Source organism: Phyllostomus discolor, chromosome 4 (assembly GCF_004126475.2).
Source record: "Phyllostomus discolor isolate MPI-MPIP mPhyDis1 chromosome 4, mPhyDis1.pri.v3, whole genome shotgun sequence".
Lineage (NCBI taxonomy): Eukaryota > Metazoa > Chordata > Mammalia > Chiroptera > Phyllostomidae > Phyllostomus > Phyllostomus discolor.
This window is the reverse complement of record NC_040906.2, coordinates 105,725,164-105,848,374: the sequence shown is the minus strand read 5'-3', so window position 1 is coordinate 105,848,374 and position 123,211 is coordinate 105,725,164. Positions and strand designations below refer to the sequence as shown.

Below are 123,211 nucleotides of genomic sequence, written 5' to 3'. Positions count from 1 at the left end.
GAAGAAAAGAAGCAAAGAAACAACATAAAATAAAAAGCAAAATGTATGATAATGAAAACAAATCCAGAAACCCTGGTAATGACAATAAATGTAAATAGCTTAAATTTAGGAGTTAAAAAATTCTCAGATTGTATTAATAACATCACCAAGTCCAGTTATATGCTCTTTACATGAGTCACAAAAAATGCCCTAAAGACATGAAAAGGTTAAAATGAAACATGCAATATGATACGCAACACTAACAATAACAGAGGACAGCTTGTGAAGTTACATTGACATTTAAAAAGATAATCTAATGCCCTGGCTGGTGTGGCTCAGTGGATTGAGCAGCAACCTGCAAACCAAAAGGTCACTGGTTGGATTCCCAGTCAGGGCATATGCCTAGGTTGCTGGCCGGATCCTCAGCTGAGGGAGCATGAGAGGCAACCACACATTGATGTTTCTCTCCCTCTTTTTCTCCCTCCTTTTCTGCAAAAACAAATAAATAAAATCTTAAAAAATTAAATAAAACAATTATAGCCTAAGACCAAAGGCAATTGTAGAGACAAAGATGATCGTTGCATGATGATAATAAGAAGTCACCAGAATATTATACAAGTGTGTTTAAAGTTTCTTCATTGAAAGTAAAGAGCACAACTTTTCAAGATCCAACAAAACAAAATAAAAAGAGACCACTTTTGCCCTGGCTGCTGTGGGTCAGTAGATTGAGCACCGCTTGCAAACTGAAAGGCCGCCTGCTCAATTCCCAGTCAGGGCAGGTGCCTGGGTTGTGGGCCAGGACCCCTGCTGGGGGCATGGGAAAGGCAACCAATCTATTATTTCCTGTTCATTGATATTTCTCTTCTCTCTTTCTGCCTCTTTTCCCCTCTCTGTCTAAAAGTAAATAAATGAAATCTTTAAAAAATAGACCAGTTTTTATGGCACAAAAACTTCAATAAATTCCTAAAAGTAGGAATGATATAGATACTACTTTCTGACCTTAATGGAACAAGGTAGATAATAATAAGAAAATCAGAAAAAAAATACTCTCTTCCACAAAAAATCAGAAAAGATAAATGTGCTTTCACACAGAAACTTAAAAAAATTATTTCTCTCTTGACCAGAGAGAGAAATTTAAAAAATAAACTAAGAAAATTCTAGAAAAATGACAAAAATCACATTTCAAAAATTTTGAGATATAGCTAAAGCAGTACTCAGAGGAGAATCCATGGTCTTATTTACATCAGTGAAAGGAAAGAATGAAACAAAGTAAATTAAGTGAAAAGAACAACAAGATCAATTAAATGAAAGCAGGAGTAGGTAACAAAGATAAGAGCAGAAATTAAAAAGTTAGAAAACTAAAGAAGGGTATAATGCATAAATTCAAAAACCTTAACATTATTTTTCAGTAAGATAAGTCTCATCATAAAAAAAGTAGAGCAGTTGCAACTAAAGAAAATAAGAAATGACAAGGACAAAATAAATACAGAAACAGAGGAAAAATCAGAAGAGACTACTTTGCTCAATATAACTCTCTATCAAAACCACCCCCTACAGAGGTATATTAATAAAATAATTTCCATAGAAGAAATAGAGAAAATTATAAAAGAGTTATCCCCAGATACTTAGGGAATATAATAAAGTCTTTAAAGAGAAAAAAAAGGATAATTCCAATTCTAACTAAATGGCTCAATAGCATAAAAAGCATCTTTCAATGAAGTAAGTATAATATTAATGTTAAACTATGACAATACACAACAAATTATAAATTATTAATATCGATGCAAAAGTTCTAAAAATATTGCAAACAGAATCCAGCACAGATTTAAAAAAACTCATCAGGACCAAATTGTGTTTGTTCTGGAAAACCTTTCTGAAGTTCATGATATAATAATTTTGGTAGCTATTTCCTAGGAACAATGAGTTCAAATGAACACATCAGCAAGACAAAAGGCCACACACATTCACTTTCCCAGGCCGAGATGACAGACAAAACCATCACAGGAGAATTGTGTCATGTAATACACACAAATCAATACGTGGGTGGATCCATATCAGACATCATATCGAAGGAGTGATTGCTGATTAGAACCCAGAACCTTTAGTTAGTTCTTCAGTTCCCAAAAGGATTCTTTGGGTGAGATCATGAGTTTGCTTCAGACACCCCAAATTCCACCTACTTCTGTTGTTTCTTACTCCTTTTCCTTTTTACCTTTTCCTCCTGTGACATGTTCCTCTGGTTTGGAGCTCCAGTCACCACTGACGGACAGTTCAGGGCTTTGAACTGGCAATGTTCTTAGGCTAGTACAGTGCCTTCAATTAAACTGTAGCTTAACACATAGTGTTCTTTAAAGATATGTTTAATTTCCTGTCTAGTATCTCAGAATATTTTTCTAACTTCTGTAAGGCAGCTTATGTTTCTGGTAATAAGAGAGCATAGAAAGAGGAACATGAATTTAAATGAACAGTTTATTTCAAATTTAAGGTCACCAAAATAGCAACTGAAGGGGTAATTGCATCAGGTAATAGGGAGAATTATTGTTACCACTATCAAGACACAACCACATGTATCACACACAGCTCCTCTCACTCCCTAAGGAATGGGGGGAGAAAGAGGAATAGAAATGTAAAACATGAGCCAGAGTGAGAAATCACAGAAAGCTCCTATTTGTATCAGGTAGGGCTCTTGGCTAAAGTCAGGCAGGATGAGAAGATCAACATGCCCCACCTTTTTTCCAAGCTCATATTGTACAAGTAGAGCACAACAACAAAAATGTGGGAGAAAGGAACCAGGCCACAGCCTCTCCCTTTATTAGCTGTCTCCCCAGAACTGCACATTCTCTCTGATAAGCCTGGGGAGCCAGATCTTTCTACTGTAGACATTGACACTAAGAGTGGGCAATGACTCCACAGAGGCCACTGGCAAGGGAGATTCACAGGCTGCTTTGCTTTCTCTTAGTGCCTATAGATAGACTGTGCCATTCCTGCTTGTGATACACGAGACCACTGGCTTCCTTCTGTAAGAGAGAATATGTCGGAGGTCTGTCCTAACACCAAATAGTTATAATAAAAATCTTCGGTTATTTTGCCTCTTTGTGCACCCTATCATTAGAGACGCTGAACTTTAGAAATAAAGCTTTCCTGGGTTCTCAAGTAAGAAGTACAGTGCAATGGAATGAGAACAGCCTAGGGACTCACTGTGATGTGACCTTCGGTTCATTCTTTCATTACTTCATCTATAAATGGGGTCGTAACAGTATGTAATATGAAGGACTGTTGTGATGATTGTCTCCCTCTTCTCCTCTCTGTCTTTCTCTCTCCCTCGTCCTCACATAGACATATAATGCTTAGAAAACTGACTCATAATAGCAGTCAGCGAATATTAGTTCTTATTATTATGATGTAGGCAAGTTTGATCTTAGTGTTTATGGGCCTTGGAAACATTTACCTCAGAAGTAAGAAGGAGCAGTCCTCCTAACCTTCTGGATCAGCATCCATATCCTCCGATCTTCCCTCATCACCCCTTACCATCTGACAACTCCTTCTCTTCCCTCTAAATCCAAATGCAAGCCTCCATTTAATTTCTATTCCCTAGGCCCCAATTTTTCTCCACTCCCCCTGGTCTCTGAGAGCAGCTGCAGAAGCCCAGCCAAGGTAGTGCCTGCAGGGAACAGAAAAGGTTTAGTCTTATGTCTCATCCACCCTGTCAGGCTTTTACTGTGTCTAATAACCTCATTCACTCAGCCTCAAGTCAAATGTTTTTCTCCATTGTCAAATGAGCTAACATATACCAGAAAGACTAAAGTAGGTGTGGGGAAGAAGGGAGGAAGTTAAAACTCAGGGGCTTGAGCTCCTTCTGTCTGTTGCCATTTTACTCAGCTTCACACATGCCCTCCCAAATGGGAGCAACACAGCTATCCACCTCCAGAAGAAGTATTCACAATCACAGGGCATGTGCTCTGCATAGTGTCTACTGTTTTGTGGTTTGTGGACAGACTTCTTTTATTCATGAATATTCAAATCTACCTGAGGTATGTGGTCGGGGTGGGTCAACATCCTTGTTCCTCTCCTATGTTAGTTAGGTCAGGTTAGACCTGTGGTAACAAACAACCCCTCGCACCTTAATTAAGCAACAGTTATCTCTCATTCACACGGTATCTGTTGTAGGCTTGGGTGATTCCCTGGGTAGCTGCCCTCCATGATCACTCAGCTAATTAGACTACTTTTATACTCTGATTCCACATTTCAACACAAGGCTGTCTTGGTTGACTTGGGAGGGGAAGAGAAGAAGAATCATGCAATGGTAGTTTCATTTTTTTACCAAGAACCTTTTTTCCCACTAACCGTTAGCTAGAACTAGTCACATAGTCCCAGGAGGCTAGGAGGTATAGTTTCCCATGTGCCTAGGAAGCCGAGGACATTTTCCACTTCTCTGCATCTTTTCCTTTATTTGTCATGATCTTCAAGAGAAGAACTTATTCTGATTGGTCAGATTCCAGAGCAGGACATGTTTAGTAAGAGTTTGGGGGGTGGTCATAGTACATTAAAAGGTTCCATAGTAGCATTTTACTTCTCTTTTCTGAATCTATTCCTGTTACTTTGAACAGAGCCCCTTTGTGACCCAATCATCTTTCTTCTTCCCACAGCACTGGATGTTCTTAATTCTTCAGGATTTACAGTTGGCTGGTGGCACAGTGGGATTTAAGAGGGAACATGAGACCTAACTTGAGGTTACATGCTTCAGAGAAGCTTCCCATGAGACTATTGGATGTCAGGGATTTGACCAGCTAAGTGTAGAGTAAAGCTTTGATTGACAATTTGCTATTACTATTTATGGGTCAAGCTTTCTCAAGGGCATCACAGCATATTTGGGAAGGCATCACTCAAGTATTCCTGAGTCTCCTGGTCAACTATCATAATCCCACCTTACCTACCCATCAAAGCCTGTGTTCCTTTAGTGAAAAGAAGGAAAATTCTATTGTATTTGCTCCCATCAATGAAGTAGTTTGCATACGTATTTCTTGTGGATAACAAGTATTTTTTCAGGGATTCCAAATAAACTTTTTTTGTTTCACTGTTTATCTCCTCTGTTGTCCACATGTACTGGGTATTTTGAATCCTAAAATTCTGCTTGTTAGGCCAATTGTATCAAATATTAACTACATCATAGACTCTTTCTAGACTAAGTTAAAATTACTCTTTTTGCGTGCTTGGTCATTACAAAGTTAGCTTCATTCTTCCTTACATTACAGTAGATTGTTTCCCTGTCTCTGCACTGAGGTTATTGATATCTGGAGGACAAGGGACTTGTCTGTTCATCATTGTACAACCCATAGCATTGAGCACAGATAGCTCTATCCCAAATACATGATAATACACTTACTGAGACACTGCTTTGGTGAAAACAGACTCATGCCCTCCTTAGTTATCAAATATATTTTATTGCAGCTCTTTGAGCAGAAAATCTTGCCTTATTCTAAAATGACTTCATTGAAGTCATACAACTGGAGCTTCCTCATTTCTCTCTTTTTCTTCCCAAATCTGCCTGTGTTCATTCTTGCATGTGAAGAAGTATCCCTTTTTATGACAATCTCTCTCATTTTTGGATTCTATTCAGCATTTTGGGAGAAATTTCTCCTTTCTTCTCTTTTTTTTTTTTATCTTCAATCTCTCTTATCTACAGACGTCCTCTACTTGTTTCAGAAACTTAAGTTCTTTCCCATCTTAAAAGTAATTTTTGCCTGGTGTTGCTTTCCTCTCAAGTGATAGTCTCATCTTTTCTTTCTTTTTTTTTAAAGTACTTATATTTTATTTATTTATTTTTAAAGATTTTAATTTTATTTATTTATTTTTAGAGAGGGAAGGGAGGGAGAAAGAGAGAAAGAGAGAAACATCAATGTGTGGTTGCTGGGGGCCATGGCCTGCAACCCAGGTATATGCCCTGACTGGGAATCGAACCTGCGACACTTTGGTTTGCAGCCCGTGCTCAATCCACTGAGCTACGCCAGCCAGGGTCATCTTTTCTTTTATTTTTATCGCATTTTTTGGACTATAAGACACACTGTTTTTACCACAATTTTTGCTTCAAAATTTTTTCCCCCATTTTCCTCCTCTAAAACCTAGATGTGTCTTATGGTGCAGATCCCAGATGCACCTAGGGTTTAGAGGAGGAAAATAGGGGGAAAACTTTTGAAGCAAAAATTGTTGTAAAAGTGTGTCTTATAGTCCAGAAAAATACAGGATTTGCAAAATTTGAAGGGCTGTTTATATCTACTGCCTTCATTTCCAATTTAGTTTTTACTCTTTGAAATACAGCTTCAACATTTAACACTCTATGTCCTAATGAAGTTTATTGGTGCCCCAATAATCATAAAATATAAACATGTATTTTAATATTTTATCCTCTTGAACATTTTTGCAGCATTTTATTCTCTTGAGAATCCTCTCTTCGTGTCCCCCCTGCACCCCGCTTTTTGTGGTGCTGTTTGGTTTATAGGAAAGCATATTTTCTAGATTATTCCCACATTCCTAGTCTCTTCTATTTCTTCTCTGATAATCGCTGTACTAACTGGTCTTAAGGCATATGCTTCAAAATTCTGTCTACTTCCTTCTTAATTAACAAACTCTCTGTTGACAAAGTCAACCAACCCATAGGTGAGGACAGGCCAGAGACATGCCAAATGAGGACATCAGGATACATAATAAACAATCTGCCCAGTTCTTCTAGGACCACCTACTGTGTAGAACATTTTTTTCTTTTTTTTCCCAAACCATTTTCCACATACCTAAACTACTGTCAGTGATTCTGCAGGTAAGCAATACTCGATTGGTATAACACAACTTTATGAAACTATTCTACCCAGCACCTAATGATGAAAATCTTCTCTATCTTGATTGGTTAGCAATGTGGGGAGTTTCCAATCTCAGAGAGGCCAGCAAGGGTATACACTTGATGAATAATTTTTGACTGAGCTATGTAAGGGCAAGCCCCATTCTGAAGAGGTTGATGGTTTTCCTGTCCCGTTTTTTCCTTCCAGAATGGGTTCTGGGTGGGTTCCCTGGGTGGTAGCTCTGCCAGTGCATCTAATCAGGCTGGATTCCTCTATCACTCAAGGCAGAGGCTGTCCAGGTAAAAACAGAGTGATTTTTCCAGGCGTGTATGCAATACTTGATATGAGGAAGGGATTCCTTTCTGTGTAGGTTCAGGCTACAGGCACAATGGGGAGTGGCTTCTGGCTTTCAGGAGGGTGTTCTTCCCTTTGACAGAAAAGTGTTTCTTCTTACCTCTTTACCATACACACTGCTGGGAAAGGGACTTCTTGTACCAGAGCCACAGATTCAAGGAGTAGGGAGGCAGGAAGGGCAACATTTTATTTTGCTTATCGTTTTTATTGCATCAAGGTCAGTCAGGAGGCAGTCTGAGAAAAGCTGCCATTTTTCGTGGGGAATTTGCTCTGATGATTATGACTGTTTCTATATTTATTCAACTGGGTTATACATGGACACAAGAAATTGGAAACAGGTTGCTTCTTTTGCATTTGTTAAGACCATGTTATGTGGTTAGAATAGTACCACACAATTTTGAGAAATTAGAGAAGTTGAGTACATTATCCCTGTCTTCAGGTTACAGGGTATAGTATTTATTGCTGTTATTTTTCTAGCTGAGGAGATAGGCTATGCAAATCTGAAGCAATATTACACAATGAAAACATATTTATCAGCAGAAAACAGGATAATGTACTAAGAATGAAACCCTTTTGAAAGTCTCATTAATGACAAAAGAGAAAAAACCTGGAGGTTGGGGTAGGGTGGGGTGGGGTGGAGAGTGGGTGGGAGATCATTGTTCTTAGACAATAGAAACCTCTTTGAGATTATAATGTCCATTAAACAACACAGATGAAAAACATCCAGCCCAAGTCTTAATCTGAACCAGAGGTATGGCAAATAAAAAAAATACCGTATTTTGCCATGTAAATGAGCAGCCACATTTTTGACCCAAACTTTCAGGGAAAAAAATCTTTTGTTTTAATTTTTTAATTCAATTATTTATTTATATTTAGAAATAAAACTGATGATCATATTCCAGGGCATTATTTTGTATAAGGATATCGTTATTGCTTTCTAGAGTTACACTTTTAATGCATAAATATAAATAAATTAATTAAAAACATATAGATATGGAATTATACTCATGTATAATGCACATCCCTATTTTTCCCTCAAAAATTTGGGCAAAAAGTGCACATTATATGTGGCAAAATACGGTATGTTTCTCCTGATTTTGACTGCAAGAGGGAATAGAGAACTGGAAGTGAGAGCCTCTTCAGAAATTAGCTGTTGAGGGAGAGAGGACTGTGGCTGACCCAGGAAGGATCCTGCCGTCCTGACAGCTCAGCTCAGTGGTTCCTGGAGGAGGCCTCTGAACTTGGAAATGAAAGTAAATTTACAACTTAAGATCAGTAACAATGATCTTTCAAGTCTCAACTCCAATGCCCTTTCTTCAGGGAGATCTTTCCTGCCAACCTGCATTATTAACCACCTGAATTTTCTTTTATTATTGTTCTCAAGCGCACAGGAGGGAGTTACTCTGACCCAGTGAGTTCACAGACATTGCAGTCATCAGTCAGTGAAAAGACTCTCTCCTCCCTCCCCTTGTCTCCATTCTCACCCCTCTCTTTCTCAGATATCCATTTTAATAGGTCTGGTATGTCTTTAAGTATGAGGGTGGCCTTTAAAATGTAACATTGTTTATTCTTTGCACATTTAAAAATTTTAACAGATGTTATTGTGCATTGAATCACGTTTTCTTTTTCTCACTTAATACTATGCTTTTGAGCTCTCCCTCAGTGTTGCTGGATGTGAACCCAAACCCGCCCCTATCAATGGGGAAACAGGTCAGGGAGGGTCCGTGTCTGTTTCTGTGTAAAACAACTGGGTTTAGAACTAGAACTCATACCAACTGAGACTACCGCAGAGCCATTTGCCAGTATGTCTCTTAAACTTTTCCAGTTCTTGAAATCTAAGACAAATATCACTCACTGTCTTAGTCTGTTTGAGCTGCTATAACAAAATGCCACAGATTGGGTGACTTATAAACAGTAGAAATTTATTTCTCACAGTTCTGTAGGCTGGGAAGTCCCAGATCAGGCACCAGCGTGGCTGTGTTCTGGTGGAGGTTCTCTTCCTGGTTCACAGCCGGCGCCTTCTCACTGTGTCTCACATGGTGGAAGTGGTGAGGGATTTCTCTGGAGCTGTTTCTATAATGGCACTAATCCCATTCATCAGGGCTCTACCCTCATGACCTACAGCATCCTCAAAGGCCCCACCTAATGATACTATCACCTTTGGGGTTTAGGATTTCAACATACGAATTTGGGAGGAATATAATGTTCAGATCATAGCACACTGCTCTACAAATGAGCCACACTTTTTCTTAAACAACCCATGAGGACTGATTGAATAGCTTTGAAAAATTAAATTACTTTGCAGAACATAAGCAGATTAGAAATGAGGTATTAAAGTTAACATACGGCCTGGTGCTGAACTGTGGAACAGTGGGCTGGATATATTGGAGAGAAGGAGAGCTTCTGTAGTAGTGGGTGTGCTCTGCAGGCACAATTGCAACCTGGGGCACCCTTCCCTGTGGGGAGAGAAGGTGAGGTGGAGGGCGAGGTCTGGTGGGATCAGGGATCTCCGGCCATCATTCTTCTTCCTTGTCGGGAAATTTCTAGCTTCAGGATAAGTGGATTAGGAGCCAGGGAGTCTGTGTATAAATTCTGTCCCAACTGTGACTCACTCATTATCCTCACAGATCAGTTCACTTGATTTTGGTCCCAGGTTCCTGGGTTCTCAGGGACTTTAAGGGCCAGTGTAATGTCAAGCATAGGGGGTAATTGTGGGAGTGTCTGCTGAGGCCTACATCCTTGTTGGGGTGGGGGCTGGGAGGAATGACATGTTTGGTTTTGAGATTTTCTCACATTTCCAGTTTCTGAGAGCATGATCTGGGAAGAGATTAGGGAGAGAGATAGTCCCCAAAGAAACTCCAGAGTTGGCTTTGTGGTTTTCTCTCATAATGTCTCAGTTTTCTCTTCCTTCCTAGCACAACCAGAGGTGACAGTGTATCTGGAAATACCCCCAATGCTGCGCCACCACAGAGTGCTGCTGTGCTCCGTGACAGGCTTCTATCCAGGGTACATCAGAATCAGGTGGTCCTGGAATGGGCAGGAAGAAAGAGGTGGTCAGGTCCACTGGCCTTATCAGGAATGAAGACTGGAACTCTCACACAATGGTGATGCTGGAAATGACTCCAGAACTGGGAGGTGTCTACACCTGCCTTGTTGATCACGTCAGCCTGCTGAGCCCTGTTTCTGTGGAGTGGAGTGAGAATCTGGGCCGGACTCAGGGTCGTACTGACTGATTAGGGGCCTGTGTTACCTCCACACTCACCTCAGTCACAGCACTAATTCTTTTCTCCTGATCTGAGGGAGTTACGGTGTCACTGGTGTCCTTGAGGCAAAGTGGGAGAAAACATGGCAGATATCTACCCTTAATCTTCCAAGAAATAAGGAGGTCTAATCACCTTGTCACTTACTTCCAGCACTGGGGGCCAGTATCCTCTAATACTTTGGTCTTGGTATTTAGGGGGCATTCTTATGAGCTGTACGAATCTGTAACAGAAACTCCATGGGCGCAAACCTTGCTTTCAAAGAACCATTTCTAAATTTATTTTCTCCAGATAGCATTGTATTGCTGTCCAGCACAGGTTCTGGGATTTCAGGAAGGTTCATCAAACAGTGGGAGCTTTATACGGACTTAAAGGCATGTTTGCCATAGGAGCCCAATCTGAATATTCTTGGAGAAAGATGCTAAGCAGAGTGGCAGCCTTCCTGCTTGGGCTGATCTTCCTTCTAGTGGGTTGGAGATCCATCTGAGGGCTCAGAAAGATAATGAGTCCCTGGGGAGGACCCTGCCACCTGTCCTGTGGTTTCCTCACTTCCCAGTTTTCCTAACATCAAAGGTGTGAGGCAGGGGAGGGTGACTGTACTTCTCAGGGACCTGTAGGACAGTCTTTTCTGAAGCCAAAACCAACAGGGGTGGGCAGAGTCATGATGCACATCATCTGCTGCCTTTCAATTAATCACAACATTTAGTCTTCATTGGGGCGTCATGTTTCTTCCCTCACTTTCATTCCAAGATAATGTGGATGCTCAGCTGTCTGTGTAATTTCTTCCTGGTCTTTCAGATGGTTCTCTTAGTCCTTTGGCCAGAGTGGGACGTCGTGAGGAAGAGATGTAAGGTGGCTTTGGCTGGGAGGCACCACCTGCTGAGTCCCTGGAATGTGAAGGTGGGGGTCACTCATGAGACTTTTATCACTGTCCCTGAAGGTCTCAGGAGCTGTTCTTCCACCACAGAAACACCAGGGTCCTAATTGAAGCTTCGCCCCTGAAGCCTGAAGTAGCACTGAGTGGCGTGGGCCAAATAAAGGGCACTCATGAGGTCAGTGTTCTGGAATGAGCCTTTTCTGTGAGGCCTTGGAGGAGTCCTGAACTGTTTCTAGATTTTTGGGTTCTGAGATCATGCATCTGTCATCCTTCTGCCCTTCTTCTTCCTACTAGTATATGTCATGCGTCCCTGTTTCCAGGACAGTGTCCAGAAACCTGCTCAGACCTGACTCCTTCCAGTCCCAAACCATTTCCTTTTCTGTGGTCCAGCCCTAACCCCGTAAGTGGTCATTCCCCAGTCTCCCTCTTCCAGCTGCAGTCTCCACAGTCTACAAAGACAAATGCTCAGACGGTCAGTTTTCTTTTCCCTCTTAAAAAAGTTTTAAAATGTAAAATAAAATTGAGATACAGATAACAGCACAAATATATGATTTACTAAATCGTTTAAGACAAAACCCATGTAATGCCCACTCAGGTCAGGTAACAGAACTTTACCAGCCACCGCAGCCTGTGCGCTGCAGGCTGATCAAAGGCCCTTCCTCCTGTGGATGGTAGTCGTATCCTGACCATGATGGGAACCAGTTTTAGATATTTCTTTAGCTGTCCTCTATGTCTCTTATACTTCACAGGTTTCTCCTCCATGCCTTTCTTTTCCTAATGATTAATATGTAGGAAAGCCTGAGCCATTTGACTTGTAGAGTTTTCCGTAGTCTGGATTTTGCTGATGACAGATACCAGGGACAGTTTAACACATTCCCCGCTCCCTCTGCAAGCCAGCACCTGGATGCAGAGGCAGGATCAGGCTTAGCTTGGGCTCCTTTAGAAAGTCTGTAGGGGGTGGTGTGGGTTTTGCCACTAGGAACACAATGTTTGCTTGTCTGTCTTTTTGTGACGTTAGGAATCACTGGTGCTTATTGCTGAGGTCCCTCGATTCACTGGGGATTGCAGGTTGGGGGTATTCTAATCTATCCTTCCTTCATTTATATGCTTTATTGCAGCATCTAAATAATGTTTCTGTATTTTCATGTAACATTGGTATTAAAAAGTCTGATGATAATCTAATTATTAAGTCATTCTTTTTGCTGGGATGCCCTGGTGATATTTTCTTTTTTTCTATTATGTTCATAAATTTTATTAGAATATATATTTATTATGTTGTTCATCTTTAAAAAATTTTTAGGAATGTTTTATAGAATTATGTTCTTTTAGTATTTCCTTTGGGTTTTCCTATTCGGGGACTCATCATTTACATGTTAGGGCTTTTTTTTCATATCTTCAATATTTGTCATTTTTCTTGAATCCTTTAAATCTCATTTCTTTTTCATTAAAAATTTTCCTCCTTTTTACCTTCTCTCATTCTACTGAGGTCTTCTACATTATGTTTATTTGTTCTTCTGTTCCTTCTAGTTTACTCTTCATTTCTGAAATGGATTTAAACATTTTTCTAATTATTTTCTTAGTATTGCCATCATACTTCCGAGATTTTCTAATTCTTTAAAAAATTATTATTTTTATTTGATAAATTGACATTATATCTTGTAAATTTAGGGTGTAGCTGTGTTGTTGTGATTAATTTTTATATCGTAGCATGATTGTCACTGTCATTATTTTATATCTTCTAATACTTTCTTAATGACTTCAAGATTGTTTTGAAATAGATTATAATTTAGTATTTTTGGTAGCATAATTTTTCTGGTGTGCCTTCGTTGTAAAGATTTTATGCTGCTTTCCACATTTCTTACTGACATGAACTTTGTATGAGATACAGCTTTCACCCTCTTCTGTTGCTCTGCCTGTACAGCATTCATTGTCCTGGGCTTTAGAAGGAGGCACAGCCAGGAGCATGTCCTTGACTTTAGGGAGCTCTCTCTTCTGCTGTTTCTTGTAGCGCTTGGCAATATGAACGCTTGCTTTTTGAGAGTTCAAGTTTCTACCTCTTACTTTGAACTTCCTTCTCTCCTTGTCCCTATCTGGCTCATTCTCGATTCTACCACCTCTAATTTTTCCTCGACGTAGGGCACTGCCCTGGGAAGGTGCCTGGAGGGTCAGTTTAGAGACTTCAAGTGGGAAGACTACTCCATGCCCTTCTGATCTTCCCCAGGGCCACTGTGTGCACCTGATTTTGGAATGGGCAGACCCTCCTCCCAAATCCTCAGTTTCATTTGCTCTCCTTGTATTGCTTTGCTGTGGTTTTGGAGGAGTGCCTGTCGGCTGGCTGGCAACTACCATATCCTCATGCGTGGAGTGCCTGGTTGCTCCCCTGCACGGCAGAACAGACACTGATTCCAGGCAGACCATGTGACTCTCAGTGGCTTGTCCCCACCAACTTGTATTTTAAGGTTCATGGAGGTACCCTATCACCTAGTTTTGTTGAAAATATTTTTAACGTACTTTTAAAAATAAAGCTTTCACAAGTATACCTCGGAGATACTGTAGGTTTGGTCCCAGACCACCACAATAAAGTATCTCAGTAAAGTGAGTCATGTGAATGTTTTGGTTTCCCAGAGCATATAAAAATAATGTTTCCACTATACTGTGGTCTGTGAAGTGTACAATAGCATTATGTCTAAAAACAATGTATGTACCTTAATTGAAAAATACTCTATCGCTAAAGAATGCTCACCATCACCTGAGCCTTCAGTGAGTTGTAATCTTTTTTGCTGGGGGAGGGTCTTGACTCCAAGTTCATGAAAACATGGTATCAGAATCACAATAAAGTGAGACCTGCCCTTATTTTGACATAATTGTAGATTCACATACACTGATAAGAATAATTCAGAGATCCCAGGTACGCTTTCCCTGTTCTATCTTGTAAACTGTCCCGACCTGGGTGTGGACACTGATGTGGTGGAGACAGAACATTTTCATCACTGTGATTTCTGCACCAGCCCTTTTACAGCCACACCCACTTCCCTCCCTTCCTGCCCCTCCCGTAACCCCAGGCAAACACTAATCCTTTTTGATTTCTATAATGTCACTTCAAAGTGTTATATAAATAGAATCATATAGTATACAATCTGGGGTTAGTTTTCCCACCCAGCCTAATTCCCTGGAGAGTCAGCCAGGTTGTTGCTTGTGTCTCCAGTTTGTGTTTTTATTGTCGAGTAGGATTTCATGATATATATATGTGACCGTTTGTTTGCAGTGTCTGGCTGTTATGAATGAAACTGATGAAACATTCATGTGTATATTTTTGTGTGATCACAAATCTTTGATTCCCTGGGATAAATGCTCAGGAATATAACTGCTGAGTTGTATGGTAGTGGCATGGTTAGGTTTTAAAGAAGCTTCCCGAGTGGCTGTACTGTATCATGTTCCTACCAGCAGTGTCTGAGTAATCCCATTTCTCTGCATCTTCACCAGCATTTGGTGTTGTCCCTATTTTTAATTTTAGCCATTCTGATAGGTGTGTAGTGATATGCTGTTTTAGCTTTAATTTGCATTTCTCTAATGGCTAATGATGTTGTACATCTTTTCATATCCATACTCTTATTGTATACATCTATATATCCTCTTTAGTAAAATCTCACTTTATGCTTTTTACCCACTTTCTAATGGATTGCTTGTCTTTTACTACTGAATTTTGAAAGTTCTTTATAGGGTCATCCCTTGTTATCCATGGAGGATTTGTTCCAGGACCCTCCACAGACACCAAGATCCATCGATGCCCAAGTCCCTTATATAAAATGGCACTTCATATAACCTACCCACATCCTCTCATATACTTTAAACCATCTGGTAATACCTAATACAATGTAAATGCTCTGTAAATGGTTGTTACACTGTATTGTTTAAGGAGTAATGACAAAAAAAGTCTGCCCATGTTCAGTACAGATGCAATAATTGCAAGCTTCACTACAATGTAACAATTTAGGGGGAATATATTTGATTGTGGTTGGTTGAATCTGCAGATGCTGAACCCACGGATATGGAGAGCCAACTGTATTATATCTAGGTACTAGTCTTTTGTCAGTTCTGTGATTTGCAAATAGCCTGTAATTTGTCTTTTCAAAGAAAGGGAGAGGAACATTGATGTGCATCCATCAGTTGCCTCTCACACGCTCCCAACTGGGGACCTGGCCTGCATATGCCCTGACTGGGAATTGAACCGGTGACACTGTGGTCCTCAAGCTGGCACTCAATCCACTGAGCCACACCAGCCAGGGCAGCGCTGCTTCTTTCTGAAGGAGCATCCTTCTATCAGTCTTGCCTTTCCACCTGCAGGCTGACAGAGGACGGTGGAGCCAACAACACACAAAACTACCCTTTGTGCTGGCTAAAGACGGTGGTGATTTTATGGCACCCTGAACATTTCACATCCATGAAGTAGGAATTGGGGCTCTGCACCAGGCACTTCTTCTAGTGTTTCCTCTTCTTCTGGAGAGGGATGAAGGAGGTCGTTAATGAGAGGCATGTTCTTATGTGGAAATCACTTCCAGAAATCTTGAGCAATTTTTAATGGTATTGTATTTTTAAATTTTGGTGTTTGTGAGTTCATTGCTAGTATATAGAAATGCAGCTAGTTCATCTTTGTGTGTTTATCTTGTATCCTGTGACTTTCTTGAACTCACTTTTAGTTCTAATAGTTAACGTGTAGATTCCTTGGACTTTCTGCATAGACAATAGTGTCATCTGAAAATAGGAACCATTTTATTTTTTTTCCTTTGCAATCTGTATGCTTTTAATGTCCTTTTCTTGCTTATTGAACTGGCTAGAACTCCCAACACTATGTTGAATGAGGGAGAGGAGAGATCCTTGCTTCGTCTTCAGTCTTCAGGTGAAAAACATTCAGTGTTTAATCACTAAGTATAATGTTAGCTATTAGGTTTTTGTAGATGCTCTTTATCAGGTTGAGGAAGTTCCCTTCTATTCCTACTTTTCTGAGCATTTTGTCATGAGTAGGTATTGAACTATGCAACCTAAAACTCCATACATGTACCTCATAACTCAAATGATACTTTTCTTACAGCTGCTTTTTCTACTGGTTGTCAAATAAGTTAAATTCTTTTCATTAACTGTCTGCATAAAGTCTTTGAACATGGACTCTATGTCATATATTTATTTACTTTCAGGTTTCCAACATAAATTGATACTGTTTCATCTACTTAAATGCTTATTTTGGTCTATGCTTCATACAATTTAATTTTTAATTTTAATTTTTAAAAATATACTTTATTGACTATGCTATTACAGTTGTCCCAGCTTTCCCCCTTTTGTCTCCCTCCATCCAGTAACTCCCTTCTCTCCAGCAATCTCCCCTTAGTTCATGCCCACGGGTCATGCATATACATTCTTTGGTTTCTCCATTTCCTATACTATTCTTAACATCTCCCAATCTATTTTGTACCTACCAATTATGCTTCTTTTTAATTTATTATTATTTTTATATTTTAAAAATATATTTTATTGATTATGCTATTACAGTTGTCCCATTTCCCCCCTTCACTCCCCTCCCACCTGCACATTCCTCCCACTTTAGCTCATGTCCATGGATCATATAATAAGTTCTTTGGCTTCTACATTTCCTATACTATTCTTACCCTCCCCCTTTCTATTTTCTATATACCATCTATGCTACTTATTTTCTGTACCTTTCCCCCCTCTCTCCCCCTCCCCTGTTGATAGCCCTCCATGTGATCTCCATTTCTGTGTTTCTGTTCCTGTTCTAGTTGTTTGCTTAGTTTGCTTTTGTTTTTGTTTTAGGTGTGGTTGTTAACAATTGTGAGTTTGCTGTCATTTTATTGTTCATATTTTTTATCTTCTTTTTCTTAGATAAGTCCCTTTAACATTTCATATAATAAGGGCTTGGTGAGGATGATCTCCTTTAACTTGACCTTATCTGAGAAGCACTTTATCTGCCCTTCCATTCTAAATGCAAGCTTTGCTGGATAGAGCAATCTTGGATGTAGGTCCTCGCCTTTCATGACTTCTTGGAATACTTCTTTCCAGCCCCTTCTTGACTGTAAGGTTTCTTTTGAGAAATCAACTGACAGTCTGATGGGAACTCCTTTGTAGGTAACTGTCTCCTTATCTCTTGCTGCTTCTAGGATTCTCTCCTTCATTTTTACCTTGGCTAATTATGATGTGCCTTGGTGTGTTCCTTCTTGGGTCCAACTTCTTTGGGACTCTCTGAGCTTCCTGGACTTCTGGGAACCTATTTCCTTTGCCAGATTGGAGAAGTTCTCCTTTATTATTTGTTCAAATAAGTTTTCCACTTGTTGCTCTTCCTCTTCCCCTTCTGGTACCCCTATAATTCAGATGTTGGAACATTTAAGGATGTCCTGGAGGTTCCTAAACCTCTCCTCGTGTTGTTGAATTCTTGTTCCTTCATTTTTTTTCTGGTTGGATGTTTCTTTCTTCCTTGTGGCCCACTCCATTGATTTGAGTCCCAGTTTCCTTCCCATCACAATTGGTTCCCTGTACATTTTCCTTTATTTCACTTAGAGTAGCCTTCATTTTTTTCACCTAATTTGCAACCAAATTCAACCAATTTTGTGAGCACCCTGATCACCAGTGCTTTGAACTGTGCATCTGATAGGTTGGCTTTCTCTTCATCGCTTAGGTGTATTTTTTCTGAAGCTTTGATCTGTTCTTTCATTTGGGCCATTTTTTAAAATCTTGTCACACCTGTTACATAGTGAGGGGCAGAGCCTTAGGTGTTCACCTTTGTGATGTTGTGTGGGGGAGGGGTCCGAGTTGGAACAATGGTGCTTGTTCTACTCTCTGCTGGATTTCAGTCACTTCCCCTGCTACCCACAATCAAATTGGACTTTTCTGGTGCTGATTCCCATGTGGGCGGGTTTGTGTATGTTCTAGGACCCTGTGGGTCTCTCCAGTGAGCTCTCCTGTGAGGGTAGGAGTTTCTCCCAGCACCTCAACCTCTACAAATGTTTTTAATCAGTGGTTTGAGGCTCTATTTCCCTGAGCTGGGGCCCCAGGTTGCACACTCCCTCCTGCTCCCCAGTTGTTTCTCCTGGTTTATTTGCACTTGAATGTGGGACTGCCCAGTCTGCAATCTGCGCCTTGCCTGTCTGCCTGCAGGCGCCTTGCTGGCCAGCTGGAGTCTTGTGCTCCCTGCTCCACAATCCGCCGCCTCTCTGAATCAGCCAGCTGCCACCTTGCCCATGTGGGTCTTCTAGCCCCCTGCCTTGCCGCAAGTCCTCTCTGCCTGGCTGTCTGTCTCTGCCCCACCTACCAGCCTGGATGGATGTGTCTTCTTTAACTCCTTGGTTGTCAGACTTCCAGATAGTTTGGTTTTCTATCAGTTCTGGCTGTTTCTTGTTTTTAAATTGTTGTTGTCCTTCTTTTGGTTGTGCGAGGAGGCATAGTATGTCTACCTATGCCTCCATCTTGGCTGGAAGTCCTGCTTCTTTTTTAAAAATAATTGTATTTATTTATTTTTAGAGAGAGAGGAAGGGAGGGAGAAAGAGGGAGAGAAACATCAATGTGTGGTTGCTTCTCATATGCCCTCTACTGGGGGCCTGGCCTGCAATCCAGGCATGTGCCCTGACTGGGAATTGAACCCTTTGGTTTGCAGGCCTGCATTCAATCCACTGAGCTACACCAGCAAGGGCCAATTATGCTTCTTAATCCCTGTACATTTCCCCAAATTCTCCCCTGTCCCCCTCCCAGATGATAACCCTCCAAATGATCTCCATATCTATGGTTCTGTTCCTTTTCTGGTTGCTTGCTCAGTTTTTTGTTTTTGTTTTTTAAGATTCCATTGTTGATAGTTGTGAATTTGTTGCTATTTTAATGTTCATAGTTTTTATCTTCTTTTTATTAAATAAGCCCCTTTAACATTTCATGTAATAATGGCTTGGTGATGATGAATTCCTTTAGCCTTACCTTCTCTGGGAAGCACTTTATTTGCCCTTCCATTTTAAGTGATAGCTTTGCTGGTGAAAATAATTTAGGGTGTAGGTCCTTGCTTTTCATCATTTTGAATATTTCTTGCCAGTTCCTTCTAGCCTACAAAATTTGTTTTGAGAAATCAGCTGACAGCCTTATGGGAACTCCTTTGTAGGGAAAGGACCCTACAAAGGACCCTCCTCTGCTTTTCTCTTGCTGCTTTTAAGATTCTCTCTTTGTCTTTAACCTTTGACATTTTAATTATGATGTGTCTTGGTGTGGTCCTTGTTGTGTCCAATTTGTTTGGGACTTTCTATGCTTCCTGGACTTGTATGTCTATTTCCCTCACCCAAATAAAGGAAGTTTTCTTTCATTATTTTTTCAAAAAAGTTTTCAATTTCTTGCTCTTCCTCTTTTCCTTTGGGCATCCCTATGATTCGGGTGTTGGCACATTTGGAGATGACCCAGAGACTTCTTATATTATCCTCATATTAAAAAATTCTTATTTCTTCTTTCTGTTCTGGTTAAATGCTTTCTTCTTCCTTATGTTCCAAATTATTGATTTGAATCCCGTCTTCCTTCCTTCTACTGTTGGTTCCCTGTATATTTTTCTTTATTGCATTTAGTGTGACCTTCATTTCTTCCTTTATGTTGTTGCTGCATGCAATGAGTTCTTTGAGTATCCTGATCACCAGTGTTTTAAACTCGGCATCTGATAGATTGTTTATCTCCATTTCATATAGTTCTTTTTCTGGAGTTTTGTTCTGTTCTTTCATTTGGGCCATGTTTCTTTGTCTCCTCAATTTGGCAGCCTCCCTGTGTTTGTTTCTGTGTACTAGGTAGAGCTGCATTGACTCCCTGTCTTTGTAGTGTGTCCTACTGTAGAAAAGGCATCTGTAACAACGTGGGGCAGAGCCTTAGGTAATCATCAGGGTGGGGCAGTGTGATTCACCACTTTGTGGCTCTTTGTGGGGCGAGGGCTCAGAGAGGGGACAGTACTGCTGTCTGGCTTCTGGAGGTTTGCCTGGCACTTGCCCTGTTTCCAGTCACTTCACCCACTCCCTGTCGATCCCAGAGTGGGTGGGTCTGTGTACATTCTAAGACTGTGCAGGTCCTTTAAGCAGAGTTTCCTGAAAATCTGGCAATTTATTCTGCCACCCCAACCCCTACTGGTTTTTACAGCCAGAAGTTATAGGGATTTATCTTCTTGGTGCTGGAACCCTGGGCTCTGTGTTCTGGCCTGAGGCTGGAATTGCTTGCTTGTGAGGTATCCCTGCTGATTTTTATCCACCACACATGAGTGTGGGACCCGCATTCCACCACTGCTGCTGCCTCTCCATGCCATGCCATATCTCCTCATATCTCTGCCCATCTCCATAACTCTGCCCCATCTACCCGCCTGGATGAATGTGGCTACTTTAAATCCTTTGTTGTTGGACTTCCATACAACTTGATTTTCTGACAGTCTGGGTGTTATTTGCTTTGAGGTTTAGTTATAATTCCCTTTGTTGTTGCTCAAGGAGGCAAAATGTGTCTACCTATGGCTCCATCTTGACTGGCCATACAGTTTAGTTTTGTTATGTGACTGCACTTGAATTTGATTCCTTTTCATACTCCTACTATCTTTTTTTCCTAAACGAGTGGCATGTGTGCTTGGACTCACAGTTACTATGCATTTGCTGTTACCAGGGAAGGACCTCCTCATGTGCTGTAGCTTCTGTTCTTCAACAGCCTGTTGTGCTATGTATTTCCTCTTAGACAAGTCCTCGTGTCATTTGAGGGCCAAGACTACATTCAAGATTATTTAGGTTGATGTAACCTCCATTAATAAAGCATTCAAAAGTCATAATTGTTTATATTTTAGGAATAATTCACACACAGAATTCTGACTTATTTCCAAATATTCTGTATCTCAAATCATCTATCAGAGTTTATTTCTAATCTTGGAAAGTTCTTTTTGCTCTCAGAACTGCCTTATTTGCTTGTGTAGCTCACTGTCCAGTGAAGTGACTCACTTTTGTCCATTTCTTAGTATATTCTGTTTATCGACAGCAGAACTGTTTTGACTTAACAGTGTAATGAACACCCAGAATCTTCTAGTATGTTTCACATTTCCTATTGTGCAAGAAGGGCAAGCCCTATTCCTCTGCTGACAGTCTCCTAAGCCCTCTTAAGCTGGACGATAGCAGTGGTAATTTAGCAGAATATTTTTAACATTTTGGCTTAATGTTGTTAATTAAATATCTATTAAACAAATTCTGATCTAAGATATATATTCTGATAAATTTAATATTAACTGTGTGCAACTTTCTATAAATTTCAGAAGTATGGTAATTACTTTTTTCTGAAGGGTATTAAAAATGAAGTGTATATATATTTTCATCTCAGAAAATAGAAATAAAATTTTTTTATCTCCCTGAGTATTTTAATATTTTAGAGTTAGTTTACTTTTTAAACATATATGGACATAGTTTGCAATGCCAGTATTTCTATATGGCTTGTTATGAAGAACAGCGGACCTTGCTGCCTCCCATTTTCTCTTTCCAGACACAAACTCTATTAGAGGGCCCCATTTTACATGTGAGAAAACAGAAGCTGAGAGGGGTTGGTGAACTACACCCAGAGTCACATGGGTGGGAAGTGACAGAGTTATAATAAGAACTCAAATCCTTGATTCCCAGCCAGGGTACATGCCTGGGTTGCAGGCCATAACCCCCAGCAACCGCACATTGATGTTTCTCTCCCTCTCTCTCTCTCTCTCTCCCCCTCCCTTCCCTCTCTAAAAATAAATAAATAAAATCTTAAAAAAAAATAACTCAAATCCTTTTGATCCCAGAGCCTGAGTTCTGAGCTATATTGCATCTCAATTATAAGATGTACAAGTTTCCTATTTCTGCTGTAACAAATTATCACAAATTTAGTTACTTAAAAAACACAAATGTATTATTTGATAGTCCTGGAGGTTATAATCCTGAAGTAGGTCACATGGGACCAAAGTGTCCGCAGGTCTGTGTTCCTTCTGGAGGCTCTGGAGGAGAATCTATTTCCTGCCTTTTTCAGCTTCCAGAAGCCACATACCAGCCTTGGCTTGTGGCTCCTTCCAGAAATAACTTTACTCTGACCTCTGCTTCCATCATCACATCTCCTTCATTGACTCTCCTGCCTCCCTCTTTCACTTATAAAGGACTCCTGTGATTATATTTGGCCCAATTGGATAATCCAGGATTCTGTCCCATGTCAGTATGCTTAATCACACATACAAAGTTCATTTGCCATGTAAGGTAACCACAAGCTGTGGGGGTTTGGATGGCAGTGGCCAGGGGTGGGAGTTATTCTGCCAACCATCTGAATGACCCACAGTGCATGAAAAATATCCAAATGGAGAATGTCCCCTTTCTCCTTAAATCTCCATCTGTCCTGCTGTCCTCAGTGGTTGGAGTCCTCCCTCTGCTCTCCCAAGCATGTCCTGCTCTTACCCTCTCCCCTCCCACATACAACTGATGGAGACACAGCAGGTGGCACCAGTTCCTCACATCTCCTGGAAACTCGCCCGCCCCCTACTTTAGTTCTGGCCCCATCACGCCTGCCCTGTGTTGCCCTAACAGCCATCTCACTGCTCTCTCTGCCTCCAGTTTTGTGTCCCTCTAGCCCACCTCCCAGCCGGAGTGTTCTTCCTGGAACATGAAACTGTTCTTGGCACTAGGCTGGCCAAAAGTGTTGTTTGGTTTTTAAGTAAAAATGAAAGACATATTTTTCATTTTCACCAATAACTTTATTGAACAACATATTCATCATTTGGTTCCATTACCTTCTGCCATCTTTCAGGCAACCAACTTCATAACGCCATCTTCCCAAAACTTTTTATCCTTTTGAGCAAAGAACTCTTCCACATGTCTTCTGTAGTCTTCCAGGAAATCGAAATTTTTCCATTAAGAATTTTTTTAAAGACCTAATAAATGGAAACCCAAAGGTGAAATGTCTGGTCAATATGGAGGACGAATCAGAGCTTCCCAGCCAAGCTGTTAGTTTTTGCCTGGACATCAAAGAAACATGCAGTTTTATGTTATCCTGATGGAAGATTATGCGTTTTCTGTTGACTAATTCCAGATGCTTTTTGTCAAGTGGAGCTTTCCGGTTGGTATAATTAGGAGTTGTACTTGTTGATATTACTCGTTTGGTTTTCTGGAGGGAGCTCATAACAGAGGACCTCTTTCCAGTTCCACCACATATACATCAACACCTTCTTTGGATGAAGACCAGCCTTCGGTGAGGTTGGTGGTGGTTCATCTCGCTTGCCCCACGATGTCCTCCATTCCACATTAAAGTATCTACTTTTCATTGCCTATCACAATTTCTTTTAAAAATGGCATGTTTTTGTTACATTTAAGTAGAGAATTGCATGTGGAAATATGATCAAGGAGGATTTTTACATTTAACTTAAATGTGGAACCCAAACATCAAAGTGACTAGCATAACCAAGCTGGTGCAAATGATTTTCAACACTTGACTTGGATATTTCCAGTATGTCAGTTATCTCCCACATGGAATAATGTTGATTGTTCTCAACTAATATCTCGATTTGATTGCTACCAACTTCAGCTGGTCTACCCAACTGTGGAACATCATCCAGTGAGAAATCTCCAGCACGAAACTTCACAAACCACTTTTGACATGTTCGATCAGTCACAGCACCTTCTCCATACACTGCACAACTCTTTTTTTTGTTTCAGTTGTGTCCTTATCTTCTTGGAATAGTTAAGCATAATATGCTGAAAATGTGTATTTTCTTCCATCTTCAAAATTAAAATGGCTACACAAAAATTCACCAATTTTGATGTGTTTTTTAAAAAAACACATGCTGATATGGCAGCTGTCACAACACGATCTGAAGAAAAATTTTTTTAAATGAGGTTAAAGACTAAGCATTGCTAGAGCCATCATCTTATGGGAAAAACTGAATGAATGTTTTGGCCAATCCAATGCTTTCCTTATCATCACCCTGCATAAAGGCCCTGGCTGTCTGCAGACTAAAGTGACAGTCCTTAGCCTGATAATGAGACATCTGTCCCTAACCTGTTAGCTTCATCTGCACCCTCCTACTTACCAATCCCAAGTATATCACCTCTCTCAAAACCCGGCATCTTTCCCCGTCTCCACACCCCTCCAGTGTCATTAGACTTGGCAGCCATTCTTCATGTCCTTCTGGGTCAGCTGGAATGTCTTTCCCATAGTAAGTTTTCCTAATCCTTTGTGACTCCAGTGTATTTTAGACTTATCTCACCTGTGCCCCCTTGTTTATGTTTTCTAGATGATAAAGAGGGCACCACATCTTATTTATTTTTTATATATCTTCGGAGCTCTGTTGACTGTTCCTCACACTGGAGTTTAATGATGAATGACTATTTCGTTGCTCCTGCCCCATTACCAACTTCCACAACAAAACAGTCTGTCCTGTCCTTGCCTGCTGCCACATCACCTTCCCAGGGCAACAAAACACAGATGGGCACATTTTTGAGCCTCCTCCACCTGTGGCAATGTATCACCTTGCTCCCAACCTGCCCTCTCCCTGCTCTGGTGAAGATTTTAATTTTTGTGGTTCTCAAGCTCAGGGTGTCTCCATGTCTCTTGCGTTCTGATTTGGGTGGTGAGCAGCAGCATTGATCACACCATACTCACTCGTCTCTGCTGCTTTGAGTTTTGTCCTGAATTTGGAGGCACAGCTTTTGATGGATTGTCAGTGAGAAGGTTTCCAGGCTCCCTCCAGCCTATTTTTCGTGTTGATTGCTTGAGCCTACGTGATTGCTAAGAGACTAAGATTCTATGGAGTGCCCCTGGAAGCAAAGATTGTCCCCAGGATTTGGCCAGATGCTGTGTTTCTACCACCTTGCTCCATCAGGAAGATTTTTTTTTCATCATTGTACCAAGGAGGTGCAAGAGCCCCAAGTTTTGCCACCTTGAAACTTTTTTTTTAGGATATTGATTTTAAGATGTTTATTAAGAAACAAGACTCAGAAGGAGCCTTTGACCCACCCTGCTTTCCTGCCCAAGAGATTCAGACGGAAAAACCTGCTTTGGGAAGGGAACCTTGGCTTGATCACCTAAGGACCTTCACCCTAGCTTCAGTGAGGAAGACTGCAGGCCTGGTAGCTAGATACCTGGGTCCCATGGTTTCCAAGTTGCCTGAGGAATCTGACTGCCACGTGTATTCTGCTCTTCCTCACCTGCCTGTAAACCTCCTGTTCTCACTTCGGAACTCTAACTCCCTGTCCCCGTTCCTTCTTTGTCCAAAAATGTCTTATATACCAAGTGTTGCCTCACTGTCTTTGGATTTTGTGCTTGTGTGAATTTCCCATGTGCATGTATTAAAACTTGATTTTTCTCCTGTTAATCTGTCCCTAATAATTTGACTACTAGCCCAGCCTAGAACTTAGAAGGTGGGAGGAAAATTATGCATATGTATTTATCCCCTGCACCTCTTAGGGCTGGGGCACAGGGTGTGCCGCGGGATGGAGAGGCAGTCACAGGTCCTCAGTGGGTGGGGTTTTAGGGACAGAAAGATCTCATTTAATAAACCCACACCCTTCATAAGCCAGGTATAAGCTGAAATAAGATGGGATCTCATGTCAAAGAGAGAGACACCCTCATGATGTTAGATTAACCATCAAAAAAAATTCTAGCTGGGAAAAGTTCAGAAATAATCTTACACTTGAGCCCCGTTCTCCTGCAACAATGCTTCGAGGATGTGATGTGTCACTTCAACCGCCAGATGGCGACAGAGACCAAAATTTAAGTTGAGTTTTGCCTTCCTCAGTGGAGGGAATCCCCGTGGAAACCCTCGGTTTATAAGGAGCTTTCCCCATTGGCCTTCCTGTCTCCTTCCTTTCTCACATTACAGAGCATGTGGGAGGCTCTGAGAGGAGCGGTGGGGGTGTGGCGATTCAGGAAAGGGAGAAGTCTTGGTGGGAAGCGGCCAGCTGGAGGGAAGCCTCCTGCTGCCGTGTCCTCACTGCTGGGCATTTTCTCTGAGTCTCCCGCCCCACCCCGCTGCTGTTTTTTAAATTTTTGTTTAAGAAATCATCATAACTTTTTTCAACTACACTTTACACTCAGTATTATTTTGTATGAGTTTCAGGTGTACAGCATAGTGGTTTTACAATCACATACATTACAAAGTGGTTCCCCTTATACCCAGCTGACATCTTACACAGTTGTTACAGCATCATTGACTGTATTCCCTATGCTGTGCTTTACATCCCCGGGACTGTTTTGTGACTACCGATCTGTACTTCTCAACCCCCTCACCTATTTCAGCCAGCCCCCTAACCCCCTTCCCCTCTGGCAGCCATCAGTCTGTTCTGTGTCTGTAAGTCTGTTTTGTTTGTTCCTTTATTTTGTTCTTTAGATTCCACATAAGTGAAATCACTGTATTTATCTTTCTCTGTCTGACTTAGCTCACTTAGCATAATTCACCGTAGGTCCATCCATCTTCGGCTGCTGTTCTTAATCACCTTGCTTGACTTTTATCACCAAAGTCTCCAGTGATAGGAACCTAGCTCAAAGACAAATTTAATTTAATAATCTACAAAATGGTCTTATGCATACAAACAAAATCTGGTTAATTAAAACTTAAGAGTTACAAGAAGTAAGTCCATTTGGCGAACTGGCTCTCCTGTGACCCCAGGGCGCCGGCCAGCTCCCCAGTCACCATGAGATGACCGTGAGCAGGTGGAAGGCCTGGAAGGGACAAGAGAGAGAACCGAGGTCAGTCCATGTATGCTGTGGAGCATAATGTGGTCCTCGAACCAAGGTCTGAAGGGCACAAATGCTGCCTATTTTTTTCACTGCTGTATTCCCAGGGCCTAGAATAGTGCCGCTCCATAAATATTTGTTTAATGAAAGAACGAAGTAGAAAAATCTAGGCTGTACTGTTCTACATTGTTTATCCAGGGTCACACAGCCAGCTAGTGGTCAGGCCAGTTCTAAGACTCAGGTGTTTTAGCTTCAGTTTGTGTTCCTTTTGCTAATTTGTATAATATCAACAATGTTTCTGTTTTGAGATTTTGAGTCTTTTAGTCTTAATTATTCTATGAAAGTTTTCATGCCCTCTTAAAGCAGTTTAGTTGCAAGAGAACTGGAAAGATTTTCTTTTTGTTAGCAATATCTAAATGATATATTATTTTCTTTATTTTTGCTACAATATGTTTTCCCCTGGAGAACATTTTGTTAGCACCTCTCACCTGAATATGAATGTACAGGCACACATGTATATAAACTCATACATATGCATAGATAGACACACACAGTCACTGTCTGGTGTTTCTTGGGGGATGTATTAAAACTCCTGCCCTTATTGGCCTTAGAATATTCTGTAAGTTTCTTCATGCAAAATTACAACTTGGGCACAAACCAGTTTTGGCAGTTCTGCAACTCTGACTTTATATGTATAGTTTTTAATTAGGGGTTCATATTTGCAGCCACCACTCGCTGTTTGTTCTCCGACCACGGGGCTGTGCACAGAGCAGCCACACAGGTCTCCCTCCCTAACTGACCGCTGTGCTATGAGGGAAGAGGCCCCACCCCTGGTAGAGCATGCTGGTGCAGGGAACCCTTCCTGCCAGCCGCTGGCCCGTACTGAGGCCAGCTTTCAACTTCCCATCAACCAGAGACGTGCCCCTCCCCCAGCCTGAGATCACAACTCCTCAGGCTGAAGGTCCCCAGAAGCTCTGTGGCTGTTTCCAGACAACTTTCAAATATCTGTCCCCGAATCCTCTCTTCTTGGTACCAGAGTAAGCCAGACATCTGCACTGACAGGGCCACCTACTCAGTGTGGCCTGTAAAGGGGGGAGCAATGAGGATGTGAGGTCCCAGCCCTGGAGTGCAGACTCTCCATGCAGGTGCCTTTCCTTCTGCGGTTGACCCCTGGCCTTAGAAGTTTCCCACTTCTCCAGTGAGTCCATAACTTATGTGGTGAGATGTTTCAGGCTTTTCCCAGACTCTCCCCCTTTGTTCCACATTCACCGCTCTGCAGGAAGTCTGCCCTCCTCGGTGAGCACAGCACCGAGCTGGGCCTGCAGTGTGAGCTGCAGCTGTTGATGCACAATGAGCCTCTCACGCTGCTTCTGTGCAGAGGTGACGGAGAAACAGACGGGCAACACACACAAGCTCTCCTCCCCTCGCCCTCCCCGAGTCTGCCTGTTATCTATCATCCATCCATCCATCATCACCATCTTATACCATATCCCACGGTGTCTCAGTGCTAAGTCAAGGAAGAAAATAAACAGGTTTTAATTATTTTCTCTTCCAGAGAATAACATTTCATTTCTTCCTATTTTCTTACTGTTAAACTCCAAATATAAGAACCAGAGAAATTAAATAAATGTCCCAGGAAGAAGTACTCCAAATCTCATTCTTCTCTTGGTTCCTGAAACTTCCAAACGTGTTTTCAGTGCATCACAAAGTTCAGTGATATTTGGTGATGACCTAGTGCTGGCACCAAGAAGGTGGTCCAGGAATGAATGTTTGCACTGAGAGCTTTCATCCAAAGTGTTTACCCAGAGACAAGTGAGAACTTACATTATTGGGTTGATTGGCTCTTCCCCTAAAAACTGTCCAATCCCCAAATTCATAGAATGCTTTCTAATTTTCATTTTCTGCAAAGTGAAACATCAGGTGAACTGGTGGCAGCTGAGCTGTCTGCCAATGTTTCTGTGAAATTGTTTCTGTTTCAAGTGTGGAAAGATGACCGTGACAATCCCCTAGAGCCCTAGGATGGTAGCCGGAATTGTGATGGTTATTCTCACAGTGCTGAGGGCTCCCGTGGCTCACCACAGCGGTGCTCTGGACAGCTGCTCTCCAGAGACCCCAGATCTGGAATTCATTTCTTGGGGGCACTGGGGCTTAGGGTTAGGTGTGTTGCATTTTGACCAAATGTCAGGTAGAATTTGGAAGGTCTCCTATTGACAGCCCAGATTCCTCCTCCTTAGGAAAAAGAATTTTGTTACGTTCCTTTTTTCAACCCCTGCAGTTGAAGAGAGGATAGTTTCTCTCAGGGAAAAGATTTTGGGATTTCAGAGTTGGCAGGAAAAGAGAAAGTATGTTTTTATACCAAATGCAAGACAAAGTTACCATACAATCATTGACTATATTCCCCTTCACGTTTTCCTTTTTCATCCATTCTTTCCCCCTCTCCCCTCTGGCAACCAGCAGTTTGTTCTTTGTTTTTATGAGTCTTTTTTGTTTCATTTTGTTTGCTCATTTGTTTTTATTTCATTAATTAATTTATTTTTAAAAAGATTTAACTTCTGGTGTAGCTCAGTGGATTGAGCGCGGGCTGGAAACCAAAGTGTCCCAGGTTCGATTCCCAGCCAGGGTACATGCCTGGGTTGCAGGCCATAACCCCCAGCAACCGCACATTGTTGTTTCTCTCTCTCTCTCTATCTCCCTCCCTTCCCTCTCTAAAAATAAATAAATAAAATCTTAAAAAAAAAGATTTAACTTAATTTAATTAATTAATTAATTAATTTATTTATTTTTAGAGAGGGAAGGGAGGGAGAAAGAGAGAGACAGAGAAACATCAATGTGCGGTTGCTGGGGGTTATGGCCTGCAACCCAGGCATGTACCCTGGCTGGGAATCGAACCTGGGACACTTTGGTTTCCAGCCCGCGCTCAATCCACTGAGCTATGCCAGCCAGGGCTTGTTTTGACTTTTAAAAAAAATTCTAAATGTGAGAAAACTGTATTTGAACAATGATTAAAATAAAATTTAAAAAAAATTCTAAATGTAAGTGAAATCATATGGTTTTTGTCTTTCTCTGTCTGACTTATTTCACTGAGCATAATACCTTCTATGGCCATTTGTGTTGCCAAAAATAGCAACAATTCACTTTGCATGGTGGCAGATGGCTGCTAGGCTTAGTGTGGTGTGGTGTTCACATTGTATGATGCATAAATGTCAAATCACTATGTTGTACACCTGAAACCAACAGAATACTGTATTCAAACTATACTTTAGTAAATAAATAAGTAAAGGGGGAAAATGCATGAGACCACTTTAGATGCATTAAGAAACCTCAAAGTAAGTTAAAAGGATTGCCACCAAGGGACGTTCTGGACAAGCGGGGTTCATGTACTGTGGGACTCAGAGCTGCAGAAACTCAAGCAGCCAGTCTCAGCAGCTCACTGTCTGCTGAGTACCATCCTCTCCTGAGTGCAAGCAGCGGAGTCACGGAGGTAATGCTGTGGCGTCTCAGATGAGAACCCTCATGGCCTGAGGACACGCAGCGACTGTCACTAAGTTTGAACTGATGTACAATCCTGAGTCAGTATCGATGGTGAATAGAGCTATGAGAATGGTGGAAAACAAGAAAAACTAATATTTATTTGGCATTCACTGATTCCCCAGTTCTGTGGTGATAGCATTACACAAACCACCTCACTAAATCTAACACACACACAAGGATGACTCTAGGGTATTATTATTCCAGTTTCTAAAATTAATTACTCTGAAATATAACATAATACAGGTATTATGTCAAGCATATATAAAAAATTTAACTAAAATTATAAAGAAGTATCCAAATAATTAATAATCACGTCAAAAATGACTGAATATCACTAGTACCCCATAAGAGTACCATGTGCCTCTTCCCAATTACACCCACTTTTACTTCCTAGAAGTCAGCACTATTGTGACCCTTGTAACCTTAATATCATTACTTTTTTATGTGTTTAACATACATGAATGTGTCCTTAAACAATATATATTAGTATTTACCCTCAAATGTTTCATAAATATATTTCATCTTGCTTCTTTTGTCCAGTCCTATGTCTGCGGAGATCTGTCCAGACCTCTCAGGTACCAGCCGTCCGTCCATTTTCATTGTCATGGACTAGATTCCACTTGATGAGGGTGCAACACTGTACTCACCACTCTGATGTGGACGCACTTTGGGGTTGCTTCTATTTTCCCATGTGTCCTGGAGCACACGAGCCTGACTTTCTTAGACTGGAGTGCATACTTGGAATCGGTGGGTCATGACAGTCTGCTTATCTTCAGCTCTGCAAGAGACTGTCCGACCGCCATGCACATTGTTTGTCTCTGCCACTTGCACAGCCATTCACAAGAGAGCCCCGTTGTCGGCAGCTCTTGGATGTTTACACTTCCTTGTGTTTCCCTACTTTGTGGGTGTGCAGTGCTGTTTCACCATGTTTTTAATTCACATTTCTCTGATTACTAATAAGGATGAGCCATTTGCATATTTATTGTCCATTGGTATTTATTCTTTTTGAAATATCTATTTAGATATTTTCTTATTTTTTCTATTATATTGCTTATCTTATTTTTTAAAAAAGATATACAAATATATTGTGTATCAAGCCCATTGTCAGTAGGTGCTTTGCAGACACTTGTTTGTATTTTTTGGCTTGTCCTTTTAACCCTCTTAATGACTTTTTTGATGGGCAGAAGTTGTTAATTTTAGTGAAGTTGAATTTATCAAAATTTTCTCTGTAAGGTTAGTTTTTTTAAATGATTTGTTTAAGAAACACTTTACAACTCCAAAGTCATGAAGATGACTTTGTAGTATTGCATTTCATTTGCAGGTCTTTAACTCATCTAGGTTTAGTTTGTAAATGATGTGAGGCATATGTCCCCCTATCTCTCTTCCCCACCATGGGAACACCACTTAGTAACAAAAACACTGTCTCCCCACTGACTATGCCACCTTGGTCATACATTCAGTGTGAGTATATTCATGGAACTTATTTTGGGACATATTGTGCCATCTGCCTATTTTCCTATGTCTGTATCAGTACATAGTACTGTACATGTATTACACAGTATGTAATTATCACAGCTTTATTTGATATTTTGATATTTAGTAGAACAGAATTTTTTATAATATTCACTTCTTCAATAGCAGTTTGGCTAATCTTTGCTCCTTTTATTAAATTTTAGAATCAGCTTATGAAGTTTTAAGTAATAAAAAAACTCTAGGAATTTTAATTAAAATGCATAAAATCCATAAATTCACTTGGGATAATTGTCATGTTTAGAATACTGAGTCTTCTAATCCATGCAGAAAATATATTTTTTAAATTTAGTTAGGAATCATTTAATATATCTCATACAATTTTATTTCCTTCAAGAAATCTTGTATATCTTTTGTAGGTTTTATTCCTAGATAATGTTCTTTTCAGTGTGGTGATAATTGAAAATTTGTTCTTGGTCTATATAATGTTTTAAAATGGATCTTGTATCCAGCTACTTGATAAACTATTGCTTGAGATTCATTTAGCAGTAGACTATTTGGGATTTCTTTATTAACAGATTTCTCATATGCAAACAACTGACAGTTTTATTTCTTCATTACCTGTCATTAATTACTCCGTTATTTTTCTTGCTTTACATGCAATTTTCTTTAATAGTGTTCAGAATCTGAGGCAGAGAAGCCATCTAAATTCTTCCTGTGGATCAAATTCTGAGGGTTGAGAGCAGGTTTTGTTTGCTCTCTTGGCTGTGCGGTTGTCTTCCTTCCCTTCCCCTCCGTCCCCACTCGAAGTGGTTGGTTGAGAGTAAGGTGTACTGAAGGTGAAGCGGTGGTTTCCTGCAGAGGACTTGGTGTACCTGTTTAAGGGCATGTGTTACTTCACTAGCAGGACCCTGCGTGTGCAGCTGGTAGCCAGACAAATCTACAATTAGGTGGAGATCTTGCACTTTGACAGCGACGTGGGGGTGTTCGCAGCTGTCACAGCTGGGGCAGTCAAGTGCGCAGAGTTGAAACAGCCAGAAGAACCTCCAGGCAGAGCATCTGGGACAGGCGGACACGCTGTGCAGACATAGTTTCAAGCAGACTGTTCACTACACTGTTCAGTGGAGAGGTGAGAGGGGATGGGCCAGAGCTTCTTCGCCCAGATCCTAGTGGGGAGGGCCCCAGGGAAGGGATCAGCTTGGTGGTCCTGGGAGGGGTTTCACCTTCCAAGGGAGAGGCCTGGCTGGAAGGCCTGGCTGGGAAGGGAGATTGAAATTCAGGCAGAATGAACTCTGCATTTGGGGCAGCGGCTGCCATGTCACTGCTCTGAACTTCAGTCCTTCAAAGGTCACAGGACCCAGCCCTATCTGGCTGGCTGGGAGCCCCTCATGTTGTTGATGGACTCCTATAGCTCCTGCTACATCTAATTCTGTTCCCTGCCTGTGGGTCAGAGCTGGTCCCCCAACTGTGTGCACATATGTGTATATATGCACATATATGTATATACATGCACATTTAAAACATTATCAGTCCATGATGCAAAGAGTTTTCACATAAGTTATTTTGTTTAATAACTAAGTAAAATCTAAGTAAAGGTATAATTTCCCTAAAGAGCTGGCTAACAAGTCAGCTGAGTAAAACCGGAGCTGGGTTTCTAATAAAAGACGATTTAAAATTTGTCACCCTTCTACTTTAGTACAAAAGGAAGGACTTGAGCCCATGGTGACAAGTTCTTTGCTGCCTCATCCTCTAACCTTCTTTGTCTGTTATTTCTGCCCCTGGAGCCTACAGTGACCATCTCCCCAGCCAGGACAGAGGTCCTAGACCACCATAACCTGCTGGTCTGCTCGGTGACAAATTTCTATCCTTGCCAAGTTAAAGTCACATGGTTCTGGAATGAACAGGAGGAGACAGCTAGGGTTGTATTAGGAGTGGGGACTGGAACTACCGGATTCTTGTGATGCTAGAAACATTCTCACTGTGAGGAGATGTCTACACCTGCCATGCGGAGCACCCCAGCCTCCAAAGCCCCATCACAGTGGAGTGACGTAAGGGGCACTTACTTCATGGGCACCATGAACTCAGAAAACACACAGGGCAGGGAGGACCCTGGTCTGGTGGAGTGAGTGCCTTCCTTATCTCTGGTCTGTCAGGCATATCTCATACCTTCTCCCCTACATAACTCTCTGATCTAATTTCTGGGATTATGGAAGACTGAGATCCCATTATCTCAAGCTAAAAGGCACATTTGTTGAACACTGATTTTATTTTCTCTCAAGACATTATGGCAATCCCTTTATATAACCTGACTCCCCGGGCTGCAGTTCAGCCTTGGCAGTGTGTCTCCTCGGTGTTGGAGTTCTCGGCTTCGACATTAAGGCTGGTATCTTGGAGAAGGTCTGTGGGGATATAGATGGACATACTTCCTGAGGAGCTAAAACCCCCTGCCTCCGTGTCTTCCATCTACACTGCCATCTTGGGGCCTATGCATGCCTTTGACCTTCCTCTATTTGCTCTCAGAGGTCCTCTGTGTCTTGTGTCCTGGAGTAGAATCCAGGCTTCCAGGTGAGGACACTGTGGAGTGTGGGGACAGACACTGATCTGCAGGCTTTTACTCCCCAGGGGCACAGCGTGAATCTGCCCAGAGCAAGATACTGAGTGGAATTCAGGGTTTTGTGCTGGGGCTGGTCTTTATTTGGGCCTTATCACCCCCATTTGGAAGAAGAAAGGTAAGGCGTGTTGGGAGAAAATGGGGGAAGACTGGGGCTGGGACAGTAGCAATCTGTTGTGACTTTTCCTACCTCACACCAAGAGGAAGGGAAGCTGAGGTGAGGATGGAGGAAGGTTGCAGAAATTAGGGAGACTAGACCTTCTTGTCCTAGATCAAGTTTGCTTCATCACAGAGGTGAGTGGTGAAGGTTTCTTTTTTTTTCCAACTCTTCAATATTTTATTATATAATTTTTTTATTGTTGTTCAACTACAGTTGCCCCCATTTTCCCCCTACCACTCACCCCCATACTACCCACCCCCATCACCCACCCTCAATCCTACCCCCTTCTTTGGCTTTGTCCATGGGTCTTTTATACATGTTTCTCGATGACCCTTCCCCATCTTTCCATCATTTCCCCCTGCCCCTCTCCCCTCTGGTTATTGTCTGTTTGTTCTTTATTTCAATGTTTCTGTCTTTGTTTTGCTGATTAGGTTCCACTTATAGGTGAGATCATATGGTATTTGTCTTTTACCGCCTGACTTATTTCACTTAGCATAATGCTCTCCAGTTCCATCCATGCTGTCACAAAGGGTAGGAGTTCATTTTTTCCTTTCTGCTGCATAGTATTCCATCGTGTAAATATGTACCACAGTTTTTTATCCACTTGTTTACTGATGGACACTTACGTTGCTTCCAGCACTTGGCTATTGTGAATTGTACTGCTATGAACATTGAGGTGCATAGGTTCTTTTGAATTGGTGTTTCAGGATCCTTAGGATATAATCCCAGCAGTCAAATTGCCAGGTCAAAAGTCAGTTTCATTTTCAGTTTTCTTAGGGAATTCCATACTGTTTTCCACAGTGGCCGCACCAGTCTGCAGTCCCACCAACAGTGCACTACAGCCTCTCTTCATCTTCCTTCAGTGACTGGCTCAGTGACTTTGGGGTGCTCTCACTGTATGGCAGTTGAAGTCTTATTGAGTCTGGGTGGCTGTGCAGGGGAGAACATCTGGAGTTTGTGAATTTCCTTTTGGAGGGTGAGATAAGGAGAAACAGATACAATTTTCCCTCTACTCAGGTCTATGAACTTTTTTCCTTTCTCTTTTCATTCTTCCTGATGATAGAACCCCTGAGGCTCCACTCACAGGTAATATTCCCATTCTTCTTGCCCAGAACTATGACTCACATAAGATAGTAAAAGGGGATGAGTGGATTTGTCTTGACATGCTTCTGTTAGATTGTTCTGGCTTCATACCACATTCATTCTAATGTGAGTTGGGGACAAAGAAAATTCTGGAACATTTTTCATAGTCTCTGCAGGAAACTTCAGAGATCACTTCCCAGACTAAGACCGAAACTTTGGCCTCAGCCATTTGGTGAGGTTTGGATGTGCCCCAGAGTCCAAATTACAGAAAATGCTGCTGAACTTGCTGAACTTGAGATGACAGGGAATTACAGTTCTTACCATTCCTTTAGTCGCTGGACTGTGCTTCACCAAAGCATTTTGTTATGCCCATTCAAGCTGAGGTCTGTGCTCAATTTAGCAGAGTGTGGTGTTTACTCATTGCCAGGGGAGGGGATGGGGAGCAGGTGTTGATACAAGATTAACCTTTGAGTCCTGATCCTGCAGACAGGCCCCAGGGTGGGCAGGGGCTGAATTTATTCAGGGGTGGTGTGGCTTATGACTCTTTCTACTCTCTCCTCCAGGGCTTGAGCACTGACACAAACATTCTTCTTCCTGGGACTGTCACCTCTCTTCCTGTTTTTACCCAGCCTGCCTTCCATCAGGCCCTTGAGCAAGCCACCCATGCCAGCTGTCACCCATCGAGATCCTGCTCCCATGGGACTGAGAAGCAGCTGCCTTGTCTTCTTTTGGTTCTTGTCTTTCCTGCATTTCTGCCTGTGACTGTTCTGCACCCTGTTGCTGGTGGCTCATTCCCTGTGCTACCGGCTGTGTTTGTTTGAACCCCAAGTATGCTCAGTTGGCACTTCAGACCTTGTTCTCTTTCTGAAGACTGACTATGAATTAAATCTCAAGTTCTTATTTTTCAATAATTTTTTTCAAAATTAAATAGATTTTCATATCACTTGTGTTCCAATTCTGCTCATGTAGAATGGTGGTGGTTAGTGGGGAAACACTGAGCAAAGCAAAAGTCAGATTCTCAAGTTCATTTACACTCCAAAGAGGGCACTATCCAGGCAAGGAGGCTAGAAAATCATGGGTCTCCACACTTGGTCTAACTCAGGTACCACAGAAGAATGTGGCATGAGGTATGAAACAAATTCAATTTTCCACCATCCACGGGGCCTCGGAGCTGGGATTGTGTGCAGCAGCCTCTCCTGGCTCCCACTGTGGTCTGATGAGTTTCACGTATGGTGCAAGTGCACTCATTTTGTGTCAGTGATGGTACCTTATGCCTAGTGCTGTGAGGAATGGAACTGACAGCACAGGGATCTCCTGTCAAGGGCCCTGTCTGTGTGCACTGGGGCAAAAACAATGATTATTAATTGAATATGACTCACCCCACTGTAATCGGCAATGGAGGCTTTATTAGATAGTAGTTTTTCAGCTGCACATGATGAAAACCCTACTAATACCAGCTTAAGGGAAAAATTAATTTGGGGGTTCACATGATTTGAACATTCATATGTGAGTTGACCTTAAGAAACAGGTATTATTCTGGGTTAGCATGACCTAATAAGGTGAGCACTTAAATGGAACTGAACTCTTTCAAAGAGAGATTCAATGCGAGGGAGATTTGCTGTTGCTGATTTTGAATATGGGGAGGGCCCAAGGAAGGATCTGAGAGGTGCCTCCAGGAGCTGAGTGGCTCCCTGCTGACAGCCAGCCTGAAATAGGAACTTAACACAGGCAAGGAAAATAATTCTGCTAAGAGCCAGCAGGCCTGGCTGAGGAGGACCCTAATCCTCAGAGAAATGAAACCTCAGCTTGTGATTTCAGTCTTGTGAGACCTTAAGCAGAGAGCACAGTTGAGCCCTGCCTAGACTTCTGACCCAGAAACCAGAGATAATAAAGGAGTGTTGTTTTAATCTGCTAAGTTAGCACTAATTATTTATGGCAGTGGTAGAAAACTAGGACAGTACCTTTTGTTCATTTAAGTTTTATATACTGCATCTTAAGTACGTTTTATATAGCTGGATACTCAATGATTGATAATCATTTCACATATTGATTTGTGATTTTTATATAATTTATGGTGGCATTTACAGTGATTTTCAAATATAAACTTTAAAAAATATAGTATAATAATGTTTTTCTCTATACTTTCGTACAGTTCTGTTATGTAAAATCATTTCACTATCTTTTGGAAGATCAAAGATGGTGGAGGAGTAAGTGGAAGCTACACTAACCTCCTCCTAAGACCAATCTGGAATTACAAATAAACTATAGAGAAATCATCCAGAAAAAACAACCAAACAATAGTTGGAGAGAAGTCTTACAACCACAGACAGACAGAAAAAACCAATTCACCACAAAGTGACTGGCACGGAGTGCAGAGGAGATGTGAGAGGTCTGGTTGGGCTCCCATGGGTAGCAGCTGAAGTGCTGGAAGGATATTTCAGTGGCTGGGGATGTTCCCCCTGAGAAGTGTGGGGTCTACACCCCAAGCTTGGCTCCTCAGCCTACAGCACCAGAGCGGGAAAGGAATCCAGATAACATCTAGCTGTGAAAAGTGGCAGGGTTTCTGTCTGTCAGGGAATGATGGCTGGAGATGCAGAGAGCCTCTTAAAGGGCCAACCTACAAGATTTAGTTTGCAACCACTTACCCAGGGCTCTGGCAGAGGGAGGGCAGAGTGAACTAGAGACACTTGAGGAGAATCTGGGGTTGGTGGCTTTGGGGAGAGAATTGAGGGAACAGCTACCAAGATCCCTGTGCTGAGAATTCCCCATACTGTAGGAGATATCTCTCTCAGGCTGAGCACTCTTCACTCTCCCCTGAATGGTGTCAACCTGAGAGGAAGCAAGAGGCCCACCAACAAAAATTATTCTGCCCCACCCTTCTGGTGCTTAAGCCTGACTGCTGATTACAGATTAGTTAGGTTAACAGCTGAAGGACACAGACATAGACTGTGGATCACTCGAAGTCTTGAACAGGCTGAAAGAAAGTATCAGCAAGTATATGGTGGCATTGAACAACATTGTAGATCAAATGGACTTCATTGGTATTCACATATAGAACTTTTCACCCAAAAGAAGCAAAATATACATTTTTTTGAAATACACATCAAACATTTTCAAAGAATGACCACATGGTAGGACAAAAAAACAAGCCTCAACAAATTCAAGAAAAATAAAAATCACATCAGGCATTTTCTCAGATCACAATGGCTTGAAACCAGAAACCAACCTCAAGGAGAAAACTCAAAAACACTAAAATACATGGAGACTGAATAACATACTATTAAATAATGAATGGGTTAACGACAAGATCAAAGAAAAAAATTATGGAAACAAATGAACACACAACAGCAAAAGAGCTATGGGACACAGCAAAGGTAGTCCTGAGAGCAAAGTTTATAGCAATAGAGGCTTACCTAAAAAAAAGATAGAAAAATCTCAAATTAACAGGCCAATCCTACATCTACAAGAACTACAGGAACAACAACAAACAAAGCCCAGTATAAGTAGAAGGAAGGTAATAATCAAGTTCAGAGTGAATTAAGTGACATAGAGACTAAAAGAGCAATTTAAGGATCAATAATTACAGAAGCTGATTCTTTGAAAGGATAAAAAAATAGACAAGCCTTTAACCAGATTCATCAAAAGAAAAAAAAAGACAGAGGACCCAAATAAATAAAATCAGAAACAAAAGAAGAGAAATTACAAAAGATACCACAGGAATACAAAGGATTCTCAGAAATTACAATGAACAATTAATTACATGCCAAGAAATTTGAAAGGCAAGGTGAAATGGAGAAATTTCTAGAAATATATAATTTTCCAGAGCTGAATTAAGAAGTGGAAACTTGGAAAAGAATGATAACAACCAGTGAAACTGAAGCAGTAATCAAAAAACTCCTGCCACACAAAAACCCTGGCCTGGATGGTTTCACAGGTGAATTTTACCAAACATTTAGGGAAGAGCTAATGCTTATCCTTACCAAACTATTCCAAAAAATTCAAGAAGAGAGAAGACACCCAAATTCTTTTTATGAGGCCAGTATTATCCTAATCTCAAAACCAGATAAAAACACAACAAAGAAAGAAAACTATAGTCAATATCTCTGATGAACATAGATGCTAAAATCCTTAACAAAATATTGGCAAACTGGATCCAGCAATACATTAAACAGATTATACACCATGGTCAAGTGTGATTCATCCCAGGGATACAAGGATGGAATAATAGTGACAAATCATTAACATAATACACCGCATAAACAAAACGAAAGACATAAATCACGTCTTCATTTCAATAGATGTTGAGATGGCATTTGATAAGGTTCAGCACTCATTTATGATAAATCCACCCAGCAAAATAGGGATAGAGGGAGCATTCCTCAACATAATAAAGGCCATATTCAAGAGACCTACAGTCAACATCATATTCAATGAGCAAAAACTAAAAGTTTTCACCCTATGATCAGGAACAAGACAAGTTGTCCACTTTCACCACTTGTTTTCTTTTCTTTTTTTAAAAAAATTTATTTTAATCATTGCTCAAGTACAGTTTTCTCCCTTTTACTCCCAATCCTGCCCACCCACCAAGCCCTCCCCACTTCCCTCCCATTACCACCCTCCCCCTAGTTTTTGTCCAAGTGTCCTTTAAATTTGTTCCCGTGAACCCTTCCCATTGTCCCCTGAAATTCCCTCTTCTCTCCCCTGTGGTCACTCTCAGCCTGTTTTCTATTTCAGTGTCTTTGGTTATATTTTGCTTGTTTCTTTGTTTTGTTGTTTAGGTTCCTGTTAAAGGTGAGATCATATGGTATTTGTTTTTTACTGCCTGGCTTGTTTCGCTTAGCATAATGCTTTCCAGCTCCGTCCACGCTGTTGCAAAGGGTAGGAGCTCCTTCTTTCTTTCTGCTGCATAGAATTCCATTGTGTAAATGTACCATAGTTTTTTGATCCATTCATTTACTGATGGGCATCTTGGTTGCTTCCAGCATCTAGCTATTGTAAATTGTGCTGCTATGAACATTGGGATGCATAGGTTCTTTTGGATTGGTGTTTTAGTGTTCTTAGGATAGAGTCCCAGCAGTGGAATTGCTGGGTCAAAAGGCAGATGCATTTTTAGTTTCCTGAGGAAGTTCCATACTGCTTTCCATAGTGGTTGTACCAGTCTGCAGTCCCACCAACAGTGCACTAGGGACCCCTTTTCTCCACAACCTCTCCAACATTTGTTGTTTGTTGTTTTGTTTATGATGGCCATTCTGACTGGTGTGAAGTGGTATCTCATTGTGGTTTTAATTTGCATCTCTCTGATGGCTAGCGATGTTGAACATCGTTTCATGTGTCTTTGGATTTTCTGTATGTCCTCCTTGGAGAAGTGTCTGTTCAAGTCCTTTGCCCATTTTTTAATTGGATTCCTTGTCTTCTTAGAGTGGAGTCATGTAAGTTCTTTATATATTTTGGAGATTAAACCCTTGTCTGAGGTATCGTTGGCAAATATGTTTTCCCATACAGTTGGTTCTCTTTTAATTTTGATACCGTTTTCTTTAGCTGTGCAGAAGCTTTCAATTTTGATGAGGTCCCATTTGTTTATTCTTTCCTTTATGTCCCTTGCTCTAGGGGACAAGTCAGTAAAAAAGTTTCTGCATAAAATATCTGAGATTTTCCTACCTACGTTCTCCTCTAGAACTTTAATGATATCACGGTTTATATTTAAGTCTTTTATCCACCTTGAATTTATTTTTGTATATGGTGTAAGTTGGTGCTCAAGTTTCATTTTTTTGCATGTGGCTGTCCAGTTCTCCCAACACCATTTGTTGAAGAGGCTATTTTTTCTCCATTTTATGTTGCTGCCTCCTTTGTCAAATATTAATTGACCATAGAGACTTGGGTTTATTTCTGGGCTCTCTGTTCTGTTCCATTGGTCTATGTGCCTGTTTTTATGCCAGTACCAGGCTGTTTTGATTACAGTGACCTTGTAGTATAGTTTAGTGTCACGTATTGTGATCCCTCCTGCTTTACTCTTCTTTCTCAAAATTGCAGCAGCTATTCGGGGTCGTTTATGATTCCATATCAATTTTTGAAGTGTTTGTTCTATGTCTGTGAAATATGCCATTGGTACTTTAATAGGAATTGCATTGAATATGTAAATTACTTTGGGTAGTATGGACATTTTGATGATATTAATTCTTCCAATCCATGACCACAGTATATGTTTCCATTTGTTTGTGTCTTCCTTGATTTGTTTCCTGAGTGTTATGTAGTTTTCTTTCTTTTTAAAGATTTTATTTATTTATTTTTAGAGAGGGAAAGGAGGGAGAGAGAGACAGAGAAACATCAATGTGCGGTTGCTGGCGGTTATGGCCTGCAACTCAGGCATGTACCCTGGCTGGGGATCGAACCTGCGACACTATGTAGTTTTCTAAATACAGGTCTTTTACCTCTTTGGTTAGGTTTATTCCTAGATATTTTATTTTTCTTTTTGCTATTTCAAATGGGATTTTTTCTTTGATCTCTGCTTCTTCTGTTTCATTGTTGGTGTACAGAAATGCCTTTGATTTCTGGATATTGACTTTGTATCCTGCTGTTTTGCCAAATTCATTTATTAGGTCAAGCAATTTTTTGGTGGAGTCTATAGGATTTTCTATGTATACTATCATGTCATCTGCAAACAGTGACAGTTTTGTTTCCTCCTTTCAGATTTGGATGCCTTTTATTTCTTTTTCCTGTCTGATCACTGTGGCTAAAACTTCCAGTACTATGTTGAATAGAAGTGGTGAAAGTGGACAGCCTTGTCTTGTTCCTGATCTTAGTGGAAAAGATTTTAATTTTTTCCCATTGAGAATGATGTTGGCTGTAGGTCTCTCAAATATGGCCTCTATTATGTTGAGGAATGCTCCCTCTATTCCCACTTTGTGAGTGTTTTTATCATAAATGGGTGATGTACCTTATCAAATGCTTTTTCTGCATCAATTGATATGATCATGTGGTTTTTGTCTTTGCTTTTGTTTATGTGATGTATTACATTTACTGATTTGTGAATATTGTACCATCCTTGCATCCTTGGAATAAATCCCACTTGGTCATGGTGTATGATCTTTGTAATGTATTGTTAGATGCGGTTTTCCAGTATTTTGTTGAGGATTTTAGCATCAATGTTCATCAGTGATATTGGCCTGAAGTTTTCTTTCTTTGTTGTGTCTTTATCTGATTCTGGAATTAGGATGATGTTGGCCTCATAAAAGGAGTTTGGGAGTCTTCCATCTTTTTGGATTTTTTGGAATAGTCTGTGAAGGATAGGGGTTAGCTCTTCCTTAAATGCTTTGTAGAATTCTCCTGTGAAGCCATCTGGCCCAGGGCTTTTGTGTGTTCGGAGTTTTTTGATTACTGCTTCAATTTCTTTTGTTGTTATTGGTCTGTTCAGGCTTTCTGCTTATTCTTCATTCACTTTTGGAAGATTATATTTTTCTAGAAATTTGTTCATTTCACCTAGGTTTTCAAATTTCTTGCCATACAGTTTTTCATAGTAATTTCTTACAATGCTTTGTATTTCTGTGGTATCAGTTGTAATCTCTCCTCTTTCATTTCTGATTGTGTTTATTTGGATCTTCTCTCTTTTTTTCTTGATGAGTCTGCTTAAAGGCTTGTCAATTTTGTTTATCTTTTCAAAGAACCAGCTTCTGGATTCATTGATCCTTAGAATTGTGCTTTTAGTCTCTATCTCATTTAATTCTGCTGTGATCTTGGTTATTTCCTGCCTTCTACTTGCTCTGGGCTGTCTTTTTTGTTGTTCCTTGAGTTCTTGTAGATGTAGAGTTAGGTTGTTTGTTTGGAATGTTTCTAACTTTTTTAGGTGGGCCTGGATCGCTATGAACTTCCCTCTCAGGACTGCCTTGGCTGTGTCCCATAAGTTTTGGGTTGTTGTGAGTTCATTTTCATTTGTTTCCAGAAACTTTTTAATTTCTTCCCTAATATCATTCTTGACCCATTCATTGTTTAATAGCATGCTATTTAATCTCCATGATTTTGAGTGTTTTGGTTGTTTTTCCTTCGGGTTGGTTTCTAGCTTCAGTCCCTTGTGGTCCGAGAAAATGCTTGGTGTGATTTCAATTTTCTTGAAATTCTTGAGGCTTGTTTTGTGTCCTATCATGTAGTCAATCTTTGAAAATGTTCCATGTACATTTGAAAAGAATGTGTATTTAGCTTCTTTTGGATGGAGGGCTCTGTATATATCAGTAAAGTCCATTTCATCAAGGGTATTGTTCAATGCCACAATATCTTTGTTGCTATTTTGTTTGGAAGATCTGTCCATTTTTGACAGTGGGGTGTTAAAATCCCTCACAATAATTGTGTTGCTGTCCATATCTTTCTTGAAGTCCTCTTAAGATTTTCTTTATGTATTTGGGTGTTCCGATGTTGGGTGCATATATATTTACAATATTTATGTCTTCTTGGTGGATTCTTCCCTTGAGTATTATGAAGTGACCTTCTGGGTCGCTCTTTATGGACGTTTTTTGGAAGTCTATTTTGTCTGATATGAGTATTGCTACCCCGGCTTTTTTTTCCTGTCCATTTTCTTGGAAGATTTGTTTCTAGCCCTTCACTTTCAGCCTGTGCAGGTCTTTTATCCTGAGGTGGGTTTCTTGTAGGCAGCATATATGTGGGTCATTTTTTCTCATCCATTCAGCTATTCTGTATCTTTTGAATGAAGCATTTAATCCATTTACATTTAAGGTTATTATTGATAGGTACTTATTCATTGTCTTTTATGTACAAGTGTTCCTTTCTCTCTCTCTCTCTCTCTTTTCCTTCTCTTCCTTAAAGCAGTCCCTTTAGAATCTCTTGCACAGCTGGTTTGGTGGAGGTGTATTCTTTTAGACTTCTTTTGTCTGGGAAGCTTCTTATTTGGCCTTCTATCTTGATTGAGAGCCTTGCTGGATAAAGTAGTCTTGGTTGCAGACCTCTGGTTCTCATTACTTGGAGTATTTCTTGCCATTCTCTTCTGGCTTGAAGTGTTTCCATTGAGAAGTCAGCTGTTAGCCTGATTTGGGCTCCCTTGTATGTTACTTCCTGTTTCTCCCTTGCTGCCTTCAAGATTCTTTCTTTGTCTTGAAATTTTGCCATTTTAATTATGGTGTGTCTTGAGGTGGGCCTCTTGATTGGGAGTCTTTGTGTTTCCTGGATTTGTGTGACTTTTTCTCTCATCAAATTAGGGAAGTTTTCCTTCATTACTTTTTCAAATAGGTTTTCTATCCCTTGGTCTTCTTCTTCTCCTTCTGGTATCCCTATTATATGGATATTATTACATTTCATATTGTCTTGCATTTCTCTTAATCCCTCTTCAGTCTTTCTGAGCCTCTTTTCCTTTTCTTGCTCTTTCTGGGTGTTGTTTTCTATTTTTTTCTTTAGCTCGCTAATCTGATCTTCTGCTTCATCAATCCTGCTTTTCATTCCTTCTACTGTGTTCCTCAGCTCAGAAATGGCATCCTTCATTTCCTCTTGGCCCTTGTTGAGAGTTTCTGTTTCCTTTTTCATGCTTGTATAGTTTGCAGTGAGATTGTTGTAGCTTCCCTGTAGTTTCTGATAGCTCATTGTGAGTTCATTGAGCTTCCTGATAATCATTGTTTTGAACTCACTATCTGATAGTTGAGTTGCCTCTATTTCATTTAGCATTTTCCCTGAGGCTTTCTCCTTTCCCTTCATTTGGGGATCGTTTCTTTGTTTTCTCATTGTTCTTGGGATTCCTCTTGTTAGCCTGTTTCTTAAATTGATCTGTTCTGGTTCCCTGTGATTATGGTGTGAACTTCTGTGGTAGAATACCTATGAGATTCAGTGGTTCAGTCTCCTTTGTGTATCCTGGTGTTCACAACTTCCCCCTACTCTTTTTTGTGATCGTTGGGGGAGTAAGGCAAAATGGTTTAAGACTGCAAGACAGTATACTATGATGTTTACATTAGCAGCCAGTAGAGAAGAGTTGGGATATCCTTTGGCTACTTATAGTGTTAACCATGATCCTCCACCCCACTAGCCACGTTTTAGAAAAGATGGAAAGAAGGTAAGATTCTTATTGGGGACAAAAGGATTATTAGTTGGATCTAGAAGCTGTGAGGCTGTGGGAGGTCAGATTCTGAGGGAGGGTTGGAATAAAGATTAGTAAATAGGAGTAGTGTGTAAAAGAATAGAGACAACCCCCATAATAGTATAGTTCAGGAAATTAAAAAGTGGGCTGAGATCAGGTAGGGGTATTGAGTAGTATTTACAATTGTATGAACTAGGTCTTATTAACAGTAATAGTAAAGCGACAGTCTTGTGGCAGAATCGATGAGATCTAGATAACAAGAATAGAGCATAGAACCTTGAGAGGTTATTAATGGAACACAGATGAACGATAGTAAATTATCAAAACACTGTGACTGAGATACCAGGGGGAACCTATCAAATGACAGTATAACCAACCAAGCAAAGAAGATTATACAGAAAGAAAAAGAATACCAAAATACTATTAAAATAAAAAATGTTGGAAAAGTGAGAAAAAGATAATACAAATTTACAGTAACTTGCAAGACCAAAAAAAAAAAAAAAGGAAAAAAAAGCAGAAAATGGAGTGCAGGAGAGATAAATTTGGAGTGGAAGGAATAATACTAGGATGAATGGAAGAGAAATGTAAGTGATTGAGAGATATAAAAATAATAAGAATTGAAAAATAAAATGTCACTTAAAGCACAAGATAAAATCAATCAACCAACAACAACTACAAAACAAAACAAAACAAAACAAAACAAAAAAACCTCTTGTTCGTTTCTAACTGGCTAGACCAGTTTTTTTGATCTTGCTGGCTTCAGCTGGCTGAGGGATGTTTGAAATGCTTATCACCCTTCCCAGCCAAATCTCAGTAAGTCTCTCAGGTACTCTCCCCAGGGCCAATCTGACTTTCCCTTACGGGACCTTGGGTGCTGCCGAGCATGCTGGCTCTCTGGAGCTCACTGCTGCATTTTCCCGGGTTCTGGAGTCCCCTCAGGGTTCCTGCGACTTTTCGGTTTCAGGATTCAAGCTCCTGGAATTGCAAGGAGACTTGGCCTTCCATCAAATTATGCCATGGGGAGCTCTATGATCTCAGGAAGCACCTGCAATGTTTTGGGATTCACTGTGCTATCTCAGGGGATCATAAAAGGGCGCACCCATCCACCAAATTTTTGAGTTTCGGGCTCTAGGAATGCACTAAGCACCTCATCCCTTCCAGGTTCATAGCGCGAGTCAGGATTCCTGGTGGGGCACGTGCTTCCACAGTTCAGCACCGAAGGCTCCAGAAACCTGAGAACACCCGCACCCTTTCCTGGATCAGGGCTTCGAAGTCTGGGTTTTCCACCGTTCCACACTCCCACTGGGCTAGGGGTGTGGGTGCACTTCTAGGCCGCCCGTGTTTGTGCCGGCTGAAGGCACTCACTTTTTTCCAGTCCAACTGGCCTCTCTGTGCCTTCAAGCAACAAGGTCTCCCCTGGTGTTGCTCAAATCCCATATTCTGGGGAGGGAGCAGCGACTCCCCTCTCCTGGGAGCCCTGAGGCAGAACCAGGAGCACCGGGCCTGGGGACTGCAACCCCCCTGGTCCCTGCGCTGATCCCTGGGTCCCTTTTGTCCTGAAGCAGTCTCCTTACCATCTGGTTTTTCAATGATTGCTATAATTTTTGATGTCCTGTTTTCAAAAATGTTTCGGTAACCTAAGCCACTTGCTCTGTTCCTCCACCCATCCTCGAGTTTCCCTCCTCTTCACAGAAGCTGAGAATCATGCTGCCTAGAGAAAAGCCACTATCTTTCCCACCCCACCACTTGTTTTCAAAACAGTATGGGAAGTTCTGATCACAGCAACCAGATTAAAAAAAGAAGAAGAAGAAAGAAAAGGCACCTAAATTGGAAAGGAGAAAGTAAAACTGTCATTGTTTACAGATGACATGATAGTGTACATAGAAAACCCTATATACTCCACCAAAAAACTACTCTACCTAATAAGTGAATTTGGCAAAATAGTGGGATACAAAGTCAATATTCAGAAATTGAAGGCATTTTTGTACACCAACAGTGAAATATCAGAAACAGAAACTGGGAAAGAAATCCCATTTACTATAGCAACAAGAAAAATAAAGTACCTAGGAATAAATTTAACCAAGGAAATAAAAGGCCTGTACTTGGAAATCTACAGAACACTGAAATAAGAAATTAAGGAAGATACAAATAAATGGGAGTATATTCTGTGTTCATGAACTGGAAGAATTAACAGCACTAAAATATACTACCCAAAACAATCTATAGATTCAACACAATCCCCATTAAAACACTAATGACATATTTCTCATATTTAGAACAAATATTTCAAACATTTATATGGGATCAAAAATGACTTCAATAGCCTCAGCAATCTTGAGAAGAAGAACAAAGTAAGAGGGATCACAGTACCTGATATCAAATTTATTACAAGGCCACTGTAATCAAAACAATCCTATACTGGCAGAATAACAGACATGTAGATCAATGGAATGGAACAGAGAGCCCAGAAATAAACCCAAGTCTCTATGGTCAATTGATATTTGACAAAGGGGGCAAAAGCATAAAATGGAGTAAACATAGCCTCTTCAACAAATGGTGATGGGAGACCTGGACTGGTACATGCAAAAGAATGAAATTAGACCACTAACTTACACCATAACCAGAATAAACTTAAAATGGATAAAAGGCTCAAACACAGCTGTGACACTAAAAGTCCTAGAGAAAAATATAGGCAATAGAATTTCAGATATCTCACACAGCAATATTTTCACCAATATATTCTCTAGGGAAGGAAAATAAAGGAAAGAATAAACAAATAGGACTACATCAAATTAAAAAGCTTCTGCATGGCTAAAGTAAACATCAGCAAAATGAAAAGGGAATAAACCATCAGGGAAAATATATTTGCCAGTGATACCTCAGACAAGGGTTTGATCTTCAAAATATTCACATGACTCCACTCTAGGAAGATAAACAATCCAATTAAAAAAATGGGCAAAGGACATGACAGATACTTGTCCAAGGAGGACATATGAAGGACCCAGAGACATATGAAAGGATCCTTAACATCGCTAATAATTTGCATCACAGAGAGATGCAAATTAAAACCACAATGAGATACAATTTCATACCAGTCAGAATGGCCATCATGAACAAATCAACAAATAAGGGCTGGTGAGGATGTGGAGAAAAGGGAACCCTAGTGCACTATTGGTGGGAATGCAGACTGGTGCAGCCTCTGTGGAAAACAGTATGGGTTTTCCTCAAAACACTTAAAAATGGAACTGCCTTTTGATTCAGTGATTCCACTGATGGGATTATACCCTAAGAATCCTGAAACATCAATTCAAAAGAACCTATGCATCTCTATATTCATAGCAGTGTTGTTTACAATAGTCAAGTGCTGAAAATAGCCTATGTGCCCATTAGTAGATCTATGGATCAAAAAACTGTGGTTCATTTACACAACGGAATACTATGCAGTATTAAGAAAGAAGGAGCGCTTACATTTAGCAACAGAATGGATGGAATTGGAGAGTGCTAAGTGAAATAAGCCAGTGGTGAAAGACAAATACCATATGATCTACCTATAAGAGGAACCTAATAAACAAAACAAACAAATGTACAAAATAGAACCAGAGTCATGAAAATAAGGAACAGACTGACAGTGACCAGAAGGGAGAAGGGAGAAGGAAAATGGCGGAAAGCAGGGGAAGGGTCCAGTCAAGGAACATGTGTAAATGACCCATGGACAACAAGGAAGCGGCTGACTGTGGAAGGGGGTGGGTGGGTGAGGCAGCGAAGAGCAACGGAGGAAAAATTGGGACAACTGTAACAGAACAACAATAAAAAATAAAGTCATTTCACTTCTTTTAATAAAATAAATATCACATTTTTTCTATATTTGGAGTTTCTTCTTTTACATTTGAACTTTTCTTTTTAATTTTTTTTATTTTAATCATTGTTCAAGTACAGTTTTCTCCCTTTTACTCCCATTCCAGCCCACCCACCCAACCCTCCCCACTTGCCTCCCATTACCACCCTCCCCCTAGTTTTTGTCCATGTGTCCTTTAAATTTGTTCCTGTAAACCCTTCCCATTCTCCCCTGAAATTCCCTCTTCTCTCCCCTCTGGACATTTGAACTTTTCATATGGCTTAATACCATCCAGGTGTGTATTTATATATGGGCTCCTTTTACTTTCCAAATAAGTAACCAATTGACATAATGTTATTTTCAGTAGACTTTCCTCACTCCACTAAATTAAAAATTTACTTTTATCATGCACTACATGCTTTATTTATTCAATGTAAAGGCGGGATAACTTGTTCTGTCCTTGAAAGCAGTACCAATGTAGCATCCTTTTAAAGAAGCAAGAGAAAATTGCCTGGTATATATTTTAAAACAATTCAAACTTTTATTGCAGTTTCTTGAAAAATTTCAAATTTGAATTGTATTTCTAACACCAAGAAAAATGATTTAAATTTCTTTTTAAATATCTTCCTCCCCTAAAATCTCACACTAGAATTTTTCCACTCACCACAGTTACCCCACCACTACCTGCTTTTCCTTCTACTCTGTCTGTGGGTGCTGGTTGAAGATCAAGCACGTGTCTCCTGGCCCCTCACACCCCACTGAATTCCAGTGCCCACCAGCTACTGCCCTCCACCCCACAAATCAAGATGGACTCAAAAAGAGTGAAGTGGGTCCTTCTGTTATGGAGAAGTAAAGAATATGAACTATAACATGAAAGCTTCTTAGATTTATGTCTCTGTTTCCCATCCCCAAATTTTCTCAAAGGGTAAACTCCTTCCTAGAAATATAGTAAATAATTTCTTAATCTTGTTGATCTTAATATACATTAGGTTCTGTTCTGTGAAGTCAATTGTATTCCACAGTTGTCTTTTTTTTGTAGCAGTATAAATGTTTTAATTGTTTAGCTTTATAATCCTTTGTAAATATCTATTAGAACAGCTCCCCCATTTTTATTATAGTTATTTTTGTACATTTATTATTCATAAAAAGAAAGATTTTATTTATAAAATGATCTTATTGATACTTAAAGCAACACCAAGCCTAAGTATTTGGTTTGGGAAACTGACACAGGCTGTCCTGTTCAAGAACAGGTCATCTTTATTTATTTTTAAAAGTTCCTTCTGTCCTTTAGCCAACTTTTGTTCTGTAGATTGTACTCAGGGCTGGTAGAATCTATTGCTTTTCTCATTTTATATATTAATTGCTCTTCTAAATAGATTGTTTTCTTGAACAGACTAAGTGGCTTAGTCTGCTGGGGACAAGTGATGTTACCTCACATGAGCTCATTGGTTGGAGAGGAAAGTATTCCAAAGTTTAACTTAAACAGAACTTCTATGAATCCTCCTCCCTTTTTAAGCAACATTCCATATCTGGTTACTCCCTGGACTAGTAACCACTTCCTTCAGCAAGGCAACCCTCTCCTCCTCCAAGAGCCAGGGATATGATAAAAATTGTCCTTTGTGGTCACTTAGTCATTGCTTCTCTTGGCTTCAGGGTTTGAGCTGCTAGTTTTATGTGTTCACTTTCAACTAAAACCTTTCTTACCAAAATAAAAGGAAGTTTATAGTAAGTTTTGATTCACAAAGTATTTTAGTCTTGTCTATAATGATTGTTCACAAGTGTGAAGAATGTATAATTTGAAGGAGTATCAGTATAAGAGTACAGGACAGAGTACCCAGATTCACATATAATTTTCAACAAGGTAGTCTTTCTATATGGTGCTTTCAAAATAATCAAAGTCAATTTGATTGACAACTCAGGAAGCAATATGTTTATGAAAGGCAAGCCTCATGTCTGAGGAAGAGAAGCTGGTGAAAACTGCCTTGCTCTGAACGATAGGGTGGGGAGGGAGCAGAGGATCGATATGGTCTGAATTCTGGATACATAGCCCCACTGTCGATTGGGAGTAATTAGCTAGAATTTTTTCATGAGATCCTGTCTTATATCTCTGACAGTCCTAAGATTAAAAAAATGAGTATCATTTCATGTGAGTCTGGTCTGTGAGAAACCATTAAAATAGTTATATTCTCATTTATTTTTCCCACACTTTTTTGGTTGTTTTAAAATTCAACTTAAATAGCTAACACACATTCACAACAAAAAATTCAGCATAGAGGTGTATTACAGCAGAAAGTTTTTCTGTCTTCCAACCCAAACTTGCATCTGTCAAGTGAGCCTCTGTGGAAGCAACCACTGTTAGTGCTTTCTGGTTATCTTTCCTTAAATACTCTAAACACAGACAACCAAAAACCTATCTCCATCTACCATCTGAATAGCTCTCTACTATTAACACAAATCATAGTATGCCATACACTTTGCCTTTTCCAATCAATCACATCTTAGAGGTGTTTTCATATCTGAACATTAAGTATCTGCTCATTTTGAAAATAGCTGCTTGGTAGTCTGGTAGTGATAGACATCCAGGTAGCTTTCTATCTTTGCTCTTATAAACAGTGGTGCAACAAATAGTTTTATGCATACATTACTTTCTACATCAAGTTATATCAAAATAATTTATTAGAAGTGGAATTGTTAGATCAAAGACTATACACTTGTAATTTTGATTGACAGTAACAAATTTCCCTCCATAAAAATTTTACCAATTTACAACTCACCATTAATGTATGAGAGTGTATTACAACATTTCTTGAGTTCTTCTAATGTTGTAAGTGAGAAGTGATATGTCCCCACACTTTTTTTATTATACTAATTAGAGCAGGGCAAACTGCTGTAATAAACAGACCCAAAAGTGTTTGGTGATTCAAATACAGCAGTTACACAGTCAGCTGGGCACTCAATGAGGGGGAAAGTAGCACCTGCTTCAAAGCCAAACCCCCCCATCTCTGCCAGAGTGTCCAACTCTAGTTTCCCCAGGATGGCTTGCTACAGATTCAGATTGGGTACAGCCAGCTGTCCACTTTGAAGGAGTGAACTCAGTAGCCCTGGGCTCAAGGGGAGAGATCAAGAGTCTCTTGTTGGGGATGATGCCAGCCCAGCCGGCAGGAGGGGGCTAAGATCTCAGAAACTCTCTCAGAAACTAGCCTCCAAAGGTCTTATACTTTGGAAGTCTTGGTTATGAGCTGCTGTTCCTGCTGCCCTACTCCCAACCACAGAACTGCACTGCAGGGTGGAAGGGGTTGGGAGTATTCAGGATTTGGCAGGGCTGATCTAAATGGTTTCTGGGGTGGTGCCCAGTACGGGTACACCCATAGGAGTGGGGCAGGCAATTCTTTTTCCCAAGATAGCATGGGCTGAACTAACCCCAGGAGAGGTTGGATTTGTCTTCCCACAATGTAGCCAGGCAACTCACACTCACCCATCTGGCTCCCAAAAAGAAGCCTCCCCAGGAGACACAGTCTGAAAATCTCGGCTCTGTCTGCTCCCTTGCTTGCTGCCAAACCAAACAGGGCAGGGCTAAAAATTCTATCCCTGTGCCACACTCTGATGTCTTCAGGCGGCTGGTCTCAGTTGGGTGGAGCCAAAAGTTGCTGCAGTAGCTCCTAACCCAGCAGGCTGGAGCCGAATGTCCCAGCTTGGCTGGCATGGTGCCTTTGTGCCTCTGAATTCAGCACCATGAGTCACTCCAAGTTGAGGGAGGGGTGCTAGCTGTGCACTTGAGGTGGGGGTGACCAGTCCTTTTTCCTAAACCACATTGTTAAGTCACTCTCTGAGTTTCCACCCAAAATAGAGAGCCCCCTAAAGTCACTGCTGGGTGTAGCCAGCAGAGTATGGGACCAGAGGACCAGAGTATGGCAGCATGGGCTCTCCAGCAGTCCAGACCGTGAATCCCCCAGGTTGTTACTGTATTAATAGGAGCTCTCTACCCTGGAAGATGCACTCTGAGTCTCCCAGCCTCACTGAATACCCCCCCAGTCTCACTGCCAGATGCTATACAAACTCCTCTTCACAGGAACTCCTGCATGACCCCATACTTCTAGGAGAAGAGAGTGCTGCAGCTGTGATATCTCTCCGGCTTCTCAGCTGCCCAAGTACCTTCATGCAGGGGCTTCCCCCCCTGCATCTCAACCCTTCTCACCTATAGACAGCGTCGATATAGCATCTTCTCTACTCGTTTGTTATAGTATTTAACTTCAGCTGTCTTTCAGTGCATTGTTTGGGTTGGTTGCTTTGCAATTTGGCTGTTAATTTGATTTGGGGCTGGGAGCATGTGAACGCAGCTTCCATGTACTTTCCATCTTGGAAATCTGGTATATATCTTTTTCTTTAAATATTATTTTTTCTGAACAGAGCCTAATTCACTGAAAAAACATGCAATGAACAAGGATTGTGCCATTTTTTGCCAGTGCTCCATGGTTCAGAGAACCATTCTAGGTTCAATGTAGTTGCTGAGTAGTTGATGAGGAGACTTTCTGAGAGAAGCCAGAGATTAGCCAATTGTCTCCAAGCCAGATAATACCACTCTCAATGGTGGGACTTGGTCATATATCCAAATTGTAATCTCATTCTGACTTCATATCCCTCTTCAAGTAAGATTATCAAAGGGGCTAGGAGTAGTGATAGATGTAGTACAACACCCACCTCAGTTCCTGGTTCCTCAGAATATCTTCAGCTTTCATGTATGAGAATATAAGATCATTCTTCCCCAAATATGATTGCTGATGATGCAGTTGTGCATCAGCCATGACTTTTGGTATGAGCTTAAGCATGGCTAAACATATTTCATGGAGTTGAATATTAGAGCCTCTCTTACTGGTATGAATTCATAGAAGAAGGCTACATTATAAAAATTCCATGGAGAGATATTTAAGGTTTTTCTGAAGAAGAAGCAACGTGGTGACCACAGATCCAAAAGCAGGGGGGAGAATGATCTCTGGAAATATCCCAGGAATCAGTAGGGAAAAGGAAACAGAGATGAGAGGGGGGAAACCAGAGGTCAGCAGGAAAGAGTGACCTGTGGAGGTGAGTGCTGAGTGACCCCACTAAAGTGGGAAGGGGATGAGGAGATTGACAGGAAGAAAGAACCTGAAGAAATGGAGCAGGAGATAAGGCTCAGTCATACAGCAAGCCCATAGCTCTTGGCCTGGGTTCTCATCACATTCCTCTTCTGTTTCGAAGGGGCATTTCTCTGCATGAAATTGATGTTTCAGGCTCCTATGCCAGGGCCACACACTTCTAATATATCCCCAGATTTTGAAAATACCTTGTGTCATCTGATTTTCTATCTTCCTCCTAAGCCTATTTCCACAGTCCTAGTCCTTTCACCTTCCAACACCCTCGGCACCATCTAAGCACAGCTGTTGAATGATAAGGAAGGAGTTCTCCACAATGCCCATGTCAACTCTGTAGACTGGTGTCTCTCTTCTCTGAGAATGGGTTGGAATTAGGGATTCTGGGGAAAGAGATGATGGGTTTAGAAAGGCACAGGGTCCCATGGAGAGCAGAAAGGGTCCATCGATCAGAGGGGCAGGAGTGAGGGTGTGGGCAGAGTTGGAACATTCAGTCATGATGTCCAGACCAGCCTTTGAGTGAGCAGTGTTCCTCATTTCTTCAAAGGGTCAAATTTTATAAACCTGCCACTCTCAGGTTGCTCCCACTTGATCCTCTTTTCCAGGTTCCATGTAGACCTGCTCATCTGAATCAAAGTCATAGGGGAACTGGCATAAAGGGTGTGCCATATGCCTAAGTGGTCAATTACTGATCAAAGGTGGCAGAGCACAGAAAGAGGAGAGGATGTGTAAGACTACAGGATGGGGTCCGACACTCTGTGTGCACACTGATGGAATGGAACCAATGCTTGAAAGCGCCTGGGTACAAACCCCAGTTTCCTTTCTTTTTCTCTTAGGTTCCTCAGGTGTCTGGGGTTTTCTGTTGTCATATATTTGAGAAGTCTGGTCCAGAAGCAAGAACTGGATAAAAACAACTTGTGGTTAGAGAATCCTGTGCACTCACAGGGATGTGTCTTACAAACTAGCCCATATATTGATTTGTTGACTGATATACAGACCAGATTTAGTAAAGTTAGCAATTTACTAAAACTTTGCTTGAGGAATAGTTGAATTTATTTATTCATTGTCTAGTGAACATTACAAAATGTCAGCATTTCAGAAAGAAAATTTTCTTTATTTTAATCTATATTGGTATCATGTTGTGGACCCTGGCCAGCAGGGTCTGTGTGTTGTGGCTGCGATGAACAAATCTCAGTCCATGTGGCTGCAAATTCACACAGACTGCAGAAGTCCTGTGGAGAAAAGGAATGGCATGGCTGCTCTCTAAGTGAGAGAGAGAGGGCCCTGACCACTGCCTGGACAAGCTTTTGTTCCTTTTCTGGGTACATTGCATAGAGGATGGTTCTCATTTACTGTGCACAGGTTCACTGTAGGTGATTACCTTTTACAGATAACAAAGGAAAGAATGTTGCTAATACTTCAAAGAGAAGGATGTTGTAGATGCAAGGGGAAAAGTGTTTGAACTGGTTACACTCCATACTTGGGAGGTTTAGCATAGATTTCAGGAAGTTACTTTGGAGAAACACAGTAAACATTTGCTGCCTCAATTCAGAATGAGGGAGTTGTAGCAAAAGCAAGCCTTATAGCAGCCTGGGTATAATGCAGGCCTGATTCCCCATGGGAAAACCTATCCGTGGGCATGGGTCCTGTGTACTAACCTGACTCCCCATTGGCCTTTACGAGTAGGGGCTGGGCTACATTCCCATACCATGCAGATAGGTTTCCTACAATATCAATTCCTTTTTTAAAAGTTATATTCTATTTTTATAAATGTTAACAATTCAAAGTCTCTTTTGCTAATTTCTCTGAAGGATCAATTTACAATAGATACCAAATTCATCCAAAACATATTTTTAACAAACATTTTTATTTCAATTTACATTCAAAGCATTTTAAACAACCTCTGAAATTTTAAGTGAATTGTAATTGTCCAGTTTTCATTTTGTGTTTATAAATGCACTTGCTATAAAGCTTAACAGAACCCTAGGATGCTCATTGGCAGGAAGATGGAGTAGAGCCTTAGAGAACAAGAGAATGGGGCTGGGGGGAAAAAGAGGGCCCTGGATACTTGGGGGTGTGTGATTCTCAGCCTTCTAATACACTTCCAAACCTCCAACTGTGGTTTAGCATATTTTTAACAACTTCAGAGATATAAAAAAGAAATGAATTTGAGGTACATTAATAATTGTAGTATTTATAGAAAACTGACCATTGGCAAATTAGTTTCTTAGTAAAGCAGTTTTTGATGGATTTGGGTTTCTCCAATTAATCTGGATCTTTCTCAAATCACATACAGTAATCTACAGCCCATTTCAAAAGTTCCCTCCACACTGCTTCCCAGGTGGCTTTATGAACAGAAAACCATGTCTTGGCACTTCTCTGCCTAAATTTCTTCTATTTTCCCTTGTCATACTGGGAAGAAAAAATTAGGTGAATTTCAATGGTGCTGTTGTTAAACCTTGCGAAGACCAGAATACCTGAATCCCACCCTCTAAGCATACCAAACCACATGATGTGAGTTCTTCCCCCCACCCCTACCCTGCCAACCCTTGCAGCCCTGAAGTCTTTCCTAACTTCCCTGTCTACAGTCAGGTAAGTCTCTGTGTGGAATTTTTGTTTTGTTTTTGTTTTTGTTTTGTTCCATTTTGTTTTTGCCTGGGATGGCCATTATCAGCTGAGCCATCACCTGCTCTGAGAAGCACACCTGGAAAATCTGTCTCAGTCCTGTTGTGACCTTTACACCATCAACTCCTCGTCCTCCTTATCTTGAAAAAATATTATTCATGAATTAATCCACAAATAATACTCATCTTCTAGCCCTACATTGCCAACCCTTTGCAAGAGAAAAAATAACTGAACCAATGGGTACCATTATTAATTCATAGTCCTGTGCCCCTGAACCTTCAGCATTGTTTTTAGTCAGCACGTATGCCCTTCCCTTTAGTGGTTGTTGCAAACGTTTGTCTTCTTTTCCTCCCATATACATCTCCCTTCCCATGTGTGAACTCCTGGAAGGCAGGATTCTTGTAGTTTCATCTTTGAAGCCAAGAACCTTACCTTTTTAGGGGTATAAAAATGTTGTTAAATGACAGTACCCACCGTCTTGTAACTGCTGAGTTTTTGTGAAAAGGGAAAAAGCTATTGGGAACTAGACAGCATGGAGTGTCAGTGCTGAGATGCAGGGGACCTTGATCATGGGGTGGGAAATGCAAGGCACTCAGCCTGTGTGGTCAGGACAGGGCTTTAGAGATTTGACAGCAGCTACAACAAGGAGCAGCCAGTCCCTCTTCCTCTAAATCTAATCAAGGTAGGTGAAGTGTGGTCCTGGACTCTCTGCCATAATAGCCCACATAGCTCACAGAGCTGCATTCACTTTGTTCTCCTTTCATCAGTCTGTGTTATGACTGTTTTGCACTTAAGTTTCCACATTTGTGAGCCCACTGAAAGGAGGACCAAGTTCTGAGACCTGAAATTATAACTAAAAGGCAGTTCTGTGCAGGGGTAGTCATATCACTACAGAGAAGGAAAAGGCAGGGGATTCATGATCAAGTACATCTAATGTGCTCCCCCCCTTTCCCTCTGTAATGAGGGGGTAAGGGGTAAGGATTCAAAATCATAGTAATTCCATCATGTGCACAGAGATGGGAAATAACAAGAAGACTTTGCTGTTTTTGTTAGTGATGTCAAAAAATGATGAACTCGCTATTATATTAGAACTCACATGTATGCAGCTCAGCACAGATCATACAGGAATTTTCCACATTATTCTGTGTCCTGATAGTGTCCTGTGAGGTGTGTGTTCTTTCCACAGATGAGGCAAAACTAAGTCTCTCAGAACTGAGATATTTTATCCTTGGTCACTCTGATACTAATTTGGCTTTTTCAGATTATCTAAAATGTGATTTTAAAGAGATAATTTTGTGTAAAGAGAAAGGACCCACTTTATATGAGTAGTCATGGAAAATTCACCTAACTGGTTACCTAAGGGATCACATGGGAACATATGTGAGTAGCATTGTAAAGACTTAGAAAAATTTAGGGATAGATGCTTGCTAAATTTTTAATAAAAGGAAATAATATTCTGGGAGCAGTATTTCTAATTATACTACCATTGGCATTAAAAAGGCCACAGAACCCTTTAATATAAATAATGTTTCTTAATTCCTGAAGTGAATGCAGAATGGGGTCCTGGATGGCAATTCAGGTGACAAGATAATCATTATGTTCATGGTTAACACACTGACCACGCACAGATGCCAGGGGATGCTGATCAGGGAAGATGATTTCTCTCTGGATTTCCACAAAGAAGGAGTCCTCACCTTTAATTTTCCACACTGAGGGAACAGAAGATGTCCCTGGGGGGAACCTCCCTACTGTACCCTCACTCATGTTAATGACTGTTTCTTTATTTTATTGTCTACTCACATGGGCACACACCGCCCTCCTCCAAAGTGCCCTGCCTCTGGGCCGGTGGGGTGATTCAGGTGAGGTGCCGGCAACGGGGATGTCTGTCTGAGTGGCCTTCTTCTCAGACCAGGCTAGCAGTGGCTACACTGAAGAATGTAGCCAGAATAGGGACACTGGAAGGAACTCTAGACAATGTAGAGAATAATGACTGGGTCAGGGCAAGAGGCTGGAAGATGCCCAAACCAGGGTCTTTCAGACGAGATTTCAGCCAATCAGAAAAAGGACGCTAAGCTGACACTTTTGTTGCTAGTAGAGAAGTCTGTGTGAAGAGGCCTGTGAGATGGGGAATACCCAGGTCTGACACAGCCTCTGCTGCACAGCCCCAGAACAGAACTGACGAATTTTCCCTTTAGGACTGGGTGTGGGGGGAGGTGGAGAGTAGAGGATTGAGGGTGGTGTAGGGTGGGGGGGGGGGAAATGGACCAGAGGCCTCTGTTATTCTGAGGGACCCTGAGGTGAGGGTTGAGGAAACTGAGGCACCTTCAAGTACTTTCCCTGACTATTCTTTCTTGTCCCCAAACCCTATTCCAGGTCTGAGTTGGATGCTTGCCCTTTATGCTTCGACCCTCATTCCTGAGTTACACTGACCCTGACACCCCACTGCCCCAGGAAGCCCAGGGACAGATTCCCCAGGCTCAGGTGCTCTGGAGTGATGCGCCCAATAGAGAAGACTGGAAGAACTCACTGCTTCCATGGGCCACTAATGGGACTTCTTGTCTTGCTTCTTCCCTATTTCTTTTTACCTGGCAAACTTCTTATGTTCTGCTTTTAGATCTTGTCCTCAATTTTAACAAGGAGACGCTAAAATACAGGGAAGAGGGGGAAGAAGGTAGAGAAGAGAGGGAGATGCTTATTACCTTGTTTATGAATGTTTGCCAGGCATTGTTTTAATTGCTCTATAACTTTTAGTACTACCCCTAGTCATGAGCAAGAGGAGCCTGATAAATAACACATTTATTAAAAACCCTGTATCAATAGTTCTGCCACATGGGGTTTGATGCTTATGGGCTGGCACCATACAAGCTGTGACTCTGAACATCTGCTCCCTCAGTTAACACTGTTCAGGCCCCAGGGAATGCTTCTCCACATTTTTTGCTCTCTGTTCTGGAAACTGGAGGCAACTGTGTCTGAATATTGTGAACAGTTGTGGATTGTGCCTTTGCTGAAAACTGATGAACCTGTTTCATGGTTCAGGGAGGATTTAAGCAGCTGAAGCACTTCTAAGAGAAAAATCAACTTCAATATAGAACCCACCTCAGAGTTATCCTTTGATAAGTGAGGGTACAGGAGTATTTATCACCTGATTCCCATCTTTTATTGGTCAACAGATACTCTCAGGGCCATTAAACCCCCAGCTCTTGTGGCCTGCCCCAACTGCAGGCTGAGAAAACCTCAGGTGGAGAGTTTTAAGAGCTTGCAATAGTCTGCATCAAGAACAAACAAACACACAAACAATGCCCTTTTCCTCAAAAAAAGAAAAACTAACTTAACTTTCAAATACTTTCGTTCAAAGAGCACAAATGCAATACATTTTTTTTCATAATGAAGAATCACTTGCCAGTAGGGCTGGGTATCATTTGTTTGTGACATTACTAATGGTTACATGTGACAGGAGAGAGGAACACTGTGATATTAACCAGTAATGTTACTGGTAAGTTTGTATATAAGAAGCCATATATGTAAAATGCATGAAACATCATGATCCACATTTTCCAAAGAGAAGCCTGAGGCAAAAAGAGGTTGAGTAGTGATTTGTTGACTCCCATAAAGCACATCTGAGGCAGAACTTCAGCCCCAAACCATTTCCTCTCAGAGCTCAGCTCTTCCCACCACAATTTAAGACTCCTGGAGTGTTTAAGATAATAGAAGGGAATGTCTCTATGACAATAATTTTCTCTCCCCTGATATATGATCCCCACTTACTTTCCCCTACTAAAAAACTCAAGTATAAGAACAGTAAGTTTTAACTGAATATCACACAAAGAAATCTACCAGAACAATTTTTCCCTTTGCGTTCTGTAAACCCTTAAGGCATTCAATCTTCAGATCTTCTATAACAGAAAATCTTCAGCGCAGTTTGATGAAGACTAGGTTCCAGGAATCAGGTAAAGAACCTTCATAAAAAAACATCTGCCCAGAGACAGATGAGGGCCTTCAGCTGCAGTGCTGATTGGTTCCTTTCCTGGGGACTCTCCAATCCTGTCTTGCATGGACACTTTCACTGGTTTTTATTCTCTGAACTCTACCTCAGAGTCATCAGGTGGAGCTGTGATCACTAGTGTTACTTTTCCCTTTGTTCTCAGTTATGTCTGGGAAAATGGCTCTGTGGATCCCCAGGGGCCTGTGGACAGCAGCTGCGATGGTGATGCTGGTGGTGCTGAGTTCCCTGGTGGCTGAGGGCAGAGACACTCCACGTGAGTGAAGGGCAGCTGCTCCCCAGAGCCACCAGCCTGGGGACCAGGCTCTGAGGGACCGTTGGGCTGGGGCGTGGGCTGACTATGACCTGAGAATACAGTCTTTTATCACTCATTTCCTCTCTTCTGTAGAAATAGCTATGTTACATTCTCTCTTTCACCTTCTAAAGTGAAAGTAACGACAATAACAATCCACTGACTCAAGCCTGGGGATGTTATAATGGGAGAAAGGAGTTGGTGTGCACCTGCCACCAGTGATAGGAAAAGGGGTTATTTTTGAAGGTAAGGATTTCTCCAAGGAAGACAGAGGAGGATTTGTCTTTTCAGGGTCCCCCAAGATCTTGTTTGGACTAAATATTGGGTTGGTCAAAAATTTGTTTAGTTTTTTCCCTTATGATGACTCTAGTAGTGCTTAGTTGTCTTTAACTTCATTCAAAACAATTTTGTTAGATTGTATTGTGACATTGTCATATCAGCATACATTTTAAAAATCATCTAAAATTGGTGAATTTTTGTACAGTGATTTTAATATTGCAGATGGAAGAACATATGCAACATTTTTGGTATGTTATGCTTTATTATTTCAAGAAAGGAAAAAATGCACCTGAAATGCAAAAAAAAAAAAAAGATTTATGCAGTGTTTGGAGAAGATGCTGTGACTGATCAAACATGTCAAAACAGATTTGAGAACTTTTTTGGTACTATTGAAATTTTGGGCAAACAATCCTTTCCTGTGGGGCTGTCTTATGCATTGGAAGATGTTTAGCAGTAACCCTGGCCTCTACCCACTAGGAGCCAATAGTGGGAGATAGCCAATATACTTAAAATATCCAAAGCAATAGTTATTGGTGAAATGAAAAATGTCTTTTATTTTATAGAAAGAACCATATGGGCTATTTGGCCAATCCAATAGTAAGGGATTCTGAGTTGGGGAAAGGTGGCAGTAGGGGTCTCTGGTCTCAGAATTGAGGGAAAGGTCCCCATCCCTGAGACCCACAGGAGGTTCTGGAGGTGAAGTGTTTTGGGACCTGAGTGCAGTTGACTGACTGGGCAACCACAGACAGGGAGTCTCAACTCCCAGTTTCAGTGATTTAGGGTCAAATAGTAAGTTGAGTGGGATTCAGAGTCTTGTGTTGAGGAGGACTGAATTTAAAAGAAAGGAGAATGTGAAGAGGGGAGTAGTGCATATAGAGAGACCATTTGTTTCAGACACAGGACTCTCTCTCCACATACATTCTCTGTCAGTCTTCCTAACACCCCGTGTGTAGGTATTACGGTCTTCCTTGCACACAACTGCATCTATGCTACAGGTGCTCTAGGTGTCCTGTTCAAGCTGGGAATTGGCAGTTTAACTGGATTCTAATTTATGTGATTGAAAGCCCGTGCTCTTTGCATGAGTAAATGCTACTTTGTAGGCGTCGGGAGGTGTCCACTCCTTCCCGCGGCGGTGCGCGGGGAGGAAGGCACTTTGTCAGGGGCCCGGAGAAGACGCGGGTGGGGACCGTGGGGACCAGGCCAGGCTTAATCCCAGACCCTCCCGCCACCGCTTCCCTTGAACTCTGGTGCTCCTGTGGGCACTCGTCTCTGAGGCCCCCGGGAGCTCTAGGGAAAGGGGGGTTTCCTGTGACAACGCCCCAGTTTTCTGAGGACGGGGGTGGATGTGAGGTCGCCAGCCTGCCCGCCTGCCCGGGTGTCCGGCTCCGGCGGGACCGCCGGTCGCAGCGCCGTCCCCTCCCCACAGGCCGGCCGTTCCGGGGCCCGAGCGGGGGGCGGGGGAGCGGCGGGAGGAGCCCCCGGGGGTCCCGGTGGGGCGGCCGCGCGGGGCGGCGGGGCGGTGGGCTGACCGGGCGGTGGTTCCCCGCAGGGGACTTCGTGTTCCAGTTCAAGGGCCTGTGCTACTTCACCAACGGGACGCAGCGGGTGCGGAGTGTGGACAGATACATCTACAACCGGCAGGAGTACGTGCGCTTCGACAGCGACGTGGGGGAGTATCGCGCGGTGACCGAGCAGGGGCGGCGGGACGCGGAGTACTGGAACGGGCAGGAGGACCTCCTGGAGCAGAAGCGGGCCGAGCTGGACACGGTGTGCAGACACAACTACCCGATGGATGAGGCCCAGGCCTTGCACCAGCGAGGTGAGCGCCGCGCCGGCGGCCGGGCGGCCTGTGCGGCGGAGCCCCGGGCAGTGCGGGGACGGGACTCCGGTGGTTCCGGCGGCCGAGGGCGGGGACGCGGGCCGGCAGCTCCCTCCACCCTTTCGCACCTCCGGTCCACGCCTTCGCCTTCGAGGGAGCCGAGCCCGGTGCCCCCCGAGGCCCTCCCGGGCCTGCCCTGAGCACCCGGCACGGCACCCGGTCTCCGGCGGAGCCCACGTGGCCTTGTGGGATCGGCGGCTCCCCGTCTGCGGTCAGGGCGTGCACACGGGCTGATATATCACAGTTGTCGTATTATGTTTTGACTTTTTGGTCTCAAATTATTATTTATCTCAATTCCGATTTCTTAAGTGGCTGTCACTAGTCCTGGGCCTCTTTGAGGCAGGGACTGTCACTTGTCGTTGTGTGCCTGACACGCTGACTGGCTCAGTGTGAGCTCAGTAAACCTTTGTGAGATTAACGAGTAAATGTTCTCAGCTGCCATCCACTCAATAGAAAATAGAAGGTAAGCAGAGCCTTAAAAATGGACTTTATTAATGATTTTGTGCTATTTCTCTTAATGCATTAAACTAAGCTCTTCTTGACTGGGATCTTAATTTACAATTTGTAAATGCAAAGTCTGAGGAAAAAATTGTTTCCAAAAAACAAAAACAGCCTTCAATGGTGTTGTAAGGCAGAATGTAATTTCTTAGAAAAGCTCAACAGAGCTGGAGTTTTGAAGTAAATAAATTGATGCTATTAAATTACTGAATAAAAATGGTTTCAGGTTCCTAGACCCAGCCTAGTGTCTCTTCTCCTCTGTTCCTCCCTTAGTGGAGCCTACAGTGACCATCTCCCCGTCCAGGACAGAGGCTCTAAACCACCACAACATGCTGGTCTGCTCCGTGACAGATTTCTATCCAGGCCAGGTCAAAGTTCGCTGGTTCCGGAACAACCAAGAAGAGACAGCTGGCGTGGTGTCCACCCCCCTTATTAGGAATGGGGACTGGACCTACCAGATCCTTGTGATGCTGGAAATGACCCCCCGGCGAGGAGATGTCTACATCTGCCACGTGGAGCACCCCAGCCGCCAGAGCCCCATCAGAGTGGAGTGGAGTAAGGAGTGCTTTGCTTCCTTTCACTGTGGGCCCACAGGACAGAGAGCAAACTCAGCTTCCCCTCGCCCCATCCCCTTTCATCCCCTATCCCTGATGTCACTGCTGAGCTGGACATGGTAGGATGCACAGCCTCGACCTGGCATCAGAGGATTCCTGGTCTCATTGTCTTTCCAGACACTAGGGAGGTCACTTCGCACCCCTTAGTCCCAGAGCGCAGCCCTGAGAGCTCTGAAGGACTGACTCCTGTAGCTGGTGACTGGGGTCTCAGGGTCCAAGGTTAAGGATGTGTCTCCAAGAGCAGGGATCTGCTTCCCCTTCTCTCTCACCCACCTGTGGTGTCCAAAGATTTATTGGCTGGTACTTCCCCTAGGGGTGGTCAGAATGGAGAACTAGTTTCCCCTGGTAACTCCACATTCTGTACCTCAGACCAGACTTGGGGTTTCCCAAAGGGCCACAGTGGGTGTGGGGACAAACGCTGACCTCAGGCTCTGCTACCCAGGGGCGCAGTCTGAATCTGCCCAGAGCAAGATGCTGACTGGCGTCGGGGGCTTCGTGCTGGGGCTGATCTTCCTCGGGCTGGGCCTTTTCATTCGGCAGAGGAAACAGAAGGGTAAGGAACTCTGGGAAAGTGGGGAAGATGAGCTGTGACTGATACCCTCTCTTGAGGAAGGTCCCTGCTTCTAGGTGTATTTCCTCCTGACCTGGAAAGAAAGAGGCTGGGCTGGTGGTGGAAGGAGACAGAACAGCCTAGGGGAGGCTTTGGGCTCTGATTCCTCTGGTTGAAAGGCAGCCCTGCCACAGACAGGACCGGTGGTGGCATGTGCCCTGGCACTTACAGTTCATCATTGTCTCACTGGCCCCTTTCCTCAGAGTGTTGCCCTCCCTTCCTTCTGGTGATGTTCCTTCATTTGGGGATTTTAGCTTGCAGCAGTTAAGGCCTTGTGGCCAATGGGTAGGGAGGAAATAAATTTTCCAATTAAGTTGTTTATCTCATTTCCCTTTGGGGTTGGTGAGACACTGGTTGCTCATGTAATGAGACCTTTCTTTGTATAACTTCCTTTTGTAGGATCTCACGGGCCTCCGCCAGCAGGTACTGTTTCTGCTTTGACTCAGTGTGGGGGAGGGTGTGTGTATGGTGTGAGGACAGGCACAAGGCTTATTCCCTGCCACGGGATCAAGAGTCAGGGAAGAAGTTTGCTCAGTTTCTGAAGGAGGCTCTGGGGTTTGTTAGGCAGAACCAGGGCTTAACGTGGGTGGCCTCTTTCTGTGCAAGTTGGAGCCAGAGCCATGTCTTGGGTGTGAGATACCAGGACGATGCCCACTTTGTGCCACATGTTGGTGGCTACTGCCTGTGGGCATTTACAAGTGACTGCAAGAGGCTACTAATAGTAGAAGGAAGGTTAGTTATTAAATTTGCTTAAAAAGACTGAAGTGCCCAAATATCCTCCACCCCCAAGGAATAACAGCTGCGCCCCTGCCTTCTGCACATCTGTGTGGAACTGAAGGGCATGTCCTTTCAGTTGGTTTCACCTTTACACAGATATTGGGAAGAGGTGATGACCCTGTGCCCCAGACCTCAGCTTTCTCTGATGCTGCAGGGACCCGGATGGGAGGGGAGAGGGCATGTGCTCAGGGTGCTGATCACTCTCTCTTTCACAGGGCTCCTGCGCTAACTCCTGAGGATACTTTGACTGGGATTGGCTGTGTCTTCTGTAATGCCTGCCCAGAATTCCCAGCTGCCTGTCCCCCTGTTCCCCTCTGAGATCAGAGTCCTACGGTGACTCCCACACAGTTGCTGGGTCACCTCCTGTGACCCTATAGTCTGTGCCTGTGGGCTGCCAGCTGAACCTACTTAAGGCCCCACGACATTTTGTTTGTTTCTCTTTCCTCCCACAGACTGTTCAAGAGAAGCACGTTAAAGCCTTCACCTGACTATAGAGCTTTTATTATAATTAAACATGCTATGTGTTATCTGTTTACTGAGACTTCTTAGCTGGAGGGAGGCGGAAAACCACTGCAGAATGAAAGGAACATATTTTGTTCCCTGAGGGATACTGGAGGCACCTTAGGGAGCTGTGTGAAAAGTGGGCAGAGGAGGCAAAAACTATAATAGCATAAACAATAAAATATAATAAGTTTTAAAACCTTAGGACAAATGCTTGTGAGGATGTGGAGAAAAGAGAATCCTCATACACTGTTGGTAGGATTGTAAATTAGTGTAGCCACCAATGGGAAACAGTCTAAGGGTTCCTCAAAAATTATAAATTAAACTGCCAAATGATCTAGTAATTCCACTTCTGGGTATGTATCCAATGAAAACAAAACCACTAACAATAAAATTTATATGTACCCCTATGTTCATTGCAGCAATACTAATAAGAGCCAAGATATGGATGCCCCCTTGACATCCATCATTAGATGAGTGCGTAGAAAAGATGGGACATCACACACACACCCAGAGGAATATTTTCAGCAATAAAAAGTAGTAAAATCTTGTCATTTGCACATGGTTGGTCTAGAGGGTATTATCCCTGTTGAAACATGTCACACAGAGAACGAAAAATACCTTGTGATCCATTTATATATGGAATATAAAAACAAAATAAATGGACAAACAAAAAAATATGGGCAGAGGAAATAGAAACCAATTCAGTCATCATCCTTCCTGGCTCTTTAGCACTGACGTTCAGGGCGGTGGCCTAGGATGTGCTGGCCCCTCTTCCAGTTCAGTCAGAGGTGTGTCTGTCAGCAGAGTGGAGTTATCTGGGCACAGACCGAATGGCCCCTGGTGTCACAAAGAACTAAACTGCTGTTTCAACTATATCTTGGCAACTCACATTGGTCAAGGTCAATTTTTATTTTTGGAAAAGTATAACCACTAATAAAAGCAATATTTTTGGTTCAAAATTATTGAAACCCATCTGAAATTTAGTTAGTTCATGTTGTAAGAAGGCCTGGGGCCAAACTGATTTCAGAAGAGAATAGATCCAGATATTCAATGAGGTCTTTGTCTTTCCTCTTCCTGTTATATCTCTATCTGTGCCACTTTATCTCATTGTTCCTGCATGTTTTTTCATTGTGTCTCTCTGCATCTTTTTATGTCTGTCTCTGCATCTCTGTGTCTCTCACTCTCTCATTGCATCTCTGTCTCCCTATTTTTCTCTAGCTTCACCTTTGTCACTACTTACCTGCATCTTTTGACCTTTCTGTGGTTCTTTTTTGCATCCCTCTCTATTTTCTGCATTTCTCTCATCACCTCACAACTTATCTTTGTTTCTGTGTATGTGTTGTGTCTATCTCTGTTGTGTGTTTCTAGAGTGTCTACCAAAGTTTGAACAATTTTAGGAAAGATTATTAATGACCACATCTGAGTAACATACACACCTCTTAAAAACATCATCATGTAAATACATGGGACACAGATAGTCAGCCCTATGTTCACTCCCCTCTACCCGGCCCTTAGTAGGAACATGGACTGGAACTTCCAGATCTTGGTGATGCTGTAAGTGACTCCAAACCCCAACCAGTGGAGTGGCATAAGGGGCAGCTTGTTTCCTGTGGACCCCAGGAGGTAAATGGCACTTTCCTCTGCTTCTAGTGTACAGTGTTGGTGATGTTGACTCACACTCATCTCATCCCTTGTCTCCTGCACAATTGTCACCTGGTGGCACTGCTGAGCTAGAATTCTCAGAGGATAGAGCTTTCCTTGTCGGTGGACAGTGACCTGTTGATTCCTGATGGCATTCTCTTTCTAGTGGTTAAGGAGGTCACTACACTCTGAGGCTCCCATGACATGAGCTCAGCACTAAAAGCTGATCTCCATCTCAGTCTCTGGGAGCTTATCTTTAGGGTATGGAAGGCCATGCCATTGAGGAGCAGGCATCCCCTCCTCCCTGCTCCCTCGCCCACTCATTGGGCCTGAGGAGCCAATGGAAGCCCCTTCTCTCTCTTGGATGAAGTGAGAATGGAGAACTAGGCATTCTTGGACCCATTGTCTTCTGTACGCCAGGCTGTAGTGCAGGTCACCAGGCATGGGCACTATGAATGTGTGGACAAATATTCTCAGGACGATTCTGTTCCCCAAGGTTGTAGTTTGCCCAAAACAAGACACTGAGTGGTCAGAGGTTTTGTGCTGGTTTTGTCATCTTCCTGAAGGTGGACATTGTCATATACCATAGGAGTCAAGAGGGAGTGACACTTAGGGGAATGGGGAGGATTTATGTTGGCTGTCCAGGAAGTCTTTGGTCTTTATATGTAGCTCTTTGCTTTTGACCCTGCAAAGACAAAAGGCAGGGCTGGATACTGAACAAGACCCAGAGCTTAGGGAGACGTTGAGACCTGACTTTTCTAGTTGAAATATAAGCCCTATTATGAGGGTAACTGATAGACTATATTATGGGACATTCTTATAGTTCCACATTGTCACACTGGCCCCCATGCTGGAAGAGTCTTTTTAATGAGAGAGTTAGAGTCTTCTTCCCTTCCAGTGACAGTTTCATAGAGACCACTGTTTTTTTTTTGTGCTTAGATTTCATTGAATAATATAATCTTTAACTGATAATTTAACTGAAACAACAAATACATTATTTACAAACAAGTTTTCTAACAAAAAAGAGCTGAGTAGGAAGTGTCTTTGTAGGCATATATCTTAGAGATAGTGTATAAGGTACTACTAGATGAAAGCCTACTAGTATTTAGCCTTTGGCTCTTCCTTGTATCATATCAGTCCATATGGGACAGTGTGCTCATGAATATTCCATAAGCTTGTGCACGTTCCCCAGATTCCTCTGTGGTTAGGTTGGGGTCATGTGACTAGTACCAGCCAACAGGACTTAAAAGTGGGTGTCTGCTTGTGTTTTCCTACTACTGCAAGTCTGAAGGCCATTGTTGAGGTGAAGGTGTACAATATGTTGGAGACTCATTACCTGAGTCCCTTGAATGTCTGTAGAATTGAGTCCCACTTATTCAGTTAATGTTTTTACTGAGATTTAATGTTTACTGCAGGTTAATATCGTACTGCAGCATATCCTTGCCCTTCCTGATTATTTTGGAATATTAAACTTAAGAAAGAGAGCTCATAAGTTAATAAGGTGAGCCAACTGAGTTAATGGAAGAGATGATGAATTTCTTTGTTTGTTTTCTTCCACCCCCCCCTGCCCATCCCCCACCAAAAAAACCATGTATGTCTAATACCTAGAACATGCTTCTGTAGTGATGCTGCCCTGGTCCACCTGGACTCCTCCCTCCTAGTACTGAAGGATTTATGCCCTTGGTTGTTGGCTGACAGTCCTCAGCTCTTAGGCCTCCTCCAGAATTGCCTTAGGTGAGGAGAGCTGCCTCACCCAATTTCACCTCACTTGCCAGGGGCACTTTCCTTCATGACTGCTCAGTGTGGGGCTACAGAGGTCCCAAACCTCACCCTAATTTGGGCCAACTCTGAAGGTCTCTTGCAGCTTCAGAACTCACTGGAGATTTTGATAAGGACCTTTATTTGACTGTATAATAGTCCAACTTCTAAAACCCTGCTTTAAACCACAAGACACCTTACAATTCAGGGGTGTCAAACTCATTTTCACTGGGAGCCACATCAGCCTCATGGTTGTCTTCAGAGGGCAGAAATACTTTTAGGACTGTATAAATGTAACTACTCTTTAACTGTTAAGGAGTTGAAATTACATTCAGCCCTTTGACGGCAACCGTGAAGGTAATATGGCCCCTGATGAAAATGAGTTTGACATCCCTGCTTTACATCATCCTTCTTTCAGTTACTGTTGTAATTTATATACATTTATTTTTGTGTCTTCATCCCTTTAGTATGGCGTTCTTGGAAGATGGCAGTATCGGCATCTCTGCTCTTCCTTTCTCCTGTCCTACACACTTCCACATGCCAAACTGGGGTAACTATTTTTCATCTGTCAAAGTCAAAAATATTGAAAATTCTGCTGTAACAATGATTGTCTTGGGGTTTGTTCATAGCTTATTTCTAAAAGTTGAAAAAATGTTGTTTAACACTTTTTATTTTATTTATTTTATTTTTTAACATTTTTATTGTTGTTCAAGTACAGTTTTCTGCCTTTTTCCCCCCACCCCTCCCTACCACCCCAGACCTCCCCACCTCCTTCCCCTGTTTCCACCCCTCCTTGTTATTGTCCACGTGTCCTTTATAATTGTTCCTGTAAACCCTTCACTCCTTTTCCCCATTATCTCCTCCCATCTCACCTCTGGTCACCATCAGACTGTTCTCAATTTCAGTGTCTTTACTTATATTTTGCTTGCTTGTTCATTTTGTTGATTATATTCCAGTTAAAGGTGAGATCATATGGTATTTGTCTTTCACCACCTGGTTTATTCCACTTAGCATAATGCTCTCCATTTCCATCTACCCTGTCACAAAGAGTAGGAGCGCCTTCTTTCTCTCTGCTGCATAGAATTCCATTGTGTAAATGTAGCACAGTTTTTTGATCCATTCATTGATAGGCACTTAGGTTGCTTCCAGCACTTGGCTATTGTAAATTGTGCTGCTATGAACATTAGGGTACATAGGTTGTTTTGGATTGGTGTTTCAGGGCTCTTAGAATATAATCCTAGCAGTGGAATTGCTGGGTCAAAGGCAGTTCCATCTTTAGTTTTCTGAGGAAATTCCATACTGTTTCCCATAGTGGATGTACCAGTCTGCATTCCCACCAACAGTGCACTAGGGTTCCCTTTTGTCCACAACCTCTCCAACACTTGTTGTTTGTTGCTTTGTTACTTGATGGCCATTCTCACCAGTGTGAAGTGGTATCTCATTGTGGTTTTAATTTGCATCTCTCTGATGGCTAGTGATGCTGAGCATCTTTTCATGTGTCTCTGGGCCCTCTGTATGTGCTCCTTGGAGAAGTGTCTGTTCAAGTCCTTTGCCCACTTTTTAATTGGGTTGCTTGTCTTCTTGGAGTGGAGTTATGTGAGTTCTTTATACATTTTGGAGATCAACCCCTTGTCTGAGGTATTGTTGGGAAAATATGTTTTCCTGTACGGTTGGTTCTCTTTTCATTTTAATACTGTTTTCTTTAGTCATGCAGAAGCTTTTTATTTTGATGGGATCCCATTTGTTTATTCTTTCCTTTGTATCATTTGCTCTAGGGACATGTCGGTGAAAATATCGCTGAGTGGAATATCTGAGATTTTCCTGCCTATGTTCTTCTCTAGGACTTTTATGGTGTCATGACTTATATTTAAATCTTTTATCTATTGAATTTATTTTTGTGTATGGTGTCTGTTGTTGATTGAGTTTCATTTTTTTGCATATAGCTGTCCAGATCTCCCAGCACCCCTTATTGAAGAGGCTATTTTTACTCCATTTTATGCTGCTGTCCCCTTTGTCAAATATTAATTGACCATAGAGACTTGGGTTTATTTCTGGGCTCTCTATTCTGTTCCATTGGTCTATGTGTCTGTTCTTATGCCCATACCAGGCTGTTTTGATATAGTGGCCTTATAATATAGTTTGATATCAGGTATTGTGATCCTTCCTGCTTTGTTCTTCTTTCTCAAAATTGCTGCAGCTATTTGGGGTCATTTATGGTTCCATATAAATTTTTGAAGTGTTTTTTCTATGCCTGTGAATTATGCCATTGGTACTTTAATGAGGATTGCATTTAATCTATACATTGTTTTGGGTAGTATGGACATTTTGAGAATGTTAATTCTTCCAATTCATGAACATAGTATATGTTTCCATTTGTTTGTGTCTTCCTTAATTTCTTTCTTCAGTGTTGCATAGTTTTCTGAGGATAGGTCTTTTACATCTGTGGTTAGGTTTATTCTTAGGTATTTTATTTTTCTTGTTGCTATATCAAATGGGATTTTTTTCCTGATTTCTGTTTCTGATGTTTCATTGTTGGTATACAAAAATGCCTTTGATTTCTGGATATTGAATTTGTATCCTGCTGTTTTGCTGAATTCATTTATTAGGCTGAGCAGTTTTTTGGTGGAGACTATAGGATTTTCTATGTACACTATCATGTACATAGAAAATGTACATCCTGTACATAGATGTTTGTACATCTGCAAACAGTGACAGTTTTGTTTCTTCTTTTCCAATTTGGATGCCTTTTATTTCTTTTTCTTGTCTCATTGCTGTAGCTAGGACTTCCAATACTATATTGAATAGAAGTAGTGTAAGGGGACAACCTTGTCTTCTTCCTAGTCTTAGTGGGAAAGTTGTTAGTTTTCACCCATTGAATACGGTGTTGGCTGTAAGTCTCTAATATATGGCCTTTATTATGTTGAGGAATGCTCCCTCTATTCCCACTTTGCTGAGTGTTTTTATCATAAATGGGTACTATACCTTATCAAATGCTTTTTCTGCATCTATTCATATGATCATGTGACTTTTGTCTTTGCTTTTGTTTATGGGATGTGTTACGTTTATTGATTTGCAAATATTGTACCATCCTTGCATCCCTGGGATGAATCCCACTTGGTCATGGTGTATGATATTTTAATGTGTTGCTGGATGCAGTTTGCCGATATTTTTTTATAATAGTTTTTTTTTCAAAGATTGTATTTATTCATTTTTAGAGAGGGAAAAGAGGGAGAAAAACAGAGAGAGAGAAACATCAATGTGTGGTTGCTTGGGGTCGTGGCCTGCAACCCAGGTATGTGCCCTGACTGGGAATTGAACCTGTGATGCTTTGGTTCGCAGCCCATGCTCAATCCACTGAGCTACGCCAGCCAGGGCAGTTTGCCAATATTTTGTTGAGGGTTTTAGTGTCTATGTTCATCAGTGATATTGGCCTGAAGTTTTCTTTCTTTGTTGTGTCTTTATCTGGTTTTGGTGCTAGGATGATACTGGCTTCATAAAAAGAGTCTGGGACTCTTCCATCTTCTTGGATTTTTTTGGAATAGTTTGTGAAGGATAGGGGGTCAGCTCTTCCTTAAATGCTTTGTGGAATTCTCCTGTGAAACTGTCCAGTCCGGGGATTTTGTGTGTCAGGAGTTTTTTGATTACTGCTTCAATTTTGTCAGCTGTTAATGGTCTACTTAGGCTTTCTGCTTCTCTTCATTAAGTTTTGGAAGATTATATTCTTCTAGAAATTTGTCCATTTCACCTAGGTTTTCAAATTTCTTGGCATGTAGTTCTTCATAGTAATTTCTTTTTTTTAAAATATATTTTATTGATTATGCTATTACAGTTGTCCCATTTCCCCCCTTCTCTCCCCTCCCCCCTGTACCCCCCTCCCACCCACATTTCCCCCTTTAGTTCATGTCCATGTGTCATACTTATGAGTTCTTTAGTTTCTACATTTCCCGTACTATTCTTGCCCTCCCCCTATCTATTTTCAACCTACATTCTATGCTACTTATTCTCTATACCTTTTCCCCCTCTCTCCTCCTCCCACCCCCTTGCTGCTAACCCTCCATGTGCCCTCCATTTCTGTGGTTCTGTTCCTGTTCTAATTGTTTACTTAGTTTCTTTTGGTTTTGCTTTAGGTGTGGTTGTTGATATTTGTGAGTTTGCTGTCCTTTTACTATACATGTCTTTTCTTTATCTTCTTTTCTTAGATAAGTCCCTTTAGCATTTCATAAAATAAGGGCTTGGTGATGATGAACTCCTTTAACTTGACCTTATCTGAGAAGCACTTTATCTGCCCTTCCATTCGAAATGAGAGCTTTGCTGGATAGAGCAATCTGGGATGTAGGTCCTTGTCTTTCATGACTTGGAATATTTCTTTCCAGCCCCTTCTTGCCTGTAAGGTCTCTTTGGAGAAATCAGCTGACAGTCTGATGGGAACTCCTTTGTAGGTTACTGTCCCCTTACCTCTTGCTGCTTCTAGGATTCTCTCCTTCGTTTTTACCTTGGCTAATGTAATTATAATGTGCCTTGGTGTGTTTCTTCTTGGGTCCAACTTCTTTGGGGCTCTCTGAGCTTCTTGGATTTCTTGGAAGACTGTTCCCTTTGCCAGATTGGGGAAGTTCTCCTTTATTATTTGTTCAAATATGTGCTCAATCTGTTGCTTTTCCCCTTCCGATTCTGGTACCCCTATAATTCGGATATTGGAACGTTTAAAGGTGTCTTGGATGCTCTTAATCTTTTCCTCAATTTTTTGAATTCTTATTTCATCATGCTTTCCTGCTGGGTTGATTCTATCTTCCTTCTGGTCCACTGTATTGTTTTGAGACTCATATTCCTTCCTTTCACTATTGGCTCTCCTCCGCATGTCTTCCTGCATCAGTTTTATGGTAATCTGCATTCTTTCATCTAGATTTCGTCCAAAATTCACCAGTTCCGTGAGCTTTCTGATCACCAGTGTTTTGAACTGCGCATCTGATAGATTGGCTAATTCTTGGTCGCTCAAAAGGATGAGTCCTGGGGGACTGATCTGCTCTGTTGAAAACATGGTTTTTTTTTTCCCCCGTCTCTCCTTTTTTTTTCCGGTCTGGTTGCTCTTGTTACGGTGGGGGGCGGAGCCTTAGGTGCTCACCGGGGCTGGGCACCCCAGTCGCTAGATTGTGACGTTATATGTGGGGGCGGGGCGGAAGCGGGAGCGGGCGGGAGAAAACAATGGCGGTAGTTCCGTTCCCCTGGACTCAGACCCTTGTCTGGGCTTCCAGGCCGCGAGTTCTGCCCTGGTCCACAATTGCTGCCCCTCTGGGTCTGCCAGCCGCAGCTTGCGTACTCAGGGATCACCGCTGCCTTCTTGTGCCCCCGGATGGCTTTTGCGCCGATTTTGCGCCAGACCTTCCCCCGACCTCCGCGCGCCGCCGACCCGAGCCAGCCCCGCGCCTGCCGGCTTGTCTTCTCCTACCAGTCCGGATGAACGTGTCTACTTCAACTTCTTGGCTGCCCGACTTCCATTCAGATAAATCCTCTGCCGGATCTGGGTGTTATTCTGATAGTAAATTATTGTTGTAAATTATTGGTTTTCTAATCTTGGTTGTACGAGGAGGTACGGTGCGTCCACCTATTCCTCCATCTTGCCGGAAGTCCCTAATTTCTTACAATCCTTTGTATTTCTGTGGTATCAGTTGTATTCTTTCCTCTTTCATTTCTGATTGTGTTTATTTGGCTCCTCTCTCTCTCTCTCTTTTTTTTTGTTTTTGATGAGCCTGCTTAAAGGCTTGTCGATTTTGTTTATCTTTTCAAAAAACCAGCTACTGGATTTATTGATCCTTAGAATTGTGCTTTTAGTCTCTATGTCACTTAATTCTGCTCTGATCTTGATTATTTCCTTCTTCTACTTGCTCTGGGCTGTCTTTGTTGTTGTTCTTTGAGTTCTTGTAGGTGTAGGGTTAGGTTGTTTATTTGAAATGTTTCTGTCTTTTTTAGGTAGGCCTGTATCGCTTCTCCTCAGGACTGCCTTCATTGTCTCATAAGTTTTGGACTGTTGTGAGTTCATTTTTATTTGTTTCCAGAAACTTTTTGATATCTTCCTTGATCTCATTATTGACCCATTCATTGTTTAACAGCATGCTATTCAATCTCCATGAGTTTGGGTGTTTTTAAGTTTTTCCCTTGAGATTGGTTTCCAGTTTCAGTTCCTTTTGGTCAGAGAAAATGTTTGAAATTATTTCAATGTTCTTGAATTTGTTGAGGCTTGTTTTGTGTCCTATCACGTGGTCTATCTTTGAAAATGTTCCATGTGCATTTGAAAAGAATGTGTATTTAGCTTCCTTGGGATGAAAAGTTCTATATATATCAGTTAAGTTCATTTGATCTAGGACATTGTTCAATGCTGCAATATCTTTGTCAATATTTTGTTTGGAAGATCTATGCATTTTTGACAGTGGGGTGTTGAAATCCCCTACTGTAATTGTGTCACTGTCAACATCTTTTGTGAAGTCCTCCAATATTTTCTTTATGTATTTGAATGCTCCTATGTTGGATGCATATATATTTACAATGTTTATGTCTTCTTGATGGATTCTTCCCTTGAGTATCATGAAGTGGCCTTCTGGGTATCTTTTTTTGAAGTCTATTTTGTCTGATATGAGTATTGCTACTCCAGCTTCTTTTCCCTGTCCATTTACTTGGAATATCAATTTCCAGCCCTTCACTTTCAGTCTGTGTAGGTCTTTTGTTCTGAGGTGGGTCTCTTGTTGGCACCATATGGGTGGGTCTTGCTTTCTTATCCATTCAGCTATTTTATGTCTTTTGACTGGAGCATTTAATTCATTTACATATAAGGTTATTATTGATAGGTACTTATTCATTGCCATTTTTTTGTACCTGTGTTCCCCTCTCTCACTGTTTTCCTTCCTTTTCTTAAAGCAGTTCCTTTAACGTCTCTTGCAGAGCTGGTTTGGTAAAAGTGTGTTCTTTTAGACTTCTTTGTCTCGTAAACTCCTTATTTGGCCTTCCATTTTAATTGAGAGCCTTGCTGGGTAAAGTAGTCTTGGTTGCAGACCTCTGGTTCTCATTACTTGGAATATTTCTTGCCATTCTCTTCGGGCTTGGAGTATTTCCATTGAGAAGTCAGCTGCAGCCATATTGGGGCTCCCTTGTATGTTACTTCCTGTTTCTCCCTCGCTGCCTTTAAGGTTCTCTCTTTGTCTTGGAATTTAGCCATTTTAATTATGATGTGTCTTGAAGCAGGCCTCTTTTGGTTCCTCTTGATTGGGACTCTCTGTGTTTCCTGGATTTGTGTGACTTTTTCTCTCATCAAATTAGGGAAGTTTTCTATCATTACTTTTTCAAACAGGTTTTCTATCCTTTGCTTATCTTCTTCTGGTATCCCTGTTACATGAATATTGTTACATTTCATGTTGTCCTACATTTCCCTTAATCTCTTTTCATTCTTTCTTAGCCTCTTTTCCTTTTCTTGCTCTTTGGGTGTCTACCTTGTCCTCCAGTTCTCTGATCTGATCCTCTGCCTCATCAAGTCTGCTTTTGATTCCTTTTACTGTGTTCTTCAGTTCAGAAATTGTATTCTTCATTTCCTCTTGGCCCTTGTTGATATTTTCTATTTCCTTTTTCATGTTGATATAGTTTTCAGTGAGTTTATTGTAGTTTCCCTGTAGTTTTTGGTAATTCTCTGTGAGCTCATTGAGCTTCCTTATAACCATTGCTTTCAACTCGGTATCTGATAGTTGACTTGCCTCTATTTCATTTAGCATTCTTTCTGAGGCTTCTTCAGTTCCTTTCATTTGGGGATTGTTTCTTTGTCTTCCCATTGTTTGTGAGACTCTTCTTGTTAGCCTCTGCTTCTTCAATTGATCTGTTCTGACTCCTTGGGTTTGTGGTGTGAACTTATATGGTGGAAGATTGTGAGATTCAGTGGTGCATTGTCCTTGATCTAAGCTCGCTGGCCTTGGACTGTCATTTATGTTAGCTCTCTGTATGTCTTTGGGTTTTGATTGTTGTTGGGTCTTCCTTTGGTGGGTCCTTCCCTCCAACTGTTTAACTGAGGGTTACTCTGTCCACCACATCCTGTATTTTGTTGTGCAGGTGTGGACAGGTCGTGTTGAAGCTGGTTCTTCTGTCTGTGTGAGGTTTTGAGGCTTCTCTCTTGCTATTGTTCAGTTGTTTGTTGTGGGCAATTTCTCCACCATTTAGTTGTATTTTCAGATCGGTCCTGGGAGGAGGTTAGTGTGGCTTCCACTCACTCTTTCACCATCTTCCATTGTTATCTATTGGTGGTTCCTTTGTTGGTGGTTTTCTTCTTCCAGCTGGTACACTGGTTTCACAGCTCCCACCTACTCTTTTTTGTGATCAGTTGGAGGGGGAAGGGAAAATGGTTTAAGATAGCAGGTGTGTATTCTATATTATTTAAAGTACCAACCCATAGAGGAGATAGGAGGTCCTTTGGCTATGTATAGTGTTAACTATGATATTTCACCCAACTAGCCACTTTTCAGAAAGGGTGGAAAAAAGATAAGACTCTTGCTGAGTGTGGGGGAAGAATTGTGAGTTGGATCTAGAAAGCATTGAATTTATGGGAGGTCAGATTATGAGGTAAAGTTAGAGACAAGGATAGAAAATAGGTGTAGTGTGTAAGAGAATAGCATTAACCACAACAGTAATAAAGTTCTGGAAAGAATGAAGTGAGATAAAATCCGGGAGGAATACCGTGTAGTTATTTACAATAGTAATGGAGCAACAATCATATGATGGAATCTATGTGATCTGAATAACAAGAATTGGAAGTACAGGACCTGAGTAGTGTGCTAGTGGAACACAAGTGAAGTGAAAGAGGGAAAATTAAAAATATAATATGAAAAAGAGAACAAGGGAAACCAGTCAAACAATGCAATTTAAAAAACTCAGAAAAGAAGACTAAACAGAAAAAAGAGAAATTAAAAAAATACTAATAAAATAAAAGGTGTAAAAACAATAAAAATAATAATACAAATATACAATAACTTGCAAGTTCTCTGGAGTAGCAAAGTGAAATTTGTCTTACTGTCTCAGTTGTTAAGATGATCCCTCTTAGGGTCTAACTGTGGTCCTTTCATAGCTCCAGGCTTTGTTGTCACACTTGTGGGAATAAAAAAAAGGAAGAAAGGAAGGAAAAGAAAGAAGATAAAGAAGGAAAGAAAGGAAGAAATAATTTAAAAAAGAGAAGCAGCAGCAGCAGCAGCAGCAGCAGCTGCTGCCACCTCCTGCTGGCTTTAAAGAAGCCAAGCCAGTTCTGCTGGTCTTCCTGGCTGCAGCAGGCTGAAAGGGGACTGGTTTCATTTTTCTCCCTTCCTGTGGTTTTGTGGGGATGGGGCCAGGTCTGAGCCACCCTTTTAGCAGTTGCTCAGTCTCCAGTACATTTCCTCTGTTCGCTGCCAACACCCAGTGCCCTTCTGTGCCTGGCCTACACCTTCAATCCACCAGTTGTTCTGTCCTTGAGGTGCACCAATTAAGGGCAACTCACACTCCACCTTCTCGCTCTTTGCTGTCCTAGATGCTAGAGACTCTCAGAGTCTCTTCAGGGTAGTTTGGCTCCCGCATTGAGTTAAGTCTTTCCAGGAATTTCTGACTCCCTAAGAGGAGAGCTATGCTGCTCTCTTCTGCAGGGGTATCTCTGCCTTCCTCTTAGAGAGCCAGTCAGCCCTGCAGGGCTGGGGTGCCACCATGGCTGCCGCCTCCTCTGCTGCTGTTCCCCGGGGCAGTGGGGTTGGGCGCCAGGTGCCTCTGGGTGGCGGGGTCAGGCACACTCAAGTCTCCCGGGCTGAGGGCATGAATGCTCAGCCTCAGCTGCTGGGGTGAGATGGGCAGCTGATGGGCTGTGGTTTGGGTGTGCACCATTCCTGGAGTTTCAGATGTGAGTGCCCCAGCCTCCGCTAATGCAGTGGCAGCTGCGGTGGGTGGGGTGGGGATGGCTGGGTCTGTTGTGCACCACTGGGGTCTCAGGCACGGTTGGGTGCCCTCCACCGCTGAGGCCAGGGGTAGGGGCTCAGTCATGGTCCTGGTAGTAGAGGTGGGCCCACAGCTGACGGGCACAGCAGGTGGAGTCAGAGGCAGCTACTACGGGAGAATTCCCTAAAGAGCTGCTGAGTGCCTCTTTTTTTTTCTTTTACTTTTTGAAAAATTCCTCTTATTCAAGCCTGCTGCTCCAGACAAGTGACTGGTCTCACACAGCACAACTCTCCAACCAGACAGGGGACTATCTGGGTCAGGGTCTGTCCCAGCCCAACTCTTCTTAGCCTGCATCCACAGTCTCAGCAGGTGTACACCGCCCCTGTGTGTTTGCCACTTTGTCCTTATTCCCCCCAGTGACTTTCAGCATCCAGATCCATCCTGGTGCTGCTCAAACATTGTTTGAGAAGGGAGGGAACCATTGACCTATCTCTCTCCCAAGAGCCCTGGGGCAGACCTGGTGGAGCAGGGCCTGGGGCTGCAGCTGCCCTGGTCCCTGTGTGGTCCCCGGGACCCTATTATCCCAAAGCACTCTTCTTATCTTCTGATTTTTCAATGTCCTCTACAATTTTGGCCTCCAATCTTCATATATGCTGGGATAGCATTGGCTGTTCACTCTGCTCTTCAGAAGATTGGCTAGGTGTTCCACCCATGCGCAGGGGGGAGTGGACTCTGCTCCCATCTGTCTCACCACCATCTTCCTACCCAAGAGACCTCTTATTCAGCCATGTTTCTGACATCACTCCCTCAGTGCATTCTCATTTCCTGTTCGGCAACCTCACTTGACAAGTCATATTCTTATCAAATTTCAATAATTTGATGCCATATTATGTATGATAAGTAAATTTTATATCCTTTCATGTCTAACAGTATTTTATTCTTCCTTTATGCATGATTGTGATTTTAAAAAGGTATAAATTTCTTAATACAAAATAATTTTCCTTTGGACCTTCAGGCCTTTCTCATTATTTTAAAGAGAGAAGTGTCTGGCAGTCCCACATTTTGTCTTTTGTCAGTTTGTTTTGTTTTGTTTTCTCCCACTATATATTTTATGATTTTGCTTTAACCCTTGGGATTCTTAATTTAAAAAATGAAGTATTTAGAAATAAACCCTTTTCTTAATTTTGCTATCTATCAGAAAGTCCCATTCTATGTAAAGATTTAGGTCCTTTGTATCTGGAAAAATACAAATTTTATACAAATAAAATTTCCCTTATTATTTGTTTTGGTTATCTTCATTTCTCTATTTTTTCTCTATTTTTCTCTATTATTTTGTCCTTTATTTCTCTTTTTTTCTTTATAGCATTGTTACTTGATGTTGGCCCTCCTGGTCTATTCTGTGTGTCTTATCTTTTCCACCATATGTTATATATCTGTTTACTTTTTTATTTCAGGGAGATATTCTGATTTAATTTTCCAAACTTTTTATTAAATTTTCCAGTTTTATCCCCATTATTACCTTTATAGAGGCAATATCTTTTCACTAAGGATTCTAAGTAACATTTTTGCTCTCACATGAACTTTCTCTATTAAATCTATGATAATTTTCATTTTATTCTCGTCTTCTCTTATTACAAGATTTTCTCAACTATTTACTTTCCCTCCTCAACCTTATTCATTAGATACTGTAAACCATCTTATTTCATCTCAACAGACATTTATTCAAGCCTCCTCTAAACTCTACCATATTATATTTGGTTCTTGTGCAATGCTCTCTCACTTACCTTGTTCTTTTCCTTTATAAATTCTTCAGAGTTTGTAATCTGATATTTTCTTCTTAGAGTGTAAGTTTTGTGAAGACAACAAATATATTTGTTTTCACATTATGTTAACGCACTCAGAACACGTAACATGGCATGTATCACAACATGGGCACTCGATGACTATTTCTGCACTATTGATTGGACTAGTGAATATACTGACAAAATTTGGGGCTGGGTTCAGAGCGTTATTTTGCTTTTCTTTGTTATTATTCCTGGTAGTATACACATTCTTTAGAGTTACATTTCTGAGAGGTTCTTTGGTCTACAGCACACTTTGGATACTCAGGGTTTTCTAAGTGTGATAAAAATTAAGAAAACCTTCAAAACCAATATATCTTCAAACAGAATGCTTCTCTGCCTGTATTTTGACTTTCCTAGAATACTTACAAAATTTTATATTATGGAAAATCAACTATATAACATAGGAAAGAGAATAGTGCCATGTATGGAAAGTTTAGCTTTAACAATGATCAATTTATGGGCATATTTGTATGCCCACTAATTAATCCTACATGCTCACTGGGTTATTTTGAAGATAATCTCAGACATCATATCATTTTTCTCATAAATATTTTGTTGTGAAAATCTACAATGTAATAACTTTTTAGAAACACAAAAACATGTCATTAGCACACCTAAAATTACATAAATAATCCTTTAACACAGTGTTTGATTTTTGTGTCTCACAAAAATTTTTATAACAGTTGTTTTCTTTGAATATGAGTCCAAACAAAGTCTAGCATTTGGTTGATGTTACTTCAGTTTTTAAATATATGGTTTAACAGTTGTTTGCCTAGTAGAACTGCCCCTATTTTGGATTTTGTTGGTTGTATCTCTGTGATGTCATTTACTATGAGATTTGTGTGAAATTATTTTCTGAGAACATAACACTAGCACCAATTATTAATACCCTTTAGCTGCTATGTGTGAAGTGCTTGATCTGTAAGAAAAAAAATCCTTCAAAAACCCATAGTTTGCATGTGGTAAGTATAAACCTGATATATTTTATGTAATTTTTAAATTACATGACTTTTAAATGGTATGATAGTAAATATAAATAAAGCCATACTTTATATACATGCTCTGAAATAATTCAAGTAACTTAAATAATTTTCAAGAATCCTATAATTCTCAATGATGAAGACTGATGTCCAACTTTGTTAATAGTAATGTTATGTGATGATCTTACTTTTCATTTCTAGCTGATAAAAAGAAAGGATTGCTCTTATTTTTTAGAGTTAAGTTTGCTATTTTAAAATTATATGATATGAACAATTTATAAATGAATTCCTTTAATAAAATGCAACTGCAGATAAGTTTGCTTTTCACAGTATTTCACAGGACAGAGTCTGATCACAGCAGCATTTGTGTATTTCTGGGACCCCGGGCATAATGACATTCAGTATGACACTTATGTTACAGCAACACACACACACGACCTCCAAAGTTCTTACCTCATAAATCATTAAAATTTAAAATTCTTTTCAGCACATTTGTGCATTTTCAGATAATCTGTATATTTTTCCTTATTAATATTTTTATTTTATGCATTTGGGATTGTAATTACTGCTGTCTTGTTTTCTTTTTAAATGCACTATATTTTAGAGTAATTTTAGGTTCACAGGAAAATTGAGCAGAAGGTGCAAAGATTTCCCGTACACTATCGTGTAAGAGCAAATTACACACATACCCTCCTCCATATCAACACTTCCTACCAGACTGGGGTGTTTGTTACAAGTGATGAACCCACATGGGCACATCACTATTACCTAGAGTCTGTGGTTCACATGAGGGCTCACTCTCGGTGTTGCACATTAGATGGGTTTGGGCAAATGTGAAACGACCTGTGTCTACCACCATTACAGTATCATTCAGAGTGTTTTACTGCCTGAAAAATCTTCTGTGCTCTGTTACCTACTTTGTCATGATTGGCTCTGGTTTGGATACCCTGCATGCAATACTAATTCCTAGTCTGCATTTTTAATTACTCTTTTCTATCTCAGAAAGTTTTTTCTCCTTGAATCTTTCCTATCTCCTCCTGAAAGGAGACATGCATAAAAATCTGTTGCATATAACATACCTTGACTAAAAATTTATGGACCATAAATAAGGGACATATCTTTTATCTAAGAGTAAAAACCTAAAGTCATAATTACAACTTTTTGCTCTAGGAGTTCTCTTAGCAACCTCTTCACCGTGTTATGTCACTGACTATTATACCCTATCCATTGTCTCAGTCTAACCCAATCTTAGTCTCCCTCATTCCAGAGGGGAAAAATTCCTCCAATTAATGTAGGAAAAAAAATCCATCCATAGCTCCATGTTTGAATCTCCTAAATCATTAAAGGGATGAAAATGCAAAAGTGCTTTTCATATAATATGATGCATTGTTTTTAACAAATTAATTATGCCTATAACTAGCAATGTTTGCTTTTTAAAAGTTTTTATTTTTTATTACAGTTGACATTTGATATTCTTTTATATTAGTTTCAGGTGCACAGCATAGTGGTTAGACATTTATATAAAAATATGGAACATTTTTTGAATTTATAAGTCATCCTTGCACAGGGACTGTGCTAATTTTTTCTGTGTTGTTCCAACTTTAGTGTATGTTTTGCTCAAGTAAGAAGTAGCAATGTTTTCTTGTGTATTTGCATGTGATCTCTAAGGCACTGCTTGTATATCAAGATTATTCAAATTCTGTCAATACCTCTGCGAAGTATCTTCATTCCAACACTGTGGGTGAGAAAAACACTGCTCAGAATATTAGACACTTAACCTAGTGTTACAGAGTTTAGAACACTAGCTATATATAAGGTACCGAGTCCTGGATTTGGATTTTGGCTTCTTTGTGCTGAACTATACTGTATCATTTATTATGTTAGTATTTATCATTTTTCCCCCAGTTACATTTCAAGCTCACTGAGGCATGCCACATGAACAGGGACAGCCTCATATGTTTTGCAGCCCTTTCATGCTATCATCCTAGGTGTAATGTAGGGACTCAGTAATTAGAGTGGGAAGACTGAGGCATGTGCTGAAATGATTTCAAAAGGCAAAATGGCTTCAAGTCAGGTCACATACACTCTCAGGAGTAAGGCCTTGGACACCCTCAGAACAGAGAATCCACTGTGTTGCTCCATTTCTTCTGCAAGGGATTCCACAGGGAAACTGAATCTAGAGGAGGATCCAGCATCTATAGCTACTGCTACATTATTTCAACCATGTTGTCCTCCACCCCTGCCATCCCCCCTCCCCCACCAACGAACCAGCCATGTGTTTTCCACTCTAATAGGTTCATGCTTCCTTAGCCAGGAGTGGAGAGGGCCAGGCAGTGGGGTATATCAGGCTGATCTGCTGCTCCCAGGGTGCACAGGGACACCCAGGGATTCAGTGGGCCTGACTTCAGCTTATCTGCCTGGACATACCCTGCAGCCACATTCCCTCTCCTGTCCCTGACGTACCATGGTGACACAGGAAAATCTATATGGTTGTATAGCAGGACTTCCTCTGGGAGGTGAGGCAAACTACATCTGTATTCTAAGGACCCAAAATATGTCTGTGGTTTTTACTCCCATCCCATTCCATTTGTTACCAACCTTAAGTAGACAAAGTATTTGGTCCTTCTCAGATACCCACATTAGTGTCATATTCTAATGCTTTCCTAATTAACTTCCATTTATTCTCCTGCTTAGAGAATTCCTATCTCCTCAAGGGTAAAGAGAAGAGAGGAATGCTTCTAATATCATTCATTTTTTCTAAATTTAAAGTTTGGGGACAATTTTTTGACTTTTTGGTACCAAAATTTTGACTTTTGGTGCTTTTGAAATTTAAATTTTCTTTCCCTTCTCTGTCATAACTTTTAAAAGCTATATTATAGTAAGTATGGACTTCGTTCTTGGTTTTTGTGTTTCTGCTGTAACAAATGTATGCCAACAGCACAGGATATATATTATCTTTAGTGATGTCTGAAATGGGGGGTGAGTGGCAATGGCCAAGGCTGGAAACCACATGAAGAGAGAAATATTTTTAAAAAAACATTTTATTTATTTCATTTTTTAGAGAGGGAGAAGGGAGGAAGAGAAGAAAAGGAACATTGTTGTGCAAGAGAAACATCAATTGGTTGCTCCTAGCATGCCCCCAAATGGGGACCTGGCCCATAACTCAGGCATGTGCCCCAACCAGGAATTGGACCAGTGACCCTTTGGTTCACAGGCTGGCACTCAACCCACTGAGCCACACCAGCCAGGGTAAGAGAGAAATCTTAACCTCCTCTAAGATATCAAAATATCATCAAGCTATATTTGGTTGCTCCTGTGTTACTGAGCATAAAATATGATCTGGAAAATAAAGTCAAAGGGGCCTAAAGCATAAGGGTTTGCCATTTTTAACCATGGTCCTAGTCAGCTGTGTTAAAAGAAAGGGAAAAAAATCAATAAAAGACCACATAAAGGGGATTTATTGCTCCCATGGAGATCAGAGTAGCAAGGAATTAGGTAGATGGATGGAATATCACAGGGATCCCCATGGTAGGTAATGACTGAGAAAAGAAAAAAATGCCAGGAGATGAGGGGCAAACTCCAGCAGCTTGTGAGCTCTGAGAGAATAGCAGCTGAAATCCCAGAGGAGAAATAAGAGGAAGGGTATTGAAGGAGAGAAGAAATCTGATGAACTTGGTCAGAGAACAGTGCTTGGTCATCTAGCTCATCCACTCTTCTCAAAGACTGTCAACGCACCTGCAATAATAGGATAGACATGAGATCCATAGGTTGTAGGGGATCCTGTGACATCTTCATGCTGACATACCATTCTACAACTTTTCAAACACAATTGTATCTACAACCTGTCCCCACTTTCATTTCTCCTGTACTGCATCTCCAGGTCCCAGCTCTAACAAATCTGAATCCTTACCTTCCCTCCTGGAGTGTGACTCACAAGGGCCCTTGGTGTCTGGAGCCACCACTTGGGCGCAGGCCCTGGATAATGAAGATGGTGCCCACCACGATGCCCACGAGGCCCACGGCCAGCCCCAGGGCGCAGACCACAGTCTCTGTCAGCTCTGACATGGGAGTTGGAATCTCAGGCTCTGTAACAGTGAAGTTGTGGAGGTCAGAATGTAGAAGGTTGATTCACATGCCTGTGTGTAAGATGGCAAGGAAGGGGTGGCGTTGGCTCTACAAAGACTTTGTACCATGTTTAGGGAGAATAATAGTCTATTATTAGAAATCCTTGAAGTGTAGAAAACAAGCTTGGGGACATGAGGTTTAGGAGCTAAAAGGCAGGATATTCTGACCTGACAGAGAAAAGAAGGCACCAGCATGCGTGGAACTCACACATACCCCAGTGTTTCAGAAGTGGCTCCTCCAGGCCCCAGTGCTCCACCCTGCAGTCATAAATGTTGTCGGCAGAAGGGAGGAAGGTGAGGTAACTGATCTTGAGGAAGGAATGATCATCCTTGGACAGGAAGCTGGTTTCAGAAACACCCTCTGTGACTGGGTGCCCATTGCTCAGCCATGTGATGTTGACCACAGGAGGGAAGATGTTGTCCACGGCACAGATGAGGGTGTTGGGCTGACCCAGCTCCACATGAGACTTGGGAAACACAGTCACTTCAGGAATCTCTGTGATGAGGAAACAGTGCTGAAATTAGAATTGCAAATAGCTCTGCCCTGAGGTTCCCTGTTGCATCCTGTAGGAGCCCACCCACCAACACTTTCTATTCTGCTTGTGAACCATTACACACTGCCTGTGCTTCCTCCCTGTGCACTTCATCCTCTGAGGGCCTGCTTGCTAAGGTAGGAGGTCTACGGCACCTGTCCTTGGAGGATTCAAGGATCGTAATATGGGAGCAAGAATCTATATGTGATTTGTGAGAAGGGAGAGGATGGGGGTTCAGCAATTACTATGAGAAGATCTGGGGACTCCTTGGAAAGGAGAAAATTTTATAGAGTAGTGAAGAGTATCTATTGGAAGCGAGAAGGGAGGGAGGCCTGGTATGAAGGGGTAGACTTAGTAAAGACCCAGATTGGTGGACACATACCATTGACAGCCGCAGTAGAGTTGAAGTCTTTAATTAAGCTCTCCATGTCCTGTTTCATTGAAGCCACAACACTCAATCCACCCTGTGGGTCAAAACCTCCAAATGTGCTGAACACAGGCAGCCACCAGATAGTCTCCTTCTTCTGCAGGTCCACATAGAACTCCTCATCTCCGTCAAATTCAAAAGTGTACTGGCCAGAGTCACCATAGGACTGGAAGAAGCTTGCACCATAGGCAGCAACGTGGTCAGCTGATGAGTTGGGGGTGGGGAGCAGGGAGGTGGAAAACAGGGAGAGAAAAGGATCTTACTAAACAAAGTGACAGAACAAACTGACTTAGAAGCGTTGTGGGCTCCACCTTTGGCAGAGCTTTTAGAGAATTCCCAGCACCTGCTTCCTCCCCTAGGCTGTCCAGTTAGAATCCATAACAGTTTCCATTCTAACATAGGTTCAGCAGGAACAGAATCTCACAGGCTAGTTTACTGCTGTTCCCTGCTGGCCTAGCTCAGTGCCTGGCACCTCGTGGGCATATGATAGATACTGTGATGGGATGAAACAAGGAATGAATGAATGATCGTGGCATTAGCTTTGCTTCCCGGAGACTCAGTTTATCAAAAAATCTGTTTCATAAGTTTTTCTCTCACTTACTTTCTTCATCAGTTAATATAGCGCATTCATTATGGTTCCTGTTCCCTCAGGGCTGGCTCAGAGCAGGATCCTTCTATACAAAGATTCCTTCCTCTTTTTTTTTTTTTTAAACCAAGGAAAAGCACTCAAGACTTTATTATTTTAAAAGTTTCTTTAACTGCTTTAGGGTATAAGAAAGAGTATGATAAGGACAGTGACAATATTATAAACTATATGAAACATTAACAATGCTGCTAAGTTCTCTGTGTAACAACAGTGATTCTTGGAGGAGAGTACCTGATTTCCTCTAAAATAAAAATGAAAATTTTATTAGATTTTGGATTTCTGTTATGTCTTACCCCCTTTTTTTCTTGAAGGACATTATTTAAACTCTCCTTTCTCTGCCTCAACACTTGCATTTGTTGAGGATTCAGGGTACGTCCTGGCCCTGCACCTCTCTGAGGATGGAAAGCAGATGGGCAGCCACAGGCTGACTCTGTCCAGATGAGCCTGACTGAGCAATTACTCCAGACACATCTGAGCCTGTCAGCATTTCCTCTTCCCACCCTTCCTCATTTACTGAGTGTCAGCAAGGTTTTGGACATTGCAAGGAGCAGGGAGTGAAACATGCATCACACATTATCCCTGCCATCAGGGAGCTTTTTGAATGGGGGGAGCATCAGGTGAGCAAAGGAGCCAACACAGTGTGCTGTGCTGAGTCCTCCGCAGATACCTCATCTGCAACCAAACCAAATGACATTATCCTTTCATGTTCCTGAGTCTTTACAAAGGTCTGTTTTTCTCCCTGAAATTATCTTTTAGGATTTTCTGTACACATACAGTTCATTTTTGAAGTTTCTGCTTAGTTACTACATTTTTAGCTACTTTCTATCATTAAACATATTTTTGACCACATTATGGTCTCCACCCTCCATCCGAATGTCCTTCTCTATAAGCTTATCTGCTCCTCATCCCCACCCAGCATGACCCACTGGGTTGGTCTTTTTTAAGACACTCCAACAAAGCCTCCTTATCCTTGTAATGAATCTTTTGACTCCTTTTTCAAACATGAATATACGCGATTATTCTTTTCATCTGGTACTTGTCCTGAGCAGCCAGCTGTTCTTGGAAAACGTCACACTGCTGGGCCAGCTGGAACTAATCCACTTTCACAGTTTCAGCCTCCCTGGGACCACTGTCCTGCTCTCCTGCACCACACTGTCTCTGCCACTAATCTGAGCACCCTCTAGGGGCAGACAGCATGCCTTTCATCTTTAAATGCCCAACACAGCTTTCTGTGCCCTCAAACTGTGTACTGAATGTAGATTGCTCTTCTTGAGGATCACAGAGATTTGGGGGAAGACTGACAGACATAGGGTAGCAGAATCCTATGAAAATTAGACTCAGAGGTGACCAAGGCTGCATTGTATGTGATCCCTAAGCACTGTTGCCTAAGTGGCACCTTTTTTTCCATAAAAAATTAAAAAGTCATATTTTATGACCATATTGGTATAAAGACAAATATAATCTAGCCTAAATTAAAATAGTTTCTTCTACCCTAAAAGTTCACTTTTTCTTCTGATTTTATTTTCTTTTTCTTTTTTTTTCTTTTTTAAGATTTATTTATTTATTTATTTTTAGAGAGGGAAGGGGGGGAGAACGAGAGAGAGAGAGAGAGAGAGAGAGAGAGAAACATCAATGTGCAGTTGCTGGGGGTCATGGCCCGCAACCCAGGCATGTACCCTAACTGGGAATCGAACCTGCGACACTTTGGTTCACAGCTGGTGCTCAATCCACTGAGCTATGCTAGCCAGGGCTTTTCTTTTGGTTTTAAAAGAAATTAAAGTATTTTCATGGGACCCTATAAGCATCTCAGGCCCTTGGCCTGGTGCCCACTGTGTTAATGGGTAAGTTGAGCCTGACCAGAGCACCCTGGTGTAAGGGTGGGCGGGAAATTTGGACATGATCTGGAGAAGCTGGTCACGCTTCCACTACCCAATAAGAAGGAAGGGGAGCAGCCAAGGTTAACAAAGTCGCCGAAGGTTAGAGTAACCTCTGTTTCACTTTCCCTTTGAATGATTTGTCTTTTCTGCTTTGGTTTTTACAAACCCTCTCTTCATGCCAATGAAACAGTAGGGGAAAGAGCCAGGGATGGATCCTGGAAAGAAAAAGGGATGAAGGAAAGTAGGGAGAGAGGAAGGAAAGAGGCAAACAGCAAAGGCGGAGGGGCCCAGGGGACCAAGTAGTGCTCTATGTTTGCCCATTCTTCCTCCTACACTTCCCATACTTCCTTTGATGGGGTGAAGAACAGGCCATTTGGGCTGACAATTTGAGACTAATATAATTTAATTCACCAAGTTTTCATCATAAAGTTCTTAATTTTAAGATAATGATGTTCTCTACTTTGTTAATGAAAAATTATAAAGCTAACCTGTAATAGGAATAATGTAAAAATAAGAATATCATTGACATTTATAGGTCTCATCACTTAGGAAGTATATCTACACACCTATTTTACTTGATTATTTGTGAGGTGACACATAAGAAGTAACTGACATTAAGTGAGGGCCACTCCCCACCCATGCCAGTTCTCAGCATGGAGATGTATGTAGATCTGAGACAAAGCAAAGAACCCTTCTTTACAGCTACATAGTATTCATGATTCACAGAACTCTTTGCCCCAAGATAAACTACAGGAGAAATGTGTAACAAGCTCAAAAAGTTGTTCAGCAAAATTTGGGAGCCATAGTTCATAAATTTTTAGTAACAAAATATCCACTCGTGAAAACATCCCTAATATTTGAAGCATATCATGCATGAATGCCACAGAGCCCTGCAGGCTGTACTCAGGATCCCATATCATAAGCACAGTAATGTCCTCGGTGCAGTGTGCAATAGCACGGGTAGCAAAGGGAGTGGGTCAGGACTCTGGTTTTATTTATTTTTACTTTTTTAAAAATTATTTTGTTGTTCGATTACAGTTGTCTGTATTTCCCCCCAACCCCAGCCAAACCCACCTCCCTCCTTTGCTTCTACCCCCCCTTGGTTTTGTCCATGTGTCCTTTACAGTAGTTTCTGAAAACCCTTCCCCCCATTGTGCCCTCCCCCTTCCCTCTAGTTATTGTTTGATTGTTCTTCATTTCAATGTTTCTGGTTATACTTTGCTTTTTCTTTTCTTTTGTTGGTTATGTTCCAGTTAAAGATGAGATCATATGGTATTTGTTCCTTACCACCTGGCTTATTTCACTTAGCATAATGCTGGGGCCTCTGGTTTTAAAAACAAGGAAGGACCATAATTTTTGGATCCGCTTAAATTAAGAACGCCTTTGAGGACTATCTACTATTCTGTGCAAATCCACCTCTCTTACCCTCCAATTCTGTTTCCCAAGGCTAGTCCCCACATCACTTAGCAGTGCACTCACCCACAATGTCTTCACCTCCACAGAGACTCATCATGGAGATCAGGGCGAAGTTCCCCCAAATCAGATCTCTGTTTAGGATCATCCTCTTCTCGAGGTGGTCTCAGCAGGTGCCGTTCTGAGTCGTAGAGCAATGGTGAGGACCGAGCTGAGAAAGAAATCTAAAAACACCCAAACCAAACCCTGTAGATCAGGATCTGGCCAATCAGAAAAATCCCCTATGATGACACCTCAGTTACCAGTTGAAAAGTTTGTAGCAGAGGCCTGGCAGAGATTGGGAAATCCCCTTGTTCTGACACAACCTCCACTCCAAGTGGACCTGAGGGAATTTCCTATGAAAGAAGGGAGGCCACTAAATTACAGTCTTCTCTCATATGTGTATGCCTGCTGGTGGCGACGGGGATGGGAATTTCTGAGCAGCTGTATGGATAGATGCAGTCTTTACTAATATGGTGTCTTACAGGATTTTCTGGGTTACAACTTTCAAGGATTCCCCTGAACTGATTCCCCTCCCTGACAGCTCAGCCCAATCCCCATTCCCTGGTCTCCATGTGTGGCTTAGCCGTCTTTCTTTTTGCCTCCACAGTGCATATGGACTCCAAATTTTGAGCTGACCCACTCATCTGTCAAGGGAATTCTGCCTGTGGTGGCCAAGGAATACCTTTGCCTTTTCTACTCATATGAACTTTGTTGATTAAGTTATTACTATTATTTTTTTATACACTCAAAAGGTCCAATATTTGCACCTGGGGCAATAGAAGGAGTTACAGTGTAGTGCTGCCTACAGTAACTTCATGGTCTTGCATCTGAATTTTTCCTGCCTTGAGTACTCTTCATGCTCTGCATTTTGGTGCTGTGTATGTACATTTAAAGGAAATTTGGGGACATTGCTTATATTAAAGAAAGCTCTGCTGGCTCACTCCATGATTTTTTTTTAAATTTAAGAATGTCAAGTAAAATAATGATGGGGGTTGCTGTGACTTAGAAAATTGATTTCTTTCCCTTAACATACTGGATCTTTTCATATTCTTTATCCTGCTGTTGATGGGAGAGACCTGGTTCTTCTTGCTGACACATGTAAAGAATTACATATCAGCAAATCTAGAAGTATGTTATCAGTTTATTAGTGTCCAGTTCCCATGGAAGAGAACAGGACTGGGTAGAATAGGGGGTGAAAGGCAAAGCTTCAGGGCAAAGCAGGGTGAGAAAAGCAAGAGAGGCTGGAGACCAGGGTGTCAAGCCCCTGGGCAGCCTGAGGACCCGTGGCCAGAGGCCCTGTAGCCAGAGAGCCAAGAGCCCCTAAGAGAGAGCGAGTCCTTTGTTCTCAGGATTTATATAGTTGGTGGGATAGGAAAGAAAAAGTTACATATTGATTAATGGGTAAATGTGGTGCCAGCTTTCCCAGGGGATGTGACTACCCAAACTTAGAGATGTGTGTGTGTGGCGGGGGGGGGGGGGGGGGGGGGGGGGGGTCTGCTAGCCTGAATCCTTATCTTGCTCTAGACTCCATTTGTTCATCTTGTTGTAAAACAAATACATGACAGGAGGCAGTTAATTAAAATTGGGGCACTCTCCCAAAGTTATTTGTGGACTCTTTCTGTAAGTATCAGGGACTCCCTCGTAAAACAGATAGTGACTAGAGGTAGGCAATTAACCAAAGTTGTTTTATGGGCTCTTTCTTTGGGCACCGGGGACCCTCTCCCACATTCAGGCCTTGGGATGAAAGCACAGTTTCAAGGCTTTCTTTCCCAGAGAGTGGAAATTACATGGAATTTCAAGGACTTTCCTTCTTTCTTGCTAATATAGTGTTTCTTGTGATGTTGGAACACCTGGCAATATTATCAGACCAGGCTCAGGACTGCTGAGTTAGCATGTGAGACATGTCTCCCCCCTCCTCCCTGCCTCAGTTTACTATTTATTCTACCTAATTGGTAAAAGGTGTTTCCTGGCAACCAGGGTGCTAAATGCTGGCTAGTGACAGTATTGCAGTCTCAGAGTTCTTTCTATGCTGTCTCCTGCTTCACTGCCACGTGAAATTTCCATATATTTTGAGGGACTAGGGAATGAGCTAAAGCCACAGGAGGGAGACATTTGGTTTCAGAAGAATTCATTTCCTGTGTGTTACAGAAACCACAGGGTGATGGGGGCTCCATTTGTAGTCAGCCACCCTGTCCCTGTCAGGTGGCCCTCCGTTTCTAAGCAATCTGTCTTACCTCATGGTGACAGTGACATAAAGAAGGGGAGGCAGAAAAGCCCTGCATCTGGGAGCTTCCTGGTGCTATTAACCAGGCCTGGTGTTACCAGGGGCTGGCCGGGTACTCACAGCTGGGTTCTGGTGTTTTCTTGCTGAACATAAGCAATTTAATAGAATGTCAGTATTGGACAGTCACTCTGTGGCTGTGGTGGGTCAACCCAGAAAATGAGGTCACTCAGGAACTGTCTGAACACAAACAAAACATGAACATTTCTGAACCACAAAAATGACCAAGATGACCAAGCCCACCTCTCTCCAACATAACATGGATGACTGCTGCGTCTCTTTAAACCTATTTTTATTTATTGACTTGAGAGAGATTGATTGATCTCTCTCTTTGTTGTTCCACTTATTTATACGTTCATTGGTTGCTTCTTGTATGTGTCCTGACCAGAGAGCGAACCTGCCATGTTGGTGTATCAGGACGATGCTCTAACCAATGGAGATACCCAGCCTGGGGTGACTGCTGCTGCTTTTTTTAATAACCAGTTAAATCTTTAGCTCCAGCATTGTCTCCCTTCCTTCCAGGTAGGACTCACTAAGATACTCAATTATAGAATTACCCCACCCCACCACCCATTTCCTAACAGGAGCCAATTAGGAACAAAGTGTCTGTTTCTTAAATCCTTCTCGAGGTCACCTAACACAAACCTTATGAGTTTAATAATCAGTTTTATGTGTCAGGGAAGTTATAGTCCCCAGTTATTCAGTCAAACAATATTTTGGAAGGCAGCTGTGCTCACCACTATACCACCAATGTTAAACATTAATATTTTGTAGATATGATTAAAGTTCATACTCTGTTAGCTTTAAGTGATAGAGGTGATTATCCTGGATAATTGGAGGGAGCCAGGTCCGATTAGTTAAGAAGTCTCCAGGGCAGAGCTGAGGCTTCCCCGAGGGAACAGATTGCACTTTGGGCTGCAGCTTCAGTCTGTGCTGAGTTCCAGCCGGCCCCTCCTGACCGCGGTCTGCCCTGTGGGTCTGGGACTTGCCTACTTCCCCAAAATTGTGTAAACTAATTCCTTGCAAAAATCACCTTTAATAGACATCTCCTACTGATTTTGCTCCTTTGATTCCAACATCCTTTACTAAGATGCCTCACAATTCCCCCAAGTAAGTTTTCTCCTTCACTGCAGTGAACAATAACATCAGCTAGTTCATCCACAGAGGTGCCGCTGGGGGCCTTTGGCTGGGGGCATCGACAGCCAGCACCTCATTAGGTTGTTGGGGGGAATAAACATAAACTGCACTTGGAATGAATTCTTAGGGCTCTTTAAATATACCTGCTATACTTTAATATCAGTCCTGTTTTACAAGGAGGACCTTGAAACTCAGAGAGGTGAAGGAATTTGCCCAGGTTCACACAGCTGGTAAGTGGCAGAGATGACATGTGATGAGGACAAGCCATGAGTTGTTGTTGGGGGAGGGAGCTCTCCCGTGTGGATGCAGAATGCAGTGCCCTGCGGTAATTAGGAAGGATATCTGACCCTGTTGGTGCCTTATCACTCTTTTTAGCCTCTGCCGTTGTGAATCAAGAGATTCCACTTGAGATGTAGTATTCACTCTTTGATCATCACTCTGGAAAAAAGCTGGAAGATGGCCCAAAGTTTCTGAAATCTGGTGAGGCTGCCATCATCGATATGGTTCCTGGAAAGCTCGTGTGTGCTGAGAGCTTCTCTGACTGTCCTCCTCTGGGCCGCTTTGCTGTTTGTGTCATGAGACAGACAGTTGCTGGTGGTGTCACCAAAGCGGTGGACAAGGAGGCAGCTGGAGCTGGCAAAGTCACCAAGTCTGCCCAGAAGCTCAGAAGGCTAAATGAATAGCCCCAACACCTGCCACCCCCGTCTTATAGTGGTGGAGGAATGGTCTCAGAACTGTTGTCTCAATTGGCCACTTAAGTTTAGTAGTAAAGGACTGGTTAATGATTACAATGCATTGTAAAACCATCAGAAGGAAAAGAGAATGTTTGGTGGACCATTTAGGTTTTTTTCTGTGTGTGGCAATTTTTAAGTTATTAGTTATTAAAATCAGTACTTTTTAATGGAAATGACTTGACCAAAATCTGTCACAGAATTTTGAGACCCATTAAAACAAAGTTTAATGAGAAACCTGTGTGTTCTTTTGGTCAACACTGTAACCTTCTTTTATATTATTTAGGCTAAAAGACTTAAGAGTAGCCCATAACCTATTTCTGGTGTTATATTTGCTGATGATTCAGAATTGGATAAATCTGGTAGGGTTTTTTTTTCCCCCTGGGTGGGAACTTTCACACTTTATCATAAGGGGAGGAATCTGTGTACCTAGTGAAAGCTGTGGGAGGGGCTCTGGTGCAACACTAAACAGGTTAGGACAGATAAAGTAACTGTTTATGTGTAAGCTAGTTTATAAACGCCAAATTCTAGTATATTAAGTCCACGTGTTTCATATAAAAATTTTGTAGTAAACATTGATATTGAGTAAATTTTGTTAATGTCAAATTCTAGTTTCCATTTTTACTGAAATGTGAATTCACGTTTACAAATGCTGAGCTAGTTTAAAGAGCTTAAAGTGAGACTTAAATAGTATTGAGCACTGTCTGGCTACAGTTAATTGTATCTAGAGTCTAGGAAAAATAAATGATACTGGATGTTGAAAAAATTCAGCTATTAATATAATTTAAAAAATTCAACTTAAATTAGGAAGTTAGGGTGTTAAACATGCGAGGTCAGAATTGTACCTTGAGTGAGAAGTTGAAGGTCCAGTCTCAGATCTCGTCCTGTGGGTGCAGTGAAAGTCCAAGTAGGTCACTGCCGTCCACTGGGAGATGGTAGAGGAGCTCTGTGTTGCTAACCTCACTCTGTGTCTCCTCTTCCTGCTCATCCAGTGTCACATGATGAACCTTGCTCTAGTTGCTTCTGCCTTCAGCTCATAATTTGCATGTAAAGTAAAATTATTAGTGGGTTAGATTCAGATAGAGGAATGGTGTATCATTTTGACAAAACACTACTTTGTTACCTTTGTCTAGTAGCAAAATTAAAAGCCCTTTAATAAATTAATGGTGGAAATAAGATTTAGAGTTTAAAATATTATTTTAATCAACATTTTCTTTAAAATATTGATTTACATACCACTTCTTTCATAATTAAAATTGTCAATGTAAATGGAAAGTGCCATTATAATTTACGTCACTGAGAGGCCCATAAGAAGTTATTTAGACAGTTATTTACTCATGTTAGTTCTAATTTACATTTCTAACAGTCTCTAAAAATCTGTATATTTTCAAATTCTTTACTTCTGACTTCTGACTACTTTGCCCTCATACAACCCTAGCTGTGATGCATTGGTGAGATTTTTCCACACGTGCCAAGACCTCCCCTCTCTTGCAGCAGGTAAAGATGTTTTACAACAATAGCAGAGTCCAAGATAGCAAAGTGAAAAGAGGATGGACACTGGAATCAGATCAATAAGTACTCAGTATGCTTGTGATTTTTCTCAGCTGCATCAGCTTGGGCAAGTCACGCAAAACGTGTGAGCCTTAGGGTTCTTTCCTATAAAGTGGGGTGGAAACTACTACATGCTAGTTAATATGATGACATGAAATTATAACTATTTACAAATTATAAGGTTTAAATACAGTTCAGTGCCTGGCACACAGCAAGCATTCCCAGGTGATAACTACTATATAATAACATATTAATGAAGATAATGGTACTGATAACATCATGCCTAGGCCAGCAACAGCCTATAAGTTTTCCTTCATGCATCCGACCTCCTCCCTGTGGCAGTCTCTGTGTGTGGGCAGCAGAAGCACAACAAATCACTGGGAAGTAGAATTTCTTTGAAGAGGATTACATCAGTCAGATTTTTCTATGCAACAACCTACTTCAAAATTTAATAATGTCAAACAATTACTTATTATTTTCTTGATTCTGTAACCTACTATTCAATAACTTGTGCAAGGCCCACTTGGACAGTCTTCATGCTCTGGGTTGGGCTCAGGTGTTCTCAGGTGGGCTCTCTCACACATCTGCAGCCTCAGCTGGTTGAGTTGGGACTGCCGGGCCTCTCTCCATGTGGGTTTGTTATCCAGCAGGGTGACTGAGGCTCATTCAGAAGGTGCTGGAAGGCTCCCTGGTACGAGAGAAAAACTGTAGGGCTTCTAGGCCTGAACTTAGAACTCACAGCATTGCTTCCACTACATTCTCTTAGTCAAAGCAAGCCACAGTACTAGCTCAGGTCAAAAGATAGGTTCACAGACCACATTTCTTGACAGAATGAGCTACAAAGTATATTTGTGGTTATTTTTGCATTTGCCACAATGTTTTCTGGTTGGTGAACTTGGTGTGTGAGAGTTGGAGTGCCTCCATATTTTTATTAAATTAATTAATTAATTACTGACTGTAAGGGAAAAGAGGAAGTAGGGCTTCGGTGGGGGGAGAGACAGAGTCAGAGAGAGAGGGCAGTTTGTTGTTCCACTTATTTATGCATTCATTGGTTGATTCCTGTATGTGCCCTGACCAGGGATTGAACCCATACCCTTAGTATATCCAGACAATGTTCTAACTAACTGAGTGCTACAAGGGCTTGTGTACTGATATTTGGTCACATGACCTCTCACAATGATAAAGTCAATGAAACAGGTGGGCCTTGCAGAGACAATGATTCTGTTTTTCATTAAATATAATTTCCACCAATTTTTTTGTTTGCCACAAACATCTCCTGTATGTATGAACTAGTGACTTTAAACGGCTGTCTTAAATAAACTGCTCCCTGATGGTTTTCAGTGAAAAATATGCAAAATTACCTTTAGGTACAGGTCTACTTTCACCTTAGCCCAAAGGAACCTTCAGCTAAACTGAACAGGTTATTTGATAAGGGCTTTGTGCTGAGATTATGTCATATAATCAACAGATGCTTGTGAGTTGAACTGAATGAAGCTCTTAATTCATCAGAATCAAGTTACGGAACTGACTGCCTGGAGACAGATGATGTTCTTTGTGTCCAGTGGTGACTGGGCCTCTTCCCAGGGACTCTCCAATCCTAAGGTGCTTGTCTTTGAGCATCTGTTGTGCAGACATCTTTACTTAGCAGTAGTCAACAAAACACATGAAAAATAATATTATATAAAAATTTCAAAAGCAATTTAAAATGAATTACATAGAAAGGGCACAAGTAGGTTTACAGTTGTTTTATGGGAAATAATACAATACTTAATAAGTAATAATACAAGAATAAACTGTGTTCTGTGCTTGTACAACTGTAAACGTACTTTCGTCACATCTTGTATTTTAAAGCAAATGTCAACATACATGCTTACACCATTTTACTTAGAAATTTTAAATTGTGATTGAACCAGAACTTTAAAAATATAATTTATAACACAAGTAGAATCCTAATGTTTCAATTACTGACAATGCTAGACAAAAATAATTCACATATACATAACATTTGGGAATTTTGAAAAATACTTCAGACAAAAGAAGTATCTTTTAAAATTGTGTTTAAAATGGAGGTTGATTATATATTAGTTAGTCTTGCTGGAGACTATTTCTAAAACTACACCATTAAAAAACTCTATAGCCACCTGTGGACAGGGACAACATCTCACCTGAGAGGCGGCAGAGCTTGTGAGGTGCAGCGTGTGCGCTGAAGGCAGAGAAGGAGGCGGCGGGGTGCACCCACACCCACCCACACCCACACAGCCTCTCCTGCCTGGGCTCTGTGGGAACCATGAATTAATTTTTATCTTTGAGATGTGGGAATATGGCGCTGTTCAAACTATTAGTTCTCTTCCTCACCTGTCCTCTTGATCTTTGGAAAAACACCTTTGCAAATACCTAAGCACCATTTTTTTAATGCAGAGCAGATGGAGCTGAAGGTACTGGGGCAGGGGGAGGACAACTTTCTAATAAGTGAAGGCAGCTTCTTTTCTGGAATTGTTTTTTTGAAACTTTCTGCAGCTATGGCACTGGATGTAAGATAAGCAATTCTGTACAATTTCAGATCCGAGATAAGATTTAAAGGAGCTTAAAATAATAGAGGAGGCCCTCAGCAGAAAGGATGGTTACATTCTGTATCTGCCGAAAGGGAGAGATTTGTGATGGACAGAAAGACCAGACTGAGGGAATGTGGCAGGTAGGCTGAGACAGCCGGCTGCTTCACGTTGATTTCTTATTCTCTGCCTTTCAGCTTACTGTTTAATTCACTTTATAGCTTTTGAGTTAGAAATTTGGTTATTGTTTTATGTCTGTAAGATATCATTAATTTTAGACTAAACACTGCTTTAAATACCACATTGAATATGTAATGTTTTTATTGTCATTTTCTGCAGAAATAAAAAAATTTATTTTGTATTTACCTTTGAACCAACAGTTCAAAGCTCTTAAACTTTTTCAGAAGCTCTTAAACTTTTAAGCAGCAGGGCACTTACACAGTAAGCTGAAAGACAGAGAATAAGAAATTAACATTTGTTAACATTTGTTATCATTTTCTACTTTCTACTGTGTATACAGAGAATGCTGTGTGTCATTTCTACTTTATCAAATTATAATAGCGTTCTTTGCGACATGATATGTAGTCCATTTTCATATGTATCTCATGAGCACTTGTAAAGAAGATATTTCTCTATTTTAGGTATACATAGTTGAAGATATATGTATAAACTTTACATCACTGATTATGTTCTTTCAATTTCTTAAGTCCTTACTCTTGTGTCTACTTAATTGTTTTTCACAAAAGTGTGTGACAATTGTATTTTATTACATTTGTCTCTAAGTTGCTGCTGTTCTATTTGATGCACAAATATTAACAGATGTTATGTGTCCTTTGAGATGGGAGTCCGCCATTCTCCCACGTTGTGTGGCACCTGAATAAAACCTCTTTTCCTTTGTACCAGCACCTGCCTCACAAGTTTGGCTTTTGTGGCGGCAGGCAGCTGGACCTCTGTTTTGTTTGGCTACAGTTTGGCTACTCTAGTGGGACAGTTTGGATCTCGGCAAGTCTCTGAGGGTCTGGGCTGAGGTCCCAGCTGCCGGTGGCAGGCCAACTCCAGGAGCAGGACTGTGGGGACTTCCCAGCAGGTGACAAGAGCTTTTCCTTGGGCATTTTTCCTGCACTCCTTCTCAAGGGGTCAGCCGGCCACCTGAAACACTTGGCTGATGAAAAGAAACAGGTCTGGGGAGCAGACAGACTCCAAGGCTGGCAGGTCGAGCTGGTGTGCACTGCATCCCTGCTGTGTGGACTGTGTGCTACCTGGGCCCAGTTAGGGCCATTTGCAGCACCGGTTGGGAGGCTCTCCTTGATGCTCAGGCTTCATGTTTGGGCCTGGTTAGGGCCACTTGCTGTATCAGCTGGCAGGACATGATTCGCTAAACTTGCTTGTGAGCACTCATTTTAAATAATCAAATTACAGATCCAAGTTTTGTTATGTGTTCTCACTTTGGAGATTTGCTATGGTTATGGTTTGGGGCTTATACTTTCACACTATCAGGGCTTTTTCTGTTTTAACTCCTCAGAGGAGCCCAGGGGCTAAATTTTAGCAGATTGGCCCATGTATAGCTGTGATCCACTGACTAAGAAGGAATTGATTGTCTATTGCTCAGGTGGCAAACCCAAGGCCTGTGGGCTGAATCAAGCCCTCCACCTTGTTTTATTCCGCCCAGCACCTTGTTTCTACCTGGCAGCAGCGCTGAGCTCCTTGCCCCTAGTTAAGGGGTAGTTACATTTATACAGTCCTAAAATTACATTTGGCCCTTTGAAGGCAACTGCAAGGCTGATGTGGCCCCTGGTGAAAATGAGTTTGATACCCCTGGATTGTAACACTGCTTGGCCTATGTATACTTTAGATTATAGGGAAAATGGCTCCTAAATGTTTTCCTAAATTACTACAGCATCATACAATTGGAATGTGTTGCCAGCGTTCAGGGAAATGGGACAAAATCCCTTCTGTCCAGGAGTTTATGTCTTTGCACAATAAGGATTTTGCAAAGAAAGGGAACCAATTAATGATGCAGAGAAGAGAACTGGCTTCATATCCTCTCCCTAACAGTGAGACACAGGAAGCAAAGGAAAATGAGGAAATCAGTCTGTTTAATGTCCTGAACCTGGGAAACACCGGATTAGCAGTAAGAAGTTTTCCCCCCACCCCACCCCCACAGCTAGATACCCCTGAACTGAGCCCAGAGGGGCAACAGCCCCACTCCTATATAATGAAAAAATGGTCTCCCCCTTGAAGACCCAGCAGGGCACCCAGTTTGGCCAGGGAGCACCCCTATCTGGATCAGGACAACTCCCTTTGAAACAATATCTTACAGGTGGAATAAGCCAGGATATCCAGCCCGCTGGCTACTATTGGGCCCTTACTCCACCATCCACTTCAGAATTTACTGAACTGGAAGAATACCAACCCCTCATATAAGGCGGATCCTCAGGAAATGACAGATTGTATTAACTCTGTTTTTGCCTCTCAACATCCAACCCAGACAGATGTACAGGCTCTTCATAACACCCAGCTAACAGCAGATGAAAGACAGCTAGTTATAAAGCTGTTATATTAGCTAGTTAGCTAGTGAAGAGGCTCATCGCCTCCAACAAGAAAAATCCCAAATGGACCCCCAACCCGGACAGGGTGGTTTCCTTGACAGAGCCCCACTGGGACCCGGATAGCAGAGGTGTAGCCTCCCTAGAACGTTACAAAAGATGCACAGTGGAAGAACTCCAGAAAGGGGCGCCTAAGCAAAAAAGCCTGGTATGATACCAGCCATTCAACAGAAACCAAATGAAGACCCTTCTGAGTTTTTAGGAAGGATCTACCCGATCTACCGAAAGCACACTGTTGCTGACCCACAGTCATGAGTAGATGTCCAGATGGTAAATGTTTTTTCTAATGGGCACAGTGCCCTGGATATCAGGAGGGAGCTCCAATGTTTAGACGGGGCATTTGGAGTGAATGTCTCCCAGCTGATGGACCTAACCTTTTAAGTTTGTCATGCCCAGGAAACAAAGAAATTAAAGCAGGTCTCTGCTTTTAAGAAGCAGTGAGGGAAAACCACAAGGAGCAGTGGGACCCAAAACAAAGGAAGAAAGACCCACTAGGTGGCCAATCAATGTGCCAGTTGCAAAGAGGAAGGCCATTGGAGAAAAGACTGCCCAGAACTCATAAAGAAAACTGGAAAGGATAGAAACCCTTACTGAGAAATGTTAAAAAGGTGTAATGAATGTGATGATGAATGAGATACCCAGGGGCTTTCCTAGACAACTTCTGACCTGTTACTATTTCCCCACAGGAGCCCTGCATACAAGTGATAGTGGGGAACCAGCTAATTGACTTCCTTGTAGACATGGGAGCTACAAACTCAGTGAAAAATTAACTAATAAAAGTTCAGCTCCAGTGACGGTTACAGGAGTGACCAGACACTTATAAAAACAGGCATTCCTTCAACCTCTAGAATGCCAGCTTGGGGAAATGTTAATAAAAGATTTAAGGGATATTCAGTTGAAATCAGGAATTCTTCTACAATCTAAAGATGACTTACTACTAGCTAGCAATAAATATGAAGTCCATTTGCTCAATACCATCATAGTCTGAATAATTTAACAAACAGAGGATATAAAGTATCACTACACAAGGCCCAAATTTGCAAACAGGAGGTAGCATACCTGGGATTCCAACCAAAACAAAACACTACGAGTTTGATGACTGACCAAAATAAGCCATTGCTATTATAGAACGGACCTCTGGCGGGGGGGGTGCCAAGATACTGTTACCAAATGGACCCCTCATTCCCTCAGGGTCCCCCTGTACTAGGTTTGTCTTGCTTGCCACCCTTAGGAATTGAAATGATGTCTCTCAATGCCAAAGTGAGGTGAAAAGGAGAGGAACTATTTATTCAAAGTTATACAGACTTAGAGTAATGACTTAATGTCTTCATTAAAATCCCAAAGTCCCTTAAAACACCCACAAATCCACACAGCCCTTCCTTCCTCGCTTTGCTCAGTTGGGGGTTCCCTATCTCAGGAAAAGAAATGGAAGTCTGTGACTCAGGTAGCCCCCGGTCCTTCCCAGTAATCTGTGCTCAGCTGGGCAGGCCTCCCAAGATTCCCAGCACCATCAGCTGTGTTGCCACTGAGATCTCCAGTTCTCAATCCAGACCCATATGGCACCTTCTCCTGGCCCACCAGCAAGAGTGCTTTCGCTCCTTTCCTACCCACAGCGTCTTTCCTGCATTCTTCCAAACTGCTAAGAGAGAACTCTGTATCGCTGCTACATCTTGCTTTCTGACTTCTTAAGCCATGTGGCAAAGGGAGCCCCCAAACCATGAGTTTTTCCTAAAACTTTGTGGTTCCAACCCCACATGGCTGCCACACTTGGGTTTAAATCCTAATGAGAATCTTCCTCTGCAGCCCCATTTCCAACTCCCACAATCAGCTATACCTGCCAGCATTCTCAAATTTTTCTAGCTTTTCTGGGCTGCCATAGTAGTCCAGGCAGGCATGGCCCCATGGAGTGGAGAAAACCATCTCCAAGCTCTCAAGCAGGTGCTGTAACCAGGAGGAGCTGCCTCCCAGTTATATCCTGGGTGGATGTCACTCCATCTCCCTGGCTCAAAGCAGGTCATGGCTACTTAACATATCTATGAAGCCAGCCAAAAGTTATAGATATGCAAAATAACTCTCAGTGGCCCTGCTCCATGTTTCCCATCTCCCAATTCAGACTTGTGGGGGTAAGGATATCCTATATTTTATAATTCCTGGACCTCCTGAGTTCTGGACCCTTTTTTAAATCCTTTGTTTGCAGGGGGATGTGGGCCCTGGTTGCACCCTGTTACATTACTACAGTAAAAATCCCAGTGAACCAGAGGCAGCTTCACGGATTCTTACAGATTACAGGGTTTTGCCAGATTTGGATCCCAAACTTTGTACTTATAGTGAGGCAGGAGACAGCATAGGAAGAACTCTGAGACTGCACTGCTCTCACTGGCCAGCATCTGGCATCCTGGTTGCCAGGAAATGCCTTTTACCACTTAGATAGAATGAATAGCAAACCAGGACAGGAAGGAGACATGTCTCACACGCTAACTCAGCAGTCCTGAGCCTGGTCTGATAATATTGCCAGGTGTTCCAACATCACAAGAAACACTATGTCAGCAAGAAAGAAGGGAAGTCCTTGAAATTCTATGTAGCGTTTCCACTATCTGGGAAAGAAGGCATTGAAACTGTGATTTCATCCCAGGGCCTGAATGTGGGAGAGGGTCCCTGGTGCCCAAAGAAAGAGCCCATAAAACAACTTTGGTTAACTGTCTACCTCTAGTCACTATCTGTTTTATGAGGGAGTCCCTGATGCTTACAGAAGGAGCCCATAAATAACTTTGGGAGAGTGCCCCAATTTTAATTAAATACCTCCTGTACATATCTGTTTTACAACAAGATGAACAAATGGGGTCTGGAGCAACATAAGGATTTGGGCGAACAGACCCCCCCACATGTACCTAAGTTTGGGTAGTCACATCCCCCAGGAAAGCTGGCACCGCATTTACCTGTTAATCAATATGTAACTTTTTTTCTCCTATCCCACCAGCTATATAAGTCCTCAAAACAAAGGTCTCTCTCTCTCTCTCTCTCTCTCTCAGCTCAGGGCGCTCTCTGGCCACCTGGCTTCAGGCCACCCTGGGGCTTGCCACCCTGGTCTTCAGCTGCTCTTACCTTTGCCACCCTGCTTTGCCCTGAACCTTTGCCTTTCACCCCCCACTCTAGCTAGTCCCATTCTCTTCCATGGTAATGGGTCACTAATAAATTGATTTCATGCCAATAGATTTGCTGATCTGTAATTCTTTACATGCATCAGCAAGAAGAACCAGTTCTTCCCCATCAACAATAGCAAAACCATTGCACAATTCTTTAAAAGGCCTAGACTCTGTCTGACCCTTTTGAGTGGACAAGAGATTGTCAGGTGGCATTTGACACCTTGAAGGAAAAACTAGTTTTAGCACCCACAGTAGGATTGCCTAATTTATAGAAACAGTTCAAATTATTCAACCATGAAAGGCAAGGAATTATGCTTGGGATACTAACTGAGACCCTGGGAAATACCCCTCAACCCATGGGCTATCTCTAAAAGAAACTAGATTACATGACAAAAGCATGGCTGCCATGCCCCTGGGCAGTAGCAGCTACCTATGACATCTCACAGGAAGCAGAGAAATTCACTCTGGGGTAACCTACTATGATATTTGTACCACACCACATTCTAACTCTATTGAAGAGAAAGGAGGGTATTGGCAGATGGCAGGGCCATTTTATTAGACAACCCAGATGTTACCTTTCAAACCACCACTACCTTAAACCCAGCCACCCTACTCCCAGACTCAGAGGGAAGCTCACATCTCCAACATTGTAACAGAATGCCAGGCTGTGCAGTTCTGCAACAGATTCGGGCTCTATTGCCCAGCACCAAAAAACATAACTCCCATGGCAAGAGTTAGGTGAAAAGGGAAGGGAGTATTTATGAAAAGTTACACAGATTTAGAATGATAGCAATTTTCTGTTTTCAAGTCCCAAAGTTTCTTAAAACCAAACACCCACAAAACACACACAGTCCTGCCTCCCCTTACCAAACAGGGCCAGTCAGAGGTACCGTCTTTCAGGAAAAATACAGAAGTCTGCAGCCTCACTAGGCAGGTTCCTATTCAGCATTCTGGCTTCTCCCAGTCACCAGTGCTTGGCTAGGCTCCCACAGTTTCCAGCACCATCAGCTGTGTCTTCCTGTTCTCCAGCTCTTAATCTGGAACCGTGCATCCAAGGGAGAATCACTACACATGCCCAGTTTAAATACTCACACTGAGGTTTCTACCTCTTGCAGGATTTCTTGTATCTCACAGGAGTCCTTGCTTTTTCATGCAGGTGGGGGTCCCCTTTGCCTCCAATGTCATAGCAATTAGCATTATTCAAAGTAACTCTCAATCACTGTGCAACAGCTTTTCCTGGCCATGGCTGTGGAGGCTTTGGTTTTTCTTTTTTCCTTTTCCAGGCACCCCAGGTTTTTAATCCCATCTAGCTCAACACCCCTTTTCAACATGATTACTTAGAAATCATTGGCCAACTTTATTCCGGCAGACCAGATCTATTGGACCAGCCACTGACAGAACCTGACTGGGGATTGTATACAGATGGGAGCAGCTCTGTGGTCAGAAACAAGCTGGGTGTGCAGCAGTTGATACAGAGAGATAGGATCACATCACTGGTGAGGAGTAGGGGGGCCCCACAGGAGGAGGTTACCCAAGACAATGCTAGACAGTCTATCATGGGTTTGGGTGAGAAGGTGAACACCTCCAGAGTGCGTGGGATTATGGGCCAGACTTACTTATTTTTTAATTCTTCAATTACAGTTGCCCCAGTTTTTTCCCCCATTGCTCTCCCTGACCCATCCCAGACTCCTGCTCCCACAGTCAATCCTCACCCATTACCACGGGCCCTTTATACATGTTCCTTGATTAGACCCTTCCCCCTCCCCTCTGGTCACTGTCAGTTTGTTCCTTATTTCCATAACCCTGGTTATATTTTGCTTGCTTGTTTGTTTTGTTTTGAATAGCTTCCACTTATAGGTGAGATTATATGGTATTTGTCCTTCACCACCAGGTTTATTTCACTTAGCATAATACTCTCCAGTTACATCCATGCTGTAGTGAAGGGTAGGGGCTCATTCTTTCTTTCTGCTGCATAGTATTCCATTGTGTAAATGTACCACAGTTTTGGGATCCACTCATTTACTGATGGGCACTTTGGCTGTTTCCAGTACTTGACTATTATAAATAGTGCTGCTATAAACATTGGGGTGCATAGGTTCTTTTGGACTGGTGTTTCAGGATTCTTAGAGTATAATTCCAGCAGTGGAATTGCAGGGCCAAAAGGCAGTTCCATTTTTAGTTTCTTGAGGATATCCCATAGTCTTTCCACAGTGGCTGCACCAGTCTGCATTCCTACCAACCCTGTATCAGGGTTCCCTTTTCTCCACAACCTCGCCAGCACTTGTTGTTTGTTGATTTATTTATTTTTCTTTTTTAAAATATATTTTACCTATTATGCTATTACAGTTGACCCATTTCCCTCTTCACTCCCCTCCACGTTGTACACCCTCTCCCACCCACATCCCCCCCTTTAGTCATGTCCATGTGTCGTACTTATAAGTTCTTTAGCTGCTACATTTCCCATACTACTCTTGCCCTCCCCCTGTCTATTTTCAACCTACAATCTATGCTACTTATTCTCTGTGCCTTTTCCTCCTCTCTCCTCCTTCCACTCCCCTGTTGCTAACCCTCCATGTGATCTCCATTTCTGTGGTTCTGTTCCTGTTCTAGTTGTTTGTTTAGTTTCTTTTGGTTTTGCTTTAGGTGTGATTGTTAATAATTGTGAGTTTGCTGTCCTTTTACTATACACATTTTTTCTTTATCTTCTTTTCTTAGCTAAGTCCCTTTAACATTTCATAAAACAAGGGCTTGGTGATGCTGAACTCCTTTAACTTGACCTTATCTGAGAAGCACTTTATCTGCCCTTGCATTCTAAATGATAGCTTTGCTGGATAGAGTAATCTGAGATATAGGTCCTTGCCTTTCATGACTTGGAATACTTCTTTTCAGCCCCTTCTTGCCTGCAAGGTCTCTTTTGAGAAATCAGCTGACAGTCTGATTGGAACTCCTTTGTAGGTTATTGTCCCCTTATCTCTTGCTGCTTCTAGGATTCTCTCCTTCATGTTAATCTTGGCTAATGTAATTATGATGTGCCTTGGTGTGTTTCTTCTTGGGTCCAACTTCTTTGGGGCTCTATGAGCCTCCTGGACTTCCTGGAAGTCTATTTCCTTTGCCAGAATGGGGAAGTTCTCCTTTATTATTTGTTCAAATACGTGTTCAATCTGTTGCTTTTCCTCTTCCCCTTCTGGTACCCCTATAATTCAGATGTTAGGATGTTGAAAGATGTCCTGGAGGTTCCTAAGCTTCTCCTCATTTTTTCTGAATTCTTATTTCTCCATTCTTTCCTGTTTGTTTTTTTTTTTTCCTTCCTTCTGATCCACTCTATTGTTTTGAGTCCCAGTTTCCTTCCCATCACTATTGGTTCTCTGTGCATTTCCTTCATCTCTTTTATGGTAACCTGCATTTTTTAACCTAATTTGCACCCAAAATCAACCAATTCTGTGAGCTTCCTGATCACCAGTGTTTTGAACTGTTCATCTGATAGACTGGCTATCTCTCAGTTGCTTAAAATGATGGGTCCTGGGGCATTGATCTGTTCTTCTGTTTGAGACACGTCTCTCTCTCTCTCTCTCTTTTTTTTTTTGGTCTGGTCACTCCTGTTACGGTGAGGGGCGGAGCCTTAGGTGTTCACCAGGGCTGAGCACCCCAGTTGCTAGATTGTGATGTTGTATGTGGGGGTGGGGGCGGGAGGGAACAATGGCTGTAGCTCTGTTCTCCTGGGATCTCAGTCCCTTCCCTGGGATCCTGGGTTGTGTGCTCTGCCCTGGTTCACAATCGCAGCCTCACTGGGTCCGCCAGTTGCCGCTTGGGTACTCAGGGTCCACCCGCTGCAATCTTGCACTCTCTGAATGGCTTACTCGCTCCGGTTGCCTTATGTGCCCAGTTCTCCCTGTTCTCCACATGCCCCGACCTGCGCCTGTTCCTCCTCTCAGTCCCTCCTACCAGTCTGGATGAACAGGTCTACTTCAACTTCTTGGCTGTCCGACTTATATTCAGATAAATTCTCTATCAGTTCTGGGTGTTATTCTGCCTCTAAATTATTGTTGTTCTAATCCTGGTTGTGTGTGGAGGTATGGTGTGTCCACCTATGCCTCCATCTTGCCAGAAGTCCACCCCATGTCTTTTGATTGGAGCATTTAATCCATTTATATTTAAGATTATTATTGATAGGAACTTATTCATTGCCATTGTTTCCATCCCCCTCTTTTTTATTTTTATACTAGTGTCTTTAGCATTTCTTGCAGTGGTGGCTTGATGGAGACATACTCTTTTAGTCTTCTTTTTTCTGGGAAGCTCTTTATGTCACCATCCATTTAAGTGAGAGCCTTGCTGGATAGGGTAGTCTTGGTTGTAGGTCCTTGCTTTTCATTATCTGGCATATTTCATTTCAACCCCTTCTGGCTTTTAGTATTTCTATTGAGAAATCTGCTGATGGCCTTGTTGATGCTCCCTTGGATGAAACTCCCTTGTATTGAAGCTCCCTTGTAGACTTTAAGATTCTTTTTTTGACTTTAACATTTGGCATTTTAATTCTGATGTTCCTTGGAGTGGGCCTTTTTGGGTTCATCTTGATTGGGGTCCTTTGTGCTTCCTGAACTAGTGTGACTTTTCCTCTCACCAAGTTAGGGAAGTTTTCTGTCATTATTTTTTCAAACAGGTTTTCTGTTCCTTCCTCTTTTTCTTTGCCTTCTGATAGTCCCATAATGCAAATCTTGTTACATTTCACGTCATCCTGAAGGTCCATTAAACTACCCTCATTCTCTTTTGAGTCTTGTTTGTTTGTTTTGCTCTGCCTGAGTATTTCTCTCTACCTTTTCTGTCAGCTTGCTGATTCAGTCCTCTGCTTCATCCAGCTTGCTTTTAATTCTTTCTAGTGTATTTTTCATTTCAGATATTCTATTCTTCATTTCTTACTGGTTTTTGTCCATAGTTTTTATTTCCTTTTTCATGCTCCTGTATTTTCCACTAAGTTCCTTGTTGTCATGAGTTCAGTAAGCATCCTTATAAGCATTATTTTGAATTCTATGTCTGAAAGATTGCTCGCCTCAATGTAGTTTATCTCTTTTTCTGGGTATTCCTCCATTCCTTTTGACTGGGGGTTGTTTCTTTGTCTCCCCATTTTAGGTGACGCTATTGTTTTGTTTGTTTCTGTATCTCAGGATGCTCTGCTTTGCCAGCTGTCTTCAGGGGGTGGAGTTTTGTGGGATTCAGTGGTACAGTCTCTTTGATCTCCTGATATGGATGCTATAGAGTTGCCCTTTATTCAGTTAGTGTGGGCTCTCCTATTGTATTTGGGCTTTGCTTGTTGGTGGTTCTTTAGTCGGTATGTTCTCTCCTCCAGCTGGCTGACTGGTAGCCAAAACTCCCATCATATCTTGTATGCTATTGTACAGGTGTTGGTTGAGAAGGCAATATTACCAGACTGTCAAACCCACACCAGAAACCCCACCACCACATCAGCAATATCAATAGCAATTGAGCAAAGATTAATAAAAGTAGAGTGAGATTAAGAATAGTTTAAGATAAGAATAAGGGAATATGAGATGACCAAAAGAGAGAAAAATGATTTTGAGTGGGAAGAGGGAGGATAAGTAATAAGAGTAGGAAATAGAAACCAGGTAAAGAAAAGAAGAGAATAAAATTTAAAATGTAAGTAAAACAGGGAAGGTGATGGTGAAAATGCAGTAAGAAAAGGGAAGAGTATACTGTGAGGTTTGAAATAAAAATTAAAATGGTATTGAACCAACAGGGGTAAAATTGCAGAAAATCCACAGTAGGGTTGATAGCAACAATAGCCGAGCAAAGATTAATACAGGTGGAAAGGGAATAATAATATTATACACAAGAGAAAAGAGAATATAAAATGTCTACAATACAGGAAAATGATTTTGAGAAGACAGGGGAGGATAACTAATAAGAGTAAGGAATAGAATCCAGGCTAAGAAGTGGAAAAAAATAAAAAATAAATAAAATGAGATTCCTAACTCAACTGATCAAGGGCAGGGAAAGGCAAAATAAAGTAAGATGGGGAGAATATCCTTTGGGATTTGAAGTACAAATAGTAAAAAAATAGGAATACCATTGGAGAAGAACAGCAATAACCACGATATCCTCACTCAGCTAGCCAAAATTTATAAAGATGGAAAGGAAATAAGACTATTATATGAGGGGGAAAAATATATCATCTAACTTAAGGAAGGGAGAATGTTTTTGCGAGGACAGATGGAGGAAAAGTAGTAAGAGTAAGAAGTAGGAACCTGGTGCAGCTTGGGAAAAAATAAAGTTATAACAACAATGAGTAAAGTCAGGAAGAAGGTAAAATGGAGTAAAACAGGGAAGGGTGCTATGAGGGATTTTCAATAACAATAATATGAAAAAACATATAATCAGAATAAAAAGAATAAAAAAATAAAAGACCAAGAGTAGTGAGTTAGTTGGAACACAATTCAAGCAAAAGAAGAAATATTAAAAGGCTAGATGAAATGGAAAAAAGAAGAAAGAAAGAATCATATGCAAGTTCTGAGGAAGAGCAAGGTGAAATTCATCTCAGCTGTTGGTGTCACCTTCTGACTTCCTTCTGGATTCGTCTCTGGATTTGGTGTCCGGATGGGCCATCCAACTTGTGGCAACATCACCTGTATTACCTCCACCTGCCTCTAGAGGGAGCTTCTGTGGTGATCAAGAGGGTGGGGTCTCTAGGCCTCCCCTGGGAGGCATTGTTCAGTCTTCTGGTAAAATTGTGGGTGTGTTTCCTCTGCCCCTACACCTCCCATCTTGGTCTGACCCAGTTTAATTCCAATAATATATAGTTTCTGAATGAACAGCTATCCCTTTCATGGGGGTGGGGGGAAGGCACTCTGTATAAGAGTGTCGGCTCTGTCCTGCTTGGTGTAGTCTGCAGCTCTGTGTGCAAGCTAAGGCTGGGCAGAGCCCCAAATTACCCTTGTTGTACCCTTTCTTAACTTCCTGTTTTGATTGCCTCAGCGAAATAGGACCATAGGACCCAGTGTACTTTGTTTCCCTGTGAGGAGTTCAAAATGAGCCCTTTTAGGCTCATCTTGCTGTCTTTCTCTTGTGGAAATGCTCTCTGCATGGTCATTAAGCCTTCCCAGCCACTTTTGCTGATCTTTCCCCGCTCAGGCAGGAGGCAGTGGCTGGGTGCAATCTTCCCTTCCCTGAGGTTCTGCCAAGGAAGGGGGCTCAGTCTGGCTTTAAATAATCTCAGGTGCACAGCTCCCAGCACCCTGTCCTCACAGCATACAGGACCCACCCTCTACACTCTGCAGAGCTGTGCCAAGCTGGGGCAGTGAAATCACCTTACTTTGCACCCTTTTGATTGATCTGTCTGGCTTCACAGAGTGGGAACAAATCGTGCCTACATTTTTTTCTCTTGTAGGTAGGGCAGTTGTGTGTGGAGTCCCTGTCCAGCATGTCTTGGCTCCCCTTTTGAAAAAGGTCTCTTTGGGCACTCCCACTGCAGCACTAAGTCACTGTCTGGCTTTCCGTACCTGCCACCTCTCCAAAAAGTCAAAAGTTAGACATGGGTATGGCTAGCCACAGCCCTCCTCCTCCACCAGATCCAGGTGCAGATAGTCTCTCTCTTACTATCTCACTCTCTTGGTCCGCATTTGCCTCTCCAGCTATGGATATGCCACTAGTTGTGTGTATGTGTAGCCTGGTTCTCCCTGACAACTTTGTGTATCCACGTCAATCCCAGGCTGGTCTGGGAGTTTCCTGCTCTGGGAGGGGAGGGAGCTGCTAAACTGCTGTCTCTGACCAGGCTGTCCATGGATGCAGGTGCTGCTGCTGTGGCTGCTGGTGTCCTGGCTGCTGGGCCAGAAGATTTAAAATAAAAGGAGGACAGAGACTGGCTCTCTGGCTCTCTTCCTCGAGGATGCCTGGATGGCCGTGCTGCAGCTGCCTGCGGATGGTATTTGGATGTTACAAGGAACTCTGGGTGCAGACTAGGATTGGGCTGTCCTGGCAGAGGGTGGCAGAGTTCTTTCGATGTTCTAGAGGGGATGGGCTGTGAAGCAGAAACCTATTCTTCCAAAATTGTGTAGGTTTTGAATCTTATGTTGTTTTAGTTGGTAAACTAATCCTATAGAGATAAGTTCATTAAAAACTAAAAGGGAGAATTATAGGGGAATTTAAGAGTTAAAGATTTTAGCTTTAATTGATAGGCTTAAGTGATTAAAGCTTTCATTAAGAGTTAAAGAGTTTAGCCTTAACTGATAGGCTTAATGACTAATGCAAGTGGAAGCTGTTATTCCAAAACTGTGAAGCTTTTGAATAACGAGTCCTTTCCTTTATCACCAAACCTTTGCTTCTTGAATTTTGCCTAGAGCAGGGGTGTCTGGGCCACACACTGGAACAACAAGAGTTGGCTTGGGCCACACATTAAATACAATGTGACACATAATCACAAAAAAAATCTCAATGTTTTAAGTACATTTATAATTTTGTGTTGGGCCCCATTCATAGCTGTCCTGAGCTGCATGCAGCCCACAGGTGGTGGCAGGTGGCTGTAAAGTTTTCTTAGACCCCCGCTGAGGAAATAAACAGTCAATTAGCCATGGAAACAGGCAGATGAGCTTTATTTTGGAAGTTTGTGCTCCTGAGCAACGTTTTCTCCGCCTGGAGAAGGGGCTAAGAAAAGACAGCACAGGAGAAGGGAAGGGGTGGGAGTTTTGTATGGCTTAACTTCGCACGGGAGCCAAGGACTGGTTCTTGGTGAACAAAGGAGCAACATATCATTGGTGGTTCCTGGTCTGACGTCAGTCACCTCTTCTGGGTCAGAGTTCAGTCACCATATTACTTGTAATCCAAATGGTGGCCATATTTGTAGTCCAGAATGCTAATTGTAACTAGGTTCCTAAATGTCCTACCCCGCCCATCCTGACAGTAGCAGGACCCCACTTGTTGTTTTGTAAAATAGTCACCATAGACAAAGAAATAGAAGCCCAAGCCCTTCTGTAGGAACCTTGGCACAAAAGGCTGAACTATTAGTCCTCACCAGAGACTTAGTTATCTCAGGGAAAGAATGTTAACATCTACACTGACTCTAAATATACCTTCATGGTAGTTCATGCCCATGGGGCAATGTGGAAAGAAAGAGGGCTCTTAACCTCAGGGAATGAGGAACTCAAACATGCAAAAGAGACTTTACAATTGCCAGAGGCAGTGAATCAATCAAAGCAGATTGCCATAAGGCACTGCCCAGGACACCAGAAGAACTCTTCCCAAACAAGCCAGGGAAACCAAAGTGCGGATGAAGCAGTAATATAACAGGGTGCAGCCAAGGGGGGTCCCCAGATGGGGATTTGTAATGGGGTCCAGAACTCAGGGTGTCCAGGAAATATTAGAAAACTATATATAGTATATCCTCACTGCCACAAGTTTGAGATGGGGGATGGGACACATGGAGTAGGTCCATTGAGAGTTGTTTTGAATAGCAACAGTTTTGCAGATAACCTCTAGAATGGTCATTTAACATATCTATAACCTTTAACTGGTTTCATAGATGTGTTAAATAGCTGTGGCCAAGCTTTCAGCCAGGGTGGTGGGAATGACTTCCACCCAGGATGTAACTAGGAGGCAACACCCCCTGGTTATTGAGTCTTTGTGAGAGCCTGGAGATGATTGGCTCCACGCCATGGGCCATGCCTGCCCAGATTGCTATGGCAGCCCAGTAAAGCTGGATGAATATGGAAAGGCTGACAGGTATAGCCAATTGTGGGAGTAGTTGGAAGTGGGGCTGCAGAGGAAGATTGGCGCTGGTATTTAAACCCAGGTGCAGCAGCCAGGAGACGGACTACCACATGGCTTAGGCACACGAGAGCCATGTGGCTTTAGGGCACTCCCTTTTTGCCACATGGCTTAGGAAGCAGGAGACACTTTGCCTGGAAGAAAAGGGGTGAAAGGTTTCTTGATGGTGGGCCATGAGAAGATGCCACATGGTTTTGGATTAACTGGAGATCATGGTGGCAACATAGCTGATGGTGCTGGAACTGAGGGGCTGCCTGAACCACAGACTTCTACTTCTTTTCCTGAGATAAGGTACCCCAGACTGGGTGAGAAGGAAGGGGAGAAGGAAGGACTGTGCATTTGTGGGTATTCTAAAGGACTTTAGCATTTTTAATGAAGACATTAAATCATTACTCAAAGTCTGTATAACTTTTAAAATAAAGAATCCTTTCCTTTTCACCAATCTCTGGCATTGAGAGACATACTTTCCTGGTGGTGGGCAAGACAAACCTAGTACGGGGGTGGGGGGACCCCTGGAGCACAAGGGTGGGTCCATTTGATAATAGGATATCATACCCCACCCCTCAGGTCTGTTCTGTAGCAGTAATGTTACTGGAAAAACCTTGGTTCTTCTCACTGACACAGTAAAGAATTACAGATCTGTGAGCCTATTAGTGTGCCAGCAAAGTTTATTAGTGAATGGGAGAGCAAAAGCAAGGGTGGCCAAAGGCCCACGTGGCCAGAGGCTAGGTGGCCAAAAAAGGGTCGAGTTCTTTGTTCTGAAAACTTACATAGTTGTCAGGATGGGGGTGTTACTTTTTTTTTTTTTTAGATTTTATTTATTTAGTTTTAGAAATTGGGGAAGAAAGGGGGGAAGAAAGATTAATGTGTGAGAGACACATAGATCAGTTGCCTCTCACATGCCCCCAGCTAGAGACTGGCCCACAAGCTAGGCATGTACCCTGACTGAGAATCGAGAGAGCAACCTTTCAGTTTGCAGCCTGGTGCTCAGTGCACTGAGCCACACCAGCCAGGGCAGGGAGTTACATTTCGATTGGTGGGTAAAAGTGGTGCCAGTTTTCCATGGGGACATGACTGCCTAAATGTAGGTATGGGTGGGAGTCTGTTAGCCCAAATCCTTATCTTGCTCCAGATTCTATTTGCTCATTTTGTACATGATGGGAGACAGGCAGCTGACCAAAGTTGGTTTATGGGCTTTTACTTTTGTGCACTGTAGTCCCCTGTCCTTCTCCCTTCTAGGCCCTGAGATGAATACACAGTCTCCAGGTTTTCCTTTTCCCAGCTAGTGGAGATGATACACACAGGTTTTCAAGGGCTCCCCTGCCCCTACACTATCATAGTTACACTTGTTGTTTGGAATACCTGGCAGCCTCATTGAACCAGGCTCAGGGTTACTGAGTCAATGTGTGAGCTTTTGCTTCTAGCCTCCTGTATTAAGTTCTTGGTTAGATTACAATGGTGAGGGCCCCACCTTTATTTCCCCTCTGGCTGCTCATTCCACTGTAACAGTAAGATGAGCTGCCTGAGAGCCACTGCTTCTCAGGGCTTTAATTCCCAACCTGGACTTGTCAGAACTTAAACCCCATTACAAAGAATGAGAGCAGGAACAGGCCTGTGAATGGGGACTCCCTAACACTGACCCTAATTCTATATGGAAGATCAACCTGCATGGTATGATCTTACTTCCTGAAGCCCTGGTATATCCCATCCTCAAACACCTACATGAAGGGACCCATTATGGCAGGGATGCTTTAATGGATGCCATTCCTTTGAATGGGGCCCACATTTGAAGGGCCCTATTTACAAAGGACCATTCAGAAGATTATCCAAGACCATCAGATATGTGGCAAAACAATTATAAGACAGAATGTAACCCAACAGGAAAGGGAATAAACATAAAAACACATGTTCATTTGAAGATGAGCAGTTTGATTTTATTCAAATGCCTAAAACTATAGAAAACTTTAAATGTTTAGTTTTTGTAGACACTTTCACTGGATGGGAAGAGGCATACCCTACTAGAATGAGAAGGTCACCGAGGTAGCAAAATCTCCACTCAGAGAAATAGTTAATAGGTTTGGACTTCCTTATAAAATTCAAAGTGACAATGGGCCATCATTCATTCAGAAATCTCCCAGAAGACAGGACAGGGACTACAGATTCAATGAAATCTGTGGGGAAGACTGAGAAAATGAACCACAAAATAAAGAAGACTGTGGTGAAAATATGTCAGGAAACACATTTGAAATGGACCAGGCACTCTTTATTGCCTTGCTTTGGATTAGGGTAACCCCTGGAGGTGGGCTTAAATTATGCCTGACAATGTTACTTTTTATTTTATCCTGCATTTCTTTGGCAAATTTATTCTGCTGTTGGGTGTGTTACCCAAAGTCCTAATCAGGATTAAATCATAGGGATATTTTAGTCTCCCCAGTTTCTGCTTTCACTACGATTCTCCCCACACTAGTGAGAGACATACCCTGCACTAAACACCTGATTGTTTTTGTGTACAAGAGCTCTCACTTTGGGAGCCCACCTGCAACACCATCTCTTGAAACATGAAGCGGTCTACCAGTCTCGCTTGTTCAGCAGTGCTATCTCCTCGACACTGTGCGTGGTGCTCTCCAAAGTCAGCAGTCCAATCCTTCTCCCTTGCGTGAGTGCTTCCCTTCATTCTTGACCCCACTCTTCCTTTATTAGAGAGTAAGAATCTAAGAATCTCTGGGCCTGGGGATAGGTAAGACTATGGTATTTGATAGTAGGAAGTAACTACAGAAGAAGAATGAGACCTTCATCCATTTACCCTTATAAGACCACTAGGGTCCAGAGTTTTATTTATTTATTTATTAGAGGAAGGGAGGGAGAGAGAGAGAGAGAGAGAGAGAGAGAGAGAGAGAGAGAGAGAGAGAGAGAGAGAGGGAGAGGGAGAAATGTCAATATGTGCGGTTGCTGGGGGTTATGGCCTGCAACCCAGGCATGTACCCTGGCTGGGAATCAAACCTGGAATACTTTGGTTCCCAGCCCGCGCACAATCCACTGAGCTACGCCAGCCAGGGCTTAGGTCCAGAGTTTTGGAGGGGGGAGTTGTTATTGTGAACAGCTGGGAGTCTCTCCCGTTGGCCAGGGTGGCAGCAGGGGGAGGTTCTTACACTGAGCACACCAAAAGCTGGAAATGTGAATGAAGAGGGCCTGAGAGCCAAAAGCTAGCAGATGATAAGGTAGAAAATAACTCTCTCTTCCTTATCTCTATGGGAAGCTCAGGCTTGAGCAGGAAGAGGAGATGGTTTTTGAGGAAGGAGTCTGTAAGGTTTTCTTAGACCTCGCCGAGGAAATAAACAGCCAATTAGCCATGGAAACAGGCAGATGAGCTTTATTTTGGAAGTTTGTGCTTCCAGGCGACGTTTTCCCCGCCTGGAGAAGGGGCTAAGAAAAGACGGAGCGGGAGAAGGGAAAGGCTGGGAGTTTTAGGCTGGGAGCCAAGGATTGGGTCTTGGTGAACAAAGAAGCAACTTAGCATTGGTGGCTCCTGGTCTGATGTCAGTCACCTCTTCTGGGTCAGAGTTCAGTTGCCATATTGCTTGTAGTCCAAATGGTGGCCATATTTGTAGTCCAAAATGCTAATTGTAACTAGATTCCCACTTGTCCTACCCTGCCCATCCTGACAGAGTCCACCATTCCCTCAGGTTGTGTGGCACCCGAACAAAACCCATTTTCTTTTGTGCCAGCTCCTGTCTCACAAGTTTGGCCTTTGAGGTGGCAGGCAGCTGAAGCTTCATTTTGTTTGGTTACATTAGCGCCTTTCAAATTGTGATGCAGTATTAACTATAGTCACCATGCTGTACATTATATCCTCATGGCTGACTTATTTTATAATGGGAAGTTTGTATCTTTTGAACCTCTTCCACCCCTACACCCACCTTGGCAAATACCAGTCTGTTCGGTGTATTTATAAACTTTTTTATTAAGTGATTTTTTGTATTGTTTTAGATTTCATGTATAAATAAAATCATACAGTATTTCTCTTTCTGTCTGACTTATTTCACTTAGTGTATTGCTGTTTAGGTCTATCCATGTTGTCACAAATGACAAGATTTCATTCTTTTTTTAATTTTATATATATATATATATATATATGTTCACATTTTTAATCTATTCATTTATTGATGGACATTTAGGTTGTTTCCATGTCTTAGCTATTGTAAATAATGCTTCAGTGAACATGGGGTACATATATTTTTTGAGTTAGTGTTTTCACTTTCTTTGAATAAACGCCCAAACTAGACTTGCACATTGATAGCTGGCCAAGGGCTGTCTCTTTGTTTGTTGCAGTCCTGTGGGACCCAGAAAGGCAAGACCCTCTGGCTTCCAGAGCCAGGTGATCAAATACCACCGTGTGGAACCCACAACAACCAGGCACCAGACACATGTGAAAGCTTCCTTACAGAGGGAGAGCACAAAGATAACTCCCATCCTCTAGGGCCTCTGGAAAGGATTATAGCTATCCCTTAGCTGTGTGTTTAATTAGAAGTCTGTTCTTTTGGCCACAGCTATGAACATAAGCTAATAGGACTCTTTCACAGAAAGACTAGCATTTTAGTATGTTGCTTTCTAATGGGTGTGGAATGAGGCTCAGAATAGGGTGTAGGCTGAAAAGCCCCAACCCACCCCCAGTCCCACAAGCCTAGTTTGGGGGCTGGAAAAAGCAGCAGCACAGGGATTGAGAGTTTTGCATATCATTAACCACAGGCTAGCCTCATAGAAATACTGAATAGTCTGCCTGGGAGATGGGTGTGACTTTGACCCATTGTGTAACTCAGAGACGGCTCTTCTGGTTACAGGGCCTGAGTGAGAGCATGGAGATGGTTCTCTCCACACCACAGGGCCAAGCATGCCTGGGCTAACTATGACAGCCAAGAAAGACAGAAAAATATGTGAGTGCTGCCAGGTGTAGCTGATTATGGGAGGAGTTGGAAATGGGGTTATGGAGGAGGTTCCAGGCCGTGGTTTAAACAAAAAGGCAGGCTGAAATGTGTGAAGGAGACAATGTGGGACCTTTAGGGACCATGCAGGTCAATATGGGGTAAAAGGAGTCTCCCCGGCCATGAGGAGGTGCTACGTGGTTTTGGATCAAGAACTGGAAATCAAGGCAACACAGCTGATGGTGCTGGGAACCACCAGAGGCCTATCCAGCCACACAAGTATTACTGGAAGGAACCGGGAGAAGTGAGCTGTGGACTTCTGTTTTGTTAGCTTCTTCTGGAAGGTGGTACTTCTGACTGGCATGCCCTGAGATTGACCTGACTGGGCAAAGTGGGGAGGGCAGGACAGTGTGTTTGTGGGTGTATCTTCATTTCTAAAGGGCGTGAGATTTAATGGCAGAATTCTGCTGTTACTCCATTTTTAAAAAAAGATTTTATTTATTTTTAGAGAGAGGGGAAGGGAAGGAGAAAGAGGGAAACATCAATGTGTTGTTGCCTCTCAAGCACCCCCTACAGGGGACCTGGCCTGCAACCCAGGCATGTGCCCTGACTGGGAATTGAACTAGTGAACCCTTTGGTTCTCAGGCCAGTGCTCAATCCATGAGTCACAGCAGCCAGGACTAAACCTTTATAAATTTTAATAAAATAATTCCTTTCTTTTTTGCCAGACTCTGGCATTGAGAGCCACAACTCTTACTGGCAGCAGGCAAAAAGAACCGTAGAGTAACAAGACTGCTGAAGGGGCGGGTCGTTCTGTAACAGCTTCTCTGAGGTGCTTGGGATGTAGTTAGCTGGGACTTCCCCCTTCATCTCTTACAGTTCTGCACGACCAAGGGCAAGCACTGTGGGCACCAGAGCCAGGTAATCAAGAGGTGTTCCTTTGGTGGTGGATGCAAAAATCAGGGCTCCAGATGAGAGCACACACTCCTTCCTGGAAATACCAGTGACTGGGAGCAAGACAGGGGGCAAGCACGAAGGTGGTGCACACTAGCCTCCTCCTGGTGTGTGCCACACCAGAAGCAAGACCCTTGGGCTGACGTTCCAAGACAAACCATCTTTCAGAAAGACTGGGAGTGTGTCTTAAGTTGCTGTTTCTGTGCTGTGCTCTGAGGGTGATAGCCAGTCAACGACTGTCTCTCTGTCACAGTCACATGGGACTTGTAAATGCAAGCCCCACAAGAATCAGGTGATCATAGCATGTTCCCTAGGCAGAACCCACAAAAACCAAAGTGTTACAGAACAACAAGGGGGGCCAAGGGGAGCGAAGAGCAATATACTATAACCTGAAAGGAACCCCCCAGGTTCATTATGTCCGCCACCTTAGGAAAGATGTCTCTCAATGCTAGAGATTTATGAAAAGGAAAGGAAATGTTTATTTAATGCTATACAGACTTAAAGGAGTGACCTAATGTCTTCATCAAAATCCCAAAGTCCCTTAAAACACCCACAAACACACACAGTCCTTCCTTCCTCCCTTTGCCCAGTCTGGGGTACCGTATCTCAGGAAAAGAAATAGAAGTCCATGGCTCAGGCAGCTCCCAGTTCTTCCCAGTAATCCGTCTCGGCTGGTAGGCCTCCCTCAGTTCCCCGCACCATCAGCTGTGTCGCTGGGATCTCTGCTAAAGCCAGGTGGTGGTTCCCCCCATTAAAGCTGTGGGGGTCCCCACTCTGGCAAAGCCTTGTGGTTCTCTCTCCCAGGGCCATGGGAGTCCCCACTCAGCCAAAAACACATGGTTCTCTCTTATATGGCCACAGCTGAGTGGTCCTCTCTTCAATGGCTGCAAGGAGAGGGGGTCACCACTCTGCCAAAGCCGAGTGGTGATTCTCTGCTAAAGCTGCATGGTGATTCTCTCTCACAGGGCTGCAGGAGTCCCCACTCTGCTAAAGACGGAGTGGTTCCCTCCCCACTGGCTGCCACGTCTGGGTTTAAATCCCTATGCCAATCCTTCTCTGCAGCCCCATTTCCAACTCCTCCTACAATCAGTTACACTTGCCAGCACTCTTATATCCTTCTAGCTTTACTGGGCTGCCATCGTGAATCTGGGCAGGCATGGCCCCATGTCATGGAGCCAATCTTCTCCAAGATCCCATGCAGGTGCTGTAACTCGGGGGACCTGCCCCCCAGTTACGTCTTGGTGGGGAAGTTACTTCCATCCCCCTGGCTCAGAGCACAGCCACAGCTATTTAACATACCTATGCAACCAGTTAAAGGTTATAGATGTGTTAAATGACCATGCCAGAGGTTAGCTGCAAAGCTGTTGCCATGCAAAATGGCTCTCA

General features: G+C 42.1%; 3 protein-coding genes, 1 non-coding gene and 3 pseudogenes across 5 annotated transcripts; 4 read left to right on the top strand and 3 right to left on the bottom strand.

The window, feature by feature from the left end:
- Positions 1 to 6,971: 6,971 nt before the first annotated feature.
- On the top strand, positions 6,972 to 12,531 carry LOC114494922 (HLA class II histocompatibility antigen, DO beta chain-like). The gene is given in 6 exon segments (XM_036022586.1): positions 6,972 to 7,108; positions 9,492 to 9,596; positions 9,599 to 9,634; positions 10,079 to 10,217; positions 10,219 to 10,358; positions 10,813 to 12,531. Coding segments are annotated over 6 exon segments (609 nt in total). The 5' UTR covers positions 6,972 to 7,017; the 3' UTR covers positions 10,911 to 12,531.
- Positions 12,532 to 15,558: 3,027 nt separating this feature from the next.
- LOC114494921 lies at positions 15,559 to 15,834 on the bottom strand (annotated as a pseudogene).
- Positions 15,835 to 32,882: 17,048 nt separating this feature from the next.
- On the top strand, positions 32,883 to 65,643 carry LOC114494920 (annotated as a pseudogene).
- On the top strand, positions 61,570 to 67,008 carry LOC114494745 (SLA class II histocompatibility antigen, DQ haplotype D beta chain-like). 2 transcript variants are annotated; one of them, XM_028510066.2, is made up of 6 exons: positions 61,570 to 61,783; positions 63,648 to 63,917; positions 64,749 to 65,030; positions 65,532 to 65,642; positions 66,099 to 66,122; positions 66,692 to 67,008. In XM_028510066.2, exons 1-6 carry the CDS (start codon positions 61,675 to 61,677, stop codon positions 66,703 to 66,705), a joined length of 810 nt encoding a protein of 269 aa, XP_028365867.1. In that variant the 5' UTR covers positions 61,570 to 61,674; the 3' UTR covers positions 66,706 to 67,008. The 2 variants fall into 2 exon arrangements, with proteins under 2 accessions (XP_028365867.1, XP_035879782.1); XM_036023889.1 differs by lacking the exon at positions 66,099 to 66,122 and having other exon boundaries at positions 61,597 to 61,783.
- A 17,638-nt stretch (positions 67,009 to 84,646) lies between these two features.
- Positions 84,647 to 84,752, bottom strand: LOC114495783. The gene has a single exon (XR_003684458.1). It is a non-coding gene; the product is annotated as a U6 spliceosomal RNA (small nuclear RNA).
- Positions 84,753 to 86,514: 1,762 nt separating this feature from the next.
- LOC114495405 (HLA class II histocompatibility antigen, DQ alpha 2 chain-like) lies at positions 86,515 to 92,372 on the bottom strand. Its single transcript, XM_028510687.2, has 5 exons — positions 92,211 to 92,372; positions 88,164 to 88,412; positions 87,463 to 87,744; positions 87,035 to 87,209; positions 86,515 to 86,859 (listed from the first exon to the last, which is right to left on the bottom strand). Exons 1-4 carry the CDS (start codon positions 92,290 to 92,292, stop codon positions 87,055 to 87,057), a joined length of 768 nt encoding a protein of 255 aa, XP_028366488.1. The 5' UTR covers positions 92,293 to 92,372; the 3' UTR covers positions 86,515 to 86,859; positions 87,035 to 87,054.
- Positions 92,373 to 121,053: 28,681 nt separating this feature from the next.
- The window catches only part of LOC114494919, a 14,255-nt pseudogene continuing 12,097 nt past the window's right edge, over positions 121,054 to 123,211 (top strand).

Coding starts and splice junctions, on each gene's coding strand:
- LOC114494745 (XM_028510066.2), top strand. CDS start 61,675: ATGTCTGGGAAAATGGCTCTGTGGATCCCCAGGGGCCTGTGGACAGCA. Junction 61,784..63,647: donor TGAGGGCAGAGACACTCCAC/GTGAGTGAAGGG, acceptor GGTTCCCCGCAG/GGGACTTCGTGTTCCAGTTC. Junction 63,918..64,748: donor CCAGGCCTTGCACCAGCGAG/GTGAGCGCCGCG, acceptor TTCCTCCCTTAG/TGGAGCCTACAGTGACCATC.
- LOC114495405 (XM_028510687.2), bottom strand. CDS start 92,292: ATGATCCTAAACAGAGATCTGATTTGGGGGAACTTCGCCCTGATCTCC. Junction 87,745..88,163: donor CTCTACTGCGGCTGTCAATG/GTATGTGTCCAC, acceptor TCCTCATCACAG/AGATTCCTGAAGTGACTGTG. Junction 87,210..87,462: donor GCCACTTCTGAAACACTGGG/GTATGTGTGAGT, acceptor TCACTGTTACAG/AGCCTGAGATTCCAACTCCC.